This window comes from Aquarana catesbeiana, linkage group LG04 (assembly GCF_042186555.1).
Source record: "Aquarana catesbeiana isolate 2022-GZ linkage group LG04, ASM4218655v1, whole genome shotgun sequence".
NCBI classification, from domain to species: Eukaryota; Metazoa; Chordata; class Amphibia; order Anura; family Ranidae; genus Aquarana; species Aquarana catesbeiana.
Window position 1 is genome coordinate 594,938,032 of NC_133327.1, and position 144,179 is coordinate 595,082,210.

Consider the following 144,179-nt stretch of genomic DNA (forward strand, 5'->3'; position numbering starts at 1 on the left):
TCAGGGGGCCACTTGCTCTGTTCATTCTGGATCCAGCAAAAGACCCCACAGACCATCATACTTCCTCCTCCATGTTTGACAGTTGGTGTCACACATCGAGGAACTATAATATCTCTTACTCATGGGCGTACAAAACCCTGTGCGATGAACTGAAGATCTCAAATTTTGATTAATCAGTCCATAAAGACCTTCTTCCCGTCTTCAGTAGTCCACTGGCGGGGCTTCGTAGCCCAGGCAAGCCTTTTTCTTATTTTGCCATTTTAGCAATGGCTTTTCTCTAGTCACTCAATCTGTCTAACCTGCAGCTCGAAGTCTTCTCTTCACAGTTAAACCGGGACTTGCTTCGATCAGTTTTACGTTATGCTTGAAGCTGTTGTCCTGTGAGCTGCCTGTCACAAAGCTGTTGACTCTCAGTAACTTGTCGTCTTATCCTTTTGTGGCTTTGGGTTTGCCAGACCTCCTGCTGTGAGAGTTTCTTCCAGTTTTCAAGTACTTCCTGCAGTAAATACTGTCCAAATATTACTTAGGACAGGGCTTTACAAATCTCAGATGGCAGGTCTCAATGGCGTCAAGAAATTGCGTCCTGGCGCCTGGGCTACCACTCTTCCACCCCCTCCCCCGATATGTATCCCAGGCTCTGCTTGCCCATCTGCAGGCCCAGGACCGGCATAACGGGTGCAGGCGGGTAAAGGGTAAGGAGGAGAGTGGACACACATCTGCTGTCCTCCCCTTTTTGTTGCTGACCCGGAAGTGAAGAGTATGACATCACTTCGGGAACCCCATTGATCGTGTCCATGGCTATCGAGGTTGGAAAAGAATGTAATGCAGTGTGGTGTGCATTCACACATTACATTCACTGGAGCACATGGGAGACATGCAGGGTCTTTTAGACCCTGGATATCTCAATAAAGAGAACCTGTCATCCAAAAAAATCATCACGTAGGAAATTTTTTGTCCCTACGTGATGAAAAAAAAAGTTAAAGGTATATCCACAACAGGAGTCTGGGGCTTAGAAATCCCCTCAGCATCCATGCGTCTTCTTCCCAGGAGACAGGATGGGCTATGCGGCTTCTGATTGGTCGGCGCTGACCAATTAGAATGCTGCAAAACGTTTCTCCTGACGAGGTACATTTGGACATTCAGCTGAGGAGATTTGTAAGCCCAGGACTCCTGATGTGGATATACCGGGGCTCAGAACGGGAGATTGCCGAGGTCCAGGGCAGCTGGACCGGGGGCGGGGGGGGGGGGGGTGAGGAGAGGGTCCTGTGTAAGTTCATCTTACAGATTTTTTTGTAAAGGTGAACTTACACTTTAAGTAAAAGAAAAGATAATTTTTTTTTAAATTGTAAAAAAAATAAGTTACATCCAAGCACATAAAATCCCCCCCACATATATGCACCTACAAATGTAAACGCACATGTCAGGGAGCCTATGCCTGAAAACGTTGAAGGCGATAGCCATCTTACATATCAGCACGCACGGCGGAGCGAGAGCAATATTTCTAGCACCAGGCCTTCTTCGTAACGCTAAACTGATGACCTATAGGGGGCTTTTAAAACTGGGTAATTGTGCCCCCTAAAATTAACTTTAGGGGTTTTTTACTGAAAGTTTGTATTTCCTAGACCGTTGCAGGAATATAGTGCAACATTAAAATTGGAACTAACACTATTTTTTCTGTAGGGTGTCTACTTTGAGAAAATATATGTTTTGGGGGTTTTATGTAACAGGTGCGCAAAAAAACCAAAACCAGTTCTGGCAGTGAAAGGGTTAAATGATAAGTTCACCATTGGGAACAAGTCCTACCCGTAAGCTTGGTTAGTAAAAAACAAAAAAAAAAAACAAAAAAACAAAAAACAAAAACTGGCTCCTAGATTCAAGCAAATTTGTCAAGCCCTGGCTTAAGAGGGTGTATTAACACAGTCAGTTTGCATTTGTACTATTTCAGGTTATTCACCCAAAGTTGAACTGTTTAAATTACAATAAACTGGAAAAATGGGGGTGTGGTAAAACAACCAAAAAAAAAACCCCCAAAAAAATAAAAAACAAATAAATTAAAATCAAATCAAACATCAGGAGGCAACGGTATACCTGCCAGTCTGAAAAGTGGTGTGGCCAGCCCTGAGGAAAACAGGAAAAAGGCGAACCTGAAGGAAATTCCTCTTTCAGCTATCATAGCCATTAGAGCATTACTGCTATCTCTATTCCAGCTGACAAGAAAGTACGCCTACCATGTGCTTTCAACCGGCAGAGTTTTACATCTACACACCAGAACAAGGTACTTTATGCCATAGATGGTTATCTCTGCTAACTGTGCTCCCATTGGGAACTTGGTTTTTGCTTCATGAGTGACCACCCATGTTGCCAGTTTACTCCGTTTCCCGCATCCCCTCTGATCAGCGTGTATGGTCTGTGAATATACTATCCATTAAGCCTCCTGCACAGTGTTCCATTCCGTGTGTCCCTTCCAGCCACATACTGCAGCCTTCAGGATTTTTGCATCTGCCCCTCTCTATATCCATATTAGGACTGCCTGGCACCGGCAGTGTCTTTTTATTTTTGCCAATTGCTTTATGCAGTACATGCACATGGTCTCTATTGTAGATGCATGTGGAGTGTCTAGACGTTTTGTTTGTTTGTCCCCAGACAACATTGTCTATGGATGGTGAATGATTGATGGTTTCATGAATTTGTAATTGTCCTAATTATATATTTATCTTTTGCAATAAATTTTCAATTTTTGATATCTGAATTGTATCATTTCGGACACTATATCTCAGAGGCTCTATCTTTTGGCACTATTCTATACCTACCTTCTTTTAAAATAGTGGATTTTTATTCTTGGTTAGAACTTTAGCAAGTCATTTTCACCACATCTAGATGCCTAAATGCATTGAGTTGCGGCCATGTGATTGCCATGTAATTTGTGTTACCAAGCAATTGAACAGGTATACCTAATAAAGTGGCTGGTGAGTGTATATTGGCTGTTCTTGACTGCACACTTGTACAAAATTGCTGGTAGTCTCCAACTACTGATCACAGAACAGAATTATTAAAAATGTTGCACCACTCATCCAGGCGGATTCCTTTTTCTTTTTTAACTGAAAATAAGAAATTCCTGTACCAGAAGTAGTACAGAGGTTGCCATCACTCACTTTATTTAGAAAATACAAGATTACTGGAAGGCTCTGGCTTAGGTTAGGAGTCAGGACTCCTAAACTGCATACGTGTTGTGGGTCAGTGATGCAGGAAATACTGCAAAGCATGGCAGCAAGGCATTTTTTTTTTTTTTTTTATAGATAGCCACCATATTTACAATTCACAATATAGGCTTCCTTTCAAATGTAATGGGTAATCCAGTCGCCATAACTCAACATGTCATGCTCACAAGGCAGTTATTAAAAGTACATAACCCAAGATATGAATATCTATGAACAGCAGTTGAGGCAGGTGTTAACAGAACTAGAGGTGAGAAGTCGTCAGAGATCTGTTGATGGTGCTCTGATTTCTCAGGTCTGTTAAGGGGAATGTTATTCTAATTTAACATAGAAGTACTCCTTCACACCAGATTTTAAATTACTTTTCTCACTGCATACACAACATTGCCTTTCTGCTGCTTGGGTAAATACTGGGAATACCTCAACATCAGATGAACCAAGGAAAACCATTTAGATGAGCAATGAAAGCTTTTAAAAATATCCAAAACTTCTAGTTGATTTTGATTTACAACCACTAGATATCCCAAATCTTTACGAACATGCTGCACTTGATCCAACAGCTAAAACAATACCACCCTTTAAAGCGGTAGTAAACATTTTTTTAAACTTGTACCTACAAATAAGCTTATAAGAAGTCTTACCTGTAAGTACTGTGAATATCTACTAAACTTGCACCGTTTAGTAGCTATTCACATTGGCTGCAGCTGATGCTGTCACTTGTGAAGGAGCAGTACTCTCTGCATTCAGGGCACACTGAGTGACTGTGTGCATGCTCAAGAGTGATATCATTGCAATCTGGCTATGCAAACAGCTGGAGAGTGCAAACGTGCAAGGAAGACTGGGCGAAGTTACATTTTCTCAGTTTAACATTCGCTGCCTTCTATTTTCTATTGTGAATAAAATATGAGTTTGAGATTTGCAAATCATTGCATTCCATTTTTTTTGTAGATTTTACACAGCGTCCTGATATTTGGGAATTGGGGTTGTAGTTAGTGCACACTATGGCACTGGTGGCATAAACATGCGAGAGGAGACATTAAAAATGGACAGTTTACTACCACTTTAATGTTGTGCCACTGATACCAATACTGAAGGTGGGGAAAAAAAACCTTGAGGCTCGTGGCTTCCTGGCTTTTTCTCCAGCTATGATGCATATATACAAGCAGACCAACTGTGATTTAAATGGTCAAGAATAAAATTTCCAAAATACTGTGAATCAATTCTCATAAGTAATCAGTGGTTTTTCAAGAAATGTAAATTTATTACCAGTAGTTGGTCATAATTATGTAACCAGTAAAGGCTGCAAAGCTACAGCACTGTGTGATAGCAATTACTGCAAATCTCTGTGACTCACACAGCCAAGTCACATTGATTTCCATACACTGCAAGGCCAGCGTTCAGCTGCTGTGGAACAAAGGCCATTTCTGGTCTTGCAGTAATGAGATCAAGTAATCATCAATGCAGTGAAGTCCTTGTTATCAATATGCATTACTATCAGACAGCACATGTAAACATTTATGAAAAGTGGACGCTTATATAAGAATGTCAAGTTTCACATAATTCGTTTAATATGCAAATATACTTAAGATTTCTCAGTAGTGGCCCTATTTATAGATATCTTAGATGTAGGCTCCATACACAGTATGCTTGTCCGCACAAAGGGCACCAATTATGGCTTAGCTCTAAAACAGAGAAGTTGTTTTTTTTTTTTTCTTTTTTATCGAAGGAATGCTTTATAAATGCTTGAAATCAAAAATTTCCACCTAATACAGAAGATATTCCTGATATCTCTCTCAATGTGGATACACATTCACCAATGTACAGATTTGCAGGTGTAAACCAGAAACAAAAAAGGCATACTAAATGCTGACCAGAAATTGCATAATTTAACATACATCTCCAAAGACGTTGCCACAGCTGACACAAAAAGCAAGAGAAAATGAATTGACAAACACAATCACAATCTTTTATGCCGTAATTTAAATGCATAGTAGACAAATTTCTTTTTTTTTTTATCCTTCAAATAGGGTTTTTGTAAAAATCAGGTCCCCCCCCCAAACTTTTCCCACTTATCCAGCCCCTACCCCCCCTCAAAACAAAAAATATGAATTAACGCTTTAAAAACCTCTGCTAGTACTTCTCCCAAACACGACTGTAAGCTAGGACTCCTTTTAAAAGTGAATAAATTATGCTGTAAACCAAATAAATCTAACATTTTACAGAATGGACTCTTTACATACTGTATATATAAAAATCATTTGCAGGTTATTTACATGTCAACACAAAGCAGCTCTTGGGTGCATGAAGCAATCTTAAAGTGTACCAGTCACATTTGCAGCAGAGGTGGCCATTCTGTATGTTGAGCTTATTTATAAAGCAGGACATACATAAGCAGGCATTTTCATTTACAAGAACAGATCTGCTAATTGCTCATTCCTCACGTGTGCCAAGCACTGTATTTGGCATTGCTCCCAATTAGAATGATTATTTTGCCATTACTGGACAATGTATGTGCAAACAAAAGGTTGATCCTCTCTTCTGAAGACCACAGTTTTCCATAAATTCGATGCTGCAATAATGAAACTCTTCTATGAAAAATTTAATATCTGCCCACAGTTAATTTCTATACTTTGATTCCTTATTGCAGAGATCTCCAAACTACGGCCCTCCAGCTGTTCTGAACTACAAGTCCCATGAGGCTTTATAAAACTCTGACATTCACAGACATGCCTAGGCATGATGGTAATTGTAGTTCCTGAACAACTGGAGGGCCAGAGTTTGGAGACCCCTGCCTTATTGCATCAGTTTGAAAAAGCGCATGTCTTTTACATGTATCTTAAAGTGGTTGTAAACCCATACATATACCCAGTGAAGTAACCGACCTTGGGTGATACACAGAGCTGAAACAAATCTTTCTATATAAGTTGTACCTGTCTGTCTACAGCAGTTTTTTTTCCTACATCCATTCAAAAGGCAGACATATAAAGCTTGTCTGAGAGTTCAGAAAAAAGGGGTCAGACAGTGGGTGTTACACTCTGCAGAGCTCAGTGAGAACTCTGAGAGCTGATTGGAGGGAAGAAACAAGCCCTCCTTCACACAGGAACAAAGCTGAGTCCATAAATAAGCTGTAGCTCCCTCCCGTATCACCTTTTTTTCTCTTGGCATCAGGAAAACTTGGCAGAATTGATTCATGCTGATAGCAGAGGAACAAAGAAGCAGACAGAAATGCCACTTAGTGCTCTGGATTGAGACAAGTACTCACTATAGAGGGATCTGTTTTGTTCAGATTTCATGTCTGAGGTTTATAACCACTTTAGAGCTGACCTCCAGGCAGTTAAAAAGATCACAAATAAATATAGCTCTGTTCTTGCTAACGCATGATTAATTATATATTTTAATGCAAGCATAGTAAGCACTTGAAATTGACCTGGTATCAGCCTATTGTAAGCCAGTGTACGGCGCAGCTCAAACAGGAATAAGCAGCACAGGTAGGCAATCAGTTATGCTGTGGTGCTCATGAACATACTGACAGCCGGAGACAGCAGAGTGACAGACGAATTCATCAATATGCGGTTTCTCCATTTACTGTCCAGAGAAAAATCTGGTTTTCTGGCATATATGACAGGGCTTTGCGGCAGAGCTGTTTAAATCACAGAACTGAATGAACTAAAATACAAATCCTCTGGCAGGTAAAACAGCTTACATACATGTCATTCATCTGTGTATTCAGCAGATTTCCTGTGGTTTATCCAAGTGAAATTCTACTGTGTAGTAAATGTATATTAAATTATTTGCAATGTCTACAACTGATAATTTTCTATGACATTTATGAATACATAAATAAAAAGGCATTTATACAGTGCGCTTGTGACAGTTAGCAATGTATTCTATGCTTTCTAATAAGAAAGCACAGCAGTGCCTGTATGCTTGCCCCTGTGAATGGACTAATTAAAGCAGTCCCATCTTCGCTGTGAAGGAGGAAGAAGGGTGTCTTATTCAGCACTGTGGGTAAACTGACCTCTCCAAACTCAAAATAAAAAAGTTTTAGTACAGAAGGTAATAATGCACATATATCAACACAACACATTCCTTTGAAGGAGGAACTGTAGCCTTCAATCTTATATTCATTGTTTTAATGTATTGAAAACCTTGCTTTAACAAATAGTTCGCATTTACAGATAGATATTCGTAAAGGCAGCCATATGTGCTCATTACACATCTAGACTCTGCTTCCTGCTTAGCAATTCTGCACAGCTTCATGCCTTTCTAATTTACTTATCTAACTACAAGCTTATCTGATATGAATGTTCTGCAGTCTCCAGTGAGGTAAAACACTCATAATGTTCCTAGGCTGCCTAAATATAAGTAACCAGAGGAGTACATCGTTACATAGTTAGGCTTAAAAAAAGACACAAATCCATCTAGTTCAACCAAAAAAGTACAGTAAAATCTTGGTTTGAGAGTGTTTTGCAAGACAAGCTAAATTTTTTATAAAATTTTGACTTGATATACAAGTACCATCATGTCACAACTGAGTATAAAAGAGAAGAAAGGCGCCTCTAAGTGTAGCAATATGGTTACATTTAATGAAGATACAACATTTAGCAACTCACATGGTTGATAATTAAAAGAGGCAGATCTAAGTATGCAGGCATCCGGGTTAAAGCTGTCCACATCGACCAGTGGTTCTCAACTCCTGTCCTCAGGACCCACTAACGGGCCAAATTTTAAGTATTACCTTGGGGAGATGCAGACTAGAATACTGCAATCACTGAGCAGCAAATTATATCACCTGTGATGTATTTCAGTTATCTTGCAAACCTGGCCTGTTAGTGAGTCCTGGGGACAGGAATTGAGAACCACTGACATAGACCATCCTCTGTACCGCCAACAACATCGTCCCTTCCACTCTGCGCGCCACGATCGCTCTATTGCGGGGGAGTCTTCCTGTTCACGATTGCAGACTGACAGCGGTGAGAGCCGGCGGTGCAGAGGATGGTCTATGTGGACAGCTTTACCCTGGATACCTGCATACTTAGGAGGTGCCTCTTAATCATCAACCATTTGAGTTGCTAAATGTTGTACCTTCATTTAATGTAACCATATTGGTACACTTAGATGCGCCTCTCTTCTCTTTTATACTCTGTAGCTCCTGATGGAGTTTGCTTCTAATCTCCTTGTGGAGGCTGCCATTTGTGAATGGACATTTTATGGTTACACAACTTATCACATTGCTATAATCTTTTTATATGGACTTTAAACTGAAGGACTTATAAATAAATAGTTGTGGAACGAATCATTTGAGTTTCCATTATTTTTAATGGAGAAATTTGCTTTGATATACAAGTGCTTTGGATTACAAGCATGTTTCTGGAACTAATTATGCTCTCAATCCAAGGTTTTACTGTACTTGATTGCAACTGAGACAGAAGTTCCTGAAAAGGAGGTTCTATTGGCACAAGTTTATCTACTCTGCCGGGCACGCCTCACTAGTATATTAAAACCCATCTATATTTTTGACAAAGGGGGTTACTGACCCCAGATGGGTTAAAAGGGATTGAAGGAGTTGAGCTGTTCTCTCCCCCTCTCCCTTTTTTGCTCTCTCTTTTTCCTTCTAGTTTTGTCCAACCACTCCCCCCCCCCCCCCCCTTTTCCATCCCCTTTAAAATTGTCTAAACCCAATGAAAGGTACAGAGACTCCTGAGTATCAAAATGGGCAGAGTTATTAAATAAAGTTGATGGGTTTATCTATTTTTTTTGTGTGTGTGCTTGTAACATTACATAGCCGTTTAATTTCCCTGCTTTGTATTATTGCCTCTGCTACAGCAGTCCTATTTTTGGTGCTACCTTCAGAATATACGATTTGATATTACTGCGTTATGAGGCCGTTGTACTGTTGCCCTGCGATTAAGAATTGAGGAAAAAAAAAAAGTAGCGAGAGGTAGTGTAGCAGCAGTATCTTTTTTTAAAATCATGGCCAACAAAAAGTACTTTTTAATTCAAACCGCTAATGTGAATTGAGAATGTCAATATCATGCCTAATGAATGTCAATGCCTATTCATTCTGTGAACTTCAATAATTCCACTTGAAAAGAGCAATAAACCTCCAAACACATATTGCTTGTAGAAAAAGAGTTATAACCTGTGGAAGAATTCAGATAAAGGAAATAGAGGGCATCATGTTGTATCACATACTTCTTGCTAAGCAATCGAGTTAAATCAGAGTGACACTCCTGCGATGCTGGTTTCTGAAGCTCCTCGCTGGTGGCTGACATCTTTGGGCAGCCAGCTTCTGGGTATCGATCGCCTGCAACTTTCATTGGCCGGACCAAGATGATGTAATTCCCACATGTCCGTAGGAGTTCAGTCATCTGGGATTTGCTGCACATATTCACTATAGAGGGTGGACTGGACAGGCAGGTAAATAACTTTAATGCAGAAGAGACATAGCATGTCTGTTTAGCATTAAAAATCCTACCTGTTGGCCCATTTTTTTTTTTTCATAAAGTTACACTTTAAAGAATTAAACAGGTGGCATGGATATATTGAAATGTCTGGCAGCAATATGATATATTTAGTTTGAAAAAGGGACCTAACCCACAATTTTTATTTTCCCATTGTATGTGCCTGCCATAATAATGCACATAAATATTTTCCTTTTAATATGGCTTTTTCTAGTTTCTATAGAGGCGTTACCAAGTCTGCTTGGAGTTCACAGGCCCTGGAATTTCTGCAATAACTAAAAAGAGGTTTTTCATAAGACGTTAAAATGCTGGCTTTCAAGCAGTTTCTAATAAATAATTCCAGCCAATCGGTAAAAGGAGGGATGATATCATCGTATCCATGCAGACTTCAGGGACATCAGAATTCTGAAGGTAAAGTATATTTCTACACAGTTTTTAAAGCTTCTATTCGGGGATTGCTTGAAAGCTTCATCAAAATGTGCTTACAAAAGGATCTTAAGCAAAGGTAGAATGAAGCAGAGACACATTTTTCTGTGTTTCCCTTTATTAACCGCATATTACCAGCTGTCCCATTCCAGGAAATAGGGGTAAATTTGTTCTTTCTTATGATTTAATATCTACCTTCAGAAAAAGGAAAAAAAAAAAAAAAAAAAACACATACACATCCTTTTTTTTTTTTTTTTAACATGCAGTTCAAAATATCAACCCAACAAATCTATTCTTTAGAAATGATGAATAGTCTTGTCTCAGATTCCTAAAGCATTAATGCAAGCCTTACTTAGCATTTTCGGGCTACAGACTGTGACAGGTACACTTTAAAAACACTTTATGCATTTATTCAGGTCAGTGTGATTACATGACCTGAACTCTTCACATAGGGGTTCAGTTTTACTTTTCGAAAAGGATTAGCTAATAATTAGAACTAGTATTTCAGCTATCTTTGTAGTTAGTTTTCCTGAGTGTGTGCAAAAAGAAACTTGAGAAAGAAAGGTTGCTTGTGTATTTCTCTGTTAAAAAAGCCACAAAACACTCCACCCATTAAATGGGTATTTCACCTAACCAGCCAAGGACAAGCTGTGTTAAAGCTAATGCTACAATCATAAAACATGCAAGGAAAAAAGTAGGATAAAAAAAAAGAAAAAAAAAAAAAAAAAAAGCCAAAACTAAAAACTACAAACTTTTTCTGGAACATGAAATTTACAGTTTATCACAATGGATGTAGGCTCCAGTAAAAATATGCAACGTCCCCGAGAAAAATACATTTGTACAAAACATTCTAATCTTACCTGCTCGAACATGTTTTTTGTGATTTAATGAAACCCAAGAAATGGCTCAAAAAAGGATAAATATACCATGTCACAAGCAATATTACTTCAGAAATAAAAATATGAATTCAAAATAACATAAATTAAACCTTGAAATGTATGCAAACAATTATGAGCGCCTGTTAAGACTAACCAAGGACAATGTGATTGAAACCAAATATTTACAGACTCCTCAGACCCCACTTATGATCTCCTAGCTGTCACATGATTCAGTGATAAAAGGGTCTAATCCCATGATCGAATAATGAAAACAAACAGGGATAAGAAAAGATTGTCCATAATGGTATTTTCTGATATTGTCCCGGCTACTTTAAGCATCCAAAGTACATGGGTCAGTATATACGACAATGCTATTAAGTCATTGGCGTTTTCCATACTAAAGATAAATATAAAACTGTTGTATGCTATATTTTATAATGCGTGTTGAATTGTAAACTAATGTAGTTTGAGCTGACTATACTCCCCAGTTTTCCAAAATAATTTAATACTGAGGTGGGTCATTCAGAAATATTAATGAAGGCATTTAAATCAAATCTGCATAATCCATTTTGAAACATCTGCTTGCAAGCAGAAAAAAAAAAAAAAAAAAGTTTTATCGCCGTGTCCTGTGTTTCACAATGTTCGGAGCTCCTGTAGCTTTTAGTTCTGTATTATGCAAACTTTGCCAATAGGTCTTGAGCACTTTGAGAAGACCGGCCAGCGGAAGCAAACCAAACCTTTCCTAGCTTATGCGCTCAATGCAAGCACCGAAAGAGAGAAAGAGAGGTGTTAGTCTAGAGGTCCTTGGAAAATAAGTCTGATATACCCTTGTTCTCCTGCAAGCTGGTGTGCACAGAATGGGCAGGCTGCATGGAAAGTATGAGTACCATGAGGAAGTGGGATCTGAGACCAGTAGGCAGTTGTTTTTTCTGAGCAAACATGTCCACAAGGGCTAAAGGCATGAGTGGGAGGGCCTGCATCCACATAAAATCCAGCTTCACAACCCAGCCATAGTGGAACATAGGGCCCCACAGAGCGACACATTGGACACTCTCGGTCCTTTCCATCCCGTTCCTCTTTGTTTCCCCAGTTATGGTAGCCGTGCACATGGCCACAGGTCAGGTATACCCAAGGCTGTTTTTCATCGACAACATCCTTCCTCTTCATACTAGGAAAAGCCAGTGTATTAAAACCAACAGGACACTGAGGCCGTGCTGCATTGATCTCCTGTCTCAGTGCTTCCAAGTGTTTTACGGTTGGAGTTCTGGACAGACCTTCAGCGGTACGCCATAACAAAGTAGCTCCGCAAAGATCAATAAGGGAACCATCTTGAAGCTCATTGCTTTCATTTTCCACCTGTTAAACAAAGATTCCAGTCATTTATGTTCAAAACACGACCTTTAAGCATCTATTTTATGAACTACCTATGTAGTGAAAAGGTTTCTCAGACATCTGCAGGGACATTTTTGCAGTAATGATGCGTAGGTAGCTGAAAGTTAGCTGTAAGAAGACTGGAAGGAGCAAGTGGTCAGTCCACGGCCTTCCAGAAGAATTAATAAAGAGGAATCAAGAAAATGGTAAATGTTTCAACTTAAATCCTATCCTACCCCACCTTGACTACACTATAAAGCAGGGATATGCAATTAGCGGACCTCCAGCTGTTGCAGAACTACAAGTCCCACGAGGCATAGCAAGACTCTGAAAGCCACAAGCATGACACCCAGAGGCAGAGGCATGATGGGACTTGTAGTTTTGCAACAGCTGGAGGTCCGCTAATTGCATATCCCTGCTATAAAAGAAACCTATTTATAAATCTTTCGTTAAATAATTTCTTAAGTTTTTGAAAATCACAAATTTTATGGCAGTCACCGCAAAAGAAGGTGTGGGAAAATCCTGTAATGGCAACACCTGTTCTGGTTACAAATGTTCCAGAAAGGATTTCCTGGCACACCATTATTACAAGAAACACGAAAGTGTTTTGGTAACAGGAAGTGTAGAAAAATCTCCCCAAAAAAAGACAGAATAAAAAAAAGGATTTAAACTATTCCCTACTCTGCCCAAAACAAAAATGTTTAGGTCAGCCATAGACGGTTTGAATCATTAATGGGCAGACTGAATGTACCAAGTTGATCAATCAACTTGGATAAAACCAGCCTGCCGGATTTACTTGCGATTATCGCAAGCGGCTGCTATAGCTGCTAGCAATAATCGCCGTCTTCTCCTGAGCAACAGTGATTGAAGACAATTGCTCAGCGGGAGGGATACCCGTCAACACCGTCTGTGATGATGGGGGAATTGTGCAAACTTTTTTTCTACTGCAACCTGTGGTTGTAGGAAAGAAATTTTCTCTATGTATGGCCGGCCTTAGTCTAGAGATGCATCTTAAACTTTTCTTATTTGTTGTTCGCGTTTAGATTAGCTCAAGACTATTTCCTTGGTGCTGCTAGTTTTCATGTTAACCTCTAAACTTCATCATAAAGCGAGGTTTCTTGCAAAGTTAACATTTAAAACTAACATGAGGCCCCAGGAAAGGTTTCTCCACTTTTTTTTTTTTACAATGTAATTAAATAAATTAAAGGTACATGTTATCCAATACCAACACATTTAATTGAGCTAAGCTGGAAGACACACATGACAATGTTATCACTTAATGAAGTATACCATGTATTTTTCATTTACAGAAATAAAAAGGTACATGTAGAATGGCTATAGAAAGAGATCAATGACATAATCAGCATAGTGGTGTTTACAAAACATTCAGTAGAAACCCTATAGCTGCTAGTATCCTTATTTTCCTCAGGGTCTTCAATGTGAGCAGATTAGTGGTTCTAAAGCCTCAAAGTTTTATATGCATTAAGGTAAAAAACCTTTTTGTTCTGCAGGAGCCCCCACCTTATTCTTACCTGAGCACGATCCACAAGGTACGCCACCGTCGTCCCCCCCCCCCCATTGGGTAGATTAATAGCGGTGGTAGCCATTGGCTCCCACTACTGTAACTCAAATGCTGTGATGAGGGAGCGGTCAATAGACAGACAGGGCAGCACAGGAGCGAGCACGCACGGGTGCCCCCATGGAAAGCCACTTTCTATGGGGGTACGCGTCGAAAAGGAGGGGCCTGAAGCGCCCAGTGGGGGACCCCAGAAAAAAGAGGACCGGGGCTCCTCTGTGCACAACTATTGCACAGAACAGGTAAATATAACAACAGGTTTGTTTTTTAAAAAGAAAACAAAGGTCTAATGTTGCTTTAAAGAGGACGTAAAGTCTTCCTCTTTAATTGTACCTACAGTCCCTTGAAAAAGTATTCTTATTGAAACTTTCCACATTTTGTCATGTTACAACCAAAAACGTATATGTATTTTATTGGGATTTTATGTGATAGACCAACACAAAGTGGTGCATGATTGTGAAGTGGAAGAGAAATGATAAATGGTTTTCAAAATTTTTTACAAATAAATGTAAAGTGTGGCGTGCATTTGTATTCAGCCCCCGAATCAATAATATGTAGAACCACCTTTCACTGCAATTACAGCTACAAATCTTTTTGGGTATGTCTACCAGCTTTGCATATCTACAGAGAGAAAAATGTTTGCCCATTCTACTTTGCAAAATAGCTCAAGCTCTGTCAGATTTGATGGAGAGCGTCTGTGAACAGCAATTTTCAAGTCTTGTCACAGATTCTCAATTGGATTTAGGTCTGGACTTTGACTGGGCAGTTCTAACACATAAATATGCTTTGATCTAAACCATTCCATTGTAGCTTTGGCTGTATGTTTAGGGTCGTTGTCCCGATGGAAGGTGAACCCCCCCCCAGTCTCAAGTCTTTTGTAGACTCCAACAGGTTTTCTTCTAAGATTGCCCTGTATTTGGTTCCATCTATCTTCCCATCAACTCTGACCAGCTTCCCTGTCTCTGCTGCAGTAAAGTATCTCCAAAACATGATGCTGCCACCATGTTTCACGGTAGGGATGGTGTGTTCAGGGTGATGTGCAGTGTTAATTTTCCACCACACATAACGTTTTGCTTTTAGGCCAAAAAGTTAAATTTTGGTCTCATCTGACCAGAGCACCTTCTTCCACATGTTTGCTGTGTCCCCCACAAGGATTTTCGCAAACTGCAAACAGGACTTTATATGGCTTTCTTTCAACAATGGCTTTCTTCTTGCCACTCTTCCATAAAGGTCAGATTTGTGGAGTGCACGACTAATAGTTGTGCTGTGGACAGATTCTCCCACCTGAGATGTGGATCTCTGCAGCTCCTCCAGTGTTACCATGGGCCTCTTGGCTGCTTCTCTGATTAATGCTCTCCTTGCCCGCCCGTCAGTTTAGGTGGACGGTCATGTCTTGGTAGGTTTGCAGATGTGCCATACTATTTCCATTTTCGGATGATGGATTGAACAGTGCTCCATGAGATGTTCAAAGCTTGGGATATTTTTTTATAATCAAACCCTGCTTTAAACTTCTCCACAACTTTATCCCTGACCTGTCTGGTGTGTTCCTTGGCCTTCATGATGCTGTTTGTTCACTAAGGTTCTCTAACAAACCTTTGAGGACTTCACAGAACAGTTGTATTTATACTGAGATTAAATTACACACAGGTGGACTCTATTTACTAACTAGGTGACTTCTGAAGGCAATAGGTTCCACTAGATTCTTGTTAGGGGTATCTGAATACAAATGCATACCACACTTTTCACATATTTGTAAAAAATGTTGAAAACCATTTATCATTTTCCTTCCACTTCACAATTATGTGCCACTGTGTGTTGGTCTATCACATACATTTTTGGTTAAAACATGACAAAATGTGGAAAATTTAAAAGGGGTATGAATACTTTTTCAAGGCACTGTACAGGTAAGCCTATAAGTAAGGCTTACCTGTAGGTACTGTTAAATATCTCCTAAACGTGCACCATTCAGGAGATATTTACTATAGATGCTGCCGCTGATATCATCGATGCATGCGCACTGAAGGAACGGCCCGTTTCTTCAGGGCCTGTGCTGCAGGAGTGACGCCATCGTGGCTCCGGCCAATCACAGTGCTGGAGCCCGCGAACCCGTTAGTAACTCTGGGAAAGATGTTGGCCATGTGAGTGGTGTGCTGACGCCGCTGCAAGGCATCGTTCTAAGGTATTTCATATTGAGCTAGTATGCGATGCATACATTTATGCCTTTGTCTTGCAGTGTTTTTTTTTTACAACTTCTTTAAAAATTCAGGTCAAACCCTCTGGTCAATTTCTTTCTTGCCCAAGCTCTAAAATATGAGAGGCAAGGTCTTCAAAATTTGGTGAGAGAACGCTGCAGTACAAACCAGAAGCAATATGAAAAGCCTGCTATACCCACCTAAAATCTATGATATTAAACTCGAGATCAAAAAAGGTCAAATACATAAAAAACTGAAATATTACACGAATAGCTCCACAGTGGTTGAAGCTGACTTCACATACCAGCCCTTTGCGACTCAATCTGTCATAGAGCAGCCTGTTATATAAAGGAAAATATGTTAAGATGAATCATCATCGAACATTAATTTTTTTCCATGGAGGAACAGTATGTTCTAAGCTTGACGAGATGAAATTCACTTGAAAAGTGCTATAAATAAATTTAAAGCATGAGAAAACGGATTTAAAATTAAAAGAAGTCATCCAATCAAACAAACATTGCATTTTACTGCCTCGATAAAGCAGATTCTCAGAAGGAAAATCTTAAGAAAAAACTATCCCTTAGTGGTTAAACTGACAGAAGAAAGGCTGCTGGGTGGCACATACCATCTTTCCTCTCTGCTGAGCCGAGCGGGTCTCTCTTAGGCTAAACACATTCCCACATACGGATATCTCTCTCCACACCCCTGGCTTAGAGTCCTCTGTGAATCCGTTGCGTGGATGCATAACAAGGACTCCATTTGTCGTTAACCCATCCATCTGCCCATCTATCGTCTTCCATTTGGCAGCCTTTTCCTATTACGAGGAAAGAAGCCAGGAACAATCACACACGGTTTATAGAACATCACATGCTGCAGAGAAAAATTAAGGAAGAACGCTTCTTCAAATGGGGAAAAAAATATGAATATTTTAAACACAGGTGTCACTGCACTTTTACCTACTCTCCTCGTTATGAAGACAACTGAAATGCAATACAGACCTCACACCCTGATAAACTTTTTGCTGCCGGCCATCCTATCTGCTGCAAACTTTAAGAAACACTGTAAAAGGAGGTAGATAGGAAAGGAAAAGCGCTTGCCCTTGTTTTTGATCAGTTTTAGAGATAGCAGTATACATACAGCAGCTCCAGGTTTGGTCGAATGCTAGGCTGATCCAACAGGAAAATCTCTTGACACTTCTGACTGGTTTTGGAATTTGCAGCCAAGCCTTGTCTTCTTCCATTTCTCTTGGCCCATCACTATGATTAGCAGCCTTGCTAGCCAACCAGAGTGCACAGGAGGTGATCAAGCTTTGGCACTTCAAGAGTTTTGCAGCTTTGCTTGAGATTCAGCCAGGGCAATGTATGTCCTGGTACCTCTAAGGCCCCTTTAATATGGGCAATGTCAGCCTGAAAAACCATGGCATTGAGATGCATTTTTAGGTCGCATCAGCAATATGCCAAAACTAGACAATGGTTGCTATACAGGCATGTGGAAAATTTCAATGAATGAATACTTTTTCAGGGCACTGTAGATAGGGCTGCGATGCAACCACATGCAACAGACACCTTTGCAGTGCAGTACAGAGGGATTTCGATGTGAAATCTTTATGCAAACAGGCATGCAAGAGGCGGTATATATTGGCTTCTGATTCTCTGCTAACTACAGGGCAGCTACTGCTGGCAATGCAATTCCACGCTTGTCTGCAGCTGGCTCCCTGTGCAAATGCCAGGGAGGCTGCTGCAGGTATGTGTAGGTACAACTCGAGTTTCAAAATAGTTGGGACGTTGTGTAAAAACTACATAAAACAGAATGCAATGATTTGTAAATCTCATAAACCGATATTTTATTCACAATAGAAAACATATCAAATGTTTAAACTGAGAAAATGTACCATTATCAGAAAAAATATGGAAATTTTGAAATTGATGGCAGCATCATCACATCTAAAAAACAGTTGGGATAGGGTAACAAAAAGCTTGAAAGTAAGTGGTACTAATAAAGAAAAGCTGGAAGAACATTTTGCAACTAATTAGGTTAATTGGAAACAGGTCAGTAACATGACTGGGCATCTTTGAGAGTCAGGGTCTCAGTCAGGGTCTCAGAAATAAAGATGGGCAGAGGGTCCCCAATTACTGAAAAGCTGCATCTAAAAATTGTGTAATGTTCAACGTAAAACTGCAAAGACATTAAATAGATCATCATCTACAGTACATAATATCAAAAGATTCTGGAGAAATCTCAGTGTGCAAGGAATAAGGATAAAACGCAATATTGGATGTCTGTGATCTTCGGATCCTCGGACAGCACTGCATTAAAGACAGGCAAGATTCTGCGATGGACAATCACTGCATGGGCTTAGGAATACTTTACAAAATCACTGTCTGAACACGGTCTGCGGTGTTATCAAAAATTGCAAGTTAAAGCACAATAATGCAAAAATAGCCATATCTGAACATAATATAGAAACACGGCTGTATTCTCTGGGTGGCCAAAGTGCATTTAAAATGGTCTGTTGCAAAGTTGAAAAGTATACTGTGGTCAGGAATATCTAATTTGACATTTTTGGCAACCATGGGCGTTTGCAGTCTCCGGACTAAAGAGGAGAGGTACCTTCCGGCTTGTTATCGGCGCACTCAGTTCAAAAGCCTGAATCTCTGATGGTATGGGGGTGCATTAGTGGGTATGGAATGGGCAGCTTGCACATCTGGAGAGGCACCATGTTGAAAGATATATCCAGGTTTTTTGAGTAGCATTTGCTCCCATCCAGACAATGTATTGTTCAGGGAATGACTTACGTATTTCAGCAGGACAATGCTAAATCATATACTGCATCTATTACAACAGAATGGCTTCATAGCAGTAGAGTCCAGGTGCTTAACTGGCCTGCCTGCAGCCCAGACCTTTCACCAATTAGAAAGCTTTGGCACATCTTAAAACGAAAACTACAACAAAGACGACCCAGGACTGTTGAGCAGTTAGAATCCTAATCAGGCAAGAATGGGACAACATTCCTCTCCCAAAACTCCAGCAAACGGTCTCCTCGGTTCCCAGACGTTTAGAGTGTTGTTAAAAGAAGGATGCTACATTGTGGTAAACATGACCCTGTCCCAACTTGTTTTGAGATATGTTGCTGCCATTCATTTCAAATTTGCCTTAATTATACCCCAAAATGGTACATTTTCTCAGTGATAGGTTTTCTATTTTCTACTAAGAATACAATATTGGTTTATGCGATTTGCAAGTCATTGCATTCTGGTTTTTTATGTAAATTTTATACAGTGTCCCAACTTTTTTGAAACTAGTGTTGCATTTCTATGTGCACTGCAGAGAGGTACTGCCATGAGTTTATTTGGAAAGAAGGGAAGAACAGCGAGACGCAGGAGGACTGCAAGGGTGTCAGTTTACCTACAGGAGGAACAATGGTGATCATGGTTTTCTCTCCTGTCTGACCAATAATATCCCCCTTACACTAGTTAGCCAGAGCTGTCTGAAAGTACCAACGATGTGATATTGTTGCTTATTCTGACTGAAAATTATAAGATATTTCTTATTTTTGGGTAACTGTAAAGTAGTTTTAGGAAACACAAAACTAAGCACTTTTTTGCCTGATGAGCCATGAACTTACTCGTAAGCTCTGTCCATTTGTAGATTATGATTGTAGGACTTCAGTTAAGGTGATGTTCTAAACGGACTCATACATACCAACTATCAGTGCCACACTATGGAAACGCATAGGACAAACACAATGCTTTATCATGACCCTTCCATATATTCCAATACTTAAAACATAAGTACCATGATCATCATCTATACCGTCCCCCTTTGTTATTAAGAAACATGGTAACCTTTAAATTCTTCCAAATGTACCTGACTGAAAGAGAATAAGAAACTCCAAAAATTGGAGAGTTCTCAACTGACTGGGGATAATTATCTTCATAAAATAAAAATAAATGGTTTACCCCAAGGAAAATATTCTTGGAAGAGTCGAAGCCTGCAGCATATATTCTGGCAGTAAATGGAGGATTTCGTTCGCAAATAATTCTGCATGCGAATCTGGAGATGGTGCTTTGTACAGACTGTGTATCGGAGTTGCTCTGGCTTCCTGGAACTGTGTCAGTTACCACAAAATCAATAGGGCTTTCTGTTGACCTTCCAATCTAGAAATGCATTAGAAGAGAGATAGGAATCATTGTACAGAAAGAAACAGCAACATGCAGAGAATGACTTGTCAAGACAACGAGAGCATTGTCATGGCTGAGTATTGCAAAGATGAAATCTCTCTAGACGTTCAAAAGGAAGTCTACAGTAACTTGCCATCATGTTTCATTTATTTACTAAAGCTGTGGAATAAACTGTAGCTGAAAATGACAGAGAGGGGATAGAAATTACTTTTTTTTTCTGACCTAGATTATTATGCTGCACATATGCACGATGACCATTCTTTACCCTTTAATTATAAAGCTGCAAAAACATTACAGAGTTGTGTCTTAAAGCCATTAAGGCTATGTTTACACTGATGCAACCTATCATGTGACTTAAAGTTACATGGCAAGTCAAAACCCATTTATTGGCACCTGTTCCAATGTATGCAACCAAATTTACAGCGTCTTTAACCCCTTGGCGTTGAGCGTACGCAAATATGCGCCCCCACTGGACTAGGCTTTTTTCCGTGGGGCCTCATATTTGTGCTCCCAGCACAGAGACCGGGGTCTTACTGAGCGCCCCGGGCCCATACTAACAATCGGGCCCCGGAACTCCCAATTCCAGATCACCTGATCGCTGTGATAGCCTCTGATTTGCTATCATAGTGACCAGTCACTGTGAAGCCTGTCACCATGTTTTCTCTCTCTCAATGAAGGAGAGAGATACATTATCTCTCTCTCTCTGTAAAAAAAAAAAAAAAAAAAAAAAAAAAAAAATACAAAAAAAGATACAAAAATTACCTAGGTCAAGGTTTGATCTAGGTCAGTACCAGGGTTAGTGTTTGGGTCAAAGGTCAGGGTCAGTACTTTTTTGGGCAGGATTTTTTAATTAGTATCAGTGTCACTTAATGTCAGTGTGTTTTTAGGCATTAATATTTGTTTTACCCTTAGGTACAAAGGGGTTAAAAAAGGTTCCTGCACTACTTTGATGCAACTTGAGCACCACAGAGTGTAATAAGTTGCATTAAAGTCACACTGCAAATGACGCAACTTTCAAGTTGCACTAGTGTGAACCAAGCCTAAAGGTTTGCAAAAAGGTGTTAATGCACAAAGTACCAAATTAAGCAATTTTACCTCAAGTTGCCGATCATAAGCACTAATCTTTTTCCTACAGCCAGGCTATTTGTGACTGCCACTGACTGACTGGAAATCGAATAGTTCTAATGAAACCCCCCTCATCGCCTGCAACTGCCAGAGCATTCAGCCATTGTGAAATTGTGTCCCTTGTCCCTCACTTGCAAATGCAGATGTACTGCTAAAGCCAGTCATAGCCGATTCAGCAGGGGTCGGACGAGATTTGAACCATGTATGGGCAGGCTAATTTGGCAGCCGTTCTACTGTCAATTCGACTTTAGGAGGGCCAGTATAACATTTTACATCAATGGCAGTGGGAGTAAGAAACTACCTAATGCCTGTGGTCAGAGAGGGGAGGAATATTGCCCCTTTCTTGTTGTCAATAGAAGGTATAGTAAGTGTCAGTGGGACAGTAACTGCTGGTGTCAGAGGGAGGAATTGTACCCTAAGAGCCCTTTAAATGAAAGCAAAGAGCTACATATGACCTGTTGGCCACAGTTTTGGGACCATCAACAAAGTCTATCAGGAGGCCTCCAGTTGTTGCAGAAACGGGCACTCAAACTTCACATGCAGACTTACTATTTCAAGAGTATAATCTACTACTCTTAAAATAAATAAATAAATAAATAAATTAAAAAAAATAAAAGGAGGATTAAAATAGTCTTTTATTAGGCTGTGCATCCAACAATAACAGACTTTTTTGTGTTTTAAATCAAGTTAATAAATAAAAAATTGTGACTTAAGGTCCATATTAAGGCAGAAATCCTTTGTTGAAGATTCTTACCTGAAACATGTCTGTGTTGCTGTCATGAGTGTATTCCACTACCACAGTCTGTGCCCTGGACAAAGTATAGGATATACTATGCTGGTCCTTGTTACTTATTGCCTGAAACAAAAATGTGTATAATAAGCAAGAGCACTAACATGCAGCAGCAAAAGGCAGGCACATGGCAACCTGACAAAAGACACAATAATAGTACATTGTTCAAAAAGTTATCATTTTGAAATCAAAGAACTGGCTTGTTGAAGTTTGCTAAATACAAGCACTCTTCTGTTGTGGCTTTACCTAAACATTAGAAGAGAACCCCTAGAAAAATACAAAAGGTTAACCACTTCAGCCCTGGGAAGATTTTTCCCCTTAATGCGATACGGCACTGCGTCGCTTTAACTGATAATTGCGCGGTCGTGCGACATTGCACCCAAACAAAATGTATGTCCTTTTTTTTCTCACAAATAGAGATTTCTTTTGGTGGTATTTGATCACCTCTGTGGTTTTAATTTTTTGCGCTATAAACAAAATTTCTTCATCGGTTTAGGCCAATATATATATTCTTCTACCTATTTTTGGTAAAAAAAAAAAAAAAATATGCAATAAAGCATATATTGATTGGTTTGCGCAAAAGTTATAGCGTCTACAAAATAGGGGATAGATTTATGGCATTTTTATTATTATTTATTTCTTTTTTTACTAGTAATGGCAGTGATCTGTGATTTTTATCGGGACCGAGACACTGCGGCGGACAAATCGGACACTTTTTTTTGACCATTGAACTTAATACAGCGATCAGTGCTATTAATAGCCACTGATTACTGTATAAATGTCACTGGCAGGGGAGGGGTTAACACTAGTGGGCAATCAAGGGGTTAACTGTGTTCTAACTGTGGGGGGGAATGTAGCTGACTAGAGGAGAGAGATCTTAGTAGGAACACGCAATCACTCTCCTCTTCCCTGACAGAACCGGAATTTGTGTGTTTACACACAGATCCCAGTTCATCGCGCCCGCCGGGCACATGCATCGGCTCCGGGATCACGCTGCGGGCGCCTCCAGTGGCACGAGCCCGCTACAGCGTCTTGAAGAGCTGACGTACAGCTACAACAGCTTGCGCAGAGGAGCCAACCTGCCGCAGTGTAATTGTGGCGGCTGGTCGGGAAGCGGTTAAGAGACCAGGATTCTTTATGTAAGACTACACATAAAGGTACTGGCCATAGAGCAGAAAAAAAGGACTAAAGCCTAGTACACAGTACTAGTTTACTTTTCGTTCTACCCAGTGGGCTGAATGGGAAAAAAAAAACCTGAGAACTCAGGTCGGAGCCGCTGTACTAAATATGTTAGTACAGCAATCTCCCCTGCTGTTCTATTGTGTTCTGACAGGGGGACAACCCCCCCACCAGATTACTCCACTGGCTGAGAGCAGTGATCGGGAGCCCATCAGCAGACCTTTTCGGTCATGCCCCTTTGACAGAAGTTGGCTGCAGTACACACAGCCGAAATGTCGGGCGGCACCGGCTAGTTCAATAGAAATTAGCTAGTGCCGCCTGACATTTGGCCCGTGTGTACTGGGCTTAAAACATTATCTGTCAACTTTTTTTTTGTTGCTCAGTGCAGAGAATGGTAGCTTTTAATAGATCTGGGTGAATGATTTGTGTTTTTGAATCTAGCTCTTTTGCTGCTGTCCAAGATCTCCCAAAAACTCTGCTTTAAAACCTGCTTTGGTTTTTTAAGACTTTAGTACAGTAAGCATGATCTGTCCCAGTAAAGAGACTTTTCAGAGTGACACCAATATATATAAGAGAACCATTGGCAAAAACGAGTATAAGAACCTATACTACTGTAACAGGCATTGTAAAGGACTGATAATGAAAAAGATGCAAAAAAACAAATGTCCTTAAAGCGATTGTAAACCTTTGTGTCTTATTTTTTTAAAATAACAAACATGTCATACCTCCACTGTGCAGCTCGTTTTGCACAGAGTGGCCCCAATCGCCCTCTTCTGGGGTCCCTCGGCGGCTCTCGCAGCTCCTCCTTGCATCAGATAACCCCCATGGGAGAAGCGCTCTCCCGGGGGGGGGGGGGGGGGCGGGGGTGGTTGGTTTTACCGTGTGTGCGCCCTCCCGAGTCCAGCATTTGGACACGAATGTCGGACTCAGGCCCCGCCCCCCACGTCATTGGATTTGATTGACAGCAGCGGGAGCCAATGGCTACACTGCTATCAATATATCCAATCAAGAGCCGGGACCCCGTGCAGAGAGGCAAAACGCATCTCTGCCGGGGGAATTACGGGGCTCAGGTAAGTAAAAGGGGGTCAGGTGGCTGGTTACTGCCAGAAGTTTTTTCACCTTAATGCATAGGGTGCATTAAGGTGAAAAAACACAAGGGTTTAACACCCCTTTAAAGCAGAGCAACAAATCAGTCCATGTGTGTGGTATAGAAATCCTCACATCTTTAGAAACAAAACATTTAACAGCTTCTATTTGGGAAACTAAATAACAATATGTGAACTTACCTTTGCTGCCTGGGGAGTACAGGCAATGTGAACAGTACTCGGCTTCACCCCATTGGCTTTAAGTCTCTTCAATAAAGCAAACCTGCTTTTCCTTCTTCCTCTGTCCCCATTTGGTAGAGAGCCATTGTACCTGGAGAATATTAAAGAACTACTGTAATTCTACATGAGAGTCTAAAAAATAGTAGCACAACTTTTTAACTGCAGAAAATATGTTACTGAGGAAATATATAAGAGTTTTGTACATATTTTCTTTGAGTAAAATATATTGAATATATTTAACTATTACATATTTATATTATATGTAAACTTCAATTCATGTATCAGAGTCTGAGGTTTCTATCGTGCAAAAGGATCCGTAAAGCAAGCCGCTTTGCTAAGTTGTCTTTTTAGCTAGCACATAGCGATCCATAAACCTTATTAAATGTACATGTATAAATGAAAGCTTAAATTTCAAAATTTGAAATAGAACAACGGTTTAAAAACTTAAGTAAACATACATTTGCCCCCAATTCTTAGGGTACCCATTCCTGGATAACGACTTTCATTTAAAAGTACAGTTAATCTTCATGCCTAGCTGCCCCTTAACAAAAACCCCCCCTTCCCCAACCCTGATGCATACTTACCTCAATTTAGCTGTATGCTGCAATGTTAAAACCCAGAGGCAATCTTCTTTCTACTGGCAGTATCTGTGAAGTTGATCTCCACACACTTCCATAGGACCAACTGCTAAATGTCTCTTGCATCAGGGAGGACCAACCAGAAGTTTATGAGGATCAACTAGGCAGTCATAGGCAATGAAAAGATTTTGGCCGCAGGATGTGAAGATTGTGGAAGTCAGCAGCTGCAATATTGAAGTAGCTTCTGAAGTAGGGAAGGGTAGTTTAGTTGAAGCGATATTTAACTCAGAAGCAAACATGTAGTTTAATGCAGCTTACCAATCCTGAAAAGGGGTTGTAAACCCTCGTGTTTTTTCACCTTAATGCATCCTATGCATTAAGGTGAAAAAACTTCTGACAGTGACCGCCCCCCCCCCCCCAACCCCCCCCCCCCATTTTACTCACCTGAGCCCAGTCGATCCCTCGGCGGAGACGCACTCACTCTGCCTGGGGTTCTCGGCTCTTGATTGGATAGATTAATAGCAGCGCAGCCATTGGCTCACGCTGCTGTCAATCTGGTGTCCTAACTGATTCCATGTGCAACACCATGGCAACTGCAGATTAAACAGAGGTTAAGATGGCAACTTTCTTGGTTGTAAAGGATAGGAGGGTGTAGTTCCACTAGTTCCACTTTAAAGCTGGCTTTAGACTGGTACAATATTTCACCATCCATCTTCTTTGTGTGGTTGGAAGAATCCACTGGTTGAAGAAAAAATAAATTAAACGACTATGGCCAGCTTAAGCAGTTACTTACAGCAACAGTTTTTTTTTTTTTTTTTTGCCTTTTGTGTTAAAGGTTGTAATGAATAAAAGTTGACCATTCTAAGCACTCCTGTTGGTGATAAATGGTTTGTATCAATTAGATTCAATTGCCAGAGTTATCAAAACCTCAAACAAGGGATCTCCTTTAACACACAAGTTCAAACTGGAAAGGCATTGTCACAACTTTGAAAGAAGAATTGATCTGTCAGCACCAGCCAAACAGCTACTTTGGTGAAACACATGTACGGAAACCATTTTCTTGCCAGGGAATTTGTAAAGCAATTGCCTGGCTATGATGATGATTCAAAGACTTCAAATATTTTAGGAGTCACTGACCGGGATCAAATATGCAAATCAGGAGTTATCACTTTTCACTGACTTCATTAGCCACATCCCTGTTCTTAATCGGTAACTCAAGTATGTGGGCCAGAGGAGAAGGACAGGTTTTTCAGATGAATGTCAACTTTTGTAGGCTCCATATTTCTTTCAATAAATATTTCCTCTTGTTAATTTTTTTTTTTTTTTTTATTATAGTTACCCGGAGTTCTTTTCCAAACAGCCGTTTCACTTTTCTCATGAAGGGGAAGATGTTTTGCTACATTATAGGTTAGAACATATTGTTAATATAGTTAATTATGTCTGTGTACCTGTGCAATGTATTGTTTTTTATTTTTTGACTTCTATCTAGATAAGATTTTCTGTGCATGGCTGGGTTCACACTACTGCGAATTGGATGTGGATTTCTCCGCATCCAATTCACATGAAAGGAGTGTGTGACCGGCTCTCAATGGAGCCGGTTCACACATCCCCGGGGGTGGCCGCGGAGCGCATAGCAAGAGTCCTGTGCCTCTTTGGCTCAGTTTCAGATTCAAATTCAGCCTTTAATTTGGACCCGAAACGGTGAATGGGGATGCACCGGACCCCCTGCTGCGAACTGCTCCGCACACAGCGTGAACCCAGCCTGAAGCATCTGTCATATTTGAAAACAAAGTCCTGAAGAAGCAGTATATATTACGAAATGTGTCAACTTAAAATTACGACAGCAGCTAACTAGTTTATATGTACTTTTAATATTTTTACTATTTTGTGCAGTTTCTATCTGTGATATATATTTTATGATAATGGTACAAAAAAATATTTAAGTAAAAACTGCAGTTCTTTTGTATGAATAAAATACCGCCTGGTCATCCTCGAACACCCCACTTTTTTCTCGGTTTCCATTATTTTATTTTTTAAGTTATCTTAGCTTTCAATACCAGATTCCTTTTGCCAACATGTCTGGCCGATCACATATTCTGGAGTATTCTACAGAGGCTGAATTAATTTCTTGGAGAGCAGAATCACCGAAGGAGTTAAAACAACACTGTCCAACAACTATCTATTGCAGCAGGCCTCTGGTTAGAGCTGACATGCTACAAATGTTCCAGATAAACAGACATCAATCCTTTGAAGTTCCAACTCCATCATGCTGCTTGGCTCCAAAACCTAAAAGAACAGGCTTCACTGCCCTTGTGACACTGTTCTCAGCAGGTCGAGTCAAAGAACCAAACAAGTACTTCCAAAAAGCTTTGGCCAGAGACACACCTTAAAGCCCAATTCCCCAGTAAATACCCAAACCCTTTTTCCTCCCCGCACCTAGTAGTTGTTACATCAAAATCTTGATGCAGCATGTTCATGAGGTTTCTGCTCTTCTCCCAATCCTTGAACTGGAGGCATCCTTTGGGTAGAGTAGATTGGTGCAAACCAGCACTGGCAGACCAGTTGATGGCTACGCCTTCTGTAGTCCAGACTATAGTGCATCTACAATTGCACTGACTTCCATGTTGAGTTAGGCGGGGTGTCATTTAATCTTGATGTGGGTCAGTGGGCTTAATATTTTTTTCAAACAAATTTTTTTTCTTTAACCAATTAACCACTTTAGCCCCTGGACCATTTGGCTGCCCAAAGACCAGAGCACTTTTTGCGATTCGCTTTAACTAACAATTGCACGGTCGTGCGAAGTGGCTCCCAAACAAAATTGATGTCCTTTTTTCCTACAAATAGAGCTTTCTTTTGGTGGTATTTGATCACCTCTGCGGTTTTTATTCTTTGCGCTATAAACAAAAAATAGCGACAATTTAAAAAAAAAAAGCAATATTTTGACTATAATATACCCCTAAATATATTAAAAAAAACTATTTTTTCCTCAGTTTAGGCCGATATGTATTCTTCTACATATTTTTGTAAAAAAAGAAAAAAAAAAAAAATCTGCAATAAGCGTATATTGATTGGTTTGCACAAAAGTTATAGCGTCTACAAAATAGGGGATAGTTTTATGGCTTTTTTATTCTTATTTTTTTTACTAGTAATGGCGGGGATCTGTGATTTTTATCGGGGCAGCGACATTATGGCGGGCACGTCGGACAATTCTGGCACATTTTTGGGACCACTGGCATTTTTACAGCGATCAATGCTATAAAATTGCATTGATTACTGTAAAATGTTACTGGCAGTGAAGGGGTTAACAACTAGGGGGCAGTGAAGGGGTTAAGTGTGTCCTAAATGAAGGGGGGATGGGACTGTGCAGGGGAGATGACAGATTGCTGTTTATACTCTGTATGAACAGACGACCCTTCTTGTTCTCCCCTCAGAGTACCAGAAACTGTGTGTTTACACACACAGATCCCGGTTCACTGTGTGCCCCGAGCGATCGCGGGAGCCTGGTGGCGATCGTGACCGCCGGGCACTCACATCAGCTCAGTGGGCGAGCAGGGGGCGAGCGCACGCGCCCCCTAGTTTCCGTCTATGTTACTGACGTAACATGATGGCGATTCGCGCAGCCAAGCCATGTTGCCGCAGTATAACTGCGGTTAAGGACCGCCCCATGTACATTTACTGCGGCAGGGCGGCCCTTAAGCACAAAACTGCGTACCTGTATGTGATAGCTATTGTCAGCTCTGGGGCACGTGCGATGACCACTGAGACCCGCCGATCGTTCATAGGAGAGGCAGAGCGGCCTTCTAAATAAAGCAGACCGCTGTTCTGCCAGAGAGGGAGATCTTGTGTTCCTGCTAATTATGAACACAGATGTCTCTCTTCCTCCAGTCAGTCCATCCCCCACACAGAAAGCATTCCCTAGGACAGTGATGGTGAACCTTGGCACCCCAGATGTTTTGGAACTACATTTCCCATGATGCTCATGCACTCTGCAGTGTAGTTGACCATCATGGGGAATGTGTAGATAAGTACTTGTGCACTACTATGTGTGAACTAAAGTTAATAGAATCCATTAACCATCTCAATACAGGGCATTTTCACCCCTTCCTGCCCAGGCCAAATTTTCAGATTACAGCACTGTCGCACTTTGAATAACAATTGCACGGTCATGCATCACTGTACCCAAATAAAAATTTTTAGCATTTTTTTCCCCACTAATAGAGCTTTCTTTTGGTGGTATTTGATCACCCCTGCGTTTTTTATGTCTTGTGCTATAAACAAAACAAGAGTGACAAGTTTGAAAAAAAAAAAACACAATATTTTTTACTTTTTGCTATAATAAATATCCATTTTTTTTTTTTTTTTTTTAAACAAATTTTTTCCTCAGTTTAGGCCGATACATATTTTTCTACATATTTTTGGTAAAAATTATCGCAATAAGCGTATATTTATTGGTTTGCGCAAAAGTTATAGCATTTTTTTTTTTACTAGTAATGGCGGCGATTTTTTATCGTGACTGCAATATTGCGGCGGACACATTGGACACTTTTGACACATTTTTGGGACCATTCACATTTATACAGCGATCCGTGCTATAAAAATGCACAGATTACTGTATAAATGTGACTGGCAATGAAGGGGTTAACCAGGAGGGGGGTGCTGTAGGGGTTAATTATGTTCCTAAGGAGTGATTCTAACAGTGGGGGGAGGGGACTCACAAGGGGAGGAGACCGATCGGTGTTTCTCTGTTTAAAGAACACACCATCTGTCTCCTCTCCTCTGACAGGACGTGGATCTGTGTGTTTACAATACGCAGATCCACGGTCCTGCTCAGTTACCGGGCAACCACGGGTGCCCGGCGGACATCGCGGGCACCGCGCACGCACACCGGGACCCGAGTGATGCGGTGGGCACGCGCCCCCTGGCGGGCCTGGAAGGCCGTCACGTCATATGACGACAGTGGATGGACCGCAAGTGGTTAAAGACTGCTGCCAATAAAGAAAAAAAAAATGTGAAGACAACAACAGGTAGCGAAAACAAGGAAGAATGGGAAATGTAGGTCCAAAACATCTGGGGTGCCAAGATTCAAAATCACTGCCCTAGGAGCATACTTAACCATTTGATAGCCTCTGATGTTAACCCCTTCCATACCAGTGTCATTTATACAGTGATCATTTTTTAGCACTGATCACTGGTCCCCAAAAAGTGTCACTTTGTGTCAGATTTGTGGGCTGCAATGTCGCAGTCCCGCTAAGAATCGCTGATTGCCGCCATGACTAGTAAAAACAATTTAAAAAAATTAAGTCCATAAATTTATCCCATAGTTTGTAGATGCTATAACTTTAGCGCAAACCAATCACTATACGCTTTTTGGGATTTTTTTTTTTTTACCAAAAATATGTAGCAGAATACATATTGACCCAAATTGATGAAGAAACTTGATCTTTTACTTTTTTTTTTTTTTAATTAGATATGTTTTATAGCAGAAAGTAAAAAATACTGTTTTCATTTTCAAAATTGTCGGTCTTTTTTGTTTATAGTGCTAAAAATAAAAGAAAAAATAAAAACGCATAGGTGATCAAATACCACCAAAATAAAGCTCTATTTGTGGGGAAAAAAAGGACATCAATTTTATTTGGGTACAGCATTGTACAACCACGCAATTATCAGCTAAAAAAAACGCAGTGCTGTATCGCAAAAAAAAAATGGCCTGGTCATTAAGGGGGTAAAACCTTATGGAGCTGAAGTAGTTAAACAAGGCTTAAGGAGTTTACATCCCAATTGAAGTCATGTTTATTATTATGAAGCCACATGTAAAACATATGTAAACTTAATTATACGCTTTACAACCATTTCCACCTGCTTTGTGTTAGCTATATGCTTGAGATCTGGAAACAGTGTTCTAACAGAGAGCAGCAGTAGATATTTTCAGTGTACATGCCCCCTGTCCAGTCCAATTAACAAAGCTCACCTTGAAGAGCCATGTTGATGGGGGCACTGTGCCAGGGTCATGTCAGACTCATGCAATCTGGACCTTTGTGTTTCTTGTGAGAACAGCAGTCTGGACCTACAGCTTGCTACCATAGCAGGGCAACCTGATATAGTTTTAAAGCACTAACACATAATAAAAAAAACAATGATAAACTCTTCATTTGTTATGCAGCAGGACTGCATTGCATTAATAAAAATATCATAACACAGCATCTGTCAGTGGCAAAAAGCAGCCCCCCCCCCCCCCCCCAACAAGTTTATAGAGAAAAACATGGAGCCAAGTCTCCTGCTGGGGGGGCTCTCCCAGGAGGCTGAGGTATTGGCTTACAGTTCTGTGTGTGACTTATGTAGACAGCAGAGAGAACAGAGACCCAGGCTCAGTGGCAGCCCGTGCACTGTGGGCGCCGCCCCCCCGTCCATGTGCCCAGCCACTTTCAGCACGCATGGATTCCTATAGCGGGGGTGGGATTTTCTAATAGGCTTCAAAATAGGGTGGGCTTGAGAGCCGGGGGGGTGGGGGGGTCAGGGGTGGATGCAGAGCCAGAGCCGCGGGCGATGCAGAGTAGGGGGGGGGGGGAATCGGGGGGCGATGAACTGCCAGAGCCACGCAGGGGGGGGTGATGCACTGCCAAAGCCACGCGGGGGGGTGGTGGTGCACTGCCAAAGCCATGCGGGGGGGGGGGGGGGGTGATGCACTGCCAAAGCCACGCGGGGGGGGTGATGCACTGCCAAAGCCACGCGGGGGGGGTTGATGCACTGCCAAAGCCAGGCGGGGGGGGTTGATGCACTGCCAAAGCCAGGCGGGGGGGGGGGGAGAGGTGATGCACTGCCAAAGCCAGGCGGGGGGGGGGGGTGATGCACTGCCAAAGCCACGCGGGGGGCTGATGTACTGCCAGAGCCACACCGGGGGGGGGGGGGATGGGACGATGCACTGCCAGAGCCACACGGGGGGGGGGTTGTTGGTGGCGATGCATTGCCAGAGCCGCGGGGGGGTTGTTGGGCGCAATGCACTGCCAGAGCTGCGGGGGGGGTGTTGGGGGCGATGCACTGCCAGAGCCGCAGGGGTGGGTGGGTTTGCACTGCCAGAGCCGTGGGGGGGGGGGGGGTTGATGCACTGCCAGAACCCAGAGTTTGCGCCCTCCCCAAACATTTTGAGCACCAGCCGCCACTGCCCAGGCTGGTGCTATGGATTTAGGCTAGTACACACTACAGAAGGATATGCTTTGTCCACTTTATATGCCTGAGGATAACAACCACTTTAAAAGTTGCTTTATATTGGGAAGATGGAGTAGGGTTTTAAAAACTAAAACCAGGTAGTATAGGACGGTCAATGGGCGTTGCAACGAACAACTTGTAAAGGTGAGATATTAAAAGTACAGTTTACTAAAACAGACTATACAGGTTTGTAAAGAACTGGGATATCATTCAAGATATGATTGAGTGTTAAGTCATCTACCTTCTTGGCTGCACTGGAGATTTCATGATTATTTTGATTGAGTAGTTAGGTCACTGCTGTGATTACTTCATTTACTTCTCAAATAATGTTTTTTAAACTTTTATTTTTTCCACAACAAATGCATACAATTTATTAAACAAAACTCTTGTCTCCAGTTATCCTACTAGTTAGACATTCCATTAGCATACAGTGAATATGTAAATATTTATAAACAATAATATACTACACACACATTATATATATATTTATATATTACACACATACATACACATACACAGTGGGTAAAATAAGTATTGAACACGTCACAATTTTTCTAGGTAAATATATTTCTAAAGGTGCTATTGACATGAAATTGTCACCACATGTCAGTAACAACCCATGCAATCCATACACACAAAGAAACCAAAACAAATAGGTTCAGAAAAAGTTATGTGTAATAAAATGGAATGACAGGGAAAAAGTAGTCAACTCTGGAGTGTCTAACCATTTGCCCCAGAGTTTTATAAATTTATCTGGGCATCGCCTATGTTCTCGTTGCAAAACTTCATTTACAAAGAGTAAGTTGGGGGAGCCATGGAAATCCATTTCTGTGATATCAACCTTTGTGCTATATACAACAAACGAAGAATTGCCGTATACATCTGAGGAGTATAAATCTTGCCATTCAGCCACCGTAATACACATATCTTGGGCTCCAACAGGACATTAAGTTCCAAACACCTTATTAATAGTACCCAGGACTAAGGTCCAATATCTAACAAACTTAGGACATCTCCACAACATACGCACCAATGTACCAACCTCCCTTTTACATCGTGGGCATAAAGGATTACTTACCGTAATTTACACTCAGATGTGCATGTTAACCAACTGAATATATAAAAGCCAATAATAAATGTAGGATATATACTTGCAATTAGTATCTACATTTTATGATACCACACCTATAACAACAATAAAAAACTTTTCTACAACACAATCAGGAATATCATCTAAAAATTAAAATCTAGAGAATGGCAGCAATGCACAAAAACACACCTGAACATGGAGATCACCAAGGAAAAGGCAATCTTCTTAGTTTAAACTTGTAAATTGTGTATCGTACCAGTGGATCCCTACTTTCTAAAAAGTCCTCAAGCCTTGTGTTCGTTTTAAACATTGCTGACCTGCCTTTGAACATGTATACCTACTATCTCTAATACTTTAACTCACTGAAACCTAACAAATATACAGATCAGGAAAGTTATAGAAGTCCTTATTTACTTATTCCCATCACAAACTCAAAATCATCGAATTAAAAGCCTAAGGGACATAACCTTCTATCGGTGTGATGTGTCGCTTGTTCTGCTGTCCCCTGGTTTAGTATAAATATTCCTCCTTCGATCCTCCCCCCTACCTCTGCCGCCATAATCTTCCTGTGTGGCGGGGGTTAATAAGAGTTCAGGAAGCTGTAACAAGCACTCATCAATGGTACCCAACTATGCCCACCCTTTCCGCCCATCTCCTTCATACAAAGAAGCCGTACTATTGCTTCTATAGAATGAAACACAATCTATGCATGGAGGTGACCCTTTTAATAATCTGTCCTCCATTCCTGGCCAGTTTTTATTCATTTGATGAGTGCCTGTTAAAGCACACTAAGCTCTTTTAACCCACTCAGCACCAGATCAGGGCAGCAGGGGTGGGGATCAGAGGAGGAAGATTTGTACTAAACCAGGAGACCGCAGCACAGGGGACACATTACACTTACAGTAACAACCCATGTGCTGATATATATTTTTTTACCTAATAAAGCTTAGGCTTAAGGGAAGGTTCACATTAAAGCAGAGACTTGCGTTTTTCTGTAGAAGATAAAAGGCAGCTCTCCACAAGGGCATTCAGAAAAACAGTGGTTTGCATTTTCAAACTGCGGGGCATAGAAGTGCAGAAAAAACATAACAAAATCAGACATGTTAGATTTTTCCACATCGCCCACAGCCGACTGCGTGTACCTGCACTTCTATGCACGGCAGCTGAGCTGTGACAAGTCTGTTAAAGTTTAGAAAAGAAAGTGGAAACAGTGCCTTGTGCTGCAAAGACGCAAGGCACCACTGCGATTGCCATTCGCAGAGAAAAACAGAAAGCTTTTCTCTGCAGACAGTGTGAACCTCTCCTTAAAGTGGAGCTCCACCTAAAAGTGGAAGCTCTGCTTATCTGCCTCCTTTCCCACTCCGGTGCCACATTTGGCACTTTTCGGGGGGGGGGGATGTGGGGGGTAGCGGGTACCTGTTTTTGACAGGTACCCTCTCCCACTTACAGTTAGGAAGTTCAGCACTCCTTCTACTTCCCCCCCGCCATCGGGCCTTTCGCAAAGCGAAAAAAGGTTGCAGTTCAGCTAGTAAAATAAGTATTTGATCCCCAAGTAAAACATGACTTCGTACTTGGTGGAGAAACCTTTGTTAGCAAGCACAGAGGCAAGACGTTTCTTGTAGTTGGTTACCAAGTTTGCACACATCACGGAGATATTTTGGTCCACTCTTCTTTACAGATCTTCCTTAAAGGTTTCTTGGCTGTCTCTTTTCAACTCAAAGTTTCATCTCCCTCCATAAATTTTCTATAGGATTAAAGGTCTAGACACTAACTAGGCAACTCCATGACCTTAATGTGCTTCTTCTTGAGCCACTCCTTTGTTTCCTTGGCAGTATGTTTTGGGTCATTGTCATGCTGGAAGACTTATCCATGACCCATTTTCAGTGTTCTGGCTGGGGGAAGAAGGTTCTCATCCAAACTTTTACAATACCTGTCCCCGTCCATTGGCCCCTCGATGCGGCAAAGTCGGCCTGTACCTTTAGCAGAGAAAGCACCCCAAAACATCATGTTTCCACCTCCGTGCTTGACTGTAGGGATTGTGTTCTTCGGGTCACAGTCAGCATTTTTCTTCCTCCATACACAGCGAGTCGAGCTCAATTTTGGTCTCATCTGACCATAGCACTTTCTCCCAAACCTTCTCTGAATCATTTAGCTGTTCATTGGCATGACTGCACACGTGTCTTCTTGAAGAGGGGGACTCGCAATGTTTGGAAGAAAAAAAATGCTGACTATGACCCCAAGACCACCATCCCTACAGTCAAGCACGGAGGTGGAAACATTATGCTTTGGGGCCGTTTCCCTGCTAAAGGTACAGATCGACTTTGCCACATTGAGAGGCCAATGAATGAGGCCATGTGTTGTATTGTAAAATCTTGGGTGAGAACCTTCTTCACCCAGTCAGAACACTGAAGATGGGTCATGGATGGGTCTTCCAGCATGACAATGACCCAAAACATAATGCCAAGTAGAGCTGCACAAAGCAAAAAAAATGTGATTCTCATTTTAGCCAGAATCGTACAGCTCTACTGCAAAGGCAACAAAAGGAGTGGCTCAAGAAGACGCACATTAAGGCCATGGAGTGGCCTAAACAGTCTCTAGATCTTAATCCTATAGAAAATTTATGGAGGGAGCTGAAACTTCAAGTTGCCAAGCAACAGCCAAGAAACCTTAAGGATTTAGAGAAGATCTGTAAAAAAGAGTGGACCTAAATCCCTCCTGAGATGTGTGCAAACCTGGTAACCAACAAGAAACGTCTTTCCCTCTGTGCTTGCCAACAAGGGTTTCTCCACCATTCTCCAAGTCATGTTTTGCTTGGGGATCAAATACTTATTTGACTCACTGAACTGTAATTTAAACTTATAGCATTAGTATCATGTGTTTTTTCTGGATTTTTGGATGATATTCTGTCTCTATCATTTAAAATACACCTATGATAAAAATTATAAACCCTTAACTTTTTTGGGCAAAATCTGTAGGGGATCAAATTATTTTCCCCACTGTATAAACTGGGAATGCCCAAAAATCTACTAATAATCGGGAGACCACTAGATCTTTACTGCAGTTTAGCTTTGATTTTTCGATCCCACGGGCCCTAGCACATTTTTTACTGGGGCTTCCTTCATGAAACATGATCAAAACTGCTGTCAGACTGATTAACCATGTTCTAATAGCAGCCAGGTGTCTAATTGCTTTGAAATGGATACAATCATTGCCTCGATCTGGTATGTTATCTTGTCCGCTATTTACAGTAATAGGCCATTACGGGTCGATAATTTTCTAGACACGATTGCTTTCTTTGCTATATAGCTGTCATGTATTTGATATATATATTTAGCCTGATTAGCCCATTCTTTTTGAAACATGAATGGCCTTATGGAAATTTCTTTTGGACATTGTTATTCATTGTGTATTGTTTTCTTGGTGTATATGCTACCTCATTCTCACTTTTTGGAAAGTTGTACCTTATTTTCTGTCTATGATAAGCAGTTTCGATAAAAAAAACAAAAAACGTTAAAAGCAGTAGTAAACCGCATTAAAAAATAAAATAGGCAGTTTAGGTTATAATGTGCTAGTATGCATCGACCACCTTTAGCGAAGTGAAACTAAAGTCTGTAAAAAATTTTTTTTAGCTTGGCTCCAATAGTCCAATGCCCACAAGGTCCCTTGCCGGTACCCTCTCCTTTTCTTCTGCTGGGTGCCGATCTTCACCCATTTTGACTGACCTCCGCAAGATGAATGAACTCCCCAGTCATCCCAGCACACAAGCATTGTGCTGAAATTTATACCGAGCTGCACAGTGGCAGTAGCTACTTGGAACTAAACCAAATTTATACATCAACATCTGTAATAAAGGCCATCCTTGTCTGAAACAAGGTGAAGGAACAAAGATCAAGCAAGGCTCATGATTGGGAAGGGGAAGAACATAGTACTCACCCCAGTACAATGAGCTCCCCATATTTCACAGGTGCCTTGGCGGGATGGTTTTCTTGATCGGGAGAAAACATGAGCGTGGCTGTTGCTTATACCCCAATCAGTCTTATCAAGAATTTTGGTGCACTTTTTTCATTATTTTGCCTAGAAGAGAAAGAATAAAGACATCATGAGATCAGTAATTATACTAATCCTATCAAATGATGGGGTACATATAAAAGACCAAACCACCAATAAAAGAAGTCAATTTCTATAATAATGTTTAACCCTTTCATGACAGAATATTTTTGCCTTCAAAGTTTCCTCTGTTAGCAAACGCCTGGTTACAGCAAGTGTACAGTACATGTTCATGAATATACTTCCATGTAGAAACTAAAAATTATGTTCAGTCTGTGTGAAATACAGAAGATTAAGGTGCCATAAAACGACCCCTTGCACAACCCAATCCAATAGCCAGCTGTAACATCAGAATGAGAGTTGTGCCATTAAGGGCTCCCATAGAGGGAGGTAACAAGCTTTTGACAATCAGACACCCATTATCACACAGACAACTGTGCATGCAGCACTTTGCTTAACAGCCGAGTAACCCGTGCTGGTTAAACTGTGGACCTTATTTATTTAAAAAAAAAAAAAAAAAAAATCTTGAAATGAGTGACAAAGTCTTACTTTGAAGTGAAAAACAAAGTACTAGTTTATAGATGGTTTGAAAAATTGGCCGAGATTCGAACCATGTATGGGCAGGCTGATTGTACCCAAGTTGATCGATTAGCTTGGGTACAACCAGCCTGTTGGATTTTTTTTTAACGTGACTATTGCCAGCAACTATAGCCACTAGCAAATAATCATTTTGTGTTCTCTCCTCTCCTTAGACATTAATGGCTGTGTTTGAGTTATTTTGAGGGGACAGCAAACTTACTATTAATTAATTTGTTTGGGGGTTCTAAGTACTTTTCTAACAAAAAAAAAAAAAAAAAGTAGATTTTTACATGTGGGATTGAAGTGGCAGAATTGGCCCAGGTGCAAAGTGGTTAAAGCGGAGTTCCACCCAAACGTGGAACTTCCGCTTTAAGGACTCCTAACCCCCTGACATGCTACATTTGGCATGTCATTTTTTTTAGGGGGGGGGTACCTAGTTTTGACAGGTACCGAGCTCCCACTCGCCTAGGTGGCGATTCCTCTCCCTCCCCCTCCCTCCCTGCAATCTTCTGGAACACGTCACAGGACCCAGAAGAATGCTCGGCCATACAGGACAGCGCAGCATGACTTGCGCATTGTGCACCCGGCTGTGAAGCCGCAAGCTGTCACAGTCGGGTGCCTGCAGAAGTGATAAGGAGTAGAGGGGAGGCGGGGGTGAGAACCGAGGCTTCAGGCAGTCGCATCGTTGGACCGCGGGACAGGTGAGTGTGTGTTTATTAAAAGTCAGCAGCTAAAGTTTTTTTCTTCTCATTAACCACTTCCCTACCTGCCCATTGTCATATGACGTCCGCAGATGGGATCTTCCATCCTGGGCGGGAGTCATATGACGTCCTCGGCTTCCCGGCAGTGTAGGGGATGCGCGCGCCGCCACTGAGGAGACGTTGCGCGCGCCCGGTGGCCGCGATGACCACCGGGCACTTGCGAACGCTCGTTACAGAGCAGGACCATAGATCTGTGTGTGTAAACACACAGATCCACGTCCTGTCAGGGGAGGGGAGACAGATCGGGTGTTCCTAGTATATAGGAACACCGATCGGTCTCCTCCCCTAGTCAGTCCCCTCCCCCTACAGTTAGACTCACTCCCTAGGTAACATTTAACCCCTTGATCGCCCCCTAGTGTTAACTCCTTCCCTGCCAATAACATTTATACAGTAATCAGTGCATTTTTATAGCACTGGTCGCTGTATAAAATGTGAATGGTCCCAAAATAGTGTCAAAAGTGTCCAATATGTCCATCGCAATGTCAGTCACGATAAAAATTGCAGATCGCCGCCATTACTAGTAAAAAAAAAAAAATAAAAAATAATAACAAAATACCATAAATCTATCCCCTATTTTGTAGGCGCTATAACTTTTGCGCAAACCAATCAATATAGGCTTATTGCAATTTTTTTACCAAGTGTATGTAGAAGAATACATATCAGCCTAAACTGAGGAAAAAAAAATCTTTTTTTTTTTTTTTATTGGGATATTTATTATCCCAAAAAGTAAAAAAAAAAATGGCGTTTTTTTCAAACTTGTCGCTCTTCTTTTGTTTATAGCGCAAAAAATAAAAACCACAGAGGTGATCAAATACCACCAAAAGAAAGCTCTATTTGTGGGGAAAAATTTGGGTACAGTGTTGTATGACCGCGCAATTATTCAAAATGTTACAGCGCTGAAAACTGAAAATTGGCCTGGGCAGGAAAATGCCCTGTATTGAAGTGGTTAAAGATTTTTTTATTGAAATTTCCATACAAATAACAGAAAAATTAAAGGCAGCTGGTTCTGGTATATAACAATCAGGTATAGCAGTAAAACATTTACATAGCAATCTCAATCAAAGTAATGGAAGTTTTGTACTGAAAAACAAGTGGAACTCCGCTTTAGATGATAAAAAAAAAAAAAAAAAAAAAAGTGGTGGATAGAAAACAGAAGTTTTCCACAACTGGAATCTGCAAAATGAGCTTTCCTTTTCTTTGCCCCTTACACAAGACTCCATCAGTCTATTAAATGTATATGTATTGTCATGATTTAATATCTTATTTCATTCGCCTGATACATGAGCAGGATAAAAATGGATCGCAAATGAGGCTCTGTCCGGGATGTTGCTTCATATTGCAAAGGAATATGAATTATAAATGTAAGCATGAAAATTACATTTTGGAAAGTGTCAGATCCCAGATTAGCATCAGACACAGGGTACATGAAGAGCTGTGCTAGAGGTTACAGTATGTACTGGCTGTTCAACTTACAACTCTGTAACCTCACTTTTTAGGGGGTAGCAACACAACACAATGACACACACACAATGACAGAATTTCTACTAACACCTAACGGTTATCGTTCAGCATCATAGCACATCAGTGGAAGATGACAATACACACAAGGATGGAGCAATGATGATGTCAAGCCAGTTTGTAATCAAACAAAATATGGCCTTCTAAGAGCATTTTTATCAACACTAACATTACACCGTTTAATGAACAGCTAACAAAGCAGCACAACGGTTAAATGGTAGGGAATGATAGCCTTGTATGGATCCTCATCAGACATTACATCAGCTAGAATGAACTGGGCGATACTCTAGACAAGAAAATCTGATCAATCTTGTGGGGATTTCGATTTCTGGGCACCCCAGGAACTAAGGGCTCACATCCAAACTGGCCCATGGAGGAGTCTGGGAGCACACTATCAAACCTCAGTGAAATTACTGAGAAGCCTTCATCCCCATTACCCAACATATTACCTGCACCTATAAAACATTTTTTTGGGGGAAACTGTCCTCTACACACTAAACCAGTGGTTTTCAAACTTTGCTCAGTAATATACCACACCATCACCACCACCGCAGAGCCTGAATGACCCCAAAAGCCTAGTAATACATGGACAACGCATACATTCTATCTAAGCCAGCCATTCTCAACCAAGGTTTTGTAAAATCTCCAGAGATTCCTCCAGAGACTGCTAGGGGCTCCTTGAACAGTGAGGGATTGATCTCCTGCCTGATGGTGCCCACACCATTCAGCAAAACTACTGGAAATAAGTCAGTGGATCGTCTCCTCTCGTTTCTCTGGTAGTAACCACTGACACCAGTGATCATGTTGACATTTTTCCCACTGTCCCCAAATGTATGGGGGCCCTACACTGGCCATCAATGTAAGCAGCATTCTTTTTTTGTGTGTGCAGTCAATGCGTCTGAAGAATATGAATCTGATGTATATGGATTAACGTGGTTCGCCCAATGATAAATGATGATCCTGGTTATGCTGGGGCTTGTGGTCCTCCTTGATGGTTATGTTCTATATACCATAGTAGTAATCCATACCGATGTTATTTTAACTCATAGTATGAACATAGAGAGGATAAAGAGATCCATATAGCGCAATTCCATTTATGAGAAAAATGTAGTTAAAATCCAATTACACTCACTTGTACATAAAAAAATGCAAACAGAACAGTGGACCGGAAGTATCACATTGGCGTGCGTCTCACCGGCCAGAAATTATGTCACCAACAGCTGTCAGCTAACATGTTTCACCCTTCCTCCAGGGCGTTCTCAAAGGCTAACATTTTAGTGATTTCACACTGGTAGAGGTATAGATTGTTTTGCACCTATTTGATCCTAAGAGCAGGTACACAAAATTAGTTTAAGCTGAGAAAAGCATACCACAGACCTAGACTAAAGCCATCAGCCCTGCAAAGCCCCACCTACAGCAAGAGCAAACCCTAGAAATGACACATCCCATACTTGGTGAAACACTGGGCTAAAGGATTACCTTAACAAGGCTATTTTGGTGCACACTAGAAGTGCTCTAAAACTGGACAAAGCCATTTTGTACTGTCAAGGCCATTATACCTGTGACACCAACATTGGAATTCTCAAGAAGAGGTTTACAAATTCCAAATGAACTAAAAGCAGTTCACATACTGTATATGTAAATGTAATGATATAATAAAGTGGTACTGTCATCTACAGAATGCACATTACACCAAGCATCTCAAAGCTATATTTTGACATTTATCTTTTCACAGCTACAAGTAGCTGTAGATAAAATATAATACACGTGTAGCCGAGTGCTGCGCTGGCTGTGTGCGCCTGTGCCGCTTTCCCCACAATCTCCCCTCTCACTTAAAAGAGCTGTCCTATGCGCGACAAACATCTGCTACCATGTTTCCCCGAAAATAAGACCTAGTGTGATTGTCTGTGATGGCTGCAATATAAGCCCTACCCCCCAAATAAGCCCTACCCTGTTTCTCTGAAATTAAGTCCTACCCTGAAAATAAGACCTACAAGGACTTTAACTAGGGCTTATTTGGGGGGAAGGGCTTATATTCCAGCCATCACCGACAATCACGCTAGGTCTTATTTTCGGGGAAACAGGGTAGCTGCGTTTGGGTGCCATTAACAACTATGGTCACCACAAGCGCGCTGTATGTTTTCAGACCGTGGGCAAAAAAATATGCACACTTTTTTTGGAACATGCATGTGTTAACGGGGCTTACAGATGCAACCATTTGAGTAATCCAGGCAACGAACAAGCCAGCAGAAAGAGCAGTCTGAGCAGAAGGATGACTCATCAGTGTGCTGCAGTTCCTTTATTTCCCAATCAGCATGCTGGGTGCATGTTCTTGTCCAAGTTGTGCTGTTGCTGTGGAGGAGGTCAAGGAGCTAAGCAGGTTATTAGCAGGGGTGCCTTGTTCATGATCCTAGCAGTACAGAATTACAAAACCTTTCACAGATAAAACAGTTCACATTAAAAGTTTAAACTATGCATTATTTAGCTTGTGTGCCTTACAATGTGATTTTTAGATGAGGAAAAAAAATTTATTGTAGTCTAAATGTACTCAAAGACCCAGGTTACGGAAGTGAAAATTTCCAGTTTGTCAGCTGCCCTTGTCACTCAACCCTATTGACATTCAAGGGTTAATTAGAAAGTAGGGACAGCAGAAAATGAATCTGGCAAGGAAAGTTTGGTCTCAAATTTCTTAGGTGTTGTGTCAAACCAATGTTCAGAACATAGCAACAGTATCTAAGGGCAGCACGACACAGGAGATATAAACTTAGCTGGCTGCAATAAATCAAAGAGTCTGAGGCATAAAGAGCAATACAGAGGTGGGAGTCGGTGCACTATCATTATATGCTCCTATGAACTATGATTCAGACCTGACTTGGCACCCTACTGCTTCATTACAAAAGACATGTTCGGAAAAGTGAACAGAGGATGTGATTTGGGATTCAATTACATACCTGTGATATTAATTCACTAAGAGAATGAACACAATGCTGTACAGAACATTACCAGCTACGACAACGTACCGCAATTATGCTTTGTGGCCATTTTTTTTTTTGGGTGCACTGGCTCGTTAATGTAAAAAAAAGACAAATGGCAAAATGATCAGGTTGCAACTGAAAACATACAGTAAATTGTTAAAATTCAGGAATGAAGCAACTCTGGTTGTGGATTTTTTGTTGGCACCAGGTGTGGTGTCTGTACACCATAAAAATAGGAGTCTTCCTGGGATTTCCCTGAATTACAGTCCCTAGAGCTCAAAGATAAAGGGAATGCAGAACATCAAGTAGCAGAAAAATAAGGAAAAAAAAAAAAAGACCTTTTGTTTAACTTGACTGAAAATCCACAGATGCTCAAATAATCAATCTTTATAACTGTGAAATGCAGACTGGGTGGGAGCTCTCTAAATGCATAACAAAACATTCCAGGGCTGGTCATCATGGTCGTTTCCACAGAACTCATGGGGGCCCCTTTATACTCGAGAGCAGCCTGCATTTTACAACCCATTTATAAAATGCAGGTTGTGGCGTGGAGCCTGCCGTGTGTCACAGCCAAAAAGGGATTTTAATTTTCTTTTTTAAATAAACAAGGGCTTTGCCGTACTCCCTCGCCACAAGGTTTTGATTGACAGCAGCAGGAGCCAATGGCTCTCACTACTATCAATCTGCCCTGTGAGTAAGGAGAGTATAAGGGGTGACCCTTACATTCCTCTCAGCACAGGCTTACTCCAAGATAAACAACCATACACAATACACACGTTCAGTTACTCTGCAGGGAAACACCATTTCAATTATATATAGCACATTGTGGATACATTTTTTTAAAGAACAATTTTTTCAGTGAATAAGAAACTAAATATTCATCTTTGGGGTGTTGTCTAGCTGGCAATGTGGTGAATGGTCGCATTCTAGCACAGCTCTGCCTCTACCTTACTTCTGCTTCATTCTGTGAACCTGAAAGATTCTCTCACCTGACACAACCACCTACCTGGCAGGCAACAAATCTGCTCAGCAAGTTATTTCAGTGGATGGGACGCAGAAAAGGACAAGTCCCAATAAAGATGACTAAGACCACAAAATGGAACCAAGATGGCACCCAATCACCTAAATCACAGGCCGCTCCTTTATACCACATCTGATAAATGCAGAGAGCTGTCACCTCAATCTCTCAATTTAGTGTGTATGTGTGGTGGTTGGGGGGGCTGTTCTTGGGCCTGCAACCCCATTTCACCCTCTGTCTTAAAACTCAAGGGGAGGACAGGGAGGCCACACTTAAGAGAATTGTGCTTATACAAAAACACGACACCTTAATGAGCAAGGTGGTGGGCTTGGCCTTCATCTAAATATCCTGTGTCAGAATATACAGAACTGAAGGAGGTCATGGAGGCCAAAATTAAATTGTTGGAAGAAAAACAAAAAACAAAAAAACTGATGACCAGGAGAATTGGCTACACTAGAACAATCTACACCTCGTAGGCTTGCCCAAAAGGAAGAGGGAAGGGAACATCTCAGAGGAATTCATAGAAAACTAGACTGGAATTTGGTAAGCCCTGTCTTCCAGTTTTATTATTCAGTCAGAACACCAGGTGCCAGGGCACCCAGCTCCACCAGAATCCTCGTCCAATGGTGATGAGGTTACTGAACTACGAGGACAGAGAAACGATATTATGTCTAGAGAAAACGAAAGACCAGCTCCAGATTGTGAATGTTACGTTGTCATTGTATCCCGAAGCATCTGAAAGCTAGGGGCACCCTTTATGGCTGTTAAAGTGGTAGTAAAGTCATTTTTCTTAAAGTGATACTAAAGTCTTGTTTTTTTTCTCCTTTAAAAAAACAAACATGTTATACTTATCAGGTCTGATCTTCCTCTTCTCGGGTCCCTCTTCGGCACTCCTGGCTCCTCTCTCCTGCCGAATGCCCCACAGCAAGCAGCCTGCTATGGAGGAATCGGAGCCAAGCCGCAGCTCATTGTCCATTAAGACACAGAGCTATAGTCTGGCCCCATCCCCTCACTGGCTCACTGACTTTGATTGACAGAAGCGAATTGCTGCTGTATCAGCCAATGACGAGGGAGAGTCCGGGGTCTCTGGTGCAACATTGCTGGATCGAGATGAGGTTCAGGTAAGTATTAGGGGGGCTGCTGCACGCAGAAGGTTTTTTATCTTAATGCATAGAATGCATTAAGATAAAAAAAACCTTCTGCCTTTACAACCACTTCAATTTATTATCTACAGGTAAGCCTATTATAATGTTTACCCGTATGTACAGTAAATACCTCCTAAACGTGCACAGTTTAGGAGATAGTTACTTCAAACAGGTGGGATTTTATGGGCAAAATCAAATTAGATTGAAAAAATTATATTCCTTAAAAAATACATTTTATTGTACAAAATAGTCAAACATACAAAAACAATCATAAAAATAGCACCATTACAATGTATTACAATGCATTACAGTAATTAACTATTTCGAAACGCGTCGGATTCTCACTCATGGATAAGGAGCATCCGTGTAGTGGGATTTTTTGCCATCACTGTAATACATTGTAATGGTGCTATTTTTATGATTGTTTTTGTATATTTGTCTCTTTTATACTATTTTGTACAATAAAATTTATTTTTAAGGAATATAATTTTTTCAATCTAATTTGATTTTGCCCGTAAAATCCCACCTGTTTGAGGTACTGTTCAGGAATGGTGGCAAACTTTCGCATCAATTTTTGGGAGTTTATCTTTTTCCAGGAGATAGTTACTTTAGCAGTGCCAGTGAAGTCACCAGTGCAAGTACACTGCAATAGTGGAAGGTATACCCTGCAAAGACAACAGTTTATTAGTGACAGCCGAAGTCAGCTCATTGTACACGATAATTGGTCATTCTGATGATATTAGTTCTGTGCAATGGGCTTTGGATAAGTCGGACTTACCCCTACATTTGAAGGATTTCCTCTTAAAAGCTCTGGAATTCTGCCTTGCCAGAAATTACTTCTGGTATGGTGGTAAATTCTTTCTACAGACGCTCGGGTTGCCATGGGTGCTCGTTTTGCGTTGAGTGTCGCAAACATTTTCATGGCACTCTAGGAGGAAGAATTTGTCTTTGGTAGCAGAAAGGCGCAGTTGGTCTGCTACCAAAGATATAAAGATGATCTTTTTATGATCTGGGAGGGTGACTTGATCAGCCTCCAATTATTCATGTCCTGGCTTAATGGTAATACTAAGAACATCCGTCTCTCATGGAATGCTGATGCTTCAAGCATAGCCTTCCTTGATTTGGAAATTTTCAAACACGGAGGTTCTTTTAGAACTAAGAATTATTTCAAACCAACAGACAGGAATGGTTATATTCCCCTAGATAGCTGCCATCACAATTCATGGTTGCTTAACGTCCCCAGAGGGCAGTTCATTCGCCTTCGGCGCAACTGGTATCTGGATAATGATTATTTTTCACAAGCCAATGTCATGGCAGAAAGGTTTGCACAAAAGGGATATACCAAGGCATTTATAACAGAGGAGGTGGAAAGGGTTGGCAACATGGATCGACCCTAATTAGTAGCAGACTCTAATAGAAATAAGAACACAAAGCAAGATGACTTTCAATATAGGATCATCCTAGATTATAATATCCAACATAAGAAAGTGGAAAAAATCATTTTGAGATACTGGGATATCTTGAAAAAGGATAACATCCTAGGCCCAACTCTTCCTGCTTGCCCCAGATTTATCTACAGGAGACCACCGACCTTAAGGGATATTATAGCCCCTAGTGTGGTGGACCCCCCTGTGATTAAAGAGAATAGAAATTTTTAATTTTATGTCAGGGTTCTATGCATTCGGGAAATGCCCAGCATGCAGGCAATGCAAATTTAACATCAAGAAAAAGAAAGAGTTTAGAGCCACCGCCACCGATAGAACCTATCAGATTAAGAATCTGATCACTTGCGACACTGTGGGTGTAGTGTACATGCTTCAGTGCGAATGTGGACTCCAATACATGGGGAGAACCTCCAGACCCATGGGAGTCCGCATAGCAGAACATGTTAATAACATTAAAAGAGGTCTCAAGACCCACTATGTATCAAAGCACTTTAGGATCTGTCACAATAGGGACCCTAGAAAATTGCAGTTTTGGGGCATAGAAAAAGTCACGAAACATTGGAGGGGGGGCAACTATATTAGACAGCTTAGTCGCCATGCGTCCCTATGGATCCATGAAACCAGGGTGGCAGGGCCGAGGGGGTTAAACGTTGAGTTTGACCTCAACTGTTTTATCTCTGACAAATATTACAATTAGGCTTCTACTGTACATGTACAAGTAGGCTTCTACTGTACATGCCCTTATATACTTATGTTGTTTACTTTATATATAAATGTATTGTATGCCTATTTTATGGTTCATTATATGTACGAGATGGCCGCGGGAGTTATGTGTATATATATATATTATATCTCCTTAATTATATATATTTTTTATGGAGTTCATAAAAATCAGATCCCTGTAGTTATTTGAGATCATCGTTAAACCGTGTGGTTTTTTATTTTTATATTTATCTTTTAAAAGTTTTATTCAGTCTTAACCAATTGCCATGTCTTCAGTCGGTGTCTCTATTAAGGAATTAAGACAATTCTTAATAGATTTCCGTTTCACACACTGCTGACAGTCGGCATGTATATTAGGCTCCTGGGTGACAGTCTGGCTCCACCCTTGCTGACGAAGTCCTATTGGACATAACGCCGCATACGGGGGCGGAGCTTAGGTTTCTGACGTCACCCGCTGCCATCTCACAGACGTTCGGACGAGAACAGGCTGGTTTTTAGCTTGTACTGCGTTATATTCACAGGCGCTGTTCAGCGCGTGTTTTAGCAGTTTCTGTTTTAAATTTGAGCAATAAACTGTTATATATTGCTTTACAGAACGGACTACACCTAGGAGTTCTTTCCCTTCATCTTTGGAATTGCTGCATTCCTCACTGCACTGGAGGTTTCATCTCCCTTACTGCGTATTGGAGAGCTGCTTCTTGGTAACCACCCGGGACATCCAGAGGGGCCGTGCAGTGTCCATCCAGCCCATATGGAACCCATGCCCGTTTGACCTCCTGTAACTTAAAGTGGTGTTCCAGCCGAAATTATACTTTTTAAATAAAAATACCCCTATAATACACAAGCTTAATGTATTCTAGTAAAGTTAGTCTGTAAACTAAGGTCTGTTTTGTTAGTTTATAGCAGTAGTTTGTTATTTTATAAACTTACAGCAGGCCGTGGCCATCTTAAGTGTGGGCATCTGAAGCCAGACTGTATTTCTTCCTGCATCTCATCCTTGCAGATCTCGCACATGCTCAGTGCAGCACAAGCAGTGTAATAGGTTTCAGGTCAGGTTTCCATAGCAACGGCAGTGTCAGAGGAAGTTGCCGCCCCTTCCCAGAAGGCATTGCAAACAGGAAATGATGCGATGGGCCACGGCCAGGGAGGAGGAAGTGAAAAATGAATACAGCAGATATAGAGTAGGTGCTGAGAGAAAAAAAAAAAATATCCAATTCGTTTACAGTGCACAGTTTAGTGAGGGATGCTGAAGAGTTGTAAAAGCTGGTGGAACTCCACTTTAAGAGGTCCACCCTATCTGGTAAGCACATACATGTGTTTCATGGGAGACGATCAAGGTTTCACATAGAAGAACTGGCTTTATTATGAGAGATTTTATTTTTGAATCCATAGACTTTCTTTATATTATTTGCGCTGCACTCATTTTGTTTTTTTAGTTTTTTTTTTCCAAGTACACTGCACGCCATCCCTTGAGAGAGCCGTGCCGCAGGAGTGACACCGTTGCAGCTCGGCAATTCAAATGGCCACAGCCAGCAAACCCAGAAGGAAGACTGGGTGAAGAGCCCTGCAAGTGCAGCAGCTGATCAGTAATAAAAACATCACTCTCACTCACACTTTGCACATGGATAGAGACAAAAAAAAAAAAAAAAAACACAAAAAAAAAAAAAATACAAAAAAGTATTTTATTTTTTATCTTTATTGTTTTTTATTCTAAAAAAAGGAGGAATTTGCAACAAAGTTTGTTAGAATTCCTGCAATATACATAGATCACCTAGAGGAGAATGTATTTTTCTGAAAGAAAGTAAAGTTACTCTAATGCCCCGTACACACGGTCGGACATTGATCGGACATTCCGACAACAAAATGCATGGATTTTTTCTGACGGATGTTGGCTCAAACTTGTGTTGCATACACACCGTCGGACAAAGTTGTCGGAAAATCCGATCGTTCTAAACGCGGTGACGTAAAACACGTCGGGACTATAAACAGGTCAGTAGCCAATAGCTTTCCTATCTTAATTTATTCTGAGCATGCGTGGCACTTTGTGCGTCGGATTTGTGTACATGTGATCGGAATTTCCGACAACGTATTTTGTTGTCTGAAAATTTTATAGCCTGCTCTCAAACTTTGTGTGTCGGAAAATCCGATGGAAAATGTCCGATGGAGCCCACACACGGTCGGAATTTCCGATAACACGCTCCGATCGCACATTTTCCATCGGAAAATCCGACAGTGTGTACAGGGCATAAGACTGTTGTTCCCAGTGAACACACCTGTATAGACATCATTGCCCATGGATGACAGAAAGGGAGGCTTGCACCAGTTTGACCACCTAAGCTTACTCTTTGTTACAACCTCAGACGCTCTGTAAGCGGAATCCTTACAGTATGTCAGGGAATTGGTAATGTGTTAGACCCGGCCTCACTATAGAATTAGTTACCTTTTAAAATTCTTGTATAGAATATGATGGTTGATGTTGATATCACCCGTCACTGGTTGTGGGTTTAGGCCTACTCAACAGGCAATAGAGTTGGGTAGGGGAGTTTGTTAGGACCAGATGTCAGCGTATTTGTGTCCTGCACGAGACTTGTGTGCTGTTGTATATGAATGGATTTGTGATTGTGTGTACCTTAACTATGCTGCAGCCCACGCTGTTATCCCACCACTATCACCTAACAGGTGTAAAGACACTGTTATACTATATTGTCAAACGTATTGGGACACCTGCCTTTACATGAACTTTAATAGCGTCTTAATCCTTAGGGTTCAATTTTGAGTTGGCCTACCCTTTGCAGCTATAAAGGCTTCAACTCTTCTGGGAAGGCTGTGCAAAAGGTTTAGGAGTGTGTTTATGGGAATGTTTTGACCATTTTTCAAGAACCACATTTTGTGAGGTTAGGCACTGATGTGGATGAGAAGCCCTGGTTCGCAGTCTGCTCTAATTCATCCCAAAGGTGTTCTATCGGGTTGAGGTCAGGACTCTGTGAGGGGAGGGGGGGGGGGATTATGGTGTAGGGTTGTTTTTCAGGGGTAGGGGTTGGGCTTGGCCACTTCGTTCCAGTGAAGGGAACTCTTAAGGCGTCAGCATACCAAGACATTTTGGACAATTTCATGCTCCCAACCTTGTGGGTACAGTTTGGGGATGGCCCCTTTCTGTTCCAACATGACTGTGCACCAGTGTACAAAGCAAAGCCCATAAAAGACATGGATGAGCGAGTTTGGGGTGGAGTTAGGAGCATGAAATTATCCAAAATGGAACAGACACTTTTATTGCTAACTTAATCTGAAACACATGGTCCAGTCTAAAGTTGGTTCCCCTCAATATCTTCCCGTCAGTCTGAAGACTGGAGACATTCAAGTATAACTAAAGGCAAAACTTTTTTTTTTGTCCCTAGAAAAGCAAGAGGGGATTCTTCCAACGGGGGACACTAGTTCTAGAAATTCCCTTAAGATTTGCAGGAATTTCCTTTAACTTCCTGTTTTGGCTATGGGACAGAAAGTGAAGGTAGATCTCCCCCGGAGGAGGGAAAACAATAACAAAAAAAAATCTGACAGGTTATAATCCCCCTTGCTCCATGCAAAATGAAAAAAGTTTTGCCTACACTTCTACTTTCATGAACTAAAAGTCATAACCCTAGGTCAGATATATATTTTTACCTGCAATCAAAAGGCTCTTCCCCCTTTCAAGCAGCTTAAAGATGCATCCAAATACATTGTTAGATTCACACCTATAGCGTTAAAAATAGCACCTGCAATCCGCCCTCAAACAGCTGCTCCATTGTTTCCAGTGTGAAAGCCTGAGGGCTTTCACACCAGAGCGGTGCGCTGGCAGGACGTCAGGAAAAGTCCTGCAAGCAGCTTCTTTGGAGCGGTGTGTTTACCGCTCCTCCACCGCTGCTCCCCATTGAAATCAATGGGGCAGCGCTGGGATACCGCCGGCAAAACGCCACTATTGTGGTGCATTGCGGGTGGTTTTAACCCTTTCTCGGCTGCTAGCAGGGGGTAAAAGCGTCCCGCTAGCGGCCCAAAATGCGCCGCAAATCCGACGGTAAAACGCCGCTAAAAATAACGGCGTTTTACCGCCGACGCTATGGGCGGCTTGGTGTGAAAGGGTCTTAGATGATGACAAGTGGAAAGATCTTCAACTGGCCTGGTTTAAAGTCACTAACAAAACAATTGCATAGAGCAGGCAAGTATGACATGTTTGTTATTTGATACCTTCTCGCCTGGCCTATAGCAAAATGACAGCTGGGAGGTGGTTTAGTTATCCTGACTGGACAGAATGTGCAAATCGCGCTGTCACCAATCACAGCAGGTCACATGACAATTGTATACAATGGATGGCTTCCTTTTAAGCCATCCAATGTGTACAATTAATCACTTAAGGACCAGCCTCGTTTTGGATTTTAGGTGTTTACATGTTTAAAACCGGTATTTTTGCTAGAAAATTACTTAGAACCCCCAAACATTTATATATGGTTTTTTTTCTAACACCCTAGAGAATAAAATGGCAGTCGTTGCAATACTTTTTTTGCACCGTATTTGCGCAGTGGTCTTAAAAGCTCACTTTTTTTGGAAAAAAAATCACTTTTTTGAATAAAAAAATAAGACAACAGTAAAGTTGGCCCAATTTTTTTTTATATTGTGAAATATAATGTTACGCCAAGTAAATTGATACCCAACATGTCACGCTTCAAAATTGCGCCCGCTCGTGGAATGGCATCAAACTTTTACCCTCAAAAATCTCCAAAGGCGACGTTTAAAAAATTCTACAGGTTGCATATTTTGTGGTACAGAGGAGGTCTAGGGCTAGAATTATTGCTCTCGCTCTGCCGGTCGTGGCGATACCTCACATGTGTGGTTTGATCACCGTTTTCATATGCGGGCGCTACTCGCGTATGCGTTCGCTTCTGCGCGTGAGCTCGTCGGGACGTGGGGGGGGGGGGTTTAAAAAAATTTTTTTTTACATTTTTATTATTTTAATTATTTTTACACTGTTTAAAAAAAAAAAAATTGTGATTGTGTCACTTTTATTCCTATTACAAGGAATGTAAACATCCCTTGTAATAGAAAAAAGCACGACAGGACCTCTTAAATATGAGATCTGGGGTCAAAAAGATCTCAGATCTCATATTTACACTAAAATGCAATTAAAAAAAAAAAAAAGTCATATAAAAAAAAATGACATTTGAAAAAATTTGCCTTTAAGAGGCGTGGACGGAAGTGACGTTTTGACGTCGCTTCCGCCCAGCAGTGTCATGGAGACGAGTGGGCGCCATCTTAGCCTCACTCATCTCCAGGCACAGGACGGAGACGGATGCGATCACCTCCGCCGCTACCAACGGCTCCGGTAAGCGCCGGAGGGCACCGGATCGCGGCGGGTGCCCCTCTCCCGCCACCGATAAAAGTGATCTCGCGGCGAATCCGCCGCAGGGACCACTTTTATCTGAAAGCCAGCCGCCGCACGAAAAGCTAGCTGCTGCCATAACAACGATATACCCCTTCAAAGTTTGGACGTACATCGTCGTGCGGCGGTCGGCAAGTGGTTATGTTGCTAGCTGTGACTGGTCAATTCAATCACGTGGTAAAGGCAGGGCCAATCACAGCACATCTGTAACATGTGACTAGCTTTGACCAAACGCAGCTAATCACAACAAAACAGACTGAATTAATAGTTTTCATTCCGTAAAATGCTTGCTTATAGCAATGTGATACATTGCTAAAGGACACACATAATGTGTATAAATAAAAAACAAACAAAAAAAAAAAAAAAACACAGATCACTTCCCCCCCCAGGGCAGTACAAATGTTACTATGGTAACAAACCGCTCTGGTCACAGTGTGTAAATGTAATAATAAAAAAAAAACAACATATACTTTATTTCGTACCGTCACCAGTCAGTGTACCCGATCACCGTCACACTAGTTATATGATGACACTGTACTGCACTGGTATGTGTAAAAAATAAAAAAGGATTTTTTTTTCTTTCATTTCTTAATTTTCAAAAAAAATTATGGACAAAATAACAACTTCAAGAAACCCATCATGCCTCCTATTAAATACCTTGGACTGTCAACTTTCCAAAAGTTGGTCATTTGGGGGTATTTTTACACTCCTGGCATTTTAGTGCTTCAAGAAATGAGGTTTTCAGTTTCGATTTTCAGATATACAGTGTCTCACAAAAGTGAGTACACCACTAACATTTTTGTAAATATTGTATTATATCCTTTCATGTGACAGCACTGAAGAAATTACACTTTGCTACAATGTAACAGTATAAATTTGCTGTCCCTTCAAAATATCTCAACACACAGCCATTAATGTCTAAACTGCTGGCAACTAAAGTGAGTACACCCCTAAGTGAAAATGTCCAAATTGGGCCCAAAGTGTCAATTTTTGTGTGGCCACCATTATTTTCCAGCACTGCCTTATCCCTCTTGGGCATGGAGTTCACCAGAGCTTCACAGGTTGCCACTGGAGTCCTCTTCCACTCCACCATGATGACATCACGGAGCTGGTGGATGTTAGAGACCTTGCACTCCTCAAACCTTCTGTTTGAGGATGCCCCACAGATGCTCAATAGGGTTTAGGTCTGGAGACATGCTTGGCCAGTTCATCACCTTTACCCTCAGCTTCTTTATAAAAAAAAAAAAAAGACAGTGGTCGTCTTGGAGGGGTGTTTGGGGTCGTTATGTTGGAATACTGCCCTGCAGCCCAGTCTCTGAAGGGAAGGGATCATGCTCTGTTTCAGTATGTCACAGTACATGTTGGCATTCATGGTTCCCTCAATGAACTGTAGCTCCCCAGTGCCGGCAGCACTCATGCAGCCCCAGACCATGACACTCCCACCACCATGCTTGACTGTAGGCAAGACACTTGTCTTTGTACTGCTCACCTGGTTGCTGCTACACACACTTGACACCATCTGAACCAAATAAGTTTATCTTGGTCTCATCAGACCACAGGACATGGTTCCAGTAATTCATGTCCTTAGTCTGCTTGTCTTCAGCAAACTGTTTGTGGGCTTTCTTGTGTATCATCTTTAGAAGAGGCTTCCTTCTGGGACAACAGCCATGCAGACCAATTTGATGCGTATGAACTGAGCACTGATAGGCTGACCCTCCCACCCCTTCAACCTCTGCAGCATTGCTGGCAGCACTCATACGTCTATTTCCCAAAGACAACCTCTGGATATGATGCTGAGCATGTGCACTCAACTTGGTCGACCATGGCGAGGCCTGTTCTGAGTGGAACCTGTCCTGTTAAACCGCTGTATGGTCTTGGCCACCAAGCTGCAGCTCAGTTTCAGGGCCTTGGCAAACTTCTTATAGTCTAGGGCATCTTTATGTAGAGCAACAATTCTTTTTTTCAGATCCTCAGAGAGTTCTTTGCCATGAGGTGCCATGTAGACCTCCTAGTGACCAGTATGAAAGAGGGAGAGCGATAACACCAAATTTAACACACCTGCTCCCCATTCACATCTGAGACCTTGTCACATGACTCCGGGGAGGGAAAATGGCTAAGTGGGCCCAATTTGGACATTTTCACTAAGGGGTGTACTTACTTTTGTTGCCAGCGGTTTAGACATTAATGGCTGTGTGTTGAGTTATTTTGAGGGGACAGCAAATTTACACTGTTATACAAGCTGTACACTCACTACTTTACATTATAGCAAAGTGTCATTTCTTCAGTGTTGTCACATGAAAAGATAGATATAACAAAATGTTTACAAAAACATGAGATACTGTATATATCATAGTTTGTGGACACTATAACTTTCCTACAGACTATATGATATACACTGATTTGGGTAATTTTTACCAAAGAATTGTAGCAGAATACATTTCGGGTTAAATTTATGAAGAACAATCAATTTATTTGCAAAATTTTATAACATTATAACATTTTTGCATTTTCAGTGTATTTTGTTTATTTAGCAAAAAAAAAAAAAAAAAAAAAAAAATGGTGGTGATTAAATACCACCAAAAGAAAGCTCTATTTGTGTTAACAAAATGATAAAAATGTAGTTTGGGTACAGTGTTGCATGACCGCACAATTGTAAAACTGTGACAGCAATGAAAGCTGACAATTGGCCTGGGTAGGAGGGGGGTAAAAGCGCCCGATACTGAAGTGGCTGCAGCGGCATTTTGCGGGCGGATTTAACCCCTTTTCGGCCGAATAGCGCCGCTAAAAGGACGGTAAAAATAGCGCCGCTTTACCGCTGACGCCCGGGGCGGCTCAGTGCGAAAGGGGTCTTAATTAGAGGTCGACCGATATATCGGCCGGCCGATATATCGGCCGATATTTGGCGTTTTTTACTTAATCGGCATCGGCCGATTGTGCTGATAAAAAAGGCCGATTATAACTTCAGCCGTGACTTGCAAATGACTTCTGTAATAGAAGTTAATGCAAGTTTTCTGAAGTTATCTGTGGAGAGGATTCTCCCCTCCTCTGGGCAGCCTGCCAAGTCTGATAAGAAGATACATTGTATCTTTCAGGTTCTTTTTATCAATAGACTGAACTCCGTGTGTAGAAGTTTTCAGTTTAACCATTTAAAGACTAAATCTTTTCTGACACTTGTTGCTTACAAGTAAAAATCCTGTATTTTCTGCTAGAAAATCACTTAGAACCCCCAAACATTATATATATTTTTTTAGCAGAGACCCTAGGGAATAAAATGGTGATTGTTGCAATATTTTATGTCACACGGTATTTGCGCAGCGGTCTTTCAAACGCAATTTAAAAAAAAAAAATACAGTAATGAATTAAAAAAAAAAAATAAGCAGTAAAGTTAGCCCATTTTTTTTCGTCCAAAAGTTTTGATTACCTGTTTTTGTGTATTTATTATTTAAGATAGGGTTTTTTTTTTTTTTTTTTAGGTTTTTTTTTTTTTTAGGTTTTTTTTTCTAAATTATACATACAAGTGAACTGATTGGAGGTTTGTTTTGTTTAATGTTTAAATGAAAAAAAATTTCTGTATTACTTAAGGCTGCTTTCACACTGGAGCGGGCAGGCGTTGATGGTAAAACGCTGCTAGTTTTAGCGGCGCTTTACCGTCATTTTAGAGGCGCTATTCGGCTGCTAGCGGGGCGCTTATAACCCAGCTAGCGGCCGAGGAAGGGGTTAAATGCGCCCCTGAAGCGCCGCTGCCAAAACGCTTTGCAGGCGCTTCGGTAGCGGTGCGCATTTATTTCAATGGGCAGGAGTGGTGGAGCAGCAGTATACACCGCTCCAAAGATGCCGTTTGCAGGACTTTTTTTTACATCCTGCCAGCGCATAGCCTCAGTGTGAAAGCACTCGGGATCTCACACTGAGACTGCAGGGGAGCCGTTTTACAGGCACTTTACAGGTGCTATTTTTAGCCCAAAAGCGCCTGAAAAACGCCCCAGTGTGAAAGGGGTCTAACTGTTAGATTTTATGAGATGAAGGGAAAAAAGAAAGGGAAAAAAAAAATCGGCCAAATATATCGGCCCAAAAAAATCGGCATCACATATCGGCCATCGGCCACCGCGATTTCAAAATATCGGCATCGGCATCGGCCAGAGAAAAACCCATATCGGTCGACCTCTAGTCTTAATCAAGCGTTTCATGCCTTGAAGACTGGGCTACATTTTGGGAGGCCTAAGCCTGGCCATACATTTTACAATTTTCTTATACAATTTTCCTTTAGATTTACTAAAACCATATAATGCGAGGTCAAAACCTCACCTGCAATCAGACAAGCCCTTACACTACAGAGTGAAGGTAAAGCTAAAGGAAACTGAAGAAGAAAATTGTTACTTGTATGACCAGCTTTAATCTTACTAGGTCAGCATGCTCGGTCTGAAAGACTTGTTTGAACCCACTTAAAAGCAGACCTTCAGTTAATTTTTTAAACTTTCCATCTATTAAATATTCTGCCCTTGTTATTTTAACTTTGGATAGTAAAACATTTTTTCTGCCAGTAAATATCTTATACAGCCCACTTCCTGTTTCTTGTCTGGTAAAAAAGCCTAGGCATATGACATGCACAGCTCTCTCTCTCTCCTGAGAGTTTGCCAGGAAGGGATGGGGGATGAGTCATAAGAGGGCCAATGAGAGCTGCAGAGCTGGAGGTGTGCCTCTGTGTAAATCCAGGAAGTGAACACACAGCAGCTTCAGCTGCCCACAGTTAAAATGGTTGCAGCCAGACTCAGTGGAGGGAGATTTCTGCAGCCTAGTTGGCAAGTACAGAATCACACTATATATGAAATAATATGCAAAGTGGTTGGAGGGAAGCTTCAGAATGGCAAAGATGTTTTTTTTTACAAATTATGTGAGCAGACTGCAGTTCCTCTTTAACCGTGTGCTGACTGCTGCACAACAATGTATGGCACGGCTGCGCAAATTGGCATACCCGTACGTCCCTCCATCATCGCAGGCTAGTGGGCGCGCGCAAGTCAGTGATGGCGCGCAGTACAGGAGCGTTTCCCAGTGGACTCTATGTCCACCGGTGGCCAGCAATCGTGACACAGAGAGGCAGAACGGGGAGATGCCTATGTAAACAAGGCATTTCTTTGTTCTGCCTAGTGACATGACAGATCTACATCAAAGTGATCAGGAGCAGTGATCTCTATCATGTTCTAGTGAGCCCATCCCCCCTACAGTTAGAATACACTGAGGGAACACACTAAACCCTTTGATCACCCACTAGTGTTTAACCCCTTCCCGGCCAGTGACATTATACAGTAATCAGTGCCTATTTTTTAGCTTTGATCGCTGTATAAATGTATATATTATTATATATTTGTATATTTACACATTTCACATTGAAAAAGCACTAAATTAAAAAAAAATCAATTTCATTTTTAAATAACTTTTCAATGCTTTGTACAATTGCTGGTACCATTGTACCATAGCTGACAGCTGAATTGGTATCAGCGAGTACTTTAAAAAAAAAAAAAAAAAAAAAAAAAAATTTAAGTATTGGTACTTGTACTCATTGTAAAAATAAATGGTATCGGTGCATCCCTAGTATTACCTAGCTTTCTGGATACATTTTCCATATTTGTATAAAGTGCATGACATTCTATACGCTCTCATTTGTGGTAAATTATATTAATACTGTATATAAAAGGTCTACTGTGGCCAGGGCTGGCAGATACTCTTGAAGCATCTGTAGTCCACACATGAGCAGTCATTTAATGCTTTAATGTAGTGACTCAACTACCATCAGAATTCTGGTCATGAAAGCACTGACGTCATCTATGTACTTTGTGACCAGCATTTTACTGTGCTATAGCGAGTTCTCTTGGGTAATAATTTACCACACAAAAACATTATTGCTGACCTTAAACCCACAACAGTAAAATCTGTCTGTATATGCAGAATAGCATGCTTTTTATACTCACTGTGGATCTTAAGGGGTTAATCTTGTGCATTGTGACACTATATGGACAGGTTCTTCCCTCCTGCACTGTCTAGGCCTCTCTGCAGCCGGACCGCAGAACAGGTGCGGCATGAGAGCCAGGTGGGCGGCATGAAAGAGCCGGTGTTCTCTCAAAATAGCGGGGAGCATGAGAGAAGCGTGTGGGCGGATGAGACAAGCGGGCGGTGAGAGATGACATCATCTCTCTGCCCGCCCCGCATCACTGCTCTTCCGCCCTCACAGCCCAGCCTCTTCAATGTTTGAGGTTCAGCGAGGAGCAGAGATGACATCATCTCTCACCGCCCGCATCTCAGTCTCCTTCCCTCACTCAGAACTGGCCTCTGCACTAAACTAAATGGATCAGTGCTGCCACCAATGCAGTGACAATCCACATCTGGTGGCACTGGCAGGTGACAATCCACATCTGGTGGCACTGGCAGGTGACAATCCACATCTGGTGGCACTGGCAGGTGAAATCTTCTTCCAAGCAACCGGTCCCGGAAGCCAAAAAGTTTGGGGACCGCTGGTCTAGGCCATATAACACAGTGAGGGTAGCCGTCCTGCACATGCTCAGTTTAGTCTCTAGTACTGGAAAGAACTTTTCCTGTTTCAGTTGAACTGTTCAGGTCACATGATATTGACATCACATATATGGGCACGTATACAGGCTGTAGTGGAAATCTCCTCCTACCTGAAAACTTAGCACTGGACAAACTGTGCAGTTTATCATGTGACCGTGGTATACAGATCAGCAAAAAAGGTATATAGTGGCAGTATTTTAATGTAGAAAAAAAGATTTATAAGCTATGGGCACGTTGGGGGGGGGGTTTATGGGCAGAGGAACTATTTTCATATTACTGGGTTTAGTAACACTGTAGTAAATTTAAACCCAAGATCAAGCATTTAAAATAACTCCGCTTACTAGTGGTGGCTGAACTAGATTACTTTTAAGGCCAAGCACATTTTTTATGCAGGTACAGAAAAAATACCTGTTGATCTTGCCAGAATCCTAGTGTCCTTATAATAAAAGAGACGTATGCGATTTTTCCCAATCATACTTACTGAAGTGGATGCAGCATCAGTCCGGGGGGGGGGGGGGCAAAGCAGAGAGCAGATCTAATACTGCAGATCGCTCGGTTCTCAGAGCTCCATGAGCAGAGAGCTGGTGACTGTCAGTCATGCCCCCCCCCACGCTCACTGGAGCACTTGGCTGCTAAGGGGGCAGAGCGGCCGGCTCAGGCTCACCAAGAGGCTGTCCTCGGTGCCAGTCCAGGCATGTGGGATGATCCCGACTTCATTGTCCTAAACCGGCTCTGTGATGTCAGCCAACACCAAAGGAGGATTCCCCCATCCATTTCAATCGTGTAGATGGGGGAAATCGATACAGTCGTTTCTGTTCAGTCCACTGGCTGAGTGAAAGCGAAAAAAAAAAAAAAAAGAAGAAGAAAAGAAAAAAGGAGCCATGTATGGCCAGTTTTACTATGCACTCAACTGAAAGCAGAACTCCAGGACAGGCCATTTTTGCTATTCAGCACTGCGCTACTTTAACTGGTAATTGCGCGGTCATGCAACACTGTACGCAAATTAATTTTATATAATTTTTTCACACAAACAGAGCTTTCTTTTGATGGTATTTGATCGCCACAGGGTTCTTTTTGTGTATATATATATATATATATATATATATACACATACACATATATATATAACGAACATTTTTGAAAAAAAAATCATCCTATTGTTTTCTACTTTGTTATAAAACGTATCCGCTAAAATCAAATTTTCTCATAAATTTGGGCCAAAATAATAAATAAAACAATCCCACTAAGTGTATATTAGTTTGTGTAAAAGTTAGAGCCTACAAAACTATGATTGATATAGATATATATATATATACACATACATACATATATACATATATACATATATATATATATATATATATATATATATATATATATATATATATATTTTTTTTTTTTGAAAATTGATCAATCCTGATGTAATGACACCATCTCATTTCTTGAGGGCCTTAAAGGAGAGGAAAGGAACAGTAAGTGGGGTTTTTTTTTTACCTAAATGCAAGGAATGCATTAGGGCTTCATTCACCCCTGGGGGTTTTGGGATCACGGCAGAATAACGGATTCTGTCCGCGATTTTTAAAACACACTACAATCGCCAAACGCAGGTTCGGGTGCCATTATTTTCAATGCCACCTAAAAATGCAGTGCGGTTTTACCGTGACTGTTGCGCGATTTATCATGCGGCAAATCAAGTGAAGATGGTCACCCAAAAGAAGTCCTGCCAAGATTCACGCAATGTGCTTTGCTGAGATTGTCGCACAAAAAAAAAATTGCATCAAAACAGCACCATGTTTTAGGTATTAGGTGCCATTGAAATTAACCTACGATTTGTGATGTGGTGCATTTTACGACCATGATTCTGCCACGATCCCAAAACAATCAGGTGTAAATGGAGCCCACGATAAACATTTTATCTCCACTTTAACTCCAGGGATGACCTAATCAATGACTGCTGATCCTCTACAACTTAAAATAGCAGAGTCCCTGCTTTCAGAATACAATGTCTCAGTGTGAACAGGGTTTCTCTATTTACCTTGCTTGTGTGGATATGTATTTTTTCGATCAGCCCACTGGCAGAAAGAAAAAGGACAATAATCTATCAATGGCCTTTGCTGACAGTGCTTTTTGAACAATATGGGAAGCAAAGTTTGAGATCCAAATTTCCCTTTTACTCAATGCACAAGAATGTCAATAAGAAAAGCAAGCCAACTCAAAACATTTGGGGTAATTCAATAAAGCGTTTTTATGACATTATGGCCAGATTAGAAAGTCCCGCAAACTCACAAAAGCTGCTTTTCTGACGTGTGACACTTTTACATTCTCGTGGCTATGACGAATGCAATAAGAAATACTGCCATATCGGTAATAAAGAAAAAGTCCAAGTAAACAGGACCTACTGCACGTGGGATTAACCTTTCACAGGCAGCATTCTGTTTGTGATGCTGCAGATTCAATTCATATACACTCCGCTAACAGTCACCAGAATCTGTCGCAATGTGCCCCATTTGTTTCACAAACAGTCGACAGGTTTTGAATGAGTCTCTAAGAAACTCTTTATAAAGTCCAGAGATGGTGTGTTCCGATGACAAGAATTTATCACAAGCACCAACAAGCTCTGTTTATGAGGCCACAGAGTTCAGTTGGACAAAACCTTTTATATTGTGCATTAACCCAAAGAATATGGATATACACAGACCAGAGGCAAAGGAATAACGCATTCCGGATTAATTACATCAATGAATAATTAACATGCAGATGTGCCAGCTTCTACGTAGCCCAAGACAATGCGCTAGTTTATTCGAACCGCCATGCATAGTTAAGTCTCTATATTAAAGCCAATAAATGGCACACACAAAAGCAGCATTTATTAGTCACAAAAGTGAAGAAGACCAAGTAAGGTAAAGAAAGCCATAATAATTCCTAGAAGGTAAACTCTTTTTCATGCAGCTTTTCTGTTTACTGGTAGTAATTATGAGGCTGCATAAAAAAAAAAAAAAAAAAATCATAATTTAGGTCCCATGGACATTGGCAAAAAACAAGGCGATTAAATACCGTTTACAGAACGCTACCATACATGGCAATCAGTAGGCATATTTTAAGCAGGTTCACAACCAAAAGTGTTTCATAAATAAAAAAAAAAACTGTAGTTAATATGGGCTGCAAAATTCAATGGCGTTGTCTTGGCCCTGTAGTGATGAATCAAATGCCTCCCGAGGTTCATGAAATTGGCGGTGATGACAACAGGACTGGATCAAGATATTTAAACCAACGGTGCCAGGTACACTGGATGCCTGTGTAACCTTAGAGGTGAGACCGCACGCAAAAGCCCCACATGTTACCATTTAACACGGTTTCAAGAACTTAAAGCAGAACTTTAGTCATAACAACTTGATAAAAAATAATTTTCTTTAGCAAGGAACATTCATTCCACATTATTATGCTACCAAAATTAGCGCATGCTGTAAATTTCCTCCAACGTTGCTCCTGTTTCTTCTTGCTGGAGGGTGTCATTTTGTTGAAGCCCAGAGCCCCAGAACAGCAGTAAATCATAAAGCGGAACTAAACCCATCAAAAAAAAAAAAAAGTTTCATTCTTGGAATGCCGGAATCACCAACTGTTAAATTTGGTTGTTTCCTCAACCAAACTGTCAAACCATCAAATGGCTGGTGTCATAACTAATCACATGTGCAGCATCATGCCAGTTGCAGATCAAATAGAAGTAGCTTCCTTGGCTGTAAAGGATAGGAGGGTTTGATTACACTTTAAAGTGATTGTAGTCCTAAAGTAGAGCTGGGCAATATTCTCCAAAACAAAAAAAAATCTGCGATTTAAAAAAAAAAAAAAACAAAAAAAAAAAAACAAAACAAAACAAAACAAAACAAAACACTTGATTCACGATTCGAATCAAGTTTTTTTTTTTTCTTTGATGGACATCGCGCCAGTCCTGAGGAGCTGCGGGCAGGAGTTCTTAGGCAAGGCCGCGGCTTCAGCCTAGTCTGCGGCGTCCGGCCTCGGGGACTAGGCTGAAGCTGTGACCTCACCTAAAAACTCCTGCCCGCAGCTCCTCAAGAGCGGTGCGATGTCAGCGCCGGTCCTGGGGAGCTGCAGGCAGGAGTCTTTAGGCGAGGCAGCGGCTTCGGCCTCACCTAAAAACTCCTGCCCGCAGCTCCTCAGAACCGGCGCGGTGTCAGCGCCGGTCCTGGTGAAAAAAAAAAAAAAATCGATTTGCTGAAAATAATCAATTTGACCTTTCAACTCGATTCAAGATTCAAATCGATTTTTTCCCCAGCCCTATTGTAAAGTCTCAGTTTGTTTCTATAAAAATAACAAACCTGTTATACTTACCTGCTCTGCGCAGTGGATTTGAACAGAGCAGCCAGGATCCTCCTCTTCTCGGGTCCCTCTTCAGCTCTCCTAGTCCCTCCCTCCTGTCGAGTGCCCCCACAGCAAGCCCCTTGCTATGGGGGTACCTGAGTCGAGTCACAGCTCTGTGTGTCCATTCGGATGCGGAGCCCCGGTTCGGCCCCACCCCCTCTCTCTCCCAATTGGCTGACTTTAATTGATAGCAGCAGGAGCCAATGGCGCTGCTGCGGTGTCTCGGCCAATCAGGAGGAAGAGTCCCGGCTGGCCGAGGCACTTGTGGAAATCGTTGGATAGAGATGGGGCTCAGGTAAGTATTGGGGGGGTGGGGGTGGCTGCTGCACACAGGTTTTTTTTTTTTTTAATCTTAATGCATTAAGATGAAAAAAAAATCTTCTGACTTTACAACCACTTTAAGGCCGTCAGCAGATTGGCCTCTACAAATTCGGCAGTGCATAAAATTGCCTTCAAATGGAGAGCAACTGAGCAGAGCAGGATGAGACTGGTTTTTGAACAGTATAGGCACTTATTTTTAATGTTTTACATAGCTATACCTGCAAAAAGAGCCAGCTTGAAGTGATCTAGTAGGACTTAATTTTCTGACTAATGTTCCACTTTAAATAAGGGGTTAGACAAATCTCAGACGCCAGCTCGTCAATGCAAGCATGGGCTGGTACAAACTGGCATTTGACGTATGCCCTGCCCTCAACAAGAGAAAGTAACACTGGAAGAATTAACTGTCCTAGGAAAAATATGGCATTCTACAGTTAATGCGACAAGCTAAAGCTTAAAGGTGAAAGCCAACCACACAATTTACCCTGGTTCCTGAAGAACCAGCATGTGTATTCAGATGCAGCCACCATTTGGGTATTCTGACAGTTACAGGTGTTGCCCATCAGAATAAAATAACTGGCTGTCAAATTTCTCTTTCAATCCACAGGGCTGAATGAGAGCAATCTTTCAGTATATGGCCAGCCTTAGGCGAGTAAAAATCTGATTCTGAAGGAGAATGTAAAAAGAATCAGTGTGAGGTGGTTGGGACTACATATGAGCCCCCAGAGACGGGCTCCAAAGAGAAGCTGTAGCTTACTAGTGGAAACAAAAATGTGAATATCTTATGTACTAAGCACACAATTTATTTGAACAGGGATTTAAAAAAAAAAAAAAAAAAACTCAGCATGGATACCCTGCTTAGATGGAGAGATTTGAGATGTCACCAGCCTGACTCCATACCTTTTACAATCGGAGAATGCCTTGCATCCACTGAGAAAGGAAAAGCGTTTCCTGAAAGCGGAGTTTCACTAAAAAAAAAAATGTAGATGTCAGCAGCTGCAAATACTGCAGCTGCTGACTTTTAAAATAAGGACACTTACCTGTCCCGGGGTCCAGCGATGTCGGCACCCGAGACCGAGCCGTCCCTCGATCCTCGGGTGCTGCCGCCGCCGCCATTCACACTGAGGGAATCAGGAAGTGAAGCGTTGCCGCTTCACTGCCCGGTTCCCTACTGCGCATGCGCGAGTCGCGCTGCGCTTTCTCAATGGTCCCTGTTGTGTTGTGGGAACTGTGTATTTCCCACAACACAACGGGGGTGGGTGGCGAGTCTGCGGCTAGCTGCGGCTAGCTATACCCGGAAGTGGGTGCAGATACCTGTATTATACAGGTATCTGCACCCCCCTCCCCCTGAAAGGTGCCAATTGTGACACCGGAGGGGGGGAGGAATCCGATGAGCGGAAGTTCCACTTTAGGGTGGTAGGGTAGTAGGTAGCAACCTACTTTGTAGACAATGCAAAATATCCCTTTTACCCCCTCCACCCTGGCATGGTCATAGTGGCGTCTTCCATGTGGCAAGCCGTCTAGTTGTTCTTTCGGGACATTTTCCTGGGAAGCACGATTTCCTTGGCTTCATCACAGCTGTTGGTGGGAGGTCCCGACTGGGCATGCACAGCATTCCCCATTTTGGATGGGGAAATGGCGCATCCCTAGTGGCACGATCCCACTGCATCTTTAGCCTGCACGTTGCTTCAGGCTGAGAGTGGTGGGTGGGGCAGGGCAGATTCTTTTCCATTTTCAACCAGCTGGTGGGATTTGCAGCAGACAAATGGTATGAGCTAAAGGCATGAGGCCTATGGTGGAGATCGTAATTTTATTTTGTCTATGCAGAGGGAGGACCAGGTGAATGCAGGGTTTGAAGAAAACATTTTTTTTCACACAGTTGTATGTTTTATTATAATTTTTGGGTTGTTTAGATTCAGCTTTACCCTTGCCTTGGATCCTGGTAACCTTGCCCCTCTTTCGATATGAGAATTTCTGGGCACAGACTGTTACATTACTGATCTGCCCTGTTGGTTTGACTTAATGATACAATTTTTCTGTTTCCAGTGGAACCAAGTTAGTACTCCAATCCTGCCCTAGATGGTCAGCCCGTTCTTTGGGGGCCCCCCCAAATGACGTTGTAGGCCATATAGGATATTCGTGGTAGACTTGGTCTCCTGCGATGTGAATCTACTTTTTTAGCGGACGACATATATTTTCTATGTCTTGTCCTTTATGTGCACATGCCACCAGCCACTTGCCTCACATTACATTTTAAATTTTAATAACATGCATTATTTGTCATCAACTTGTAGCATGCAGCTTGTGCTCTGAGGATCTTGAAGTGGAACCCAACGCTAAAATAATAAAGAAAATGGCATGGGCCCCCAAAATCCATGCCAGACCCTTATCCGAGCATGCAGCCCGGCAACATGCCTTCAAATTGTCTTCTGTCTCTGGTCGTGTGTTCTCCCTCTGCTGCGGTCTTCTGCGCCGCTGACCCGATCCTCCTTCGACGCTTGCTCCCATCATTGTGCCAGCTCTGTTATCTGCCGGTTCTTATATAGCCATGGGGGGTGGCCATCCAGCGATGAGACCCCGCCCTTGTGACATCACAAAGGCAAGTCTTGTGGTGACTACCGCGAATGGCCACACCTCATGGCTATATAAGAATTGGCAAAGAACGGAGCTGGCACAACGGGAGCAAGCGGAGGAGGAGGATCGGGTCAGCGGTGCAGAAAACAGGAAGGAGAACACACGTCTGAAAGAACAACACACGACCGGAGGGAGAAAACACGACCAAAGATTTTTAATAAAGGACTTGTGAAAGCCATCTCTTGTTTTTATTTACACTTTACTGCCTTTTTTTTGGTGAATGGGTAGGGGTACAATGTACCCCATACTTATTCACATGGGAGGGGCGGGGGAACCCCATGCCATTTTTATTTTTCATTTTGGCATGGGGTTCCCCTGCAAAGTACTCAGAGCGCAAGTCGGATCATGATGACTTGGATGGGACTTCCATTCAAATCAATGAGCTGAAAAAAAAAAAAAAAAAAAAAGGCTTGATGCGGATGAACGCTGTATCTAGTGTTAAGCCGCCTTTATCAGCGTCAGACATTTTTACAGCTGTAACGCTGGTCTTCAGAACGCGCTGAACCTGTTTTTTTTTTGCAGCTTGAAAACACGAATGCCACTTACAACTCCTAAAAGCCTGTGTGTTCATGAGGCCATAGAACAACATGGAGAGGTGTTATTAAGCTGCAAAGAAAAAAATTGCTGGCGCTCCTAAGAGCGGATGTAAAAACGCCCTGTGTGCATGGAATATGAAGCATGCTGAGTAAGGAGGCAATGTCCATCAAGATACCAGTACTACTATACTGTGTTTGTATTGTTCCATATACATCCACATAGTTTATTGTACTTGACATTTACTGGCTCTTGATGTAACATCTATCTGGATGTCGTAGCGGTGCCTAGCTTTTCCAGCTCCCACAGGTATGTCACATGCATACTTATATTGGTCCACTACAATAACTACATAAAAATTGCCACACCTGGAATTTATCTGCAGTTTTTTATTTGTTTGAGGCCATAGTTCTGCTTTACAAAAGCCACTATAGAGCCAGGGTTGTCAGCTGCCTAATGATGATGAAAAGAGGCAATCCTATGTAAATCCTCTCTTGCACAGGATCAAAGCTACCTCGCTTATAAAATAATCATTACACATAACTGTCACCAAAATCAAACTGCCTGGAAAAATAAAGTTTCTTGTTCAGATTCTAAAACATAAATGTAGAGCAAACAAATCATCGGTTTCGGGTAAAGTCTGAAGAGTGACCTTGAATTCAGCAGGGTTGGTGTAAAGGTCACTAGGTATTTTGGTACCAAACCCAGTCAGAATAATGAACTGCTCCCATTTCCTACTTCAATGGGTAAAAAGCAATCCAGAAGAACCACTTCGTCTTCCATGCACACAAAAAAGAGCTACTGACTCCATATTTTCAGTCTGCAGGGCTTTATTCTTCCTGGGATTAGCACAACAGAGTGATCAGTCCTTTAACTCTTGACAGGCTAAAAGATGCTCTAGACTGCACTACAAGTTGACCTAGACTGGAATCAAATCATGTGGATACACACATAAGAAACAAATGTAGATCCCACTAAAAAGCTTGAAATAAAAACGTATTTATAGATACATCATACCTGGCTTATGTGGTAGCCACCTATTTCTTGTTAACCAAAAACTGAAGTACAGCATGAAAAAAGAAAATCCGAGAAAAACACTTGCCATACTCCCAGGCTTCCAGTAATCTCTCCTATGCAAGGGTGACATCACTGGATCTTCGAGGGATCCCTGAAAAAACTGAGGATTTCAAATCCTGTAAGGATAAACTTCTACAAAGATCAGAAGGAACTTTAAGGGCTCTTTCACACGGGTGGTTTGCTCAGTGTGGGATCGATCCGCTGAACCCCACTGAGCCAGCGGATGACAGGTTTGTTTCTGCTTACTGTGCTGAGACGGATCTGTCAGAGCCCCGCTCTTCTCTATGGGGAGATCGGTTGAAATTGGACCGCCTGTCCGTTTTCATCTGTTCCGATCGACGGATGGAAAATAGGGTCACCATCTGTCTGAATTACACGGACAGGATCGGATAGCTGTGGGTGTTTGTGGACATGTCACTGCTGACATTCGTTGCTCCATAGGAGTGAATGGAGGGTCTGATCAGGTCCGCCTGAAAAACTGACAGGCAGACCTGATCGGAAAAGCCCACGTTAAAGGGGCTTAACTGGAATCCTGAGCTTTTCCAAGATCTTAATATGAGGCTCAGTGACATGAGCAAGAGGAAGAAGGAGGTATCCAGAACCCAAAGAGTAAAACCTTAAACACACCATTGTTCCCATCCCAGTGGGCTGACCGAAAAAAAAAAAAAACAAAAAACTGAAGAGCTCAGGAGGAGATCCTGTACTAACTATGCAATGTTAGTACAGCAACCCCCATAGCTGAGCTATTGCGTTCTGACAGGCCGCCAGAACACACCAGTCAATGCTTGCAGTCATTGGCTGAGAGCGTTGAACGGATGCCGGTCAGATCTTTTTTACTCATACTTCTTCGACAGAAGCCGGACTGTCTTTACACGGCCAAAATGACAGCCAGTTTCTGAACCAGCCGATACCGCCCAACATTTGGCCCGTGTGTACGGTGCGGGGAGGTTGTGTGTTTGGGCAAGCTGTCACTGCCAGAAAAACAACGGCCATAGCCACTGGCAATAATCGAATGCTGGAAATCCAACTTGCTGGTTGTTTCCAAGTCGATCAATAGATCAACTTGGGAACAATCAGCCTACCCATACATGAATTGAATAAAGGCTGGTCCTTGCTGAACCGGCTGAGATTTGAACCATCTATGGTCGGCTTAAGGGGAGTATTTTTTTTTTTTTTATAGATGCAGTTTAATCTGCTTATATTTCCCTTCCATCAACCTCCCGCCTCATTAACATGCTAATGACATTTTTAAATAAAACCTTTCTGGTTTCATTACATATTTTAGTCTAAAATGCAGGCAGATCATGTCTGGTGGGAAGGGCTGACAGGGTTCTGTACATAGCTTCCTGAAAACATCACATCGCCCTGCCTCAGTACTGCACTTAAAAACAGCAGGCTGGCTCTTGGAACGAGTGATGCAAATATTAAAATACTTGATGGGTGGATGTCAGTCTAGAGGAGTGGGCATGCCAAGGCAGACCGTATTTGCAAGCAGATCCCTCAAGGTAATACCCACAATGATGCTGAACCTTCATTATTGAAAGAGCTGACATCCATTTAATGAAAAGGGTGGGCCAGGGGTGCATGATGCTTGACGTCCTCCAGCCAGGAAATGAGGCAGCTCTATCTGACTAGGTTCAGGTTCTAAAACACACAGAGGTTGATTGACTAAAACTGAAGAGTGCAAAATCTAGTGCAGCTGTGCATGGTAGCCATTTAGCTTCTAACTTCAGCTTGTTCAATTAAAGCGTAGTTCCACTCAAAAGTGAAAGTTCCGCTCATTTGTCTCCTTTCCCCCTCTGGTGCCACAATTGGCACCTTTCGGGGGGGGGGGGGGGGGAATGGGGACAGGATACCCGACAGGTAGCCTGTTCCCTCTTCCGGGAGTCCGGGCCGCGGCCTGTGACATCACCGCGGGGCTCCCTCCTCCTCTCCATGTCGCCGGGCCAGTAGAAGGGAGGAGCAGGGCTTCGCGCATACGCAGTAGGGTTCCCAGCATGAAGCAATGGCGGCGGCAGCACCCGCCAGCTGATGGAAACATCAGCTGCGGTGCAGACATCCCTGGACTCCAGGACAGGTAAGTGTCCTATTTTTAAAAGCCAGCAGCTGCAGTATGTGTAGTTGCTGGCTTTTAATTTTTTTTTTTTAGGCGGAACACCGCTTTAAACTTTGACAAAAAAACCTGGAAGCTGATTGGTTTCTATGTAGAGCTGCACCAGATTTTGTTCTCTTTAGTTCTAGCAAATGAACCCCACTCTGATAAGGGGCCTGTATAACTGTGCAAGATTGAAGGCATGGCTGGAGTTCTCCTTTAATGTGTTTTTTTTTTTTTTTTCCTTGCAGTAAACCATTTTTTTTTTTTTTTTACACAAAGGATGGAGGGCTGCCACATAGACAGACTTTGCATTTTAGTGCAAGGTCCACTTTAATGACCACAGTCACCGTTAACAATGACTGGAAATTGGTTCTACTTTGGTGGTCACCTGAAAAGTCCTTGATTACGTAGGTGCCAAGTAAAAATAAGCTCCAGAATTAGCAATTAAACAGGGCAGGCCAACGCCGCCGGCTGCTAAAAACTTGTAGCAATCCCCACACTGGAAGGTTGGAGATGACAGCTGATGCTCCCTCACTAACCACACTGCTTTCCTCCACATCACATCTCAGTAACTATGTGTGGGCTGCCTGGAACATTTAACATGTTAATAAGATGGATATTTAAAGCAGCTGCCATAATTTGCCAGAACCAAAAAGATAAACCCACACTTGAAAGAACAAGCAGACGTTTCGAATGCGTGTCAGCGGATTACTGACTATCATCATAGCATTATTGTAAAAGATCCACTGTCAGGCCTGTATACATTTAAAGCACAATTCCAGTTACAGTAAGATCATCCATCCCCTGGGTGAGCAGCCTGCTAGGTGACATCACACAGAAGCATCTGTTTTACTGCACCGGTGATGGCTGGTGACACAGCCGGGGTGACAGAGCAAGCCACTTCTAAACATACAAGCAGCTCTAGATTCTCAGTCTGCTTAGAGAACACTGCTCTATTTATGGAGTGCTTTTCCTATGAATGCATTGAAGGGATCATAAACAGTGAGAAGAAAAGGAGACAGGTGGGAAACGCAACCGTTTTCACTGTATAAATTACATCCAATTGTTCAGACGCACACGGGGAGAACGCCACACACATCTCTCTTAAAGCAGACTTGTCTGACAAAAATTAATTACTACAATTTAAAGTGGAACTCTAGCTTTACCCCCCCATTTTCACCCACAATCCCCCCAAATGTTCTGTAAAAAAAAAAAAAAAAAAATTCTACCTATCCTCACCACACAATCCCCAACCTTCTCCTCAGTCCAGTGCTGGAGACCCTCTTCAGGGCAGAACATCACATCATTCTAGCCATTTCCTGGGACCCCAGCCTGTGGTTTACACTCCCCTGTCCTAGGAAGGGTGTCATCACGCAGGCTTGGCTCACGGTACTCCAAGACTCGCATATTATGTGGCCTGAAAGAATGCCTGCCTCTACTGCTGCCGGAAGAAGGGCAAGAAGCACGGTGACATCAGTAGCCGGCGATAAAACTTTTGGGGTCAGTGGAGGGGTAGGTGGGTGGCATGCCTGGAGTTCCACTTTAATGTGGCAGAGACTTCTCAGTTAGAAGCAGCAGAGCACTATGGGCTATGTGACAATGCTTTGGCACACACTGATCTAGCCTCACAGGAGTATATTAGAATTTTTACAGGATCAAGAGCATAACCTGCCTGGCCTCTTTCACATGAACGATCCGTTCCGGTCCGCCTGTCAGTTTTTTAGGCGGACCTGAACGGACCCTCCATAGACCTCTATGGAGCGTCGGATGTCAGCGGTGACATGTCCGCTGACATCCGACCCACTCCGATCCGAAAAAGTGTAACGGAGGAAAAACCTACTTTTCCATCCGTTTTCAGATCGGATCGGGTGACGACGGACTCTACAGTCCGTCATCATCCGATCCCCCATAGGGGAGAGCAGCAATCTGACAGGTCCTTCGCTGCACAGTGTGCAGCGACGGACCTGTCATCTGCCTGCTTAGCAGGGATCCACGGGGCGATCCCCGCTGAGCAAGCGGATGTCCACGGGGCAGATCATCACGGATCCGTCCCGTGTGAAAGGTCTAATTTACATTGACAGCATCAAGGAGCAGAGTCTAGGAACAGGAATAGCTGCCCAGCGATATAGCTCACACTTCTACTGAAATTCATAAGAGTACACACACCCACGCCAAAGTGATATTGGGACATAGTGGTTGTGTCCAATAGTAATCAATGGGACTTCCTGCACTGAGATGCACAGGACACCTGTGCATCCTATGTGGTAAAAAACACGACCCTACACGGGTGTACGGTACTGTACGCCCCGTGCGAATGAGGCCTAACACTAGCTGTGATGCTGCATGCCTTAAAATATTTGGGATAACAAATTGGACAATGACTTTTAAAGGATAAGTTTACTTTTTAGAAGAAAATAATAAATGCACATTTTTCTTTGCATGTAAGAAAATGTGCATTTATTTTTATTTTTTTTTGGAGCCTGTAAAGTACTGCACCAATAATCAGCAGATTGCTGGTACCATACAGGTCTGCAGATCTGTCGTATCTGTGTGCCTGTACATCCCACACGGGCAAGCAGATACATTGACAGGAAAAAATCAATGAACTACATGAAAAAAGTTCCTGAAAAACTACAAGCCGACAGCTGCAAAGAATGTCTTGGCTTGTAGTTGATTACACAGAGCTGTGTAAATGAATGAGGTGGCCATGTGGGCGGAAGCCCCACACGGCCGCCCTGATTTCAAAAAGTGACAGCTAGTACAGGGAACTTCTTCCAGTACTCCTGTCACAGGGAGGTCGGCGGAGGGGATTGGGCAGCGGCTGCAGCATTGGGAACATGTTACATGTTCCACCCTAAAAGCGGGAACATGTAACATGTTCTCAAAAGGTGAACCTATCCTTTACAGGGGTCAGAGATCCAAAAAATCTACACTATAGGGTTAATTTATCAAGACTGGAGAGTGCAAAATCTGATGCAGCTGTGCATAGTAGACAATCGGCTTCTAACGTCAGCTTGTTCAATTAAGCTTTGACAAAAAGAAAACAATCTGGAAGCTGACTGGTTTTTATGCAGGGGTGCACCAGATTTTGCACTTTCCAGTCTTAGTAAATCAACCCCAATGTAATTATGGTCTCGGGCGTGATCGAGCCAGCTAGGAAGCCATCACTGCACACCACCAATTAAAAGCAGCATGTGTAGGTGTAGCTGCGGGCTGGAAATGCCTCACTGCCAATGATTGGCGGAGTGCAGTGATGGCTTCCTGGTGGGTACCATGTAAACCCAGGACCATCCCTACCCCAATGTAACATAAGGTTCAGCCACATGGCAGTTTACACTCAGTTGTGCAAAACAAGAGGCCATATGCAGGGATGTGCTGCGTTTCCCTACCGATCTTAAAATATATCTAGTCAAAAAGTTTTCAAAACGTTTGCAGAGTTTTAAAGAGAAGTATGGGTTTCAGTTTTTTTCTTTATTTATGCTTACCTAGGTGGATGCAGCATCGGTCCCATGCTGCATCTGTCCCCAGGCGCCCCTACACTGAGAATCGAGCGATCGAACACCGCCAATGGCTCGGGTCTCTGCTCTGTGAGCAGAGGGCTACAGAATGTCAATCACATCTCTCTGCTCTGCCCCCTCCTCGATTGCTGGAGTACTGAGCTGTGGAGGGGGCGGGGCAGAGCGGCCAGCTCAGGCTCTCAGCAGTTTGCTGAGAGCCTGAGGTCAGTCCAGGAATCTGGCAGATCCTGACTCCATAGTTGTGATGAGGCAGAGCCTGGACCGACTTCTGTGATGTCAGCAAAGAGCGGACTTCAGCTCTCTCTTTCTCCAGGTTTTTTATTTACGTAAAAATATCCTCTCCTGAATGTGATTTTAGGGCATTCAGAATACATCCTCTAAAAACTTCCCCGCTACTGCTAAAAATGTCCATGTGTGCACTGACACATAGGATAAAAATACAGGAGTTCAAGGGCAGAAAAAAAAAAACCCACCTAAAAGCTCACAAAAACGTGGAGTTTAGCAATAGCAGTGTGCATGAGGCCTTACTGCCACACAGAGGGTACTTTGATTTTAATAAACCAGCCAGCTCACATTTGTATCGTCAAGAAGCAGTAAAGCACAACCATTGTGTATTACTACAAACCTCTTGTAAAATAATCAAGATGGTTGTCCTGTGTACATACACAAACTGTACTGCAAATTATACGCATACATTTCTACATACCATACTGATAAAATTAAAGTGGTGGTAAACCCGCTTGGTCATTTATACCTACAGGTAAGCCTATAATAAGGTTTTAATTGTAGGTAAAATGAATATCTCCTAAGAATGTGCCGTTTAGGAGATATTCACCCTGCATGCAGCCAGTGACATCGCTGGCGTAGGCGCTCTGAAGGTCCGGTGTACCTTGCCGGGAACTTCAGAGCTTCGTGCCGGAAACGGTGAGGTCATTGCAGCTCTGACCAATCACATAGCCAGAGTGTGTGAACCCGGAAGAAAGACAGGGGGAACACATCAGCCCTCTCAGCGGTGACAACACAGCGCTGGAGGGCTTCGTTCCTAAGTGAGTATTTCATAATATGCTGGTATGCGATGCATACTAGCACATTATGCCATTGCCTTGCAGGTGTTTTTTTAACATCCGCGGTTTACAATCACTTTAAACCAAATTGCTCTTATATATCTTTACCATATCTTTTTTTTTTTTTTAATATAGAATTATTAGTCCCTGTTAAGAAGAAATAGGGAGAAAAGGGACATAAAAACAGTCAAACGTATCCATATTTAGGCAAAAAAAAAAAAAAAAAAAAAAAAAAAAAAAAAAAAGCAGAAAACTGCCTAATGCAATGCAGCAGAAAACACTTGCATAATATTATACCTGGAAAACATTTTTAAAAAAAACTACAAAACACGCATACTTTTTTTCCCCCCTTATGCTGTCCATTATAGAAAACGTTTAATAAAACCAGTCATAACTTAAAGCCCACACATAGTACAATCTTTCTACACCAAGCAGAGTAATACAATCATTGGCAGCCATCCACAACAAGAATGAATACAGTACCAATCACCGAAACTCCGAGCAATCTCATTACATAACTTGTGCTATCAAATGTCAATGTGAACGAAGACAACGCAGAGATTACGAGGACCAAGGTGAAAAGCGGACACATTGGTCTATGTAATAAATTACATAATCAGAGAAGCAGATCATCAAAGTATGAGTTCACTTGAAGTTTTCAGAGGAGATTTAAAGTTCAGGATGATTTCCTTACACAAAAGTCATACGGCAGGTGCCATGCTGTTCAGGTGGGTGGCAGACTCACAATGGACTCTACACCTGTGCTTTCTATTTGGTCTATGGTTATTTTTTTACCTCCTCTACCTTTATCTTACTGAAACAAGGAAACAAAGGGGGACTTTGCACATAATCTCTCGAAGAACACTGGAAACATAACAAAAGCCAATTATACATCCAATGTTAGTAAACTTTATGTTGGAAAATTTTACTTGTTACTGATTATAACTGGCTCGGTTCACACTGCTGTGACAGCAAAGTGGTGCAACTTTGCTTGCAATTTCCTTCTGACTTGGATGCTATTTAGGAGTCTGTACAAGGGCTGAAATCGCACCCAAGTCAGACCAAAGTAGTGCAAGAACATTTTCTAAAGTCAAAGCAATTTGTGTAGCATCAGTTAACACGGCTCTCATAGGGAAACATTGCATTTGACATGTCATGCGACTTGGGGCCTCATGAGTCGGATCTCCTGTCATAGTGTGAACTGAGCCTAAGAGAAGACAGAAATGTGCTTATGTGTTTGGCCCAGGGGTTTGCAACCTTGGTACAAATCCCATCATGCCTCCGAGAGTCATGGCTGGCTGTCAGTCTTGCAATGACTTCTGGGACTTGTAGTTCTACATAAGCTGAAGTTCCAAGGTTGCCTTCCCCTAGCCTCTCCACTCCACCCTCATCTGTAGGTGAAAGTACATTTTAGTGGGGGGAAACCGTCCTGAAATGCGTCAGTCCAGGAATACAAATCAGCTGAGTAAAGTGTTAATTAGTAGTGTTCAGTTATTGCAATGCCTCATTATAAATCAGTCTCTCACTCAGTCATTTTTTTACCGGGTTTTATATAGCACCAACATATTCTGTAATGTTCAACAGCAGTGGCCCTTTGCTTGCCTCTGTCAAGCTCTTGAGGACACCATTACTCCAACTGACACCATCAATGGTGCACTATTCCACCTACTGACACCATCAATGGTGCACTATTCCACCTACTGACACCATCAATGGTGCGTTATTCCACCTACTGACACCATCAATGGTGCGTTATTCCACCTACTGACACCATCAATGGTGCGTTATTCCACCTACTGACACCATCAATGGTGCACTATTCCACCTACTGACACCATCAATGGTGCACTATTCCTAGCATTGATACCACCCATGGAGCACTATTCCTCTTGCTAAAACCTACATTAGGGCCCTTTACCTCCTGTTATAACCAATGATGGGGTATTATTTACTCCCACTGATGCCAGGACAACCACACACACACTGGCCACAGTTCGGCCCCCCTAAAACTTGAAGGACAGTAAACTGGCCCTTTGTTTATAAAGTTTGGAGACCCCTTTTCTACAGAGTAGATATAGTCACATTAGTTTCTTTTAATCAAAGAAGCTCACAATCTAATTTTCCTTTCCATGCATACACTAGTGCCGACTTTGGAAGAAAGCCATTTAACCTATTTTTTTTTTTAATTTGGGGAGGAAACAGATTCAAACAGTATACAAGTTTTAGCCTGGGTTCACATCTGTGCAGGGTGGATACAAATCAATGATTTAAAAAAAAAAAAAAAAAAAAAAAAAATCAAAAGAAACAGATTTTTTTAAATTTAAATCGGATTTTTTGGATTTGTATTAAACTATTTTTATTAAAATATTTTGGAGTAAAAATCTATCTAAAAAGATAATTTTCTATTTAAGATACATTAATAATTTAGTTTATTCAGCATTGAATGGAGCTTAGGTATGTAGCATGAGGCTGTATATTCTGCAATATTTAAAATCTTTTTTTTGGTAAACTCATTCAATGAATCCAAGCTCTGCAAGCTGAGATAACATGCACTGCATTGATGTATTCACACAATTTCAGAGTAATCATGAGATAAAACAAAGTTCAGGAATATTCCTTTATCCCATTGTTTTGCAAATCTATTTGCACTACAAACTGTATGATCGAATCGGTTCTGATATCGCTGTTTTACTAACCTGACAGTTTATTATTCTAAATAGGAAACCTTCATTTTGTTTGCAAATAATAAAGATTCTAACTACCAGCAAGAATGAGTCCTTACATTTAAAGAGCACCTGTCATTTCAGCTTGATCCTGGCAGCGCCTGTTAGCGGGCATCCACTCACCTGCTCCCACCACATCCCTCACCTTGTTGTATCGCTGCCACATCACCAGCCGTCCCATTAAAGTGAATGGGACTGTCGGTGAGTCAACAGTGGATCAGAGGAGGAGCCGTTGTGGGACAGATGACAGCTGCTCTTTAGAAATTATGATTAAAATCAAGCCTTTTTACTAGTGATTTAATTCTTGAATTAGATCAAACCCTGCACCTGTGCATTGCGGGACACTGCATGCGATTTGCACAGGAATCACACCGCATTCCTGTGCACATTACATGCAATGTCTGTGCGGTGAGAATTGAACCATAAATTTAGTATGGTTCAAATCGCATACACACCAAAATGGTGCAGGACCTTTTTTCCCCACTCCTAAATCGCATCGAATGGGTATGGGTACCCACGAGCTCCGATCCCATTGCATTTTGCGAGTCGTTTCAGGTGTCCTTAATCTAACATTGACACCCGCAGCTTATCGAATGGATGCCGTGCAATTGCAATGCTGTGCCTTGAAGTGCACAGGATTCACTGCGTTTCCTACATCACATTAGTGTGAACCAATAGGGTCATTGGCAGGCTATAAAATGTATGTATGATACGTAATACAAGTTTTTCTTTTTCTTTTTAGATGGAGTCCCTTTGACTAGGAAAGGGTTAAACCCTCTGGCTGTGTCCCACTGGTTGGCTTTTCCTTCACTTCCTGTCCTGAAGGTGCAACAGGAATGGAGATGAAATTTCTTCAAAGTGAAGGAAATTTTAGACAGCTGTCACCAGAACAGGTGTCCCCACTGGAGCATGTCACCTCACCACCTGTTTTTGCAGACAGCAGTAATAACCTGACAGGGCTTCCAAATCTTCCACACTACAACCAAAACAAAAAAGGAAAAAAGACGTTTTTGATATACAGCACATATATTTTAAACACAGGATCCAGGGCCTTCCCATGAAATTAGAATATGGTGGTACATACAGCCTGATACCAGCAGCCTATCAAAATCAAATGACAGGCTGAAATACGCAGCAGCTGTTTGCACATCCTTGTGGCACTCATGAAGAAAGATGTCCCAAATGCATGTGAGGCATACATCCCTGTACACCGTGGATGCTTAACCTGTGGCCCTGCAGCTGTTGCGATACCAAGTCCCATGAGGCATTGCAAGGCTGACCGTTACAAGCAATACTCCCTAAGGCAAAGGCATGATGGGACTTGTAGTTTCGCGACAGCTGGAGGGCCACAGGTTGAGCACCCATGATGTACGCGATACCTGTACATTGTAGTGCCAGTGTGTATTTTAGCCTGTCATTGATTTTTGGCACCAGAGTGTACATGTCACCTGTGACACCCAGGTGCCAAAATATGCCTGTTTTTCATACTCTACAGGTAAATGTCCATGTGCATGTGTCCAGAAGTGCTGCATCAATTACTTGTTGAAAAACACAGAATCACTTGGGCCTTTTCTGGAATTTGAGAAAATGTCTATCACAGCCCATATCACACTATAATGAACATACATGAACACAAGTGTACTGCTTTGCCTTCTTTCTAAAATTACTGCCTGATTTCACACCAGTGACAGGTGGAGAAGTGTAGGAAGGCCGTGGCACAGAAACCATCTGTCCAACATAGACACCAAGCAGCTGCTTGCTGGGACTATCATGAAGGAAGTCCTTAGTGCTCTATACAATATACAAAAAGCCCAAGAACCAGGGCTACCTTACACAAAGTTAGATTGTCTGCATCTCACAGAACCTTGTCTCTTGAGCTAAATTTTTATATATATCTATATCTATCTCTATATATCACACACTCACATACATACATACATACACTAGATTCCTGTTTGATGAACGGACAGGATTAAATGCATACAGGATATCATTAAATTGTATGAATAATATCAAAACAATCCTGTTACAAGATGTTGCAATGAACACGTAAGTCGATAGAAACACAGAGGACGCAATAAAAGGAACACACTTATCTTCCAACACATTTCCCTAGTCACTTATTGCAGATGACTTTTTTTTTTTTTTTTTTTTAAATAGAGGGAAGTTTCCCTTTAGAATAATCTGAAGGAAATTGATTTGTTTTTCCAGACATGAAAATAATTCTATCCCTGTGACACTAACTATAAAGGGGCTTTAGGTATGGGTAACCCTTTTACCAATTCAGAAGTGCTAACTGGACAGCTGCAGGACTGGCACCAACTTTGAAATTGCTTTAAAATTGATTTTTTTTCCCAAGGCTGGCCAAAAAAACAAAAAAAAACACAAGTGGAAACCCCCTTCCACTTAGTACAATGTACACTGGGCATGAGAGAACGCAGAACGCAGACAGCAAATTAAAAAAGTGTCAAAGTCATCCTCTTATCACTATACTTGTTTTGCATCAGTGATTCAAAGTACTGAAGTCAAAGTGTCCGTATGAAAACCAGGAAACTGGTATTTTCAGATGGTCAGGTCCACAATGGCAGTCTACATATTTCTCTTGCAATAGGCTTCTTTCAAAACACAGACAAATATATTGGCACCCCATTAACCAATATGTTAAATACAAACACACACACTACAAATGTGAAGTAAATCGATATAATAATTAATATTATATCTGTGTATTAATTTGTCTAATCCCTATAGTTGCTAATCCAAATGTATAAAAACTATATATACTATATATATTCATATACAGAGATATATATATATATATATATATATATATATATATATATATATATATATATATATATATATATATATATATATATATATATATATATATATATCTGTATATGAATATATATAGTTTTTATACATTTGGATTAGCAAATATATATATATATATATATATATATATATATATATATATATAAATAATATATATATACACACACACACATATATATATTTTTTTTTAATATAATACAATACATACACACACACAGCAGAGCATAACAAGTAGTACTTGTACTGCCCAAATAAAATAGCCCCTTCTCCAGCTATAAGAAAAACACAGCTAGTCTTTTCAATCCTATGAGTAAATTAAAGCAGTAGCATTAAAATCCCCATAAATCAAACATTCAGAAACGAATAGGGTTTCCATACCTCCAGTCTACCCATAAAGGAAACTGCTTTGATTCGTACAGTGAAAAAATATCCAGAGAAAAATGTAGCAATATCCTTTCGCAAACCTGCTGGCATACACAATATACTGATTGCCTGCTTTTCTTTTACTTATGTGTTTCGTGAGGCATGCTGACTCAGACGGGTGGGAAGGTGCTATGCAAAACAGGTAAACACCACGCTGCAACCAATAGGACAGGCAGGCGTCTGACTCATAGCTCATGAGCTTCCACACATTAATCCGTGGCTTCAAAAGGAAGAAAAGGAAGTGGAAGGATGCACGACTTTGCCAACAGCTTCTAACATACACCTCCTACATAGCACAGACAGAGCAGAGTGCTGATGGAAAGCAAGTCCCAGGAATACAAGCCTGTCTTTGTCATGTGATCCACAATCCAGACATCTTCAAGTGTCCATCTACAAACAGGGATCAATTTCAAGTCTAAGCCAGATAAAAATGACTTGTATTTCCAAACAGGTAATGAGATTCTTCAGATAATAAACTATTTTTAGAGGAGTTCTCTTATCTCACTTTGTGTCACTGCATCAGATGCCATTCTGATAGAGAATCAAAGTTTAATAAACAAAAACATTACAAAGGAATTGGTTATACTGAAAGGTATTCAGTCTACTTACAGGCATACCTCTCCTCATGCCCCCAACATTGGGTGCAGGACTCCAACGGTCAATGGCTGCTTCAAAAGGCTCGGTTCACATACTTGTAAATTGGACGCAGTTAAAAACGCATCCAATTCATATAACATGTGAATCAGACCAGCTTTCAATGGAGCCGGTTCACACATGTGCGGGTGCCTGCAGTGCGGTTTTAAAAAGGGTCCTGTGCATTTTTGGGTCCGGTTTCAGGTAAAAATTTGCAATTGAATCGCACCTTATCGGTGAACAGAACCGTACAGGATCGCCGCACTGAAACCACAGCCGCATATGTGTGAGCCCAGCCTAAAGGTTCACTGTCAAGGTAAAAAGAGAGCCATTCTCCAGCAAGTCTGCCATAGATGGTGCGATTTGTGACTGCAGGTGCACACTACCCTAAATTTTACTGGCCTCACACAATAAATAATACAGCATTTTTAGCTATCAAGTTACTTGAAACCTCCAAAACATTATACACTTTATGAACACAGAGGTCCTGTAGAATAAAATGATGGAAGTTGCATTTTTTATCCTGTACGATATTGGTGTACAGTTTATGAAATCCATATTTTCAAGAAAAAATGCACAAACACAAATTAACCCCTAATTTTTCTGTATAAAATAAAAAAGATGAGGTAGTGTTAAGTAAACGGGTACCAAATATGTCAGGCCTCAAAAAGTGAACCCATACAATGAAAAAAAACAAAAACAAACACAGTACTCAAAATTATCAATAGGCAATACTTTAAATGCTCTGACAGCTTATAGTTCACCGTAAATGAAGGATTGAGAATTATTGTCCTCACCCTGGCATGGGCAGCAATAAACATGTGTGGCGCAATCCTTTACATACCTGTGTAAACTCTACAGGTGTGTTTGATTCTGTATGTGAAATCAAATTATTGCTATCACAAGGGACCTAACAAGACCCCTATGTAATAGCATTGGGTAGGTGGCAGGTTCTATTTATGGAGACACCAGGTGTATTAGAAGGTCTCCCTGGCCCTCTGCTCCAGGCAACTGAGCACAGTCCTGTCTGATCCACTGTGCACCCGGCTTTCTAGAGGGGGATTCTGACAGAGCACTTCCAGGTTCACACTGAAGGAGAGATTGGAGAATAGTAGTCTCCAATATACTCTCACTCACCACCCTGATGTCACTTGTTGTGGTCCCAGGTCCCTGAAAAGAGAGCCAACATCACTTTTACAGTAAAGGAAAGAGGCCGCTGAAGATAGTTGAAACAATCTTGTTAACTTCTTCAGACTTTGGATGTACTAGATACATCCAAGAGGCTGAATTAGTTGACATTCATGTGAGTGTAGCCAACCTCCTTGGCTATGGCCACAAGGGGAAAAGCACCCCAGACTGAACGGAAGGATAGTGCAAATGGTAGACAAACAGCCATTGAAAACATCCAAAAGAGATTACAAGCTGAACTCCAAGGTCAAGGTTCATCAGTGTTTCATCACACCATCCATTGCTTTTCAGCAACAGTGGACTCAAAGGAAGAAGACAGAGGATGAATATACTGTTGAAAGAAAAACAAAAAAACGCAAATTTGGAATTAGCAACAATACATATTGACAAGTCCCGATGCTTGTGGGAGAATGTCCTTTGGACAGATGAGACAAAACTGGTGCTTTTACCATTTCACATCAGCTCTATGTTCACAGAAAAAAAATAAAAATATAAACATTGCACCTAACTTTGTTATGTTATAAAGGAGGCAACACAGTTATGTTATGGGGTGCTTTGCTGCATCTAACACAGGATGCCTTAAATCTGGGCAGGGCACAACAAAACCTCAGGACTATCAAATAATTCCGGGAGAAAACAAACATACTGCCCAGTGTCAGAAAGTGGTGTCAAAGGTCATGGGTCCTCTAACCAATTAATGATCCAAAACCCCAAGTCCTGACCTAAATCCTATTGACCATCTATAGAAAGAGCTGCAACATAAAATCTGGAAGGGACACCCTTCAAACTGGAGACAAGTGGAACAGTTTGCTTAAAGGAGAAGTAGGGCCAAAGCTTTTTTGGCTATACTACTTCTATGGATCTTAGCAGTGCAGTTCATTTTGCAGTCCTGTGACCCGTTTTCAGCTGACAGCTAAAACCCGCTGTGGGCTGACGTTACTCAGCGGGTCCAGGCTCAGTATCCTGAACTGGCATCTGGCTCAGCCTCTCAGCAATCCACAGAGAGCCTGAGCCAGCCCCTATCAACCACTCCACAGCGTAGCGCTCCAGTGAGCACTGGAGGGGAGAGCAGAGAGCTGTGACCGACAGTCATGACTCTCTGCTCAAAGCAAGGAGGGAGAAAAGAGCGATCCCCCAGCGGGGGGCAGATGCAGCAATGGTTCAAAGCTGCATCCTCCTAGGCGAATATAAATTTTTTTTTTTTTTTTTTTTTTATCCCGAACTTCTCTTTTAAAGGAGAGTGAGGCAAACTACCCGTTGGCGGGCACAGAAGTCTCAATGTGAGCTACAAAATTACTTGTTTGCAGTCATTGCCTCTAAAGGTTGTGCATCAAAATATATTAGTTTAAATTGGTAGTAAAGCCCGCTTGGTGATTTTTACCTACAGGTACAGGTGGTTTACTACCACTTTAAAAAGGTTCCATAATTTTTTCCATTCCATTTCATTTTTTTTTATGAAAATAGAAACAAAAATAGTTGCAAGTCTGATTTTTATATTACATATGGAGTAAACAGAAGTGGATACCAATTACTTTTGTCAATTTCAAGCTATTTCAGTGGAAATTGTGGGTTCTTTGTAGAAGGGCACCAACACGTTTGTCCATGGCTCTCTGCCAGTATGTTTGTGCCTTTGTGGGGTTTCAGTGAAAGAAAGTAAGAGAATATGTTTCAAAGAGAAGAGAGATCTAAGATTTGAATACCGACAATTGGACAGGTGCCTTTATAACAAGAAATATGAACTTCCACAGCTGGGAACCTAAAGCAATAAAAGCTTGGCAGAGGCTCCAACCATTCTCCACAATACCCGGAAGTAAATTTGTTTGGCTGGCATTCCAAAGAAGCATCTCCAATGTGAATAAACAATTCCTGCACAGCCTGATCACAAACAGTTTCCGGTATAACAAGTATGCAAATTGTTTAAAAATAAAAAGTAATAAAAATATAATTTGAGAGCCTTTAAATCTTTCCTTTATTTTTCTCTTTCTGGTGGTCCAATTACTTTTGCTGCCAAAGAAAGGAAAAACCCACGTACAGCAGCTCCCTTCCTCTAAAAGAAAAGTCACTGTGTCCCCAGAACAAATATGTACACAGACTAGTTGTTGGCAGGAAGCCATGTACAGAAGCCAATACAAATCGTGCTAAGAATGTCTTTCTAATCCTGAAATATGAACAATTGATCTGAAAATGAGGCCGTTTTGTGATTCTTTGACCTAGTTACTGTGCAATACAAATCAGGAATGAGACTGAAGATATGGAGCCTGAACATGGGAGAGAGCTGACAATGTCACTGCCTCGTGCAGGGCTGGAGGAAGCCACGGAAAAGCTTACAGATTACACTGACAGCACTATATGAATACATGTGCAAATCCCTGACCTCAAACATTGTGCGGGCTCAACATGGGTCATATAAATACAAGGATGTTACAAGAGTTGTTAAAAATTGCTGGATATCCTGCCACGTCATCTCCAGGTACAATTCTTCCAATCTCTTCATGGGCATTTTCCGAATGTCTTTAGCAAACCTTACTTAAAACTGAACTCCAGGCAGATAGAAAAGACAAATTAATGCCATTTGTATTATTAGATCCTTAAATCAATTTTTCTTTCACCTGCAAGCAGTGGAAACACCTGAATTTGACTTGATAACGCCCTCATGAAGTCCCCAGTACCACAAAGCAAAGGCTGGGAGAAGGAGAAGCTACACAAGGAACCAATTGGGTGTGCTACAGTGCAAGAAGGCTGGGGTGAGGAAGGGACCTGTAAGGCTTGGTTCACACTACTGTGACCTGAAAGTCACACAACTTTGCCAGACGAATTCCTGGCGATTTGCTGGTAACTTGAGTACTACTTTGATGCAACATCTTGTGCAGGTATGCAGAGATAACAGCATGCAGGAAGATGCAAAGCACTGCCTGGGTAATCTTTCTGTAATGTTGGGTCTAAATTAGGGGTGCACCGAATGAAAATTTTGGTACCGAAACCAAAACTGCAGTTTTCAGACCCCCTTAAATTTTTCACTCTTTGTTATATTGCAGTGATTTGCTTAAATCATTTAAGTTCATTTTTTCCTCATTAAATGTACACACAGCACCCCATATTGACAGAAAAACACAGAATTGACATTTTTGCAGATTTATTAAAAATGAAAAACTGAAATATCACATGGTAGTATTCAGACCCTTTGCTCAGTATTTAGTAGAAGCACCCTTTTGATCTAATACAGCCATGAGTCTTTTTGGGAAAGATGCAGCAAGTTTATCACACCTGGATTTGGGGATCCTCTGCCATTCCTCTTTGCGGATCCTCCCCAGTTCTGTCAGGTTGGATGGTAAACGTTGGTGGACAGCCATTTTTAGGTCTCTCCAGAGATGCTCAATTGGGTTTAAGTCAGGGCTCTGGCTGGGCCATTCAAGAACAGCCGCGGAGTTGTTGTGAAGCCACTCTTTTGTTATTTTAGCTGTGTTTTTAGGGTCATTATCTTGTTGGAAGGTAAACCTTCGGCCCAGTCTGAGGTCCTGAGCACTCTGGAGAAGGTTTTCGTCCAAGATATCCCTGTACTTGGCCGCATTCATCTTTCCCTCGATTGCAACTAGTCATCCTGTCCCTGCAGATGAAAAACACCCCCACAGCATGATGCTGCCACCACCATGCTTCACTGTTGGGACTGTATTGGACAGGTGATGAGCAGTGCCCGGTTTTCTCCACACATACCGCTTAGAATTAAGGCCAAAAAGTTCTATCTTGGTCTCATCAGAACAGAGAATCTTATTTCTCACCATCCTGGAGTCCTTCAGGTGTTTTTTAGCAAATTCCATGCGGGCTTTCATGTGTCTTGCACTGAGGAGCGGCTTCCATCGGGCCACTCTGCCATAAAGACCTGTGAGGAGGGCTGCAGTGATGGTTGACTTTCTACAACTTTCTCCCATCTCCCGACTGCATCTCTGGAGCTCAGTCACAGTGATCTTTAGGTTCTTCTTTACCTCTCTCGCTCTTCTCCCCAGATAGCTCAGTTTGGCCGGACGGCCAGCTCTAGGAAGGGTTCTGGTCGTCCCAAACATCTTCCATTTAAGGATTATGGAGGCCACTGTGCTCTTAGGAACCTTAAGTGCAGCAGAATTTTTTTTGTAACCTTGGCCAAATCTGTGCCTTGCCACAATTCTGTCTCTGAGCTCTTCAGGCAGTTCCTTTGACCTCATGCTTCTCATTTGCTCTGACATGGACTGTGAGCTGTAAGGTCTTATAGAGACAGGTGTGTGGCTTTCCTAATTAAGTCCAATCAGTATAATCAAACACAGCTGGACTCAAATGAAGGTGTAGAACCATCTCAAGGATGATCAGAAGAAATGGACAGCACCCGAGTTAAATATATGAGTGTCACAGCAAAGGGTCTGAATACTTAGGACCATGTGATATTTCAGTTTTTCTTTTTTAATAAATCCGCAAAAATGTCAACAATTCTGTGTTTTTTTATCAATATGGGGTGCTGTGTGTACATTAATGAGGAAAGAAATGAACTTAAATGATTTTAGCATATGGATGCAATATAACAAAGAGTGAAAAATTCAAGGGGGTCTGAATACTTTCCATCCCCACTGTATATATAATATTTGACTTTAACCACTTCAAGATCAGACACTTTCCCCCCTTCCTGCCCAAGCCAATTTTTAGCACTATCGCCCAAACAGAATTGTTATCATTTTGTTCCCACAAATAGAGCTTTCGGTGGTATTTGATCATCTCTGGGGTTTTTATTTTTTGCTAAACAAATAAAAAAAAAAGACCGATAATTTTGAAAAAAAAAAAAAAAAGTTTCTTTGTTTCTGTAATAAAATTTTGTAAATAAGTAGGTTTTCTCCTTCACTGATGGGCACTGAGTGGCACTGCTAATGGGCACTGATTGGCATCATATGTGGGCACTGATTGGCATTTGTGGGCACTAATTGGTGGCCATGGTGGGCATCAGCAGTGGTAGGCATCCCTGGTGGTCCTGGGTGGGCATCCTCGAGGGGGGGGTTGGGGGCTGCGCTGATAATTAGCGCAGACCCCTCCCCCCCATCAGGAGGGCAGCTGATCAGCTCTCCTCTACTCGCGTTGGTCACACGCAAGTGAGGAAAAGCCGATACACGGCTCTTCCTGTTTACATCGGGATTGTTGTGTAAAAAAATCTTACTTGCTGCATGTTTGGTCAGTTAAAAAAACAAAACAAAAACAAACAGCAAGAACGTATCAATAACGCCTCCATGTTACATTTTTGATGCGGTTTTTGAGTCACATGACCTATGAAAAAGCACACCATAAGCACAGGAAAAAAAAAAAAAAAAAAAAACGGCAAAATTGCTGAAGGAGCACTGAACTGGAAGGAGGTTCCAGTTTTTGTGTATATTTTTCCTGCATTGTGCTAGACAGGCAGGTTAAAGCGGAACACCAAGCAAACAGCAAAACAAACCGTTAAAGCACACATAGGTTTTCTGTAGACCTCCCAAAGGAATTGTAATACTGTTCAGCCAGCTCTGTGATACAAATACCTCTGCCACAACTGTACTTAGGTTGTCCCAATACCGATACTAGTATCGGTACCGATACCGAGCATTTGCCCAAGTACATGTACTCGGGCAAATGCTCCCGATGCTTCCCCCGATACCTGGAAGTCAGCTGTGATCGGTGCATGGGGGAGTTACAAGATTCTCCCCCAGCGGCTTTCAGCTGCTTTAGTGACATACAGCGGTGATCGGTCACCGCTGACTGTCACTGCATCCTCCTCCATGACCCCTCTGTTCCTCTGTCCCCCTTCGCTCCTCTCTCCTTTTCTGTCCCCCTCCGCTGTCCCCTCCGTTCCTCCCTCCTTCTCTGTGCCTCTCCGCTGTCCCCTCCGTTCCTCTCTCCTTCTCTGTGCCTCTCCGCTGTCCCCTCCGTTCCTCTCTCCTTCTCTGTGCCTCTCCGCTGTCCCCCTCAGTTTCTCTCTCCTTTTCTGTCCCCGTCCGCTGTCCCCTCCGTTCTGCTGTGCCTCTCCGCTGTCCCCTCCGTTCCCCTCTCCTTCTCTGTCCCCCTCCATTCTCCCCCTCCCTTCCGCCGTCCTCCTCCTCCTTCCTTTGTGAATGGACAGAGTCAGCTGACTGTCTATTCACATAACTGAAACATTGTAATCTCCTGTGATTACAATGTGTCAGTTTATGAATGGAGAGGAGCCGCTGTCTTCTCTCCATTCATTCTCAGTGCAGCTGAGGCTGCAGAGAAAGGGACTGGGGAATCTCTATCCTCTGTCTTTCTCTCTCTCAAGGGGGAGATATCAGAGGTCTGTTAAGACCCCTGATATCTCACCAAAGCCCCCCAACAGGGCTGAAAAAAAAAAATAAAAAATAAAAAAAACACACACATATTGCAAGAAAGAATAAAAAAAAATTATTGTAAAAAAAAAAAAATAATAAATAAAATAAAAAAAACACACACACACACACACAATTCACCCCCCCCCCCAAAAAAAAGCACTGTTAAAAAAAAAAAAAAAAAAAAAAAAAACAAACAACACTGTCACGTGACATTAAAAAAAAAGTATCGGTATTCGGTATCGGCGAGTACTTGAAAAAAAGTATCGGTACTTGTACTCGGTCCTAAAAAAGTGGTATCGGGACAACCCTAAACTGCACACTTCACAACCTGAGAGGAAACACACCCAATTCTTCGTGCAGTTTTGCATCTGTGTCACCTCTGTCACTGGACAAAGAATAATTTTGACGAAATTTAGTCAAAATTGATGGCAAGATGAATGCAGTATGTTATCAAAAAAAAAATACTGGAGGAACATTTGCATTCATCAGCCAGGAAGCTGAACATGGGACGTACTTGGTCATTCCAACATGAAAATGATCCAAAACACAACGCCAAGTTGATCTGTCATTGGCTACAGCAGAATAAAGTGAAGGTTCTGGAGTGGCCATCTCAGTCTCCTGACCTCAATATCATTGAACCACTCTGGGGAGATCTCAAACGTGCAGTTCATGCAAGACAGACCAAGAATTTACAGGAACTGGAGGCGTTTTGCCAAGAGGAATGGGCAGCTTTACCATCTGAGAAGATAAAGAGCCTCATCCACAAATACCACAAAAGACTTCAAGCTGTCATTGATGTTAAAGGGGGCAATACACGGTATTAGGAACTGGGGTATGTAAACTTTTGATCAGGGTCATTTGGGTAGTTTTTGTTGCGATTATTATTTAAAAAGAGTAAACACAGTTGATTTATAATAAATGGCTTCAGCCAAACATTAACCATGAATGAAAGAAAAGTTTTTTGTTATCATCCATATTCTCTGAAAAATGGCCAAGAAATCAAATTCTGCCAGGGTATGTAAACTTATGAGCACAACTGTATAAAGGGTAATGAAACACACTTTAGAAAGACTGTGCTGAGGGTGGCTGACTGTTAATGCCCGGATCTCACCTAAGTCACTAGACAGTTGTCAGACTGAAAGATTTTCCCACACCTTAACAAATCTATAAAATGTTGTATTTCACTTTCTGGAGACAATAGTCACCAGGACCAATATTGCGTCTGCATTTCCATAGTTGGGACACAGGTGCCAGAGAAAAAAAAAAAAAAAACACCTGACAGAGGTATAACTTTCAAATTCTATTCAATTTTTTTTAAAATACAGTGCCTTGAAAAAGTATTTATACCCCTTGAAATTTTCCACATTTTGTCATGTTACACCCAAAAACGTAAATGTATTTTATTGGGATTTTATGTGATAGACCAGTGATGGCGAACCTTGGCACCCCAGATGTTTTGGAACTACATTTCCCATGATGCTCAACTACACTGCAGAGTGCATGAGCATCATGGGAAATGTAGTTCCAAAACATCTGGGGTGCCAAGGTTCGCCATCACTGTGATAGACCAACACAAAGTGGCACATGATTGTGAAGTGGAAGGAAAATGATAAACGGATTTCAAAATGTTTTATAAATATCTGAAAAGTGTGGCATGCATTTGTATTCAGTTCCCTTTACTCTGATTTCCCTAACTAAAATCTAGTGGAACCAATTGCCTTCAGAAGTCAAATTAGTAGAGTCCACCTGTGTGCAATTTAATCTCAGTATAAATCCAGCTGTTCTGTGAAGCCCTCAGAGGTTTGTTAACGAACCTTAGTGAACAAACAGCATCATGAAGGCCAAGGAACACACCAGACAGGTTGGGGATAAAGTTGTGGAGAAGTTTAAAGTAGGATTAGGTTATAAAAAAAAAAAAAAAAAAAAAAATATCTCTCAAGCTTTGAACATCTCATGGAGCACTAATTAATCCATCATCAGAAAATGGAAAGAGTATGGCACAACTGCAAACCTACCAAGACATGGCTGTCCATCTAAACTGACAGGCCGGGCAAGCAGAACATTAATCAGAGAAGCAGCTAAGAGGCCCATGGTAACTCTGCAGGAGCTGCAGAGATCCATAGCTCAATTGGGAGAATCTGTCCACAGGACAACTATTATCCGTGCACTCCAAAAATCTGGCCTTTATGAAAGAGTGGCAAGAAGAAAGCCATAAGAAGTCCAGTTTGCAAGAAGCCACGTGGGGGACACAAAAAACATGTGGAAGAAGGTTCTCTGGTCAGATGAGACCAAAATTGAAATTTTTGGCCTCATAGCAAAACGATATGTGTGGCAGAAAACTAACACTGCACATCACCCTGAACACACCATCCCCACTATAAAACATGGTGTTGGCAGCATCATGTTGTGGGGATGCTTTTCTTCAGCAGGGACAGGGAAGCTGGTCAGAGTTGATGGGAAGATGGATGGAGCCAAATACAGGGTAATCTTAGAAGAAAACCTGTTATACCGCGTACACACGGTCGGACTTTTCGTCTACGTGGCATTAGAGTCTGCAAAAGACTTGAGACTGGAGCGAAGGTTCACCTTTCAGCAGGACAACGACCATAAACATACAGCCAGAGCTACAATAGAATGGTTTAGAAAAAAAAGCATATTCATGTGTTAGAATGGCCCAGTCAAAAGTCTAGGTCTAAATACAATTGAGAATCTGTGGGAAGACTTGAAAATTGTTGTTTACAGACGCTCTCCATCCAATCTGACAGAGCTTGAGCTATTTTGCAGAGAAGAATGAGCAAAAATGTCACTCTCTAGATGTGGATCTATGTAAACACACAGATCCGCGGTCCAGTCAGAGGAGAGGAGACCGATGGTGTTCTCCCAGTACAGAGGAACACCGATCGGTCTCCTCCCCTTGTGAATCCCCTCCCCCTACAGTTACAATCACTTCTAGGAACATAATTAACCCCTCAATCACCCCCTAGTGTTAACCCCTTCCCTGCCAGTCACATTTATACAGCAATCAATGCATTTTTATAGCACGGATCGCTATGTGAACGGTCCCAAAAATGTGTCAAAAGTGTCCGATATGTCCGCCACAATATCGCAGTCACGATAAAAATCGCAGATCACCGTCATTACTAGTAAAAAGAAAATAATAATAATAAAAATGCTATAAATCTATCCCCTATTTTGTAGGCGCTATAACTTATACGCAAACCAATCAATATACGCTTATTGCGATTTTTTTTACCAAAAATATGTAGAAGAATATCGCCCTAAACTGAGGAAAAATTTTGTTTGAAAAAAAAACACTATTTTTTGCTATAATTAATATCCAGTTTTTTTTTTTTTTTTTTTTTTAAACTTGTCCCTCTTTTGTTTATAGCGCAAAAAATAACCTGATCAAATACCACCAAAAGAAATCTCTATTTGTGGGGAAAAAATGATAACTTCACCTGGGTACAGTGTTGCTTGACCGCGCAATTGTCATTCAAAGTGTGACAGCGCTGAAAGCTGAAAGATTGCCTGGGCAGGAAGGGGGTGAAAATGCCCTGTATTGAGGTGGATAAAGGCAGAAGGTTTTTTTTTACCTTCATGCATTCTGTGCCATTGGCTCCTGCCAATCATAGCCAGTGAGCCAATGAGGAGTGTGGGGGCAAGCCATGCGGTTTGTGAATGGACAATGTCTATTAAAAAGGAGTGCAGCTCGGGAGCTAGCCTGCTCGAGTGTCCCACAGCAAGCAGCTTGATTGGGAGAACTCGACTGGGGGGGGGGGGGGGGGGCAAGTAAGCAAGTATGACTTTTTTTTTTAACAAATACAACAAACATTACCTTTAGAAACACTTTAATTTTAAGCTCTGATTTTGTATCCATCTTTGGTGTAAAAGAATTAATATATATATATATATATATATATATATATATATATATATATATATATATATATAACTTGTTTCTGTCCGCCAGTTGTTTTTTTAAACAGGTTGTGGATACCTATTACTTAAAAGAAAAAAAAAGAAATCTAACATAGGCTATCATATATAGATTGTGGCATAACATACTAACATGCTATACCCAAAATTTGCACAAGACCTGATAAAGGCCTTGTGCAAATGACCAGAGAAACAAACATGAAACATTCCTTATGAACAGAAAAGACTGGGAATGGAGAACAGGAAAGACATTTTCTCCAGGGAGAAAATAAAGAAAATATCATTCAGGAAGGAAAAAGGTCGCTAATGTAATTCAATACAAAAAGAAAAAAAAAATAAAGGGATCACGTACGTCATATTACAAGTAATTTTATGTTGTCTACGAGGATTATGCATCCGTTTTAATTGTGTCCTGCCATCCACAAAGACTGAGGCTAGACAGAACGCTGTAATGGAAAACTCTGCTTTTGTTAAGAATGATTTGTATATAATTGCTACACAGGCCATTTTGTTATTTAACATTACCCCAAAAAGAATTACCCCTCCATTCTGCAACCAGCTATGATTTTCCAATACTGCCAAAAAAAAAAAAAAAAAAAAACACACCCCAAAAAATTAAATTTCTCTTCCTTTAAACAATATTTAGAGAGACTCTCAAAATCCCCATTCTTGCTCATTTGATTGGCTTATTTCTTTTCTCAGAAGAATCGACTTTGGCGATATATATTTTTTTTAAAGACTTTTGCACATGCAAAGAGAGGGAGTTGCCATGTTTCCTATTAGATCACTGTGAGTAATCAGGGGGTTATAGCAAAGGCGGATCTTCTACACATTTGCCATGGTCATTTAGAACAGGTGCTCTAAGCGTTTCTCTCTCTTCAGACAATCTGTCTTTATGAATTTAAGCAAAAACACACTTTTATGTTTAAACGATAACCAGTGAGTGTAGAGGCTGATGGGGGGCCCATTGCTGACTTGTTTTTATAAAGAACAGGCCCTTAATCATTGTTTTCGCAACCTGGTAAGTTTCCAACCTGGAAAAAGCATGAAGGATGGGAGTGTAGACCTATCAGACTGCACTGGCTATATGCTTGTTCTTATTTGTTCACTAGGTAGTGGTGCCACGATAAGGATGATAGCGCCTTTAAATTCCAAGCCAGAAACAAAGCAGCCTCCATAGTTCCTCCCTCACGGTTACATTGTATGGGGCTGCCTAATGGACAAGAATTCCAGGCACTAGTCCTCACAGGTACATTGCATGGGTCTATTTTGGCGCAAATATTTCAAACACTAAATACTGATGCTGAACAGCGAGTGCCTGACAAAGTGCTGTGGGAGAACACCCTTCGAAGGAGAACCCATTTGTAAGTCATGAATTTCACAGTGCTTGAACATCTTCCAATGGAATTGAATTCCATCCTGTTTCTGATGATCTGGCTGAAATTTGGGCTGTGAGGGACCCTGCTCAAGAGTTTCCTTTAAGATCAGGAAAGGAGAGCAGCAGCATGGCGCTGGATCAAGACAGCAAGCAGGTGGTACAGGTATTGGAAGGGTTTTTTTTTTTTTTTTACCTATATGCAGAAAATCCTTTATTATTTAAACCACTTTAAAAGGATAAATTCATCTTCTTTAACATGTTACACCCTTATTCAGGGTGTAAGATGTCACAAATGGACCGGCCCCCGCACCTCCCCGATCTGACAGCTAGAGGGGAATCTTACACACTTGTGAACGGAAAACTACAAGGTTCCAGCGGCCTTTGCGGCAGTCAGCTTGTAGTTTTCAATGAACTACCACGGCGCTGTAGAGCACTGTGGTAGTTCATACTCTCTTCCTGTCAGATTGTATCTGCTTGCCCATCAAAAAGACCTCAGATCTCATATTTACACTAAAATGCAAAAAAAAAAAAAAAAAAAAAAAAAAAAATTCTCCTTTAAGAGCTATGGGAAGAAGTGACGTTTGACGTCGGTGCCACCCTCCCATGCCATGGAGCCGAGCAGGGGTCATCTTCCCCACAGTTGACAGCCAGGCATCCACGAGAGAGGACACGATCATCTCCGCCACTACCGGCGGGTCCGGTAAGCGGCTGAGACGGCCGGAGCGCGGCGGGAGGGGGGTGGGCACCTCTCCCGCCACCGATAAAAGTGATCTTGCGGCGAATGCACCCCGGAGACCACTTTTATCCTAAAGAGAAAACGCACGGCGTTCCCGAAAATACCAGGGCTATGGCAGCTAACTGCTGCCATAACCCTGATATTTCGTGTCAAAGTACTGATGTGGTTAAACATTATAGACCCTTATTTTTAATGTTTTCCATAGCTATACTTGCAAAAGGGGCCAGCCTGAAGTTATCTAGCAGGACTTCATTTTCTGACTAAAGTTTCACTTTAAAGCGGAGTTCCGGCGATACATTTTTTTTTTTTATCCTAGTATATTTTTAACACAATTTAAATAAGACTATACAAAGTTCTCAATAGATTCTTCAAAAATATATAAAACTTACTGTAATATGGAAATCCTCTGTTTGTGGCCGTTTCCATTTCTAATGTGGGCATGTGAAGCCCAATTGCATTCTCTTCCTGGAGTAAGCATGGAGAGGTGGGTAACCAGCATGCACCTCTCGATCTCAAGCATGCGCGATTCAACGGCAGCCGTAGCGCCGATTGTTTGCAACGATGCCATAACAACGGTCGGCGATGGAGGAAGGTCCCGCCCCGTTGTTATGACAACGTAACGCGATTAAAGCCCTCAGCGCTCGCCCAGCGACTCCTGGGAAGTGATGACAGACATCTCCCAGGAGCACTAGCGAGCACGGGTGCCGAGGGAAATGACGTCAGGCGCCTTGTAGAGGAAGAGGCAGATTACAAGGGACCCCTAACAACAGACCTGAAGAGGTGAGTAAAAAAATAATTTTTTTGCAAACGTTTTTCTAGGTATTGAATGGAGTTGAATAATGTAAAAAAACTTTTTCTGACTGGAACTCCGCTTTAAAAGGTATTCACAGCTTGTTCAATCAAGCCTTGACAAAAAAAAAATAAAAATCTGGAAGCATTTGCACACTCCAGTTTTAGTAAATCCACCCCAAAGTCACACATTTTAAATGTAATTGGTTAAAACAATGTAAACTAAATCAGCAAATTTCCACTTGTAGAACTCACACTGGAAAAAAAAAAAAAAAAAAAAGATAGATAAGAGCATGTTTTTTTGTTTGCGAGTGGTGGCAGAAACCACAAAAGGATATTTCAAAGATGGGAGTCTGATTGCACTGTCTCATAGGAAACACACGACTACATGCAGGTACTCGTCTGTTCTTTCTGATTAGTGGGGCCACTTACTTCCCCATTTATAACAAATATTATACATAACTTGAGTTAAAACTGACTAGTAAGGATAATATCTCCACATCAGATACAGAAATCCAGTTGACATTTTTTTAGTGCTGAAGTCCATCGGGTAGTTTCCATCTACACTGACCAAGTTTAGTGTACATGCAAATAGTTTTGGGGAGAAGACATTATGTATCTAAACAAATGTGCTGTTCAAGTACTACTGACATTTCCCAGTACAAACTACCACACTGGACAGCTCTTTCAAACAGCCAGCATGCTAGATTTGGAAGATAAACCCTGCACTTCTCTGACTCTGGCCAATTTACTGTAGTTTTAAGGGCTCTTTCACACAGTTTTCACGGACTCCGCTTGCTCAGCAGGGATCGCCCCGTTGATCTCCGCTGAGCCAGCGGATGAAAAGTACATCTCCGCTCACTGTGCAGATGGAGCTGTCAGAGCCCCGCTCTCCTCTATTGGGAAATTGGATAAAAACGGATCCGCCTGTACGTTTCCAGTAGGCGCATGGAAATTAGGGTCTCCATCCCTCAGGATTTAGAGGAACGGATCGGATGTCAGCGGACATGTCACCGCCGACATCTGTCGCTCCATAGAGATGCATGGAGCATCCGTTCAGGTCCGCCTGAAAAACAGACAGGTGGACCTGAACGGACCCCGCATGTGCGCAAGGACCCTAAAGTGGTAGTAAACGTTGCTTTTTTATCTACAGGTAAAATTATAATAAAAGATTACAAATAGGTAAACTTACAGGTTAGGTAGGATAGGTAGTTGGGATTGGACACAATGCCAACAAACCAGGTTATCCTGTCTTTATGGCTATTGAGGAATATAGAGATAAGACAGGAAGTAAAGAATTTTACCAAAATAAGGCAAAATTTCAATTTTGAGTTGTCACCAGAACCAGTGTTCCTATTAACCCCTTCTTGACCAGAGCATTTTTTGCGATTCGGCACTGCCTCACTTTAGCTGACAATTACGCGGTCGTGCGACGTTGTACCCAAACAAAACTGACATCCCTTTTTTCCCACAAATACAGCTTTCTTTTGGTGGTATTTGATCACCTCTGCACTATAAACAAAAAAAAAAAAAAAAAAAAAGGGAGCGACAATTTTGAAAAAAAAAAAAAAAGCTATATTTTTTACTTTTTGCTATAATAAATATCCCCAAAAAAGTATATATATAAAAAAAAAAAAAAAAACCCCACAAAATTTAGTTTAGGCCGATATGTATTCTTCCACATATTTTTGGAAAAAAAATAAATAAATAAAAAATAAATAATAATAATAATAATAATAAATATATATATATATTTTGCACTAAGTGTATATTGATTGGTTTGCGCAAAAGTTATAGGGTCTACAAAATAGGGGTTAGATTTATGGCATTTTTATTATAAATTTCTTTTTTTATACTAGTAATGGCGGCGATCTTTGATTTTTAATCGGGACTGCGACATTATGGCGGACAGATCTGACACTTTTTAAACTATTTTGGGACCATTGACATTTATACAGCGATCAGAGCTACAAATAGCCACGGATTACTGTATAAATGACACAGGGAAGGGGTTAAACAATAGGCGGCGATCAAGGGGTTAAGTGTGCTCCCTGGATGTTTTCTAACTGTGGGGGTGGGGGGGGGGATGGGCTTATAACATGACAGAGAGCAGAAGATCCTTGTCATGTTTCTAGGCAGAACAGGGACGGTCTTGTTTACATCTCCCCGTTCTGCCTCTCCTCGCCGCAATCGTAGGCCGTCGGCAAACAGAGTTCGCGGGACCCGCGGGCGCGCCCGCTAGGCGGCAAGTTCAAAGGGACGTACAGGTACGCCCTTTTGCCTGCCCGTGCCATTCTGCCGATATAAATCAGTGTGCAGCGGTCCGCAAGTGGTTAACCTTTTTCTACTAAACATCATGTTATTAAAACCAAGCTCACAGCTGTTTAGCAGCCAGGAGCTGGTTTTAAAATGAATCTCTGGCCTTTATTGTAGAGGTCATCAGGGCAGCTGTAAAGTTGCCTGATCACTTCTAAGGTCAGTGAAAATGGCGTGCAACAAACATTTACAACTCCCTTTTTTCTTTATTCTATAGGTTCTTTTTTTTTTTTTTTTTTTTTTTTTGAAAGCAAAGAAGTTCGACTTCCCCTCTTTTTCTCCCCCTGCAACATTGGTCAGGATAAAACAGCGAGGGAAATGTTTTGCCAAAAGGGATACAATGCAAAAAAAAGATTGACAGAGATTCTAACCCTTCCTCTCAATGTGTCAAAACTAGAAAAAGAAAAAGTTGTCTGAAGTTTTACTTAAAAAAAAGCGTATCTAACTCAAAGGATAACAAAAAAAAATTACTTGTTGATTCTACCAAAACCCCAGTTCTGTCCTGTGGACTATGCAATGCCATCTTAAAAAAAAAATAACTCCAGATCCCTCTTTCCAGGCTCTACTAGATCACTGAGAAAGTGGCAATGGGAATGACTCACTTTTTCATGTAATCAAGGATTTTCTGCCCCCGTGATGTCATCATGTCCCTTAAAATATTGTGCAACTTCCAGGCCACGGAAGGAGAACTGATGTCTACACGTCACATCCATGCAGGGAAACCACACTACATTTCCCACAATGCCTAGGGAAATGGAGGTCGTGGCAGCCGTGTGCGTGGGCAGAGCAAGTTAGAAGTCTGAGACTCCGGGGTCCGCCCACTTCAGTGAACAGAGACCTAGGTACAGAGGGGAAGTTACAAGACCGGTAGCCAGGGCAATAGGGGGCATACCAGCCACCGGTCTTACAAACCGGAAATCACAGGGAATCAAGTCGGTGATTTTAAAAATGCACCTTCATTTTCTCTTAGACCCCTTTCACACTGGGGCGGTTTGCAGGCGCTATTGCGCTAAAAATAGCGCCTGCAAACCGACCCAAAACAGCCGTTGCTTTGTCTCCAATGTGAAAGCCCCGAGGGCTTTCACACTGGAGCGGTGTGCTAGCAGGACGGGAAAAAAAAGTCCTGCTAGCAGCATCTTTGGATCGGTGTATACACCGCTCCTGGCCATTGAAATCAATGGGGCAGCGCGGCTATACCGCCGGTAAAGCGCTTTGCAGTGGTTTTTAACCCTTTCTCAGCCACTAGCGGGGAGTAAAACCGCCCTGCTAGCGGCCGAATACCGCCGCTAAAATGACGGTAAAGCGACACTAATAATAGCGGCACTTTACCGCCGACGCACCTCCCGCCCCAGTGTGAAAGGGGCCCTTAAAGCCAGAGGAAAGAGGAAAGAGTCTTTACATATCTGCTCAAGGTAGGAAAGCACCAGCAACAGGTTGGATTAAAAAAAATATATATATATGTAATAATTTTTCTTTTATTTAAATAAGATTTTTTTTTATTTGTATCAAATCAATTTAAAAAAATGCTTTTGGAGTACTACAAATCTATCTAAAGATAGATTTTTATTTAAGATACATTAATAATTTAGTTTATTCAGCATGAAATGGAGCTTAGCTATGTAGCATGAAGCTGTATACTCTGCAATATTTAGATTTTTGGTAAACTCATTCAATGAATTCCAAGCTGAGATGACATGCACTGCATTGATGCATTCACGCAATTTCACAGGGACCATGAGATAAAACAAAGTTCAGGAATATTCCTTTATCCCATTGTTTTGCAAATCTATGTACACTACAAACTATATTATTTAATCAGTTCTGCTATCGCTGTTTAACTGACCTGACAGCTTATTATTCTAAATAGGAAACCTTCATTTTGTTTGCAAATATTAAAGCGGAGGTCCGCCGAAAATTTTATTTTTTTTTTTAAAAGTCAACAGCTACAAATACTGCAGCTGCTGACATTTAAAATATGGACACTTACCTGTCCAGGGCGCCCGCGAACTGTCGCTCGGCTCTCGGGTGCCCCTGCCGCTATCTTCGGTAAGGGAATAAGGAAGTGAAGCCTTGCGGCTTCACTTCCCGGTTCCCTACTGCGCATCCGCAAGTCGCGCTGCGCAATCCGGATGATCCCTGCTGTCCCTGGGACCCGTGTGGTTCCCAGAAGACAGCTGGGGGAGGGGGGGCTGGAAGAGGCGTAGACTCCCCCGGGAGTCTATGCCCGGAAATGGGTGCAAATACCTGGATTATACAGGTATCTGCACCCACCCCCCCCCCGCGAAAGGTGCCAAATGTGACACCGGAGGGTCAATTTTTGTGTCAACCTCCACTTTAAAGATTCTAACTACAAGCGAAAATGGATCCTTATATTTAAAGAGCCCCTGTCATTTCAGCTCAATCATGGCAGCGCCCGTTAGCGGGCATCCAATCACCTGCTGCCACCACGTCCCTCACCTGGTTGCTTCACTGCCGCATCACCAGCCATTAAAGTGAATGGGACTTCGGTGAGTCAACAGCGGGTCAGAGAAGGAGCTGCTGCTGGACAGAGATGACAGTTGCCTTTTTACTAGCGATTTAATATCCACCCTAGTGTTAGGACTACAGAATACCTCCCCCTGTGGTATGGAGGCCAAAATCACTTCCTGTCCTAGAGTGACCATGCTACTTCTCAAAAGATAAAAACAAAAAACAAAAACAACAAAACAAATCCTGAAAAAAATTAAAAATGAATGCATCCATTGCATCTAAGGAATGGTAAGCTGCAATATATTACATGTTTGCACTCATTGAACAGATATAACAAAATACTTTGCAGACCAAAAGAAGCAAATAAGAGAAGTTCAGTGTGTTTAATATAAAATTATATTTATATAATATATGCAATATTATTTTTATATAAGAGACAGACATGATATACAATGCTCCATCTAAAATACAGGAACGACCAATACATGAAATCATCCAGAACCACTCATAGATGTGTAAGTTCCCACACTTTGCAGAGTTCCAGATGTCAGACATTCTAATCATATGATGTAAGCAGCCAAGTGCAAAATATTAGCTAAGGCATTTCAGTTCCCTATAATACCCATCAACAAAAGATGCTCAAGCTTTTGCTTGTGTGATTGTGCAAGCACTGTCCATGTGATGACAATGTTACAGCAAATCTTTCTGAAAAGCTTCTGAAACGTTTCACACATGCAGTCAAATGCGCAAATTTCTTTATGCAATGAAACATACTCTGTACATCTTTTTATTCTTAACCACATTTTTATTACGTTAATTTTCTGTGGGATCTACATTCATGATCCTCCCTGGAGTGGGTGGTTCTGTTCTTTATTCTTGGAAAAACGCAACAGCATGGTAACTAAAATATAATAATCTGTGACGGCAGAATGTGGAGAAAGCCTTCCAGGAAACACTGAAGTACTAATATTGTTTATTCAAAGCAGGGACTTATGAAGGAGGAAGAGCCCATGATGGAGGACCATCAGTAGCATCTGTGTTGTCCACTCCTATAAAGGTAAAATGCTGCTCTGTTCACTGCTTGGTTTTTCAGCACAACACTCTTCATCAGGTGCTGGTTTCAACTTGTCAAAGAAAAGTAACCTTTTAAAAACTAAAAAAATTCAAAAGGAAGCCAAAAGATTAAAAGAAACAAAAAACACAACTTTTTCCCTTACGGGTTAAGGAAACCTAACCTTTAGTGATTTGGGGGAGGGAGGTGGCCGAGACCTACTTAGGGGGTGGGTGCAAAAAAGGTAAAGAAACTTGGTAAAAAAGTATCATTACCCTTTACAAAGACACCTGATAGCTTCCACCACCCCAAGCAAAGTATACTTACCGATCCATGCTTACTTGCTGCCTACAGAGAGCAGTGCCTGGGTATGGGAGAGTATGACAGTGCTTGGACCTTAGTGAAACAGTTGTCAGACCTGAAAACGGTCTCATGGAAGAACAGAGACGCCATGCACCTGGGTGAGCTGAGACACCAGACCCTTCTCAGGGAAAACTCCTACAGTGTGCTATTGCACACAAAACTAAACACAAGATGTCCTCGTGGGACATAACACAAGTGAATAAAAAAAAAAAAAAAAAAAAAAAAAAAAAAAAACAGAAGGGGTCAACAAGTTAGCCTTGCAAAATCCACCCAATGGGATGAACTCCCTGGTGGTTTGTTCTGAGTCCAATGGTAAAGAGGCGGAGGAGAGCAACTTGTTATGACTGTCCTATTTAAGCGACCGGAAAGCAAGGGAACTTCCTGCTTTTGATGATGTTGCACAGTAATGACGAAACGCATCAAGCCTGAATACATAACATATCACTTCTGGCATGGACGTTGGAACACACGCTGATCTGCAGACATCGTTATCGTACACCAGCCATTAACCGCACGGGGGACGATCATTTGAGCCGCTTTCTATAGCATTTTAACAAGGATATTTTAATAGTAAGATGACCATGTTCATTAAAAGTTTTAAGGATCTTACACAACGAGGAGTCCTTTTTCATATCTTATATACCTGCAAAACCTGGTCCATGAACACTACAGTGGGAGGCAAGACATCTCAGCGGGATTACCCAGTGGACACTGTGGTGGGATGGTGGGATAGGTCCCCCCCAAGAGACCTAAAAACACAGTTTACTCTTTCTTACCATAAGGTTGAGGAGTCCAATCTATCCGGCGAGTACGGATCCATATAACCACACAAGAGGAGGATTAAAAGTCACCGTTGGAGCACAAGAGCACTTTTAACATGCACATGTATAATCACATGTCACTTTATTATTGTATCTATAACAGTCACCATATTTATTAGTTATAAGTCACTATTTATTATTGAAATAATTTATTCATCAATCGGTATTTATGAAGTTCATCAGTCACATGTCAACAGGATTATTTATGTAATATTTACTGTCCGTTCGGATTGGAGGTAGGAAGGTGTAAATGGACACAAGTCCATAGAGGAGAATGGAAACGGACAGGTTGGACCTCGATCAGAATGCTTGTGTGAAAGGGGCCTAAGAATACACGACTCTTGTGTTTGCACAATTTACTGATCCTGGAGTTCAGCTTTAGCCTAGGTTCACACTGAATGCTGGTTCAAAATTGTGCGAGTTTAGCTGAACTCGCACGATTTCAAACTGGCATTTCAGTCCGACTTGGGGGCCAATTTGACAGACATCCGTGTGCGTTCATGCACAGACGTCTATTGCAATTGCCCCTAAAGTCACCAAAAGTAGTACAGGAACTACTTTTGGGATCGGTGCAGCACCGCAAATTCGGCGTCGCACAGATTCGGACGGTGCCATTTCCGGTGATAGGCTCCGATTTGACATGTCAAACCGCATGTCAAATTGGCCCAAAGTAAAAAAAGATGATGCTTAATCGAACATTGACACACTGGGGTTGATTTACTAAAACTAGAGTGCAAAATCTGGCGCAGCTCTGCATGGATGCCAATCAGCTTCCAGGTTTATTTGAACAAGCTAAAAGCTAGAAGCCGACTGGCTACCATGCACAGCTGCACCAGATTTTGCACTCTCCAGTTTTAGTAAATCAACCCCTCACTGCTGAGGCTGAATTTATACCGGTGTTTACTTCCAGAAATAGGCAAAAAGTAAACAGATTCAGCACATGATGTGTCAAGACACATCACAGGTCTTTTGTTTTGATGTCAGATAAATACATCATGTAGTCATCCTGTTAACTTCCCCCTAACTGGTCTTTTAAACCTGTTGCTATTAAAAAAAAAAAAAAAAAAAAAAAAAAACACACACACACACAAACACCACACAACCTCATGGCCTACACTTCCTCCAGAAATAACATGTAAACAGGCACCTTATATTGTGCCCAACATCTCTGGTGCCATAGCCCATATAACATAACCAACGGGAATTAAATCTACATCACAGACTATACGATGACCTCTGTGATTGGATTTCTGCTCATCTCTCACCCAATGTACTTATAAAACTTTATTCATTTAAAACTACTGTCAACTGGAAAATACATTAAACACATAATTATTACAAAATATGTATCTTCTGAAAACATTAATTGACAGAATGGCAAAGCCATAAAGGACTATTCAGTGTATAATGTAATCTCAAGCCTAAGACTGTTATATAATTATAATAAATAGATATATATTCATACTTAGACCCCTTTCGCACTGCGGCGCTTTACAGGCGCTAAAAATAGAACCTGCAAAGCGCCTCTCCTTTCACACTAGAGCGGTGCACTGGCAGGACGCTCAAAAAAGTCCTGCAAGCAGAATTTTCGAGGCGCTGTAGGAGTGGTGTATACACCGCTCCTAAAGCACCCCTGCCCACTGCAATCAATGGGCAGCGGTGCTTTGAACCCTTTTTTGGCAATTAGCGGGGGAGTAAAAGCGCCCCGCTATCGGCCGCAAAAATGACGGTAAAGCGCAGCTAAAAATAACAGCGCTTTACCGCCGATGCCCAGATGCTGCCAGTGTGAAAGTGCCCTAAGATTGTAAGCTCTAATGAGCAGGGACCTCCAATTCCTACTGTATTAAAGTGTAATGTAACTGTACTGTCTGCCCTCGTGTTATAAAGCACAGCGTAAACTCTTGGCGCTATATAAATCCTGTGTTATAATAAGAAATTCTGTCAACACATTTAAAAAGAGCATAAAAATTAAATGCTATAGAGGGTTATATGCAAATATATCTCAGGGTCCCACAGCAACAGAATTCATGACAAAGACTCATGGTTCTGCCAAGGAAGACAGACGTAAGCCCCTCCGGAGGGGGCAGGATGGGACACTGAACTGACGGACAAAAGAAGCAGCAAACCCTTTATTTGCCTAAAAGATGCGACGGGTTATACAAACTCATTGCCATTAGTAGCTTTATTGTGTTTAACCTAGTTCAAATATAAATATTTACAAAATCCTAATAACCAATCACACCCTACAACACCACACAAAGCACCAAACAAACCAATCAATGAGTAAGCAACAGCAAACACATTGTACAAAGACATGTATATCCCATACACAGAGCACAAATCTATTATGCAACGAGAGAGAGAGAGAGAGAGAGAGATATCAAAGAAAACAGCAGACACATTCTAAACAAATCATTATGAAGGAACAACATACAAATCACTACATCCACATCACCAACGACTTTTAATATCCATTTTAAGGAATAGAATGTATAAACTAATCTAAACCACCAGTACCTTTGAAAGTTTCACACAAAGCCTCCAGAGCAGAACATAAGTCGCTGTTCGCATCTATACGCTGCAGCAATGCACGGGTTGATAAGCCTTTTAACATGCAACGTATGTTGCATTAGGTAGTCTACTGCTACTTTTTTTTTTTTTTTTTTTATGTACCGCACAGAAATAAGTCACAAAGCATGCTGGTGTGATTTAGCGCATGTACATTGACGGGTGTGTCTGGGGTGCCATTAGGAATAAGGCACTACAATGTGTTTGCAACAGAGATGTGTTTTGTTCACTAAATACTGATTGCGCCTTAGAAGAAAGGAGTACACCCCGAAAACATGGACATGGACAGTAATCCATTGTTTTAATTGCAGTTGCACTAATGCGGCTACAATCACCTCAAGCATGTGAACTGAACTGGTTTTACCCTGGCACACAGTTGTGAATAGGGCCTTATAAAAGATACAAGTATTGGCATATTGAGATTATAAATGATACAAGTATTGGCATATTGAGATCTATAATGAAGATACCAAGTGGGACACACAAATCTCCGCCATGTTCATCCCAGTGATATCTGATCTGAAGGGGACCAGGGTATCCATATTGACATTTCAGACAGGCAAAAAAACACAAGCGGCAGTGGGGTTGATATACTAAAATTAGAGAGTGCAAAATCTGGTGCAGCCCTGCACGGTAGCCAATCAGCTTCTAACTTCAGCTTGTTCAGTTAAGCTTTCACAAAAATAACTGGAAGCTGATTGGTTTCTATGTAGAGCTGCACCAGATTTTGTATGCTCCAGTTTTAGTAAATCAACCCCAATGTGTCAAACCAGGCCCCTGTGTATCTGTTGAGTGGACAGATTTTTGATCCAGCCAGTAAACAGCCAATATTTGTAAACCACCATTAAAAACACATTCCACACACGCTGGTAGGTTAATTGGATCCTGTCTAAATTGTCCCTAGTATGTATGTATGTATGTATGTATGTATGTATGTATGTATGTATGTATGTGAGTTAGGGACCTTAGATTGTAAGCTCCTTGAGGGTAGGGACTGATGTGAATATACAATGTATATGTAAAGCGCTGCGTAAATTGACGGCGCTATATAAGTACCTGAAATAAATAAATAAAAGAATATCTCCCAATGCATATTCTTTCTCTACATAAATTTTGCAGAGTAAAAAAAAAAAAAATTCCCAAAATTCTGCTGCACCTTAGAAAGTATCTGGGGCCATTATTGTCTTGCATTCCTCATGCATCCCAAGAATTATAATAAGAATTGAATGGTTGTCGGGCCAGCAGAAAACCGGTTGGGATCTGGCCCTCATGAAGCCTCCAAAGAAGCAGATGAGGGTATGCTGGCAATATACAGAAGATGACATCCCACATGTTCATACCAATCATTCTTGGGTGACTCTGCAGCTGTTGAGGAACTACACAGTGAAATGGGCCTTGCTGACTTATCTACTTCCTCAGCAGATATCCCAATGTGCACACAGCTGTTACACAGAAAAACCACTGATCATGTGTGCCAATCTGAGTTCACGAAACTGTCAGTGTGTATGGCCAGCACAGACATCACTCCACTCTAGACACATGTGAAGGAAAACAACTTGTACAGGCTTTAGGGTCATTCACATTAGCCTGCATGCTAAAATGCATGTGTGCGCTGTGTAGTGGAGGTGCAAAACATTCTTACAATGCATCACTTTGTTTAATTTACTGAACAGCGCAAAATAACACTTCATTCAGCTCCAAGCACTGCAGTGAGGTGACATGCAAAACAATGCAGCGCCTCTGAACTTTTATGCATGCCACCTCAACACAGTATGCACAAGGCACATAGAAAACCACTCCTTTCTATGTGCCCTTGCTTTAAAAGCAGAACTAAACCCTCCTATCCTTTACAGCCAATAAAGCTTGTATCTTATCCTCCATTTGATCGGCAGCTGTCAGGATGCTGCACATGTGATCAGTTATGACCCCAGCCAATTGACAGCTTAACAATTCGGTTAAGAGCACAAGCAACTGTGAAAGTTATCATTCCTGGCCTGTCTTGAATGTAACCGTTTTGGGAAACCATCAAATTGATGGGTTTAGTTCCACTCTAAGGCCGGGTGAGACACAGTGAGATTACAGGAGGAATAATTATCTGTTTTTTGTTGCATGCTAGTCTCATATGGAATATGAAGAGGTTACTGAATTTATGAAAATTCTCATACGACAGAATACAACTTCGGAAGTGATGTAATGTGTTGAATGTTTTGTAATGTATTCTTGGGTTTCCGAGCATTCTGTCGTACGAGAATTTTCATAACTTCAGTAACATCATCACTTCGATATGAGACCATAATGCAACAGAAAACGGACGATCTTTTCTTCCGATAATCTGATCGTGTGTACTAAGCTTTAAGCCTGTGTTGATCTGTGCAACAGCTCAGCAGACATAGTGTGAATGAGTTCACGCTTTTTTTTTTTTTTTTATTAAAGTTCTGCTTGCATAGAAACATTAGATCAGCTTATTTTGCAGACTACGTCATCCCCCTCCCCCATCCACAATGAAAATCCTTCACTCAGTGAAGGCTATAAAAGAGATTTGGGATCCGGGGCTTTCCCAGGATGGTGAGGCCCAAAGACATCAATGGAACATGCAAGAAGCTGACAGGTACGGGGATTCCTTTCCTTCAAGATCCACCTGAAGTGGAACTAAACCCTCCTATCCTTTACAGCTAATGAAGCTGTCATCTTATCTATGACACCAGACATCTGATGATTTGACAGACTGGTGGAGAGCACAAGCAACTCTGACAGTTTCATTCACAGCATACCTTGAATCCTAAATTAATGGGTTTAGTTCCAATTTAAAGTGACACTTGGGGCTTGTTCACATTATGCATGCATGAAAACTGACGGGAAAACTGCACAGATTTCACTTGCAAAGACATGTTTTCATGTGCGTCAGTTAAGTGCCCCATTCACACCAATGTTGATGTCATGTCAGTTTTTCTCCCGTGCAGAAAACTGCATACACGTTGCAGATTCCTGCGCAGAAAAAATCTGCATGCGATACCAGTGTTGTGAACACGGCACACAGAGAACAATTGTTTTTTTTTGTGCCCTTGCAGAACATGTGCAGAAAAACTGATGTCTCTAAACCATGGTGTGAGCAAGGCCTAAACTCATCAATGTAACAGTTTAAAAAAAAAAAAAAAAAAAAGTTGCTAACTGTCACATTTGATTGCGTCCTCAACCAAACCATCAAATGGCAGAGGTCATACCTGAGCACGTGTGCAGCATCATGGCAGTTGCAGATCAAAGAGGTTAAGATGGCAGGTCCTATGGCTGAAAAGAACAGGAGGGTTTAGTTCCACTTTAAGGGCCCTTTTACACTGGGGCGGCGTCGGCGGTAAAGCGCCGCTATTATAAGCGGCGCTTTACCATCAGTATTCGGCCACTAGCGGTCTGGTTTTACCCCCCACTAGCAGCCGAGAAAGGGTTAAATACCACCACAAAGTGCCTCTGCAGAGGCGCTTTGCCAGCGGTATAGCCGCTCTGTCCCATTGATTTCAATGGGCAGGAGCGGTATACACTCTGCTCCTTCAGCGCTCCAAAGATGCTGCTAGCAGGACTTTTTTTCCCGTCCTGCTAGCGCACCTCTCCAGTGTGAAAGCCCCAGGGGCTTTCACACAGGAGACAAAGCAGCGGCACTTTCGGGTCGGTTTGCAGGCGCTATTATTAGCGCAATAGCGGCTGCAAACCGCCCCAGTGTGAAAGGGCACAAAAGTGTCACTTAACTCTGGTTTAAAACAAAAATCCAGTATGTATTCTCAATTCAAAAGCATCTCTTCTGTTATTCTCAGCCTTCTCCAGATCCCAAGATGGACGGGGGACTCTGGGATGTGCGGTGTGCATAAAGCCGAGGACATGATCACAACAAACACAAACTGCTAACTCCAAACAGGGGGGAGGAGAGATTCAGGAGCTTACAAACGGTTGTTTCAGGGCGGCAGAACGACACAGTAAGAAACTATTTAATGAAAACAGATTCCAGGGCCATTCAGTAATGGATGTGTATGGATTTTCATTGGAGAATAGGGACATTATTTAGTGTCACTGATGACTCCCTTATAAACCAGCACATCACAGCATTCACAACTACCACTGGACTGTACGTCAGCCCAGAGATGGCTGAGCTGCAGAGAGATATGCGACTCCTCTCAGATCCTCCTCTGCTAGTGGTCAGTGCTGCTGATCACAATCATCAAAATACAAGACAAAAATTAAAAGAAAACTGATCAGTATTCGGCAATATGGGGTTTATTGCCCCTCCCCCATCTTCCTCATGTCTTTGGATGTGAAGATCTGCTTGCCTGACACACACACAAAGATCTCAGCAATTAGATGGTCAGATATGAGGCGGACAAAGAGAGAAGAAAGTTGTAGGGTGATCCTGGAGAGGGGACCTGTCACCTCCATCTTGCCTGTCCGTGGAGGGGACCATAGCGGAGGGTGAGGGGCACCACAGGAGGAGGATGAGGGGACCATAGAAGAAGGTTGAGGGGACCATAGAAGAAGGTTGAGGGGACCATAGAAGAAGGTTGAGGGGACCATAGAAGAAGGTTGAGGGGACCATAGAAGAAGGTTGAGGGGACCACAGAAGAAGGTTGAGGGGACCATAGAAGAAGGTTGAGGGGACCACAGAAGAAGGTTGAGGGGACCACAGAAGAAGGTTGAGGGGACCACAGAAGAAGGTTGAGGGGACCATAGAAGAAGGTTGAGGGGACCACAGAAGAAGGTTGAGGGGACCACAGAAGAAGGTTGAGGGGACCACAGAAGAAGGTTGAGGGGACCATAGAAGAAGGTTGAGGGGACCACAGAAGAAGGTTGAGGGGACCACAGAAGAAGGTTGAGGGGACCACAGAAGAAGGTTGAGGGGACCACAGAAGAAGGTTGAGGGGACCACAGAAGAAGGTTGAGGGGACCACAGAAGAAGGTTGAGGGGACCACAGAAGAAGGTTGAGGGGACCATAGAAGAAGGTTGAGGGGACCACAGAAGAAGGTTGAGGGGACCACAGAAGAAGGTTGAGGGGACCACAGAAGAAGGTTGAGGGGACCACAGAAGAAGGTTGAGGGGACCATAGAAGAAGGTTGAGGGCACCATAGAGGAAGGTAAGGGGCTCTCTGGTCATTGTGATGTAAGCACACCCGCCTCCCTGTCACTCACCCAGCCCTGGAGTGGAGAACTGGTCCTCCCTGAGCCCGGACTCACAGGCCTGCTGGCGGCGTCACGATGACAGGAGAGCTAACAATGACACAACCTCGGCCCGGCTCCTCCTCCCCTCACCGACCTGCCCGGTCTGTACCGGTGCAGCCTGTGGCAGTGCAGCGCTCTCTGGCTGACACACAGCGGAAACTGCAACAACAGAGCACAGTCTGCCGGAGGCGACGCTATCGCTACCCGGTAACGTCACCACGTAAGGCCATAAACACAGAGGAGAGGAATAGCCCCGGGGTGACGTCGCGACGCACGTCCGCAGTGAAGGATCATGGGAGTTGTAGTTGTCTCGGGGGCGAGGGTTGCACTGCTCTGTGTGCTGCGCCTCCCTGTCTGTTCTTCTGTACAGGAGAGCCATGATCTAACATCTGGTGTAGCAGCTCCATAGACACACACCTCTGTGCTTGTAGTCTCTGCTGACTTGTACCTAGCTGCAGAGGTGCTAATCTAGTTGGTGGAGTGCCATGGCCATAAACTGCTGCCTGAGTTTTCCTTCACACTCAGTACTGCCAACCTACCAGATTGTAATTTACTGACACAAGGCCCAAAATTTACTGGCATTCGGACACCTTTCTCTAAATGTAAAAATCTACTGTTTTTTGTTACTTGGAACCCCCAAACTTTATCTATATACAGTATATATATTTTAGCAGAGGCCCTACAGAATAAAATAATGGGTGTTGCAATTTTTTATGTCACATGGTATTTGCACAGCAGTTTTCCAACATAATTTTTTTTAGAAAAAATACACTTCAATTAATTTTATTGCACAGTAACACAATATAATACCTAATTTTTTTTTGTAAAATATAAAACATGTTACACTGAGTAAATATATACCTAACATGGCACGCTTTAAAATTGTGCCCGCTCATGAAATGGCGGCAAACTATGGTACCTAAAATTCTCCATAGGCGACCCTTTAGCCACCCGCGATCACGGTACAGAGAGGCAGAATGGGGATCTGCCTATGTAAACAAGGCAGATCTCCCTTCTGACAGGGGACAACATGGGGATCTGCTGTTCCTAGCGATTATGAATCTTTTTTTTTTTTTTTTTGGATATGTATTATTTTTTTTCACAATTGTCGGTCTTTTTTTGTTTATAGCGCAAAAAATAAAAACCGCAGAGGTGATCAAATTACCACCAAAAGAAAGCTCTATTTGTGGGGGAAAAAAGGACATGAATTTTATTTGGGTACAGCATCAAACGCCTGTGCAATTGTCAGTTAAATTAATGCAGTGCCGTATCACAAAAAATGGCCCTTGTCATTAAGGGGTAAATCCTTCCATGGCTGAAGTGGTTAAATGCCTTTACAGACATTTAGAGATAGAGATACACAGGAGATCTGGTGCTAGAATTATTGCTCTCACTCTGATGTTCGTGACAATACTTCAAATGTGTGATGCGATCACTGTTTACATATGCATGCGGGAGTAACGTATGCAATCGCATTTGGGTGTAAGCAAAAGGGGGGGGGCAGGGGTGCTTTCATTTTTTTTTATTATTATTATTTTATACAAAACTTTTTTTGACACTTTAAAAAAAAAAACTTTTTTCTATTAACTTTATTGCTATCACAGGGGATGAACAACATCCCTTGTGACAACATGGGCAATAACCGGTCCTCTTTACGGAGAGATCTGGGGTCTATTAGACCCCAAATCTCTCCTCTGGCCTCCAGTGCAGCTGATCAGACACAGATCAGTCTAATCGGCTGCTTTCTTGAGCATTAACGGCCAAGTAAACAGAGACGTGGAACCAGAAGTGATGACATACTCATCGCTTCCTGCTTCCAGGATCACAGAGAGGGAGGAACAACATCAGTCAGGTGAAACAACGTCCAGTTCTCTCTGTTCACATCGCTCCCAGGCACCACGATCTGACGGCAGAGCCGGCGGCAGTGTGAGGGGGGTGGGACCCCCTTCCGCCACCCGCAGAAGTGATCGAGTGTCTATTTAGCCATCTCAAATTACTTCTGCTGGAAAGGGGATCACCGGTTAAACATTTTCATACTGGGATGATGCCTGCAGGCATCATCCCAGTATAACCACTGCAACTCGAGGACATCCATCCCAGATAGCAAGCAATTCTGCTGCAAGTTTGAAAGTGACCCGCTAAGCTATTGCTATATTTGCCAGGTGTCAGGGCTGGGCTCTCAGCCCTTCCTTCTTCCTCATATTCTGGCTACTGTAAGCACCAATCTCACCTTACCTTTGGTGACAGAATTTGTATCGCTCAGATCCAGTCTCCTCCCAAGAAACCTGGTGACCGCTGCTCTGTCCCTGAGAATCTCCGTATTGCTTTGCTCCAGACTTGCCATTCTCCCAAGGCGGCTGGCCACCCAGGGAAGAATCAACTAATTTGTGCTATTTCTCAACAATTCTGGTGGCCTAGTCTCTGCGCTGATGTAACCGCCTTGTAGCTGCTTGTGCCAGGTATGCACAAAGTAAGACACCACAACACCTTCCAGTGGGCCTCCTACAATCCATACCCAATGAAAAGAGACCTTGGACCCACTGGTTCTTGAAAATGTCACATTTTATTCCACTAAAGAGGTTGCCCAAATCCAAAGACCTGGCATGCATTTTTGCTTGGGAGATCTTTCGGTTACATGAGGTACCCAAGGTTATCATCTGTGACAGGAGTATGCAGTTTGTCTCCAGATTTTGGCAAGCCTTTTGTGCACAGTTAGGAATTTAGCTTTCCTTCTCCTCTGCGTATTACCCACAGTCCAATGGTGGCGCAGAACGAGCCAACCAAGCCTTAGAGCAGTTTCTACACTGCTATATTTCTGAACACCATAACAACTGGTCAGACCTCCTACCTGGGGCAGAGTATTCTCACAATAGTGCCGCCAATGCCACTTCCCGATTGCCTCCATTTATGGCGAATTATGGTTTCCAACCATCCATGTTGCCTGACTCATTTGTTCCTCAAAGAATTCCTGTGTTAGAGGAGCATCTCCGCAATCTTTGTTCCACTTGTCCAAGAGTCCTTGCAACGTGCCAGGGAGAAGTACTGACTCCATGCTGACCGCTGACGCCTACCTGCGCCTTCCTACCAGGTTGTTGAGAGGGTCTGGCTGTCATCTCGTAACCTCCAACTCCGTGTTCCCTCGCTGAAACTGGCACCACAATTTATTGGGCCTTTCCGTATTCTCTGTAGGAGCAACCCAGTGGCTTACGCAATAGAACTTCCTTCTAACATGCGTATTTTGAATGGTTTTCATGTCTCCTTATTAAAATCTTTGGTGTGCAACCGCTTCAGCACCTCGGTACCACGTCCTCGCTAGGTATGGGTCGAGAACCATGACGAGTATGAAATACAATCGATCATTGACTCCTGTAGGTTCCGTGGGTGCATACAGTACCTGGTTCATTGGAAAGGGTACGGTCCGGAGGAACGCTCTTGGGTCTCACCCTCAGACATACATGCTTCTGTCCTCCTCCGTGCTTTCCATAGACATTTTCCCCTCAAATCTGGTGGTTCTCCGAGGGGGAGGAGTTATTAAGGAGGGGGTACTGTCAGGGCTGGGCTCTCAGCCCATTCCTTCTCTGTGCTCAGGTTGCTCAGCTGTTGGTTAATTGCCAGTACTCATCATTCCACAGTGGCTTACCTGTAGATCATCTCCTGCTCGTTAGTCAAGCCCACAACCAGCCCCTTCTGCCTATTTAAGCTGCCTGGTTCATTTCTTTAATGTCTTCGCCTTGGTCAACATATCTAGAGACTCTCTGCTGTGTTTCTGTTGAAGACTTGCCTGGCTGACATCCCTTCTGGTTCCTGATCCTGTCTGCTGCCTCTGACTACGCTAATCTCTGGCTTCCTGATTTCCTGGCTTGTTCTGACTATCGGATTTGGCTACCGAACCCTGGCTATGTTTTGACTAGGTTTACCAGTTGTACCATTTTTACCATTTTTTAAAAGGTGTGATTTTTACTGCATTTTCTGTCTCCGTCTGTTTCATGGTTCCTGTCACCAGGCTTCACAAGTTTGTTGCACAATTGCATGACTCCAGATCAACTTTCTTTTTAAACACTCTGCAAGTCTGCTGCAAGTTCTGGTTCAGTTATGTAGTACAATAGTCATCCCACCACAGGGGTCACTGTGGCTGAATTTCCGTGTTGTAGACTTGCAGAGCTCTTGCTGTAGACTCACCACTGTAACTTTGCTCTTGCTACAGACTTGCCACGCAAATTTGCTACAAATTGTGTGTCAACTAGAACTTGTGCGTCCAGTGCTCTGCAAGTCTGCAACTTGCCAGTGAAAATATGCAGCAAGTTAACAGACTTACAATTCAACACTGCCACAAATTTGTGGCAAGTTACCCTTGCTATCTGGGATGGATGTCCTACGAGCGGCAAGTGGTTAAATGCAAATTTCAGTATTTAGGCTACAAACAAGTACAGTATGCAATTAGCAATGGGATTTAATCTAGATATTAAGGCAAAAAACATATTTCTTATTTTTAAAAAAGGAAAAGATTTGGGAAGGGACTATAATGGTGCTTTACAGATAATAATGGAAACCAGACAGATATATATAAAAATATACAAAATGTTTTTATTACAGACAAATGCTAAAACCAATAACAGGACATGGCAAGTTGTTGGGTTTTATAGAATATCTCTATTATGGTGGTTAGGCATAGAGGTTCTTCAGTTGAACAAAGGTTGAATATTCGTATGTTATCCTGACATGTTTCGCCTTATGGCTTCATCGGGGGATAAACGCATCAACCATGGATTAACGAACAAACTATACAAAAACTATACAAAAACAAAAAGTATTACATGAGAAAATGCATTACAGATAGACTCATCAAAATTACAAAGACATGAGACACAAAAGCACATTGGCCAAAATTCACCAAAGGACAGAATCTCACCACCTCAAAGCCCCACCCCCCCCCCCCCCAGCAAGAGGGGTAGAACCACAATGTAGAGATCACCACGAACGGAGGGCACTATGCAGCCATAGTGAGCACACACAACAACCAGGCTAACAAGAAAAAGTAGGATACATCCTAAATAGATCTAATGGTTTGTTGAATTTAGAAAACACAAACAGACAAAAAATTGCAAAAAGGATGCAACTCACAAAAAGTTGCATAAAGGGTAGGCCTCAATGATATAATTAAAGATTTCCCAAAGGAAATACTTACTAAAAGCAAGAAAACTCAGAGCTTAAAGATGAAGGGGGAGGGCGCCTGTGTATAGAAAACCATAGGTCCAGTAAGAACACAATTCTAAGAGCTGTAACTGTAACTGTAAAAAAGGGAAAATAAATATAACAATAATTCTAAAATCCTAACATATTTCGTTTGAATTAAACTGCACATACATCACTGTACTGCAGTATCATATAGCAATGTGTTATAGTTTAATAAATGCAAAGGCAAAAGCAAAAATATATTCATCAATTAATTCAAATTGATGATTGAGTGCTTATAATGTCTCACTGTATCATGATAAAACTAGTATGGAGGATATCAAAATTATACAAACAAACAAATAAGGGGAAAAACAGAAGTTAAAATGAGAGATAGAAATCTGAGACATATAGCCCAGGCCTCCAACTCACAGCAATGTATAAGGGACATATATGGAAGAAGGATAGGTGTGATAGCCGGTACAAATGTATGGCATCCAAAGAAGCACTTGATGATCCAGACATCTGACAAAGTTGCAAATAGAGTAATAGCGCTTATTACCTAAAGAGCAGGCAAATCTAGCTTACAGGTCGACCTCGGTCTCTAGCTGCTGTGATGCCTAAGACGCCGGCTTAAATGTGCTCACCATTTGGCCGGCGTCTGACATCACAGGCTGAATGTGGACGTGATGGTGCCACCACACATGTGCCTGACCCCGGGAGAGCTTTCAAAACTATATTGACCAAGAGGCCGAGCGGCAGACATGGGGGGAGGGCGTGTGATCATTGGCGTGGATAGGGAAAATGAAGTACACCAGTCATTGCACCAGATCACCCATCCCGCAGGTCAATCACAATGAACTCTCGGTCAAGAAGAGAAAGGAAAACACCACAAGCACAAGGCTTATGTGTTGGGATCCAGATGAACACTATGTGATGGTGCCATCAGGTGCAGTGGCGTAGCGTGGGGGGTGCAGGGGGTGCCGTGGCCCCGGGCGCGAAATTTAGGGGGGCGCCAGTATGTGTCACTGGCTGCCTCCTCCTAATTTCTCAATCCTGTGTCCCCGGCCCGGCCGCCATGTTAAGTGTCCGGCGCCCTGTGATTGGGCGTATGGGGGTCATGTGAGGCGTAGGGCTGGCCTGTCCTAGATCGCTCCTGAAGTCCCGCCTCCGCACATGACCCCCCCATACGCCCAATCACAGGGCGCTGAACACTGAACATGGCTGCAGCCAGAGCGCAGGGGAGAGAGGAATGTGAGCCACCGCTGTCTTCTCCTCCTCCTCCTCCTCCGGATCGATGCAGGCCAAGATAAGAAGGTGAGTGAGAGTCTTGTTACTGGCCGGGGGGGGTGAGAGAGAGAGAGAGACTGTAGGCAGGATAGTGTAGTTTAGTATGGAGGTCAGTGTAGTGTATTGGTCAGTATGCGGGGCAGTGTAGTGTAGTATAGTGGTCAGTGTAGTATGGTGGTTAGTGTAGTGTAGTATGGTGGTCAGTGTAGTGTAGTATTGTGGTCAGTGTAGTGTAGTATGGTGGTCAGTATAGTGGTCAGTGTAGTATGGTGGTCAGTGTAGTGTAGTATAGTGGTTAGTATGGTGGTTAGTGTAGTGGACAGTGTAGTGTAGTATGGTGGTCAGTGTAGTGTAGTATGGTGGTCAGTATAGTGGTCAGTGTAGTGTGGTGGTCAGTGTAGTGTAGTATGGTGGTCAGTATAGTGGACAGTGTAGTATGGTGGTCAGTATAGTATAGTGTAGTTTAGTATGGAGGTCAGTGTAGTGTAGTGGACAGTATAGTATAGTGGACAGTGTAGTATAGTGGACAGTATAGTGGTTAGTGTAGTATAGTGGTTAGCATAGTGGTCAGTATAGTGTAGTTGAGTATGGAGGTCAGTGTAGTATAGTGGTTAGTATGGTGTTTAGTGTAGTGGACAGTGTAGTATGGTGGACAGTGTAGTAAAACAAACAGTGTAGTATAGTGGTCAGTATAGTGGACAGTGTAGTATAGTGGTCAGTATAGTATAGTGGTCAGTGAAGTGTAGTATGGTGGTCAGTATAGTGGACAGTGTAGTATAGTGGACAGTGTAGTGTAGTATGGTGGTCAGTATAGTGTAGTATAGTGGTCAGTATAGTGGTTAGTGTAGTATAGTATAGTGGTCAGTATAGTGTAGTTTAGTATGGAGGTCAGTGTAGTGTAGTGGACAGTATAGTATGGTGGTCAGTATAGTGTAGTATGGTGGTCAGTGTAATGTAGTATAGTGGACAGTGTAGTATAGTGGTCAGTATAATGTAGTATGGTGGACAGTGTAGTATGGTGGACAGTGTAGTAAAACAAACAGTGTAGTATAGTGGTCAGTATAGTGGTTAGTATAGTGTAGTTTAGTATGGAGGTCAGTGTAGTATAGTGGTCAATGTAGTGTAGTATGGTGGTCAGTGTAGTGTAGTATGGTGGTCAGTTTAGTGTAGTATAGTGGTCAGTATAGTGTAGTATAGTGGTCAGTACAGTGTAGTATGGTGGTCAGTGTAGTGTAGTATAGTGGACAGTATAGTATAGTGGTCAGTGTAGTGGACAGTGTAGTTCTCAGTGTAGTGGTCAGTATAGGAATCAGGTAGGCCAGTAGTACTTGTATTTGAAGGGACTCAGGGATAGCTAAAAGTCCGCATGTTAGGGGGCGCAAATTACTTGCCTTGCCCCGGGTGCTGACAACCCACGCTACGCCACTGATCAGGTGGGAGACGACAGGGGCAGCACGGAGATGCAGAGCGGGCACTGACTGGGGTAATGATCCCCTCAGTGCCCTGGGTGTCCATATGGTCGCAAAAATGCACCCAACAACCCTGGGCAATCCACAAAATAGGGCCCCCCATAGGGGCAAAAGGTGGTGTCCTTCTGACAAGCACTGCGGGACCAATAACCACAAAAGGATAACCCGCAGATCATGGTGAACAAGACAAATGAGCTACAAGTATACAAAGTATACAAAAATAGAAATAAACAATTATTAAGCAAGTATACACATACAGTAAGCAGAGTATCTATAATAAGTACATACTTTTGTTTATAGAGAACATAATGAATAAAAGAAAGAAGAAGAGCATAAACAAGAACAAATACAAAAACATATATAGAAATATACCCAGAATTATCAGAAATAGCACAACAAAACCTTGGAATTTTGTTCGAAGGTTGTTGGCTCCAACTTGTCTTGCATACACACGGTCACACAAATGTTGGCCAACAATTACGAACATAGTGACGTACAAGACGTACGGCGAGCCGATAAAAAGGAAGTTCAATATTCATGTGAAATCTCCATTACGAACGTTAATTTTACAAGTCCGAGCGTTTCCGGCTCATACTTGATTCTGAGCATCCGTGAAAGTTTGTGCGACGGACTTATGTACACACGATCGGAAAGTCCGACAAAAAAGTTTTGTTGGCGGAAAATTTGAGAACCTGCTAGCCAACATTTGTTAGCGGAAAGTCGGACAACAAATGTTCGATGGAGCATACGCACAGTCGGACTTTCAGCCAACAAGCTCACATCCAACATTTCCCGTCGGAAAATCCAATCGTGTGTACACATGATAGGATTTTCCGACAACAAAATCCATGTTTTTTTTCCGACGGATGTTGGGTCAAACTTGTCTTGCATACACACGGTCACACAAAGTTAGTCTAAAATTCCGAACGTCAAGAACGCGATGAAGTACAACACGTACGACGAGCTGAGAAAAGTTCAATAGCCAGTGCTGCTCTTCTGCTTGATTCTGAGCATGCGTGGAACTTTTTGCGTCGGAATTGTGTACACACGATCGGACTTTCCGACAACTGATTTTATTATCGGAAAATTTGAGAACCAGCTCTCAAATTTTGTGTGACGAAAATTCCGATGGAAAATGTCCGATAGAGCATACACACGGTCGAAATTTCCGACAACAAGCTTCTATCAAACATTTTCCGTCAGAAAATCCTATCATGTGTATGGGGCATAAGAGTTTGATTGAAACCTGAATACTCAGTAGCTTTCAAATTATAAATCCATTGGGCCTTAAGTTGTAGTAGTGTTTTACAGTGAGTCACAGTGACAGTTTCTATCCATGCCAGGTGGTCCCTTCAGTCCACTCCAGTCCAAACAGCACTGACAGTCCCTCTACCGGCTTGCCTTGCTCTCTTCCCACAGACCCACACATGAGGCTCCGCCTGCTCTGCTTGGCCCCCTTTGCACCATGACATTACACGACACGCTCAGGCGCTGCCTCCACCAGACCCGCCACCGCCACCCGAACACACTGTAGCAGACATTTGCATTGTCTCACCAGCTCTGGACTGGAACTGCACAAGCGCAGTCCCCAGCCGAGCATCACAGCCATATTTTTTACTAGCAACCTTTTCCTGTCACTGGCATTTACTGGCAGGAGAAAAGTGCCCGTTTGTTTACTGGCTGCTAGTTGGCAACACTGTTCATACTGGTGGCAGACTTTACTACCCTCTGAGGCTGTCATTTCACCTCAGCGTTGCGTTTTTGTGTGTATTTTCTGGCGTTTTTATACATGTTTGTATGGACATTTTTTTTACAGTGTTTTCAAGCATTTTGGAGCTTTGGCATTTCTGTATTAGTCAATAGAGAAAACAATCATCTGTTACATTGTATGTTGCTATGTATTTCTACTTTCAGCTGCTTCAAAAAAATACACCAATCTGCCAGAAATGAGATACATAAGTAGCTCCGAAACTTCTCTGCGCTTCAGGCGTTTTGGAGTGGAGATGTGAACCACCACCATAGAGAATTATTTATTTTTCGTCCATGCATATTTTGGGGCTTCAAGCTACAAAACTCCTGGGGGGGGGGGGGGGGGGATAAATGAGAGGTGGAGAGCTGCTGTTTGAGAAGAAAACACTCATAAAACAATCATGTCACACATTTTCAGAAATTCCCATTGAAGTCTACAGGGCCCAATCTGCCAAAAAGAAGGTCATGTACTTTCTTGAGCGATAGGTGTTTCGCTTCAGGTAACAAATCGCTCAGATGTGAACAGGGGCCATTGAAATACATGGGATTTAGCTTGTTGAGTGTTTTAGAGCTACAAGCTTCAAACAGAAAATAGCTTAGGTGAGAATGGAGCCTTTTTGCAGAAAAAAAGTACATTTATTAATTTTTTTTCCCCCAGGAGCCTGCAAAGCATTCAGTGGATCAGGGTGCAATGTCAGGCTCCTGCAGACACTTAAAGTGATTGTAAAGGTTAAATAAAAAAAAATAACAAACATGTCATATTTACCTGCTCTGTGCACTGGTTTTGCATAGAGCCGCCCTGATCCACTACTTTTCGGGTCCCCTGCCACCACTCCTGGTTCCTCCCTCCTGCCTGTCTATTGACACAGACAGTGAGACTCAGCCCCACTCCCTCATCATAGGATTTGATAGACAAAACCAATGACTCCTGCTGCTATCAAACTGCCCAGTGGAGAGGGACAGAGCCGGGAGAGCGGCTGCTCTTGTGTACAGCGCTGGATCAAGATTGGGCTCAAATAAGTATTGGGGGGGTAGAAGTTTTTTTTTTTACCTTAATGCATAGAATGCATATAAGGTTTTTTAACTCAAGATCCTTTGGTGGAATAAAACACCTTAGAGCAGCTATCGCACCAGTTGAACTTTGTCACAGCATCCTTTTGCTTTCAATAAGCTTACATCATCTTTTATGGTGAGCAGCTCTCCTTCCCTTCTTTGAAGGATCTACAGTATATGTTGGATGTTCCGAGGCTCATGACTGCGGACAACCTGCAACCGGGAAAGTAGAGAGAAACCTACAGCCTGCAGTGGAGTGCAATCTCTCTAAATACATCAGCCTCAGATAGTATCATTTTTCCCAGCAACAAAATGTTACAGAGAGCGATTCTGTGATTGCTACAAATCGCTGCTACAAAAAAAGCCTGTGTGACATGACCCTCAGCTGTGCAGAATAAAAAGCATTAAGGGCCCATTTACACCGATGTTTTTTAACACACCTTCTGGCCACTGGTGGCTGGTGCTCTATCTGTTGGGGGGGGCTGGCAGACAGACCTGACCACGGACACCTCCTCGCTCCAGCCCGCACAGCACAGCATGCCCCCCCCCCCGGTCGCCAGCTTACTCACCCTGTGCTGACAGGTGGAAATGTTGGCAGCAGCTTCCCCCCTCAGTCTCCTCCAATAGGATGGCTCCTCAGGCAATCGGGAAACAGGTCTCACGACCCACTTCCTGATTAGCTGGGAGAAGAATCAGTGTGATAATAGCGAATCTTCATTCGCTATTGTCACACAACCGGGTTGGCTTGGAGCGCAGTGCTCTATGCCACGAGCCCGTGCCCTCATCCTTTTTTGAAGCCTATTAGAGCCCCATGCTCTAATCACGTGCTTCAACCCCCCCCCCCCCCCGTTGGAATCCATGCATCCGGCGCCCTGCATGTAGATTAGGGGTCCAGACTCATGAATGGGGGGGGGGGGGGGGCAAATGGACAGGCCACCACTGCTTCTGGCACACTTAGACCAGAACTAAACTGTGTCTGAGCACCACAATCTGAAAACGCTATTACATTTTTTTTAATACTCAAAGCAAATTCACCCATCCATCCATGTGTCTATGGCTTATTTTGCTTTGAAATCACTTTGAAAAACACCCCCTAGTATTTCTAGCCGTGGCCATCTTGAGTAAGGGCAGATGATTCATGTAGCATTTATTTCCTGGAATCAATCTGCTCAGGTATGCGGACAGGAGGGTGAGTAAGCTCCAAAGAAAAAAAATGCCCAGGAGGACTCCTGGGATGTATGACATCTAGTCTAGGCCAGAAACCAGGAAGCAACTGTAAGAAATGTAAAACAAAAAAAGTCTAAAACACGTAAATATATTAGATCTTCCTATCTATTTACTAAGGCTGGTAGCATAAGGATTAAAAATAGTTAAAGCAGACTTCCACTCAGAAATGAAACTTCCACGGTTTGGATTCCTCTTCCCCTCCGGTGCCACACTTGGCAAATTCAGGTATCTGCTTCCACTTCCAGGGAAAGATCACCGCATTCTTGTGTGGCAAACTACGGAATCCCCCCCCCCCCTCGCTGCCTTCTGGGAGACACACAGGTCCCAGAAGACTGCAGGGACCATTTAGAAAGTGCAGCGTGACTCGCGCATGTGCAGTAGGAAACAGGGTGTGAAGCCGTAAAGGCTTCACTTCCTGTCTCCCTTAGTAAGGATGCCGGCGCCTGCACCCAGAGCCGAGGGATGGTTCGGCTTCAGGTGCCGACATTGCAGGCTCTCTGGACAGGTAAGTGTCCATATAATAAAAGTCAGCAGCTGCAGTATTCTTTTTTACCCAGGCGGAACTTTGCTTTAATGTTGGTTGTACTGTGGATTCTTATAATAAAGACAGTGTGTTCCCAACTCAGCTTCGCAGTGATTTCATAATACATACATGTCCATTTTTTTCTATGTGTAAGACCCCTTTCACACGGAGGCATTTTCAGGCGCTACAGCGCTAAAAATAGCGCCTGCATATCGCCTGAAAAAAGCCTCAGCTGCAAACCCATTGTGAAAACCCGAGTGCTTTCACACTGAGGCGCTGCGCTGGCAGGATGTCACAAAAAGTCCTGCCAGCAGCTTCTTTGCAGCGGTGGAGGAGCGGTGAATACACTGCTCCTCCACCGCTCCTGCCCATTGACAACAATGGGGTAGCGCTGCTATACCGTCAGGAAAGCGCCGCTGCAGCAGCGTTTTGAGGGCGAATTTAACCCCTTTTCGGCCGCTAGCGGGGGTTAAAACCGCCCCGCTAGCGGCCGAATAGCTCCACTAAGACGACGGTAAAGCGGCGCTATTTACTGCTGACGCTTGGGGCGGCTCAGTGTGAAAGGGGTCTTAGTGTGTTGAGCCCTAAGAATTCAATGGCAGCGCATCAAATCGCATATAACATGCATTTTGATGTGCTGGCAACATGCACTAACAAACCTTAGTCAATGGTTGTTACCCCTATCCACTGCAAATTCTAAATTAAAAGGTGTATCAACACGCATCATAATGCATGTCAACGCACAATGGAATTGCACTTTTACAACACACCCATTGACAATACACTTGCTACAAAAAAAACACACCTAAGCACACACATTGGGGTTGATTTACTAAAACTGGAAAGTACAAAATCTGGTGCAGCTGTGCATGGTAGCCAAACAGCTTCTAACTTCAGCTTGTTGAATCAGGCTTTGACAAAAAAGCTGGAAGCTGATTGGTTTCTATGCAGAGCTGCACCAGATTTTGCGCTCTCCAGTTTTAGTAAATCAATTCCATAGATTGATATAGGGCCATAAAGAGGACCTTTACCTGCCTTTCACCAAAAATAACATCAGCATGCTGAGATATAAAATCATCTTACATTGATTACACCGCGTGCGCACGATACGGGACCCTTGACCCTGTGACGCCGCTGCACGCCGACACCGGCGTTGCCGTGACGTCACAGGGTTGGAGGATACATATACTGTGGCCTTGTTCCACAGTCCTTACAGGCCAGCGTGGGACCCGCATGGTTCTCTGATCAGGTTCATCTACAAGTAAGTTTCCTCATTCAATATGTGTGACTTGCCCACCGCACTCACTTAACCTTGAGTGCGAATGAGACAGCCTGGTTACCATACTCATGATATCCATCTCACTTTATAGATTCTGGATCTGGGTTGTTTACATTGGGCACCTAACAGGCACATAGCCTGTATTTTAGGTATTCCTTCATTGGTTTCCCCTGATCCATATCTATTCACTGAGAAGAAAAAGTTTTAACCCTGCGCTTACCCAACAACTCAGCAGCTCACACAACAAATAAGGATTTTGTCTAAAGTTATAAGTGCACAAACAAGTGTAGCGCTAGAGATTTTACAAGCTTATGATATAACTTATATATAAGAATATGAAAGGAAAAGTCTATGTCAGTCCACAATGTGCAAAAATACAGTCTCTGGTGCTCTTCAGATGTCCTTTCATCCCTTCAGATACAGAAGACTGTTGTTAATCCAAAGGGTATATAGAATTCCTTAATCACCACGTGGATAACACATGCAAAAAAATTAGGTGTGATGGACCCTCCACACAGAGAGAGTGAAAGCTTACCAGAGGAATTGAACTCATAAGAACATACGTTCAATGAGTCAATCTAGCTTGTATCACCAACAGGCAATAAAAGGAAGGACCTCCCAACTGGATGGCAGCAAAAACTCCAAACGTATCCAGAGCCGTGAGGGAACTTTCTTTAAAATGGATGGCAAACCTTCCCGTGGATCATCTCAAAGGAATAGCCCATATGAAATAAAGAAGGGGGGCCACATAGCATAATACGGTTTTGTGAAACGAATTTATTCCATGTCGTCAGTATAGGGTGGAACTGACGTCACTGCATTGTCGATTGCCGTAACAAGGCTTGAGCCGCTGTTTACCTTTACTGGTCCACGAGAAGGGAAGTAACGTGCGCTCGCCTCACTAGACGAGGTGACGCACGTCCGGTCACTCGCTCTACCCATCTCGGAATACAAATTTTATTACCAGACACAATAACCCCATTAGTTCGAGTTTACTGGCAAATTTCTTCTTGAGTAAGTGGTCTATTTAAGATCCCACTATATTTTATGAGAACATTGGGATAATATTTTGTACGACGTTGGAACGCACACAGACACACCATATTGAGGCTTGGAACGCACGCGGGTCCGCCATCTTGGCCAAACCCGGAAGTGCTTGTTAATTTTAGATATGAGCTGGATCCTCATTAAGGGGGCTAAGGTATCTATATTAAGGGGCATGGCAGCAGTGGGTGAGTACCCCAGATGAAGTCTTATAAGACGAAACGCGTCGGGAGACTCCACTGCCTGCCATAATTTTACTTGAAGCGCTTTTTTTACTACAGAAATGTAAGTTGTTTACTTATTTTAATAAATTCGTTTCACAAAACGGTATTATGCTATGTGGCCCCCCTTCTTTATTTCATATGGGCTATTCCTTTGAGATGATCCATGGGAAGGTTTGCCATCCATTTTAAAGAAAGTTCCCTCACGGCTCTGGATACGTTTGGAGTTTTTGCTGCCATCCAGTTGGGAGGACCTTCCTTTTATTGCCTGTTGGTGATACAAGCTAGATTGACTCATTGAACGTATGTTCTTATGAGTTCAATTCCTCTGGTAAGCCTTCACTCTCTCTGTGTGGAGGGTCCATCACACCTAATTTTTTTGCATGTGTTATCCACGTGGTGATTAGGGAATTCTATATACCCTTTGGATTAACAACAGTCTTCTGTATCTGAAGGGACATCTGAAGAGCACCATAGACTGTATTTTTGCACATTGTGGACTGACATAGACTTTTCCTTTCATATTCTTATATATAAGTTATATCATAAGCTTGTAAAATCTCTAGCGCTACACTTGTTTGTGCACATATCTATTCACTGGTCAACTAACAGAACTTTACATCTGGGTTCCCCCTTATATCTACATTATCTGGTACAGGTATATATTGTTCTCAGCTTTGGTCTCAGCTTACTGTCACCACTTATGTGCACTTTGGTCCTTTATTTGTTTTGGGCCCCACCACTCATTTTTTGCACCATTCTATCATTGTTTCCATTTCTGGTCTGGACTCTACTCTCTGCACTTTTTTCCCCACACTTCCTGGCTTCTAATTTATCTAAACATTGACATCTATTAATATACCGTCGTTGATAAATAAGGGTAAGCACTACCATTTTTTTACACTTTCATTTTCTTTGATTGCATGCCTTTCTCTCTTTCTGGGTAAGTTTTGACCATGGATCTATTTTATCCCTCCCTGGTCTTTTCCACTTTATGTCCACTGGTGGTTTACTTATTCATCTTCACTGCTTGGACCATAGACTTTTATCATATATATTACCCTTACATTTACTCCTTTATCATCTGTTTAGACATTCAGTCTTTATGCGGCCTTACATGTACCCTCCCCAGTCGCCACGGGAGACTCTGTCCGGTTCGGCTTGAACACTGTAGGCACCTTAACATGTGTAAGCAGCTCCTTATATCTGGTTACTAATTTTCTTTTACCCTTCCCCCCTTTTTTATGTTTTGGTATTATTCCTTATATCCCCCTCTTTCGTTGAAAAAATACCTATACCTTACTGTACTGTATTTTATTTACAGACATATTTCCTGATGAAGCGGGTTCCCTGCAAATCTAGTCGAAATTCCATGTTACTTGTGCTTATTTTAACATTGTGTGTATCAATTTTGATTACTGTATAAATAAATTTTGTTTTTTATATATATTTGTTGTATTTTGCTACATATCCCTTTTTCATCTGTACTGAGATAGTCCGCTTGCACTTTACCTTGGTGAGTCTGGAGTTGGGGTCCTCACTCCCAAATTTTCATTTCAACTAAAATTCGGATGATGGTACAAATTCGATTTATCCTATTGTGATATGTGAGGCCAACAAACTCTTTTTTACATTGATTAGTTAGACAAACATTTTTTGCTTTTACTAGCAGTTACTGTTTTTTCACATCCTGGTTAAGTGAAGCACAGGCGATGTAGCCCTGGCCTCACAAATTCATCCTGGCAAGTTCCTGTCACATGTTCCAGAAGGCAGACCCAGATTACATGGCAGACTTCCAGGAAGAGAGATGGATTCATTTGTCCTTAGTGAAAATGGCCACTGTGCCCAGAATATGGAGGAAAAGCAAAATAAAGTATGCAAAGAATAAAAAGCCAAAAAATTATTTGTTTGTAGATTGCTATTGCTAAACATTTCTAAAGATGAATTTGCTGTAATTTTCTATGATAAGAGCCCATTCACACCAGTTGCGCTAAGACTGTGTTTGGCATCTGTTCCAACACAGTCCCACCACGAGACAAGGCAAAATGCCTTGCTTCCTACCTGGCTGGTTCACATCACCTTGTTGTGGTGGTGTGCACTAGACATGTGCAATATGTTTCGTTCCGAATTTGTTTTTTAATGAATTTCGACAAATTCAGTAATTCGGAGATATCCGAATGAACAAAAACCCGTTTAACTAATTTTTCTAAATATTCGTAAATTCGAATATATTACAGAATATATTACAGAATTCTTAAATTTTGTAAATTCGAAAATCCAAAAACTCGAAAATCTGAAATAATAACTAGTAATAACTTAACTATTACTAACTATAAATTATAGGTATTGGAATTTCCTTTCAAATTTGTCTGTTAGTGAACGTAACAAATAGGAATTTATCCGTAATAACGAATGTCATATCTAAACCAATGGAACGTAACAAATTAGTAATAATAATTATTATCATTCTGTTCCATTTGTTTAGATGCGGCATTCGTTATTCCGGATAATTCGTAACTTTGGATAAATTCTTCGGATAGATTCGTATTTGTTACGTTCACTAACAGCTACATTTGAAAAGAAATTCCAATACCTATATTTTAATAGTTAGCTATTGATAGTTAAAATTCGAAAATTTGAAAATTCGAAAATAAGAAGGAAAATCCAAAAATTTGAAAGAATAACCAAATAACTAATAATAGTTTTGATTAGTTGGGATTGCGGTTGGGAGATTCTGCTCATGGATATTCTGCAATCACATGACGGCTTATATTCCTGGGGGGCCTCACTGGGGAGAAGCCATTCTCTCCCAACTGCAATTCCAACCAATCAAAACTATTATTAGTTAGTTAGTTATTCTTTAGAATTTTCGGATTTTCTTTCTTATTTTCAGATTTTCTAATTTTCTAATTTACGAATTATCGAATTTATGAATTTACGAATTGCAATCATAACGAATTACCCAAAAAACAAAGAAAAAAAACGAATGAAACAAAAACGAACACATTTTTTGGCAGTACACTAGTGTGCACTGAAAAAAGTATGGCAGCAGTACGGATTTCAGCAAAGCACAGTGCGACGCAATCCACTGTGTCATGCTACATAGTTACATAGGAGGTGAGGTTGAAAAAAGACACAAGTCCATCAAGTCCAACCTATGTGTGTGATTATGTGTCAGTATTTCATTACATATCCCTGTATGTTGCGGTCATTCAGGTGATTATCTAATAGTTTCTTGAAGCTATCAATGCTCCTCGCTGAGACCACCGCCTGTGGAAGGGAATTCCACATCCTTACCACTCTTACAGTAAAGAACCCTCTACGTAGTTTAAGGTTAAACCTCTTTTCTTCTAATTGTAATGAGTGGCCACGAGTCTTATTAAACTCTCTTCTGCGAAAAAGTTTTATCCCTATTGTGGGGTCACCAGTACAGTATTTGTAAATTGAAATCATATCCCCTCTCAAGCGTCTCTTCTCCAGAGAGAATACGTTCAGAGCTCGCAACCTTTCCTCATAACTTAGATCCTCCAGACCCTTTATTAGCTTTGTTGCCCTTCTTTGTACTCGCTCCATTTCCAGTACATCCCTCCTGAGGACTGGTGCCCAGAACTGGACAGCATACTCCAGGTGCGGCCGGACCAGAGTCTTGTAGAGCGGGAGAATTATCGTTTTATCTCTGGAGTTGATCCCCCTTTTAATGCATGCCAATATTCTGTTTGCTTTATTAGCAGCAGCTTGGCATTGCATGCCATTGCTGAGCCTATCATCTACTAGGACCCCCAGGTCCTTTTCCATCCTAGATTCCCCCAGAGGTTCTCCCCCCAGTGTATAGATTGCATTCATATTTTTGCCACCCAAATGCATTATTTTACATTTTTCTACATTGAACCTCATTTGCCATGTAGTCGCCCACCCCATTAATTTGTTCAGGTCTTTCTGCAAGATTTCCACATCCTGCGGAGAAGTTATTGCCCTGCTTAGCTTAGTATCGTCTGCAAATACAGAGATTGAACTGTTTATCTCATCCTCCAGATCGTTTATGAACAAATTAAATAGGATTGGTCCCAGCACAGAACCCTGGGGAACCCCACTACCCACCCCTGACCATTCTGAGTACTCCCCATTTATCACCACCCTCTGAACACGCCCTTGTAGCCAGTTTTCAATCCATGTACTCACCCTATGGTCCATGCCAACGCACCTTATTTTGTACAGTAAACGTTTATGGGGAACTGTGTCAAATGCTTTTGCAAAATCCAGATACGCCACATCTACGGGCCTTCCTTTATCTAGATGGCAACTCACCTCCTCATAGAAGGTTAATAGATTGGTTTGGCAAGAACGATTCTTCATGAATCCATGCTGATTACTGCTAATGATATCATTCTTATTACTAAAATCTTGTATATAGTCCCTTATCATCCCCTCCAAGAGTTTACATACTATTGATGATAGGCTAACTGGTCTGTAATTCCCAGGGATGTTTTTTGGGCCCTTTTTAAATATTGGTGCTACATTGGCTTTTCTCCAATCAGCTGGTACCATTCCAGTCAATCGACTGTCTGTAAAAATTAGGAACAACGGTCTGGCAATCACCTGACTGAGTTCCCTAAGTACCCTCGGATGCAAGCCATCTGGTCCCGGTGATTTATTAATGTTAAGTTTCTCAAGTCTAATTTTAATTCCGTCCTCTGTTAACCATGTAGGTGCTTCCTGTGTTGTGTCATGAGGATAAACACTGCAGTTTTGGTTACTGAAGCCCCCCGATTCACTCGTGAATACTGAGGAGAAGAATAAATTCAATACCTTTGCCATCTCCCCATCCTTTGTAACCAGATGTCCTTCCTCATTCTTTATGGGGCCAATATGGTCTGTCCTCCCTTTTTTACTGTTTACATACTTAAAGAATTTCTTGGGATTTTTTTTGCTCTCCTCCGCTATGTGTCTTTCATGTTCTATCTTAGCCGTCCTAATTGCACACTTACATTTCTTATTGCATTCTTTATAAAGTCTGAATGCTGAGGATGATCCCTCAACCTTGTATCTTGTATTTTTTGAAGGCCTTCTCCTTTGCTTTTATATGCATTTTTACAATAGAGCTGTCATTCGTTTAAAAAAGAAAGTTAACAGTGCGACGTGCCACGATTGGCGCAGTGGCACCACTGTCATCCGACAGCACATCAGTGGCTGCGTTCTAGTGCAGCTGCTGGTGTGAATGGGACCTTAAGACTCTGTATGTTTCTACAGCGCTTCAGTATTAGATATCATCATAATTATATTTGCTAGTATCATTGTGCTGCGTGGTTATAACTTGTTGTTTTAGGCTAGATTCACATTTATGCAAATTGGATTCAGGTTTCCCCGCATCCAATTTGCATGACAGGAGACTGTGACCGGCTCTCAATGGAGCTGGTGCACACACCTCAGGGGAGGCCATGATCGGCACTGGAAAAGGGTCCTGTGCTTCTCTGGCTCCGTTTCAGGTCCGAATTCAGGCAAAAATTGAGTCGTACCTGAAAAGGAGAACAGGTATGCACTGAACCCCCTGCTGCGAGCCACGGCCGCAGCTAGTGCAAACCCGGCCTTAAATATTGCGTTTTAAATATAAAGTTCCAATTTTTTTTCTTTGTTTGGGTACAGTAGTGAGGTGTTAGAAGTCCTATTAGGCTTTTATCGCTGTTTTTTGAGACTCACCTTATTATTACTGTTAAACATTGCCATCTGGACTGAGACATAGGGGAAATCTAGAAGAGTTGTGACCAGAAGAGGAAAAAAAGAGAATCTTCCAATTCACAGAGAGTGAAAGATGTATAAAAATGAGTTGTTCTCACCTTGGAGGGATTTCCTCTCATTTCTTGAATGAGTCCATGGTCATGGCTGTACAAAAAAGAAAAAACAGCACATTTTATGAATGAGCCATATAACGTGGACTGTTGTGTGCGTATAATAGAGAGCGCATAGCAATATCAATTTTCCATTATAAAATCAGTTCCATTATAGAATAAATTAGCTTTGGTGTTAAGTAGCAAGAATAAATCTGGTTTGTTGTTCAGTGGCAAGATAAAAATTGCATAGGCGTTCAGTGGCAAGTTTAAATTTGTATTGGCATTCAGTGGCAAGACTGAATTTGCATTGGCATCCGATGATGAAAGTAAATTAACATTAGCACTCAGTGGCAAGAAAAAATTAGCATTGGCATTCAGTAGCCAGAATAAATCTGCCTTGGTGTTCATTGGTGACAAAAAATTGACATTAGCAATTAGTGACACAAATAAATCTGCATTACATTTAGTGGCTCGAATAAATTAGTATTGATATTCAGTGGCAACACTAAATTAGTATTGGTGTTCAGTGCTGGTAATAATGTCCCATCTCATGTTAATGACATGAGAGACCAGCGCTTCTCTCTTCTTCCGTGAACAAAGAAAGAACACTCTTAGCTCTTTATAATATAATTATAGCCAAGGCTTTATTTTGTGCTGTCTCTCAATAGCAACACCCTTCCAAACATGATTACTGGGGAGGGTAGACTGAGAAAATGTATTTCTGCTGTCTGCAACAGACTAATGATGTCATCCACCTAGATTCATCCTCTTAACCATCACTTGACTGGAGTTAAACTACTCTTTTTTTTTTTTTTTTTTTAATGATGAAAGTTAGTTTTTTTCCCCCAAAATATATTGCTGATTTTTATTGTGACATTTGTTTATTCATTTTGAAATGTATACATACAGACTGATAAGTCCACTTTAAGTTCAATATTATGAAAGGGGTAAGGGATAATTCTTGTAAGAACTTTACCTGTTCGACCTGCATCTAACGCCCAATGCCCTGTTAGCAGGGAAACATGACCACCCCTCGGTCTCTCCTACTCACCACCTTCTATTGGCTTGCACAGCCTCAGTGTCCTGTTGCCTGGCAGCTTCCTTGCCTCCCATGGGCCATGTGACTACTGGTGCCTGCCTCACAAGCCCTGCACCCTGCATTTCTGAAGGACCTCACTAGCTGCCAATGCTTGAACAGTTGTGCTCAAAAGCTTGCACACTGTTGGAGAATCGGTACATTATGTACCATTTTTTAAGAAAACATGAGTGAGTGGGCAAAACACATTTCTTTCGCATGGGACTTATATTCATCTGTAGGTCATAACAGAATGGCACAATCATAAAACAAAACATGGCAACAAATACAGTGACCCCTCAAAAGTCTGCATACCCTTAGTTCTAATTCCTAATACTGTGTCGTGCCCCCTTTAGCATCAATGACAGCATGCAGTCTTTTGCAATATTTGTCTACGAGGCCCCGAATTCTTGCAAGTGATATAGCTGCCCATTCGTCTTTGGCAAAATGCCTCCAGGTCATGCAAAGTCTTTGGTCATCTTGCATGAACCGCACGTTTGAGAACTTCCCAGAGTGGCTTGATCATATTAACGTCAGGAGACTGTGCTGGCCACTCCAGAACCCTCACCTCTTTCTGCTGTAACCACTGGAGCATCAAATTGGACTTGTGCTTGGGATCATTGTCGTGCTGGAAAGTCCACAGGTGTCCCATGTACAACTTTCGTGCAGAAGCATGCAAGTTGTCTGGCAGCATTTTCTGATAACATGCTGCATTTATCTTTCCATAAATTTTCCCAAGATTCCCCGTGCCTTTAGAGCTCACACCCTGCAAAACATCAGTGATCCACCACCATGCTTCACAATGGGGATGGTATTCTTCCTCTCCAAATAGCGTTTATGGTTGTGACTGTAAAGCTCTATTTTAGTCTTGTCATTCCAGATTACAGTGTGCCAGAAGCTGTGAGGCATGTCAAGGTATTGCCAGGCATATTGTAACTGGGCTTTTTTGTGGCATTGGCGCAGTAAAGGCTTTCTGGCAACTCGACCACGCAGCTTATTTTTTTTTCAAGTAACCCCGTATTGTGCTCTTTGAAACTACAACACCATCTTTTTCAAGAGCAGCCTGTATTTCTCCTGAGGTTACCAGTGGGTTTTTCTTTGCTTCCTGAACAATTATTCTGGCAGTTGTGGCTGCAATCTTTCTTGATCTACCTAACCTTGGCTTGGTATCAAGAGATCCCAGAGTTTTTCACTTCTTAATAAGTTATTGAACAGTACTGACTGCCATATTCAAGGCTTTGGATATATTTTTATATCCTTTTCCATCTTTATGAAGTTCCATTACATTGTTACACAGGTCTTTTGATAGTTCTTTTCTGCTCCTCATGGCTCAGTATCTAGCCAGGTCAGTGCATCCATGTGAGAGCTAACAATATCCTTGATTATTTATACACAGACACTAATTTAAATAGCCCAGATGTGGAAAATTAATCTTTAATTGCCATCTTAACCTGTGTGTGTTACCTTGTGTGTTTGTACCAAAGCCAAACATTCCAGGGTATGTAAACTTTTGATCAGGGCCATTTGAGTGATTTCTGTTATCATTATGATTTAAAAAGGAGCCAAGCAACTATGTGATAATAAATTGCTTAAAATAAATAAATAAATGAATGGCTTCATATGATCACTATCCTTTAATAAAATACAGTTGTTTGGCATGATCAATCATATTTTCAATATCCATGCCAAAATGTCATGATTTCTGCCAGGTTATGCAAACTTTTGAGCACAACTGTATCAGCCTGCTCTGTTACAGACTCTTGCCTGTGTTTGACCATGTTCTGCCTGCTGCCTGGTCCGACCCCTGTCTATCTTTAGTTACTTTTTCCTGCATGTCACCTTGACTGACAACTTACCTATTTACTGACCACGTCTAGGCCAGCTGCCTCAATTATTACAGTTTTGACTTGTCTGGGTATCTGCAGAAATCCTCTTTATGGTTTTTACAAATGCATGTTTTATCTCATGACCACCCAAATTGTCTCTTTTTTCTGCTTTTCTCAATAGATACCTCAGAACGTCAACATTTTTCCAGCCAGAAGCTAGTAATATTTTAAGAGTAATAACTTATTAGATAACACTGGACGACACATTTTTTCAAAAATTCTGTTTCCTGAGAAACTTTTGGTGATTATGACAGAGCCCTTCAAACTGAACGCAAATACATCCTATAATTTCAGAATGACTGTATCATGTAGTAATCTTGAAAAATATCAAGTTCAACAGGCATAAAAATGTTTTGCTGATTTTTGTTTGTAATCAATGCCGATGCATCTAGCTGCAGTGTCCAATCATACTTAGCCAGCATTGATGGATTCCAGTTGCCCTTATACCATTCTTCCACTGTGGCTATGTCCTGGTGAAACCTTTTTAACATGTTGGTCATAGACTGCACCTAGATTTTGGGAACAAAGTCCAAGTGTGAATGCAGAAAATGATTTTTTCTTTAAGTTTGTCAACCAGCTAAATGTATTTGGTGCTCTGTAGTTGCCAAATAAAAGCTTAATGACATCTTGAATGCTTTTCAGGCAATTTTCTTTGGCCCCACTTACAGATCTTCGAACCTCCTGTCATTTAAGACGTATCTGATCTGTGGACCAACAAAAATGCTTTCCATAATCTTGGAAATAGTTATTCTTGGAAACGTCTGTCTCAAATAATGAAAACCTTTACCTTCCTTGTTCATCAGTCCGAGTTTTATGTGAAGCGGAGTTAAAAATATTTTTGTCAAGTCAACATGTAGATCATGTGCCATGTTTTCCTGTCCTGGAGCCAATTATTTCAGGGTTGCTTTTTCTTTTTAATGTAATGCGATTCTCTTGTGAGGCTGTCCTTCCCACATATGTATCAACTGTACTTGGTATATCTGAGTTGCATGCCAAGCAACAGAGTCACTACTTTTAGATCTCCAGAGATATTCCAGCCGTACTTGGTGTACTGGATGTGCTTCAACAACATTTCCACTTTTTTCATATGTTTACTTCATGTGTGCAGCATAGCCAATAGGTATTGCAAATTGCTAATTGAAAATTGCAAAAACAGAAGATCTCTATAAAATGGTACATGATAGACTAAATAAACATGTTATTTTTCTAATTAGTTGGCAAAAATCTATAAGATACCAGGGATTTTTTTCTCAGAGAATAGGTGCAGGAAATTCTCTGCCCCCTACCCACCTCTGAGCAACATCCCTTAGTTACACCCCCTAGACCCTCCCAGTACCACCCCTTTCAGAGAATACAGAATCAAGTATAATTTTGTGGTGATAAGTAATTTGGATGGATTTTGTTAAGATTAACAAGAAGTGCAGTAAAGTAGATCCCCTGCAGCCACCAGCAATAGACCTTTCCCAGCAACAACAGACCCCCCCCCCCCCCAGCAACAATGGATCCCAACAGCAAACGACCCCAAAAGCAACAACAGATTTCCCAGCATCAGCCCAGAATCAATAGACTCTCCCACAGCCAGAAACAGACTGACTGAGCATTTATTACCCTGTTTACCAATGCAGAATCCAATTTCCCATCTCCACTTTGAAATTATTTATTGGACAGTGAATCACTATCCACGTTTAGTCCACTTAGCAGGTAACACAGATAGTTGCAGTGTAAAGATGAAGCAGGATGGGGTAGAGCCATCATCATAGTTAATTTGTATCAGTTATAATGTGTATATTTCTCTCCTGCAGGACTAAAGAACACCCCCTCTTGTGTTATAGAGATAAAGAGAGGGAGAGGTGTTCTGTATTCAAACGGAAAAAAGAACTCAATTAGGTATGAAAACACTGCTTGGGATTTCATTGCAGCAACATCGCTGTGTTGTCAGCTTATACTTAAAGAGCTCTCTGAACTTCTGGAAGGATCAACAGGCATTTTTCTGTACTTATTTTAAAAAAGACAAAACACAAGGAAATGTGCATGCATTGCAGAAATGTACTAAATATAGTTATTTTTCTTTTGCTCATGCAAGTAAAATAAATCATATTTGGCAAATAGTATTACATGGAAAATTAGTTAGTAAATAATGACAAACTTTAGAGGGTACAGAGCTGTCATTTTAATGCTCAATCATTTTAGTTGCTCTACTCTCTAAACATTTCAGTGTTAAATTAGTGGATCTTAGTTACACACATGTGTGGGATGCTGCTCTACTTTTGGCATTATTTTAGTCCATTACTGTGCACACACAGATATCCATTTATGGCTTCCTGTGTTATTTCCCATGCTAGAATTCAGGAAACCTCTGTTACATTGTCTGCCTCTAGTTGCCATTCTATGTCTGTAGAGGTAATGTAGCGCAGGGCTTCGATAATGGTTCTCCCACTTGCAATTAAGGAGAGCTCTGCTTGAGATATGAATTCCAGGTAATGTTTGCTAAGTAACAAATTATGTGCACACAGATTATTTTTTTTTTTACTGTGACCTTCATCAGTGGCTAGGCTGTGCCGGCTATTAGATATCCCACCCTTCTGCTGCTGATATCCAGCTTCCGTGTTTCTCAACAATCCTTTGAATTACAATAGTTTGGGACTTTCTCTGGTTGATCCCGTGATGCAGTTCTGGGTGTCGGGGACAAAGGGAGGGTTCTTAAAGTAGATAAAACTTTTTATTTTATTTTAGATAGAACAGGGAGGGTGAAACCCCTGTCAGGTGTTTTGTGTCCCATTGGAAGATTTTCTTCCACTTTCTGTCCTACACTAAACACAAAGTGACAGGAAATCCTGCCAAAGTGGGGGAAATCCCTGTTAGACAAAAGGGTCACCATAACTTGTGTCCCCATTGGAAGAAATTTGGGATTTCCCTTCATTTTTAGTGGTCCTCAGGACAAATAGAGAGGGTGAAAAAAGTTTTGCCTTCAGCTGCCTTGTGTAAATTGAACACAAGCTACTGAAAGATTTTGGAGGGGACTCCACAAAGTGAATGGGGTGTCAGAGGAACAATTAAAAAGTAAGCAGCGGCAGTAGCGGGGGGAAGGCTATCAAGCAAACATATTACTACGACATAAATGTGCAAAGTGCAAAACCACTTTAACGTTTAGAATACAAATCTTGTTGAGGTTTCAGGTTCTGCAATAGGTCTTAAATATACATAATATAGATCACGATCTAAATATTGTCTATAATAACAGGCAGACAAAAGTAATATCTCAGATAACCCAATTCCTGCTTTTGGGAGAAAAGAAAAAACAGAATGGTATCTAAATTCTTCTGGTTACATTTCAGCCAACACCCAATATATCCAGTATTTAAAACCCCATTGTTATCAATAAAATAATATAAGTATGATGTTATCAGGCGTAGAAAATAGAAGAAAACAGCTGAACGGCCGCACTCCGAATAATACCTTTTATTCGTGGCAAAACAGTATAGAAGATCATAGCTATGATTAAGCATCTATATTGATGTGAAACTGTCTGTACCTTTCATCACCATGATGTAAGAGATTTTGGATCTTCTACACTGTTTTGCCACAAATAGAAGGTGTTATTCGGAGTGCGGCTGTTCAGCTGTTTTCTTCTATTTTCTACATGATTGCAGAGCCTGCACCTGAAGTTGTGAGTGGGGAGGGCAGCTATTAGAGACATCAACACGCTTGGAGCGGCATCGCTACCTCATGTTATCAGGTGTCTTTTGATACATACAACATGATGGTGCACTCATTGGCTTAGTAAGGAAAGAAGTAAGGATTCTCAGGCCTGGGGGGTGTAATATGACTGGACTACAGATCACCTCTCCCTCTCCTCATCTCTGTAACACAAGGGCAAGTGTTCTGTAGTCCAGCAGGAGAGAAATGTACACATTATAACTTAAAACGAGCCTGAATCTTGTTCTCCGACATTGACCATAGTGACTCTTTTTTCCTGCTTGGCTACAGAAAACCTCTCCCTCTCTTCATTTCTATAACGCAAGGAGAGGTGTTCTGTAGTCCAGCAGGAGAGAAATATACACATTATTACTTATACAGATTAACTATGATAATGACTCTTCCACTTCCTGCTTCACCTTTACTCCACAACATTCTGTGTTAAATGGTAAGTGGACTAAACATGGATACTGATTCACTGTACAGTAAATAATTTCAAAGTGAAGAGGAGAAATAACATGCAGCATTGGTAAACCAGGTAATAAATGTTCAATTACCTGGCTGTGCATGTACAGGGGTTGGACAAAATTATAGAAACACAAGGTAAAAGAACGAAATTGTTACCTAATACGGTGTTGGACCCCCTCTGACATCCAAGAGGGCCTGAATTCTCCTGGGAATTGACAAATATAAGTCTTGGATAGAGGATAAGGAATACCACCTTTCATGTAAAAATCGTTCCAGTTCTCGCAGAGATGCTGGAGGTGGAAAACGAACAAGAACCTTGTTCCCCGAAATTGACCATAGTGGCTTTTTTTCCTGCTTGACTACAGAACACCTCTCCCTCTCCTCATTTCTCTAACACAAGAGGAGGTGTTCTGTAGTCCAGCAGGAGAGATATATACACATTATAACTTATATAGATTAACTATGATTATTACGCTACCACTTCCTGTTTCACCTTTACACCACAACTTTCTGTGTTACCTGCTCAGTGGACTAAATGTGGATACAGATTCAATGTTCAATAAATAATTTAAAAGGGGAGATTGGAAAAAGGATGCTGTATTTGTAAGCAGGGTAATAAATGTTCCATTGCTTGTCTGTGTTGGCATATACCACAATATCTGGCATATAGAATTACAAATCCTATAGCAGGTAGAACAGTGAGTATTCAGTATAGCCCCACTAGAATTCTTCTTTACTGGTGTATCAAATGTCAATGTATTGATGGGAAAAAGAAGACAGCCAGCATATCTAAGGTCTGTAAGCTGTAATATATTGCATTTTTGTTCTAGGATTAAGTTATCCTTTAAAGCGGAGTTCCACACAAAGATGGAACTTCCGCTTTTCGGAACCCTCCCCCCCTCCGGTGTCACATTTGGCACCTTTCAGGGGGGAGGGGGGTGCATATACCTGTCTAAGACAGGTATTTGCACCCACTTCCTGGCATAGACTCCCACAGGAGTCTACGCCTCTTCCCGTCCCTCCGCGCTGTCTCCTGGGAAACACACAGGTCCCAGGAGATAGCGGGGGACCAGTTACGACGCGCAGTGCGACTCGCGCATGCGCAGTAGGGAACCGGGAAGTGAAGCCGCAACGCTTCACTTCCTGATTCCCTGACGGAGGATGGTGGCGGCAGCTGCCAAGAGTCGAGCGAGTGATCGGCGCCGGCTGCCGAAGTCGCTGGACCCTGGGACAGGTAAGTGTCCATTTATTAAAAGTCAGCAGCTGCAGTGTTTGTAGCTGCTGGCTTTTAATATTTTTTTTTAGGTGGACTCCCGCTTTAAGGTTAGTATTATTCATCAACAGACAATGCAAGTATTAGACCCTTCTTCGTTGGAGGGGGATTTTTGCTGTAATTATTTATTTATTTAGTACAGGTACTTATATAGCGCCATAAACTTACACAGCACTTTACACATATATTGTACATTCATATGTGTCCCTACCCTCAAGAAGCTTACAATTTAAGGTCCCTAAATCATTCATATATATACACATAATAGGGTCAATTTAGACAAGATTCAATTAACCTACCAGCATATCTTTGGAGTGTGGGAGGAAACCAATTTATTATTACTTTATTACTTTACTACCCCGAGTTGTCTTTTAATCATAGATCATGAAACATCACTATATTGCCGGTTACCCCAAATTAAGCTAAACTGAAAGTTATCATTGTAACATGCTATGTGTGTTTATTAAAGGAATTTATGAAAACTCATCTGCCTGTTATACTAAATATGTATCATAACCAATTCCAGTATAGGCCGAAGACAGTTTCCTGCTATTCACAGATGTCCGCTGACTATATATAGCATTGCTGTGATCTGGCTGTGGGAAAATTATCTAACTTCTAGTAAAAAGGGAGCTCAACCACCACAGATGTCATCCAGACACATTTTTGTGCTGTGAACCTGATGGGATGGATAGGTCACCATGACCAAATGACTCAGCGTACCATTTCAAAACTTTGATTTCTGAATCATTTCTGTTCAGTTTTGTTCTTCACATTCTTCCATTCTGTGTCTCACTTCTCCCAGAGTTTGCTTTTCCCAACAAATATGTTTAGACTATTTCAAAATTCTTTTGGATACACGAAAGAGCAGCATGACACTAAAGCCTAGCACACACAGGCCGAATGTCCGGCGGCATCAGCAGGTTTCTATTGAGTGTACTGGAGTCGGTCCAACAGAAGCTGGTTAATCGGCCATAACTGAAAAAGGGGAGATTGCGGTACTAACATCGGATTGTTAGTACAACGGCTCCTCTGGAGTACTAACAATTTTTTTTCGTACAGTTTTTTTCGTACAGCCCTGATGGGTTGAACAAATAAAATTCTACTGGTGTGTACGAGGCTTTACACGGGTGCATACATTATGGTAACATGCATGGCGCAGTAAAATGTATGGCAATTTGTGATTTATGAAGTATGGCATAACAACATACAAATACAGTAGCAGGTAACACACCCACACTACAGCACACCATAGCACGCATGCTGGGTACTGCTTTAAAAAAAGTGTCTCTACATTTAAATGCCAACTGCCTGGCTGTCACATTTTTACAAAGTTATTTATATATATATATATATACAGAGGGGACGGATAGTATTCAGACCCCCTTAAACTTTTCACTCTTTGTCATATTGCAGCCATTTGCTAAAATCATTTAAGTTAATTTTGTTTTTTCTCATTAATGTATACACAGCACCCCATGTTGACAGAAAAACACAGAATTGTTGACATTTTGCAGATTTTTTAAAAACGAAAAATTGAAATATCACATGGTCCTAAGTATTCAGACCCTTTGCTCAGTATTTAGTAGAAGCACCCTTTTGTCACAGCAAAGGGTCTGAATACTTAGGATCATGTAATATTTCAGTTTTTCTTTTTTAATAAATCTGCAAAAATGTCAACAATTCTGTGTTTTTCTGTCAATATGGGGTGCTGTGTTTACATTAATGAGGGAAAAAAAATGAACTTAAATGATTTTAGCAAATGGCTGCAATATAACAAAGAGTGAAAATTTTAATGGGGTCTGAATACTTTCCGTCCCCACTGTATATATATACAGTATATGTATATGTATATGTATATGTATATGTGTGTATATATATATATATATATATATATATCTATATATACTGTATATATATATAGATATAGATATAGATAATCTTTTTTTTTATTAGTGGAGAAAAAATAAGGTTTTTAAAACATAAAATACCAATGTCTGTTAAATAAATGCTTTAAAGGGTATAAAATATTATCTTAAATAAACATTATTTTTTGTTTTGAATAGGGTACATCATCATTTAATTCCGGGACTATATTCCCAATTGGAAGATTTACCTCCTTCTTTTGTACCGACAACAGCTCTAAAATTTTGGAATTTAACATAACTTTCTTTCCCAGTGACAATGGTGACCAGGATAAATAGAGAGGTTGAACCTCCATGGTGGAGGCACCCATCAATAAGTATCCAGCAGGAATTTTAAGACCCCTTGCACATGGGCCATTCATCTTCAGTGCATCCCTTCTGGCATTTTGGTGCACATGGGAAAAACAGGTCATCAGCTCATCTAATAAGTACATGAGCCCAGTTCTACAAAAAAAAATTTAACAATGCTGTGGTGGACGTTTGGGGCACTTAGGAGAGAATGTCCCCATGACATCTTTTTGACATAAAGAATAAAAAAATAACAACAAAGTTATAGGGAAAACTAACAGTAACTAAACACATCTAAAAATAGTGTAATCGTATTTGCTTTTCTCTTATGCTGCCTTTATAGTGTCTTTGCCTTGAAACCTTGAAATCATAATGGCCTGTGGATGACTCCTGTGGATAGGTCCATTCTATGAAACCCAAGCTGTCCAATCAGACATCCAGGGGCTAACATTAACCCCTTTGCATCCAAAGGTAAAACAAATCTTAATGACTAAGCACAATTTTGCAACTTTGATATTTGTTAGTAAAACCGTACATATCATCACATTTACTTTGTGCATCCAGGTGGATTATACCTTGGGTTTTTTTCAGGACAAATCAGGCTTTCATTTGGTGGTAAATGGTACTGGATATCTCCTGAAAAGGCCTGAAAACTGGCCTAAAATAGTAAAAAAGATGTAGCACCCTCCTAGGTAGGTGCTAGAAGAGAGTATAGTTTTTGGGTCTTTCTGCTTACCAGGAAGGCTGTCAGGTAAATTTATATGCTCTCTGCCTACCAGGCAGCAGGGATTCATTGATAGGGTCTGCTCATGGTGCTCATATACTGCTCATGTTGTCTGAATGTTTCACACTGGTCCAATAGGACAGGGCATATTGGACAGTTGGAGGAAACCTGACAAGTAAGAGCATAGGCGTAGTTACAGCCCTGGCCATTGGCAGAGGAAAGTGCCTCAATGCATGTTGGGTGACAGTATATATGCCAAGGGCACATGTGCTTGGGGTCTTCGGCTGGAGAGCAGGGTCCCGGAGGGAGGGGGCGGCTGCCCCTCTGCACAGGCTGTCGACCTGAGGGCCTAAATCTGAGTAAAGCTGCAACCCAGATGCCCTGCAGCTGACTGGAAGTGAGACACACCAGGAAGGATCTGTTCCTGCCTACTGTGAGTACAGATCTGTGTCATGGGGCCTGTCCTGTGTGGGCCATCCCTTCAGCTAGTAGAGTCAGTGGATGGGTGTCAGCCAAAGGGAATTCTAGTGAGTGTCCTGAAGATAAAACAGTTTCATAAAGTCTGCTGCCAGAGCAAGCAAATGACTTATTTCTCCCATACAAGTGCAGTATGGTATAGCAGAGAGTCTGCTACCATATTTAACCTGGTAAGGCCAAATGAAAGTTGTCCTCATCTGTAATTAGTTCCAGTTGGTATATCCCACTATTCCCTTCTCCCATCCAAGTTTCAACCAAGTTCCAAGTTTAAATACCAAAAAAACCCCCCCAAAAAAACCCACCCTGGATTCATTATTATTGGATAACGAGCGGATGAGAGAACGGTTGGTTGTGTGAAAACACATAGTAAC

General features: G+C 41.8%; 1 protein-coding gene across 2 annotated transcripts; it reads right to left on the reverse strand.

The window, feature by feature from the left end:
* Positions 1-4,452: 4,452 nt before the first annotated feature.
* On the reverse strand, positions 4,453-111,390 carry PELI1 (pellino E3 ubiquitin protein ligase 1). 2 transcript variants are annotated; one of them, XM_073628191.1, is made up of 7 exons: positions 111,115-111,390; positions 37,527-37,667; positions 24,684-24,813; positions 22,183-22,284; positions 20,082-20,279; positions 16,748-16,936; positions 4,453-12,339 (listed from the first exon to the last, which is right to left on the reverse strand). In XM_073628191.1, exons 2-7 carry the CDS (start codon positions 37,595-37,597, stop codon positions 11,773-11,775), a joined length of 1,257 nt encoding a protein of 418 aa, XP_073484292.1. In that variant the 5' UTR covers positions 37,598-37,667; positions 111,115-111,390; the 3' UTR covers positions 4,453-11,772. The 2 variants fall into 2 exon arrangements, with proteins under 2 accessions (XP_073484292.1, XP_073484293.1); XM_073628192.1 differs by lacking the exon at positions 111,115-111,390 and adding an exon at positions 81,329-81,610.
* Between the last annotated feature and the right edge of the window lie 32,789 nt (positions 111,391-144,179).

Excerpts from the sequence above, each read along its gene's own strand:
- PELI1 (XM_073628191.1), bottom strand. The coding sequence starts at position 37,597 with ATGTTTTCTCCCGATCAAGAAAACCATCCCGCCAAGGCACCTGTGAAA. Across the intron at positions 16,937-20,081 it reads CCAAGAATATTTTCCTTGGG|GAAAAGGCTGCCAAATGGAA; the intron begins GTAAACCATTTA and ends TCCTCGTAATAG. Across the intron at positions 12,340-16,747 it reads CTCAGCAGAGAGGAAAGATG|GTGGAAAATGAAAGCAATGA; the intron begins GTATGTGCCACC and ends TTTGTTTAACAG.